Source organism: Eschrichtius robustus, chromosome 12 (genome assembly GCF_028021215.1).
Source record: "Eschrichtius robustus isolate mEscRob2 chromosome 12, mEscRob2.pri, whole genome shotgun sequence".
NCBI classification, from domain to species: Eukaryota; Metazoa; Chordata; class Mammalia; order Artiodactyla; family Eschrichtiidae; genus Eschrichtius; species Eschrichtius robustus.
The window spans coordinates 4,874,055-4,978,431 of record NC_090835.1 but is presented as its reverse complement, the minus strand read 5'-3'; the positions used below and the strand labels follow the sequence as shown (position 1 = coordinate 4,978,431).

Here is a 104,377-nt window from a genome sequence, read left to right as displayed (position 1 = left end):
TAGGAGTACTTGGGATTAAGGTGCGCAGAGGAGAGGCGGGAGCTTGGCCTCGGGAGGGGTGAGGTAATTCTAAGCCGTGAGAAGCCGCTAAGAAATGCAGTTGGAGAAAGGGGCAGACCCATAGGAACTAATAGTCGGCACCCGGGATAAAACCCGCAGGACTGGGAGGCTAGCCAGGCCCCGCCTAGGAGGTTTGAAAATGCCGGACTAGGAGTGCCCGAGATTGGGGGTCGGCCCAGCCTCACCCCTGGGGCGGAACCAATTGTGACGGCGGCGAGGTTTGCTGCCGGCGCTACAAAGGTGCCGCACGGGGACGACGGCGTGCGCCGGCGTGACGCGGCCGCGCGGGATGGGCAGGGCCGAGGCCTAGGCGGCAACGAGAGCGAGAGGCGGCAGCGGCGTGACGGCGGCCCTTCTACCCGACCGCCATGAGTACCAAGCAGGTCACTTGCAGGTCAGTGCGCGGCCCCGCAGGTCCTTCCCCGGGTGCGCCCCAGTCCTGCGCCAGGGAAACAAGCCGGAGCGGGTTCGTGGAAAGTGGCTCCCTGTTCGGGGTCCGGCTTCCCTAGGCGGGGCGGGCGCGGCGGCCGGAGCCTGGGACCCGGCGGTGCGTGGCCGAGCCTCGTGGCGACACCCGGACGAAGCCAGCGCGGGCGGCTGTGCCGCGAGTTCCAGGGGTGGCCCGTGCGGCTGGAAGGAAGGAATGCTGGTGGGGCCTTGGGGGGCGGGCCCCTGGGCCTGAGGGTTTAGCTGGAGGAGGTGAATTGGACTTGAGTAAAGGGGCACCAGGAGATGGTTTACAGATGGAGATACCACGCAGGTGTAGTCTGTTACTCGTCGGTGAGGGCCTCAAAGAAGCTGGGGCCCCGAAAGCGGCCTTGGTTTCCTGAGAGTTTGGAGAATTCCGATGCAGCGTAAACTTGCAGAGTTAGCGAGTTAAGAATTGCTGTGTGGAAAATAGCGTTTACTGGAAGTTTGTTCATTGCCCCGCATATTCCCAAGTCATTTATACTCGTCACCAGTCTTCACTACAAGGCAGACATTATTCCTATTTTGCAGTGCACGAAACTCAGGCTAACGGAGGTTGAGACTCTCATCTTACTGAGAGACCCATTTCCGTGGAGAAATGCAACATTAATGGGTGGCTGGTTGTAGAAAATTCAAAGCCGGATGGCTGCACTGCTCCTGTTAAATACAAGTAACTTGCTGAGTAACACCCTCATTCCTTGCTAAGCGTGTGGCTTGAAGGTACTGGGATCCTAGTCTTAATTGGACCTGGAAAGTACGATTTTTCTTTTAATAATTGGTTTCAGTTAAGTGTGTGTGGGAAACATTGATTAGGGGGGAAAAAAACCAGCCCACAGTTGTATGGTTTGATTGTGTAATGAGCAGTTTATTTAATTATCATCTGTGTTGTTACTTCTCTTCGTTAGTGTGAATAGTTGAGACAGTGTAATGTAACAAGTTTCCTGTTAGTATTAGTCTATATTAACTGTTCAGCCCGTTTACGCAAGGCCTAGGTGACGTATATTTAGCAGTTGTCAGAAACTTGCACTTAAGTGTCTATAGAAAAGAGTTTTACTAGGTTATTTGTGATAAAAGGTCTTTTGTGAAGACCTTTGTGTATGTTTATTTTTATTTGTATAAAGTTCCCCCTGTTGGAGCAATATTCTTAGTCATTGTGGACTGAATAGCAAATTCTGGTTACTGCTCCTAAGATGCGGCCACGTAACGGTGCACGTCTGTATGATGCTTTGTAATTGAATCTCAACTCTGTGTGGTAATTTAATTTTGCAGATAAGGAAACCTTATGCTCAGGCTTGAACCTTGCCACTAATTCACATCTAACTGCAGGAACAAAAATGTAAATTAGGATCATCTTGGGTTTTTTCCTTCTATACTAGGAGATGGCCTGACCTAAAAGCTTTAATTCTGTTTTTCCCAAATAGGGGTGTCCTGCAGGAAGTTGGTGCAGAGAAACTAGAGTGGGTTGGAACACTGGGAGGGGATCAATTCTGTTTAAGTACTAACTGTTGTTCGTTGCAGGGGCTTGCAGTGTGCTGGGTGCTCTTTGAGGTTCTTTACAGCCGTGTCGCAAGTAATCCAGCAACATGCACCATTCCACAGATCGTAAAAGCAAGCCTCGGCATTGAAGTGACTTGCCAAGGTTATTCAGCTTCCAGGTGGCAGATATGTGGCATCAGAATTTATGCTCTTGTAGACCCTATGGCTCCCAGATAAGTTTCAGAAATGCTAAATTAAAGTTTCTTTACTACAGGAATTTTCAAAGCTTTTAATATGCTCATATGAAAGGAAAACTCAACCAAAACCATAAGGAAAGTAAAGGTTACTTGCAAAGGGATGTGAAGGAGTTGGACCTCACAAGGGCTGCCTCGCCAAATAAAAAAACAGAACACATATTTAAACAGGAAAAACGGCCATATTACCAAGAGTACCAGGTTTACGTTAGTGTGCCCGTGATGGGAAGGCTTTTCTCACGTGATTATCTTATTCACTGAAGTCATATCTCCACACATTGGTAACTTACATGAAATAATCCAGGTATGATTTATTTGGGGGACCAGATCTAAACTGGGTGGTCTGCTGTTTTTGGTTTATGTCAGGGTGCAAACTGTTTTTTGGTTTGTTTTCCTTGCTGTGGGATGTGATATACTTGCTTATTCTGAATGTCAGCTGGACAGAGAGTTTGTTTTGCTTCCATTCTAATACGAATTATTTCTCTCAGAGAGATGGATGTGAAATGCTAGGATTCCCAGACTTAATGACAAAGACACTCCACATTTATTGCCTGGAATGCAAGAATGGCCGCTCACCCAGTTGTGCTATCAGTCAGCTCCCCTGATTTCTTGACATTCCACTCTATCCAGAATCTCAATCTGGGGATCCTTTTTTGCTGATGGTTTTTCCAAACCATCTCCCTATGTCTTCCAGTCTGTTTTCAAAGCCCTGGTGCAGGCCTTTATTATTGCTTGGTAACCAGTTTGTTTGTCCTCCTCCTCAACGTGATAGAGGTCCCTTTGTTTTATAATCAGTAGTACAAGACCTAGAATTACCGTTTCCTGAGAGTCGGGCCTAGAGCTTTTGACTCATTGAAAGTCACAAAATATGGGGCATCTTGTGGCCAGTGAGTGGCAGGAAGAGCTTGAGCTCCAGGCTCGGGCAGTTGTGGATTCTGATTCTGGTATCACAGTCTCTTTATCTGTAAAATTGGGATAGTAATGCCTAACCAGCAGCGTTGGTTAAGAGATGAGATAACAGTGACTAACCATCCTAAGAGCATTTATGGTGTGTTAGGCTAAGCACTGACATGCAGTCTGTGAAGTACAATTATATCATCCTACAGATGGGGAAACAGGTTTGGAGATTTAAATAATTTGCTCAAGGTCACAGGAAGCTCTCTGACCTCAGAGCCTTCCTTTAACCACTACACTGTACTTTATTTCATCCCCACCTCTTATCAGTTATTTCAAGCCTCCCACCGTGGCTCGCATTAGCTGTGTTCCCCCTTGATGGATCTTTTGTCACACAAGCAGTACAGCCCTAAAATTTAAGTCTGTGAAATTATGTGCGAAAACATAAAGGAAGGTGACACTGAGAATGCAAATTACCCATATACCTGGAAACGATTTGCAAAAGTGTTTTGCTAGAGGCAGGCACCATTGAAAGACCTGCAAGAAACCAGATTGATTCTGTTTGGTTCAGCCCTCAGGCACAGCGAGAGCTGCTGGCCGTTCTGTGGCCAGTAGTGAACCTCATATCCTTTGCAGCATATAATAGCCACACCATCTGAAACGGTCTTCGGGGTCACCCAGGATAACAGATGACTTTGGAGTGTCCCCTAGAAAGAATCTCCCTGCTCTGAGTCTCCAGCCATGCACTTCCCCCCTCATACTAGCAACAGCCCGCACTCCTCCTCAGCTCGAGTCTCAGTCTTCCCTCTAGGAAGATATAAGGGATGGTTTGGCCATAGGGAAGGGTGAGCAGCTGGAAATTTATTACAGGGTGTAACATGAAAGAGGCCTGGATTAAGCTTAGTATAACCTAGATGCTGAGGAATCTCTGTAAGCGGATGACAAAGATGCCCCGAAGGACAGGCAGGATGCGCTCTAGGGAGTTTTGTGTTTGTCACTGGGGAGTGGAAGTGGTGACATATGCTACAGAAATAGGGCTGGCTGGCTCCACCTCTTATAACACTTGTTTCACACTCACCTTTCTTGAAGGCAGTGATGGTGGCCTAGAAGTTATTTTTGAACCTTTTAAAATTTCAGCTCAGTCACTTACAGAAGTGAAATGGCTTGCATGAAGTCACCAGCTTATAAGTGACAAAACTAGGAAGCTTTAGGAGGTGGTTAAATATTTTGGATTTTTGATGGGAAGGATAATTAGTGCAGTTTGGAAGGCAGGTTTTCTGAATGGGACTTATGGGAGATGGTAGAATTATAAAAGGCATCTGCAGGACCACCACTGAACGTCTTTCCTCTTGCACGCCTGGTTAACAGGTAGTATCTGGTAGAGGAGCTCTGGTAGTCTCTCACCCTGATTCTTTCAGGAAATCTTGTCTAGTTCTCCAAAAGAAATTATTAATGAAGTATTTGTTAGATCTCTCTTTTGTGAAACTGTTTATGTAACCAGTTTGAACCTGTTCTCTTCCACTCTTTATGAGTTTACTAATCCTGATAATTGGATTTGGCTCTTGGCACTGATTTTCTTTATTTTATTATTATTTTTTTGTTTTTCTACTTTCATACCTTCAAAGATTACCATAGTTGAGGATGATTGGAATAATGTCACAGTGTTGAGTAGCATTTCTCAAGAAGAATTACCAAACTGCTTAGAAGCGTAATAAACTTCCGTGTCCAGGATCCCAAGACCACCCCTACAGCTAGTGATTGGCTAGAATGACCCATGGGACTTAGCGCATAGTCGTACTCAAGGCTAAGATTTATCACAGTGAGTAGTGAGGAGTCACAGATGGATCACAAGGGAGAAGGACTCAGGCGGCATCTGGAGGAGCCCATGTGCAGGCTTCCTGCCCTCACTTCCTCCCATAAAGGGTCACAGCACACTCTTCCTCCCGCAGCAGAAATGCAGCAGCAACATGTGCCCAGCGAAGCCCGCTAGAGATCCAGTGCCCTGGACGGTCACCCTCTGCCTAGCATGTACCCAGACCAGGCTCCCAGAAGGAAAGCAGATGTTCAGCGTAAACCACATTGTACACAGTATAGGCACAGTGAGCCACTTTCATCACTTAGAGAGAGTTTATATCAGTGTAGGGAACTGTTTACCAGCCAAGTCCCAGGTGCTATAAGGAGGGCCTTGCCTCGTAAGCAGACTCAGACCTGCTCTATTAACTCTTCTGCATACTTTTAAAATCAGTATTGTGACAAGATTCTTTTCATATAGACTTTTTTTTTTTTAAAGTTTCTAACAAGAATACCCTTCGTTTGCCAGATTCTGAGCCTTCTTCCTTTTTAAGTAAATCTACAGCAGCCTTATAGCAAGTTACTACAGAATCTCTGATTTAGTGGAAGACTCCCAGGGGGTGTTGCCTGGGAAAAGCATAACTGACCACCTAGAAAAGACCCTATAGGACACCACCTTAGTATAGTCACTTACATTACAGGTCCAGTCATCTTTGTAGGCTCAGAAATTTGATTCTGTTGGTGTATTTAGAGATGGCTCATGCTACCCAAACTCAGTAGACACTGACATATGAAGTAGAATACCCTTTTAACATTTCCTGGGTGAAAAGAAATTGTCAGGTGGGCCTGGTCAGCACTTCTGCTTTTGGGGAGATAGGTGGAGAAAGTTAGAAGTATGCTTAGGGAGCAAGGAGGGAGGGAAGGGCTTAAAAACTTGTGGCCTCCAGCTCAGCAGCCTAGCAGCCTCCCAGGCCCATTGTAGGGCCGAGGTGCAGCACGAATTGCCACCCATGTTCTCTGGTACCCTTTCTCTGGGAAGGACAGGGACAGTCCGGGCCTTCTGACCTTCCTTAGAGTCCACTCTGTTTCCCAATGTTTGAACGTTGTCAACCGTTCTCCAGTTCCAGGCAGAACCACATAATTGGTTAGTTTTAGGCTTTCTGTGTTCTGTCGCATTTAGTGATGTTCCAGCTGCGTCTTCCTCAAGTTATTCCCAGGCTTTTTTTTTTTTTTTTCCCCTTGATGTATACTCGATGTACAATATTATATAAGTTACAGGTATACAATATAGTGATTCATAGTTTTTAAAGATTATACTCCATTTATATTTATTATAGAATATTGGCTATATTCCCCGTGTCATACAGTATATCCTTGTAGCTCATTTTATACCTAATAGTTTGTTCTACTTAACCCCCTACCCCTATATTGCCCCTCCCCCCTTCCCTCTTCCTACCAGTAACCACTAGTTTGTTCTCTGTATCTGCAAGTCTGCTTCTTTTTTGTTACATTCACTAGTTTGTTATATTTTTTAGATTCCACATATAAGTGACAACATACAGTATTTGTCTGACTTACTTCACTTAGCATAATGCCCTCCAAGTTCATCTATGTTGCTCCAGATGGCAAGATTTCATTCTTTTTTATGGCTGAGTAGTAGTCCGTTGTATATACGTATACCACATCTTCTTTATCCATTCCTCTGTTGATGGACATTTAGGTTGCTTCCACATCTTGGAAATTGTAAATAATATTGCTGTGAACATTGGGGTGCATGCATCTTTTCAAATTAGTGTTTTGCATGTATCTTTTCAAATTAGTGTTTTGCAGGGTTTTTTTATACACCCAGGAGTGGAATTGCTGGGTCATATGGTGGTTCTTTTTAGTTGGTTGGGAAACGTATGTACTGTTTTCCACAGTGGTTGCACCAATCTACATTCCCACCAACAGTGTAGGAGGGTTCCCTTTTCTCCACATCCTCCAACATTTGTTATTTGTGTTCTTTTTTATGATAGCTATTCTGACTGGTGTGAAGTGATCTCTCACTGTGGTTTTGATTTGCATTTCCCTGATGATTAGTGATGTTGAGCATCTTTTCATGTGCCTGTTGGCCATCTGCATGTCCTCTTTGGAAAAATGTCTATTCACGTTTTCTGCCCATCTTTTTTAATCAGGCTGTTTGGTTTTTTTTGATGTTGAGTTGTATGAGCTGTTTATATATTTTGAATATTAACCCCTTATCAAATCATTTGCAAATATTTTCTCCCCTTCAGTAGGTTGTCTTTTCATTTTGTCGATGGTTTCCTTTGCTGTGCAAAAGCTTTTATGTTTAGTTTGTTTATTTTTGCTTTTATTTCCTTTGCTTTAGGAGACAGATCCAAAAAAATATTGCTACGATTGATGTCAAAGAGCGTTCGGCCTATGTTTTCCTCTAGGAGTTTTATGGTTTCCAGTCTTACGTTTAGGTCTTTAATCCATTTCGAGTTTATTTTTGTGTATGGTGTTAACAGATGTTCCCAACCATGTGTTCAAGAGCACCAGCTCTCTTGGGTCAGGGGCCCCAAGTTGGGAAGCACTATACCGTGGAGCTGCCAGGAAAGCACACTGTGGGCTGGAGGGGTGGGAAGGTTTCTTGGTCCAGCCAGGACTCATGCTGGTCTTGAAGGAAGGTGGGTTATCGCAGTTAAGTACAGTGAAAGATGGGGTACGGTGTTGTAGAAAGGGGCCACGGTATGGACAGAGGCAGAGTGACAGGAAAATCAGTTTTGGTGGGAAAAGGTCAGGGCTTGGGAAGACCAGAGCTGAGGTCCCCTACTCAGCAATTAGATCTTCTCTAAGTCATCACACCTCTCTGAGCCTCAGCTTTCCTGTCTGCACCATGGGTATAGAGCTAATATTCCTCAGAGTAGTATCAGGATTAAGTGAGATAAAGAAGTGAAAGTGCTAGACAGAGTACTGATGGTACTGCTCGTTGGAGCTGTTGTATTTTTGCTCATTTCATATATTTCTGATCACACATTTCATATATTTCTGATGACGTACTTGTTCAGAGGGAGGGAGGGCCCTCCTTGCCCCAAAGTCTTCATTCAAGAGGTATGTGTTATCCCTCTTTAAAAAGATAAACTGTCACAGCCATACGGGAGAGGGGAGAAATGGGTGAAACCAGAGTGCTTGGGAGGTGATAAGGTGAAAGCTGGTGTGGGAACATCTTGGGAGTTACCCTACCACTGTCTGCTTTTGTATATGTTTGAGACTTTCCATAGTATGTTTTTTAAGTTAAAACATGGGTTCACAGAACAAGCCCCTTTACAGAGCAACCTCCTGACGGGCTCCTCTCACCTACACTTCCAGCCTCTCCTGTCTGTCTTCGCCCTGCAGCTCCAGTGGCCTTTCTGCAAGAGGCCTAGGAAGGGGGTTTAATGTGTCTCAGGGCTTGACTTGGGCCCCTTGTCCCCTGTTGGGAGGCGCACTCATCAGTATTCCAGCTGCCCCAGTCAGGCCTGATCCGCCATCTGTCTCAGCAGGCCTGCCGCTCCCTCATGGGGCCTCCCTTCCCTGCCTTTCTGTGTGCTTCTGGCGCCTGCTCCTCCCGCCCATCGGCACCCGGGCATTCTGTAGACTGCTTGGCTAGGCGGCCCCTGGGCCCGCGCCCCCTTCTCTCTGCCTCGGTCCATGGACTGACTCCTCAGCCCTATGCGTGCGTTGTGATAAGGCACAGGTCCCTCTTGTAACTGTCAGCTTAATCGGCAGCATTTTTTACTAAACTTTAATAAGAGCTGAACTTTGGGGGTACCCACTGTGAGATAGGTATTGTACTGAGCATTTATGTGTTTTTCTTAAACCATACTCTCTCCAGTATTCGATACTTATTGTAATTTTTTTTTAATAAATTTATTTATTTTTGGCTGTGTTGGGTCTTTGTTGCTATGCACGGGCTTTCTCTAGTTGTGGCGAGCGGGGGCTACTCTTCGTTGTGGTGCACGGGCTTCTCGTTGCGGAGCACGGGCTCTAGGCACGCAGGCTTCAGTAGGTGGCGTGCGGGTTCAGTAGTTGTGGCTCATGGGCTCTAGAGCGCAGGCTCAGTAGTTGTGGCGCACGGGCTTAGTTGCTCCGCGGCAGATGTGGGATCTTCCCGGACCAGGGCTCGAACTCGTGTCCCCTGCATTGGCAGGCGGATTCTTAACCACTGCGCCACCAGGGAAGCCCTTCATAATTTTTTAAAACTAAAGCAACCATTTACTATTACAAAAGCAGTATATGTTCATGGTAGAAATATTAGAAAGTACAGATCAACAAAAATAAGAAAATACCACGGGGGAAGGGTAAGCTGGGGCAAAGTGAGAGAGTGGCATGGACATATATACACTACCAAACATAAAATAGATAGCTAGTGGGAAGCAGCCGCATAGCACAGGGAGATCAGCTGGGTGCTTTGTGACCACCTAGAGGGGTGGGATAGGGAGGGTGGGAGGGAGACGCAAGAGGGAGGGGATATGGGGATGTATGTATATGTATAACTGATTTCACTTTGTTAAAAAGCAGAAACTAACACACCGTTGTAAAGCATTTATACTCCAATAAAGATGTTAAAAAAAAAAATACCATATGCCTTACCCTCAAGGATTGCCACTCTTAAAAAGGCTATTGTCTGTCTTTCCACATTGTTAAAATGCAGATGTGTGCGTGTGTGTAGTTAGTGTTTACCAAAATGAGAGCATACTGTACGTGCTGTTTTAACATTTTTTAATTGTAAAATGTACATAACATAAATTTATCCTCTCAACCATTTTTTTAAAAAATTTTATTTATTTATTTATTTATTTGTGGCTGTGTTGGGTCTTCGTTTCTGTGCGAGGGCTTTCTCTAATTGCGGCAAGTGGGGGCCACTCTTCATCGCGGTGCACGGGCCTCTCAACTATCGCGGCCTCTCTTGTTGCGGAGCCCAGGCTCCAGACGCGCAGGCTCAGTAATTGTGGCTCACGGGCCTAGTTGCTCCGCGGCATGTGGGATCTTCCCAGACCAGGGCTCGAACCCGTGTCCCCTGCATTGGCAGGCAGATTCTCAACCACTGAGCCACCAGGGAAGCCCCTCTTAACCATTTTTAAGTGTTCAGTTAAGGAGTAGTAAGTACGTTCACACTGTTGTGCAGCCATCACCACCATCCACCTCCAGAACTCTTTTCATCTTCCCAACCTAAAACTGTGTCCCCTTTATACACTAACTCCTCATTCTGCCTCCCCCAAACCCTGACCACACCCATTCTCCTCCCTCTTTCTGTGAATTTGACTATTCTAAGCACCTCTCATCAGTGGAATCACACAGTGCTGTCTTTCTGTGTCTGGCTTCCGTCAGTTGGCATAACATCCTCAAGGTTCATCCCTGTTGTAGCACAAGTCAGACTTTCCTTCCTTTTTAAGGCTGAGTAATATTCCATTGTATGTGTAGACCACATTTTGTTTATCCATTCATCCTCTGATGGACGCTTGGATTGTTTTCTTTCACCTTTTGGCTACTGTGAATAATGCACTGTGAACAGGGGTGTACAAATACTTGAGTTTTTGCTTTCAGTTCTTCTGTGTATATACTCAAGAGTGGAATTGCTGAATCATGTGGTAATTCTATTTTTAATTTTTTGAGGAACCGCTGTACTGTTTTACATAGCGGCTACACCATTTTACTGTATATTCTGTTATATAATATGCTTTTCTCAGTTAATCATCTTCAACTCTCCATGTCAGCAAATTATCTGATACCTAGTCTGTACTCAGATTTCCCCATTTGTCCCACAAATGTTTCTTACAGCTGGTTTGTCCAAACCAGAATATAATCCAGGGCCAAATATTGCATTGGTTATTACATACCTTATATTCTGTCTACTAATCTAGTGCAGTTTCCTCCTTTTTAAATTTTCTTCTTTTAACAGCTTTATTGAAGTATAACTTGGACTGTGTCTATATGTAGCCTATATAGGCTGTATAATAGTCTTTATAAGGACCATTCTGTTCCTATAGATTTGCCCCTTTTTTAACACTACTTATAAATTGATTCATGCAACATGTGGTCTTTTGTGTCTAACTCATTTCACTTACTATAATGTGTTTGCATCTCATCCTTGTAGCGTGTATCATTATTCGTTCCTTTTTATTGCCAAATAATATCCCGTTGTATGGATATATTACATTTTATCTATCTGTTCACCAGTTGATGGAATTGTCAGAGTTTTCACCTTTTGACTATTATGAATAATGTTGCTATGAACATTCACATATTATACACATATTTGTGTGAACATATGTTTTCATTTCTCTTGGGTAAACACCTAGGACTGGAATTGTTGAGTCATATGGTAAATTTATGTTTAAGTTTTTAAGAAACCACCAAATCATTTTCCAAACCCAGGCCCCCCCCCCCTTATTTTTTTTCCATGACACTTCCTTGGTAAAGAGATCTGGCCCACATACTGCCTCTTCTTTTGTATTTATCTGGTTGCTTCCTCATGAGGTCTTTTAGCTTGTTCCCAATCCCCCTGTATTTCCTATAAACTAGAAGTTAGATTTGAAGTTTTGTTGGATTCAAGTTAAATGTTTTTGGCTAGGATACATGGCAGGTTATGTTGTATACTTCATTCATATTGGGGAACATCCGCAGACATGTAATGTTTGAGGTTTTTTGGTTTTTGTTTTTCCATATAGATACTGGGTCCAGCATCATTTGTTGAATTACCTTGACAGCGTTTATCAAAAGTTAATTGATCGTGCATGTGTGATTCTATTTACAAGCTTTTTAAAGAGCCTTCCTCAGCCTCCTTGAACTCCAGTTTCTGTCTCTTCACTTCAGCAAGACAGCAGTGCTCTGCTTGGGGTTCCCCTCCCTGCACCAAGGTCCAAAATATGCCTCAAGGCAGAAAGCCAGGCTCGCCTCCCTTGTTTTCCTTCTCTTCAAGGGCCAGTCTTGTGTTGCCTTTTGTCCGTGTCTGAAAGCAGTTGTTTCATATATTTTGTTCTGTTTTCTAGTTTTTCACAGTGGAAGGGCAGGTTCCATGCTCCTCCAAAGCTGGAAGCAAAAATCTGTTCTTTCTCTTTCTTCTTCTTGTACTTTAGTTTGGATAGTTTCTATTGCTTTGTCTTCAAGTTTTCTGAGATTTTCTTATATAGTGTCTAATCTGCCGTTACAATGTAATTCTCATTTCATGTATTGTAGTTTTCACTTCTAGAAGTTCCATTTGGTTCTTTTTTATATCGTCCATTTCTTCCCATGTTATTTTTGTGTTTTCCTTAAAATCTTCAGCATATAGAACATATCTGTAATAGCTGGGTTTTTTTGTTTTGTTTTTAAGTTTTTATTTTATATTGGAGTATAGCCGATTAACAATGTTGTGATAGTTTCAGGTGCACAGCAAAGTGACTCAGTCATACCTATACGTGTATCCATTCTCCCCCAGACTCCTCTCCCATCCAGGCTGCCACATAACATTGAGTAGAGTTCCCTGTGCTATGCAGTAGGTCCTTGTTGGTTATCCTTTTTAAATATAGCAGTGTGTACGTGTCAGTCCCAAACTCCCTAACTATCCCTTCCCTCCACCCTTCCCCCCTGGTAACCATAAGTTCGTTCTCTAAGTCTGTGAGTCTGTTTTGTTTTGTAAATACGTTCATTTGTATCATTTCTTTTTAGATTCCACGTATAAGCCATATCATATGATATTTCTCTTTCCCTGTCTGACTTTGCTTCACTCAGTGTGACAATCTCTAGGTCCATCCATGTTGCTGCAAATGGCATTATTTCATTCTTTTTTATGGCTGAGAATGTTACATTGTATGTATGTACCACATCTTCTTAATCCATTCCTCTGTCGATGAACATTCAGGTTGCTTCCATGTCTTGGCTATTGTAAACAGTGCTGCAATGAACATTGGGGTGCATGTATCCTTTTGGACCATGTTTTTCTCCAGACATATGCCCAGGAGTGGGATTGCAGGGTCATACGGTAGCTCTGTTTTTAGTTTTTTAAGGAACCTCCATGCTGTTCTCCGTTAGTGGCTGCACCAATTTACATTCCTACCAACAGTGCAAGAGGGTTCCCTTCTCTCCACACCCTCTCAAGCATTTATTGTTTGTGGATTTTTTGATGATAGCCTGTCATAGCTGGTTTTAAAGTCCTTGTCTGCTGAGTCCATCATCTGTCATTCCTGTTATTGACTAATTTTTCTCCTGGTTACATTTTCCTGCTTTTTGGTATGTCTAGTAATTTTTGATTGGATGCCGAACATTGTGAGTGTTTTTGAGCATTTGGATTTTTTTGTCTTCCTTCAAAGAATGTTAAAGTTTGTTTTAGCTGACAATAAGTTATTTGCTATCAGCTAGATCGTTTTGAAGCTTGTTTTTTTTTAAAAAACTTTATTAGGGCAGGTCTAAAATCTCTTTATTTGGGGACTTGTTTGCCCTTAATGCCAAGGCATGTCCCTCTACAGTTTCCTCTGAGTATTCAGCCAGGCCTCTCTGCTCTGGCTGGACAGAACTAGAACGCCTCCCAGTTGTTCTTTCAGGGCCAGAATTGGACAACTTAGTGGAACATTCTTATATGTGTCTCCTGGTGCTCCACTATCTTACTTGAGCCTCACCACAGTTTATAGTAGAGTAGCCCGTGTAATTTTCGTTTTATAGGTAAAGGTAGGAAGGCCCAGGGAAGTTGGTTTTGTGACTTGCTTACACGTGGCAGAGCTAGATCTTGAGCCCAGGTCTCTGACTCCTTTACAACCATACCCTTTAAAATCCATGAGAACAGAGCAGTCTTTCAGTGTGCATTTTCTCAGTCATGAGGCTCACATTTTACGTATGTGGCATATCTTAAGTCAAGAGGATATATCTTAAGACAGAAATGCATGGGATCATTTTTCTTCCAGAAAAGCTGTCATTGAAATAGATGTGGTGCATCTAAAATCACTGTCTTAGAGACAAGGACATAAGTGTACCTGCAGTGCCCAGGAGAGCCTTGATACATAGTATATGCACAGTGTGTGTTTATATACTGGGTTCAAGAATTTGGTGATTTTCCAAAGCAAAGTGTGCTTCTAAAAGTTTTATGCCTCTGCTTGTCTCATCAGGTATTTTATGCATGGTGTGTGTCGGGAAGGAAACCAGTGCCTGTTCTCACATGACTTGGCAAACAGCAAGCCATCTACCATCTGCAAATACTACCAGAAGGGCTGCTGCGCCTACGGAACTCGTTGCAGGCAAGAACCCGCTTCTGTCGCCAGCTGTTGCACTGAGTTCACTACCTTCAGGGATTTAAATCCTGGGTCTTGATGATGGGAAAACTTTAGTTTAAAAGTAATGTTACGAAAATAATTTTGAAACCTCAAATTTAGTACCGTTAAAATAATTTTAATTTTTCAAAGTCACTTTTCATGCCTCTTCTTATGAGTCTATAGTCATAAATTTGCCCTCACAGTATACGTAAGATTTTCTGTCTTGCCTTTTTTTTACCATGTCATAAGCTCCTTCCAGTGCTGCTACTTTGTCTTAACTGTAACTTTATAATTCTTCATCACGTTGACGTACCATCATTTTATTAACTATCCCTGTATTAGATAGTTAAGGGGCTTCCAGTTTTTTGCTATGAGTGCAATGAACATTTATGAGCATGTAGAATCTTCCTTTTTTACTGACATCTGTAGGCAAGTTTTGTAACTTCTAGACAGGAGAACATTCCAGAACCTGTTCCTGTGCTGTTGTCGTGAAGGGCTGATCTGCTTTCCTGGGCTGCAGAGCTCCCTTCAGTCCTTCCTCTTTGCTGCCTGGGATGTGGGAAGTTGGCCCACTCTGCCCTCCCCCTGCCAGTGGGCGCGCCCAAGAGACAGTCCAGGACAAGCCAGTCAGTCAGCATCTCCGGAACCGTCGGGCTCTCTTTGTGTGGTCTGGGCGGTACATCTGTCCCACTCAGGTCCCACAAGGACACTTAAGTGGAGGTGATAGACAGCAGTGTACTACTCACTCTGAATTGCCAGGCAGTTCTTACTAATTGATGAGATTTTTATCCATTAAAATACGGGAAACGACTGAGCAGAAGGAGGGATGTTCCAGGTCTGGGGAATGCGGGAGGTACGTGCGTGTGGTGTGTCCGTAACGCATCTGCTGTGTGTTTTGTTCAGATACGATCACACGAGGCCCTCTGCTGCAGCTGGTGGGGCCATGGGCACTGTTCCCCACGGGGTGCCCTCCCTGGGTTTCCACAGTCCTCACCCTCCTTCTGACCTCACTGCATCAATCGTGAAAACTAACTTACATGAGCCTGGGAAACGTGAAAAGAGGACATTGGTACTTAGAGACCGAAGTGAGTGAGCAGAATCCTTCTGTTGCCTTTTTGAACAGCACTCTTGCTTTCCTTGGCCTTCTCTTGTCAAAGGGGGTCCTAACCTCACACCCAGAACGGTCCTGAGAACAGGCTTCATCTGGCTGCAGAGCATTCAGATGACGCATTAGGCCTCGTGTCCGTGTGTGTCCTCGTCTCTGCTCGTGTCCTGACGTATGACATCATATGTTCAGCATGTGATAGGCAGATCCCATCCTAAGCACACAATAAGTCCATCCCGTCAGCTACATCCCCTCGGAAAATGTTAGAAGCCTGATGGGTAGGCAGCAGCTCCCGTGTGAGAAGCGGGTGGGTGGCCGAAGGACAGTCTGACTCTGGCCTCAGGACCCAGAGACTTGCTCCAGATTTTCATTCTCCTTCACTTTAAAAAGATTGGTAACTTTACTGGTAAAAAGGAAACCACTGTATTCTATTGACCTCATTCTGAATTCCTTTTGACTTATACTTTGTTTTCTTTAAAAAAAAATTTTTTTAAGTGTAACTGGTCCATGTGTTGAGATTTCCATACTTGCCATTTTTAAAAAGGAACATTAGTGTTATTTTATATAAATATATCATGGTCTGCTTTGCTCTTTCCCTATGTTGCCAATTATGGTTTTTTGTTTTTTATTATGATTCTAAGTAATATCACTCTGAACATTTTTTCCTTTTATTTTTCCCCTCTTGGCCTGTTTTTTTCCATACATCCCAAGAGTGAAATTCCCAAAGTCAGGGTTAATTTGTCAGGTTTTGACTGATTGCTTACCAGAAAGGTTGGGCCAGTTTTCATATGTGTGTGTGTGTGTGTGTGTGTGTGTGTGCTGTGTGTTTTATTTTAAGATCTCTCTGGCATGGCTGAAGAAAAGACTTGCCCAAGTGTGATGAGTAATCCCGGAGGCTGCAGAGACCCGCAGAACAGCCCGGAGCTGAAGCCGCATTCCTACCTAGAAGCAATCAGGAGTGGTCTCGACAACGTAGAAGCTAGCAGCTCCTACAGCAGCGAGCAGCAGCTGTGCCCCTACGCAGCTGCCGGGGAGTGCCGATTTGGGGATGCTTGTGTCTACCTGCATGGGGAAGTTTGTGAAATCTGTAGGTTACAAGTCCTGCACCCGTTCGACCCAGAGCAAAGGAAAGCTCACGAGAAGGTACAGTTGCAAGCCTTTATGTGAAGTCGTTTTAAGGAATTTGAAGTGCACTAAGTGACAAAATCGGTATTTCTGTAAGCATCTTTCTGCCAGTAATACCTGCATTCTGTACCTGGCCAGCCAGGCCGAGTTCTGGAGAATTTGAGGATTTCAGTGTTGGAAGGGACCTTGCAGGTCATTAGGCTCCCGTGTTTGTGCAGGCTTCTGCTCAGCACAGGGCTGTGGAGGTTGTCTGAACCCTCTGCCGTCTCCCGGCGGGTGTTCAGGTGAGCGCAGGTTAGAGCTTCCCTCCTCCCCAGGGACATGACATCCAGGTGCTGTGCTGTGGGTTCGGCTTGAGTGTGCGTCCACTGTGCCAGGGCCTGGGTCCTAGGTCCTTTGCATTGATTCTGGTGCCTGATGCGTGGTGCTGTGCGGGGGACATGCTCTGTTCACCTGCCTCCTGAGTGAAGGGATTCGTTCAGTAACTGGTTCTCGTAGGAAGAAGTGATGCTGCTGACCTCTGACCCTGGCCTGTCAGCCTGATGTTTTAGATTAAGGGTTATTTGGCATTTCTGGTGTTGGTGTTGGGAAAGGCGGTACCCAGAGGGGCAAGGAGACCAGGGTCCCAGTCTTTGGGACCTCCTTGACCCCACAGTGGCCCTCTAATCTTCTTGGGCCTCTGGTCTCGGCTTTAAATTGGAAGTGACCGTGGAGCAGTGCCGACAAGCAGGGGGGCGAGCCAGTGGTGGTCTTGAGAGAGCTTTGTGTCCCGAATGCAGGGCGTGGCCGGACCTGCCTGAAGCAGCCACAGTCCCCATTCCCTCCCGATCCTGGTTGTACTGTGTGGCCGGCAGTCACTCCAGGCTCTCACCACTCCCCAGCCCAGAACCAAAGGTTTCCTTCCTCCCTCCCTGTACTTCAGATCTGCATGTCAACATTCGAACACGAGATGGAGAAGGCCTTTGCCTTCCAGGCGAGTCAGGACAAAGTGTGCAGCATCTGCATGGAGGTTATCCTCGAGAAGGCGTCAGCCTCGGAGCGGAGGTTCGGGATCCTTTCCAACTGCAACCACACGTATTGCCTGTCTTGCATCCGGCAGTGGAGGTGTGCCAAGCAGTTTGAGAACCCAATCATCAAGTAAGTGCAGCAGGGGTCTTACCTATAGAATCTGGGAGAAGGTTTGATTTGGGATCTGCTTCCATCCACAGGGAAGCCTTCCCTTGTCCTCCACAGGTGAGTGGTGAGTCCTTGAGCAGGGACTTGAGCAAGTCGCAGACCCTCCCTGAGCCCAACTGCCTTTTCCTTTAAAACACGGGTGACAATTCCTGCCAGGCATTTAGGGTGTTGGGGGGACACTCAGCAGGGATCCTCTGTGTGAGAAGGCCCATTTGACTCTGGCACAGTTACTGGTGGTCCACCCGTAGGCCGACTGCCTTTTTTTATTTAATCTGTAACGTAGGGCTTATTTGAGGACTAAATGGAATAGTGCATGTAACACATTTCACGTTATGTCTGATAACATGGGATGTACTCAGTGAGCCAACAGAGGGTTTCATCCCCCAGCTTTATTGAGAGATAACTTACACATAACATCATAGGATCCTTAAATTCCACAGTGGGGTGGGAGAAAAGCTAAGTCATAGTGAGAAGTTACTGCGTGCTGTGTACTGTCAGAAACTTCACATACATTAAGTCGTAATTCTCTCAGAGACCCTTGATCATCATTCTCATTTTATGTATAGGGAAACTCAGATATGGTGAGGTCAAGTAACTTGCCTGAAGTTACACATTCGTATGGTAAAATAACAGCTTTATTGAGATAAAAATGTACAATTCAGAGGGTTTTTTTTTAATGTATTCAGAGTTGTGCAGCTGTTGTTACTATAGTCTAATTTTAGAACATTTTCATCATCTTAAAAAGAAACCTCTACCTACAGTCATTGCCTGTTTATCCCTCTTTCCAGCCCCTGGCAACCACTAATCTCCTCTTTCTCTATGAATTTACCTGTTCTGGACATTTCATATAAATGGAATCATACAATATGTGGCCTTTGTGTCTGGCTTCTTTCACTCATCATGTTTTAAGAGTTCACCCATATTGTAGCATGGATCAGTACTCCTTTTTTAGTGACTATAAATAATATTCTATTGTATGGCTAGACCACATTTTGTTTATGCATTCATCAGTTGATGGACATTTGGGTTGTTTCCACCTTTTGGCTATTATGGCTAGTGTGCCTATGAACATTTGTGTATTTGTTTGAATACTATTTTCAGAACTTTTGGGTATATCCTTAGGAGTGGAGTTGCTGGGCATATGGAAACTCTGTGTTTAACATTTTGAGAAACTGCTAGACTGCCATCCAAAGTGGCTGAACCATTTTACATCCCCATCAGCAACATAGGAGGATTCCAGTTTCTCCACATTCTTGCTTGCCAGCACTTAGTTGTCTTGATTTCTGATGTTAGCCATCCTAGCAGGTGTGAAGTGATACCTTAGTATGGTTTTGATTTGCATTTCCCTGATAACTAATGGTACTGAACATCTTTTTCTGTGTTTATTGGCCATTTTGGAGAAATGCCTACTCAAATCCTTTCCCCATTTTAAAATTAGGTTGTCTTTTTTATTGTTGAGAAGAACATGTTTCAACAGTAAATTCGGTTAGAGGATTGCGTTTGTACCTTTTAGAATTCCGGGGTGGGAAACAAACACCTGGAGCGGTCATGCATTTGAGCACAAGGTTTAGTGGTGGAGTGTGCACAGGATTTGTAACTGAATCTCTCCCTTACTAACCTGATTCTTATTTCAGGTCTTGTCCAGAGTGCCGTGTGATATCAGAGTTTGTAATTCCAAGTGTGTATTGGGTAGAAGATCAGAATAAAAAGAACGAGTTGATTGAAGCTTTCAAACAGGGAATGGGGTAAGTGCTCTGCACTCAAGCGTGATCTGGTGCGGGCCTGGCTCTTGTTTCTGTCTTTGCTTCATGCAGGGCCTCCCCTGTGGGGAGGCCACTCAGTGTCTTCTTTCTCTCGGGCAGCATGCTGGGCTCTGGGGACACAGAGGTGAGCAAGCAAGGCCGTGGTGAAGTGGACTTGCTTAACGGTTCTTAAGCCGAGCAGTATCCCCTAGAAGTCCTGCTTGTAGTGCTGAGATAGCCTTTTTATCTCTGATCATTCGTTCAACAAATAGAGATGAAAGATCTATCTGATAGGCCTTTTCTAGTTGCTGGGGATGGAGCATTAAACAAATCAGACAAAAATCCCAGCCCTCACACAGTTCACATTCTACTGAAGGAAAAAATAAACAAGAATCATAAGAAACAAACAAGAAAATAGGAAAATGTTTATCGGATGGTGGGGCTAAGGAGTGAAATAAGCCTGGGAATGGGGATAGGAAATGAGGGGATTGTAGTTTCCACACTGGAGCCCAGAGGACACAGTAGGGCGACCTGCGAGCAGAGACCTCGAGGAGGCGAGGCAGCGAGCCACGTCCATGTGACTGAGAAGAACACTCCAGAGGGAGGGGACTGTCACTGCAGAGAAAGCTCCGAGGCTGGAGCGTGTCTGCCTTGTTCGGAACAGCGAGGAGCAGCTGGACGAGAGAAGCAGGTGGGGAGAACACTGGAGGCGAGGACAGGGGGGGTGGGGTGAATTGTGTAGGGCTCTGTAGGTCATTGGATAGACTAGCTTTTTTATTCTGGCTGAGGTGGGCAGCCGTCATACGGTTTTGACCAGAGGAGTGACATGATCTGATATATATTTTGAAAGGATCACTGTGGCTGGACCACTGAGAATATATTGAAAGAGGAGGCAAAAGTGGAAATGGGGAGACCAGTCAGGCTGTTAACAACAGTCCAGGCGAGATGTGGCAGTGGCTTGGACCAGGGCAGGAGGCATGGAGGTGATGGGAAGTGGTCGAATTCTGGATCTGTTTAGAAGAACTGGGATGGATTTGCTGATGCGTTGAATATGATGGAGGGGTTGAGGATTCAGATTTCACTTCCAGTGTTACCACTTTTCATTTCTTTGCTGCACTTCTATCTTTGTTGGCCAGTTTCCTCTTTCAGATATCCGTTTTTGTAAAATGTCTTGTGGGTGTATCACTGGGAAACAAGGAGGCAACACAGCTCCACTGAATAACGGATGCACAGTGACCAGTCACCGACAGACTTGGGAGGAGAGTTAGGATGGTCAGTCACTGACCATGGTGCACATGTGTTGTTCCTGTGGTGGTTTGGACTGAACTGAAGAGCTGACAGTGTGTGCTTCACATGGTCACTCACAGTTGTGTGGTGTGGTGACAGAAATTTGAACCGTGTTGCTGGGGGACCAGTGGCACTTAACGAAACCATGGTGGATTCATTTCCTGTGGCTGCCGTAACATTACCACAGACTGGGTGCTCAAAACACCAGACATCTGTTCTGTCACACTTGTGGAGGCTGGAAGTCCAAAATCCAGGTGTGGGCAAGGGTGGCTCCTCCTGGAGGCTCTGAGGGAGAATTTGTTCCAGGCCCCTCTCCTGGCTTCGGGGCGCAGCGTAACTCCAGTCTCTGTCTTTGTCTGCTCTGTGTCTTTTTCTCTCCCCTCTGACTCGTGTAAGGGTCTCTCGTAAGACCCTCCCATTGATCCAGGATGATCTCATCTTGAGATCCTTAACTCCATCAGTAAAGATCCTTTCTCCAAATAAGGTCACATTCACAGGTAGCAGGGCTTAGGATTTTGACCTGTCTTTCGGGGGCCACAATTCAACTCACCGTACACGGTGTTATCAGTCTGTTCCAGATTAACAGCAGACTGGGTGGCTTATAAACAGCAGGCATTTATTTCTCACAGTTCTGGAGGCTGGGAAGTCCAAGATCAAGGTGCCAGCATGGTCGGGTTCTAGTGAGGGCCAGCATCCTCTCACTGTGTCCTCACGTGGTGGAAGGGGTGAAGGAGCTCACCGGGTCTCTTATAAGAGCGCTAATGGCATTTATGAGGGCTCCACCCTCATGACTTAATCACCTGTCTCCTAATTCTATCCCGCTGGACATTAGGATTTCAGTATATGAATTTTAGGGGGATCCAAACATTCAGACCATAGCACATGATCCGAACCTTGCAAAGCAAGGGCTGCCTGTTTACCGGTTGGTCTGTGCCCCTGTTGATGGATACCTCTGCTGTTTCTGCTGTGTTAGCTATTTTGAATATTGTTTAGAATTCCATTTTAACTTGCAGCTTTTTAGCTTATCTCTTTTTTTAAAATGGTTTTTTCTTGGGATTACGATATACTCCTAATATTTTAGTCACAATTAATGTTCCTGCTGCCTTATATAATATGCAGTTACTTTCTCATTACCATCTTTGTGCTACAGATATAATGCATATGCATTATGTTTACATACATTAGAACAGCACAAGGTAATAATATAATTTTTTATTATTTAGGTATAATTGACAAATAAAATTATGAAATACTTAAAGTGTACATCATGGTAATTTGATATACATTGTGAAAGGAGTCCCCCATCTAGCTAATTAACACATCCATTGCCTCACAAATTTTTTTTTTCTACCGTGTTAGCAAATTCCAGTTGTACAATACAGTGTTGTCAACCACAGTCGCTATGTTTTATCTTTATTCATCTTAATAGGTGATGGTTTGTACCCTTTCACCAACCTCTCCCTACTTTCCCTGCACCCTTGCAACCACTTTGCTACTGTTTCTATGAGTTTAACTTTTTTTTTTAGATTCCCACATATATGTGATGCCGTCCAGTATTTGTCTTTCTCTGACTTATTTCACTTAGCATAATGCCCTCGAGGTCCATCCATGTTGTCACAAGTGGCAGGATTTCCTTCTTTCTCATGGCTGAATAATATTCCATTTTGTGTGTGTGTGTGTGTGTGTGTATACACACACACACACACACTACATATTCTTTATCCATTCATCTGTTAAACAACTTGTTTTCATATCTTGGATATTGTGACTAATGCTGCAGTGAACATGGGGGTGCAGGTATCTCTTCTGACAGGTGTGAGGTGATATCTAATTGTGGTTTTGATTTGCATTTCCCTGATGATTAGTGAGATTGAGCATCTTTTTATAAAGTGCCTGATGGCCATTTGTGTGTCTTCTTTGAAAAACTGTCTCTTCAGTTCCTCTGCCCATGTTTAAATCTGATTGGGTTTTGTTTTTTTGTTACTGAGTTGTATGAGTTCTTTTTGTGTATTTTGGATATTCACCCCTTACCAGATATGTGATTTGCAAATATTTTCTCCCATTCAGTAGGCTGTCTTTTCATTTTGTGATGGTTTCCTTTGTTCTGCAGAAGCTTTTTAGTTTCACGTGGTCCCTCTTGTTTATTTTTGCTTTTGTTGCCTTTGCTCTTGGTGTTAAATCCAAAAAATCATCTCCAAGACAGATGTCAGGGAGCTTGTTGCCTATGGTTTCATGTCTTACATTCAAGCCTTTAATCCATTTTGAGTTAATTTTTATGTGTGGTACAAGATTGTGGTCCAGTTTCATTCTTTCGCATGTGGCTGTCCACTTTTCCCAGCACCATTTTTTGAAGAGACTGTCCTTTCCCGATTGCATATTCTTGGCTCCTTTGTTGTAAATGAATTGACCATATATGAACAGGTTTACTTATGGGCTTTCTATGGTGTTCCATTGATCTGTGTGTCTGGTTCAGTACCATACTGTTTTGATCACTTATCGCTTTGTAAACTAATTTGAAATCAGGAAGTGCGGTGCCTCCAGCTTTGTTCTTCTTAGGATTGCTTTAGCTGTTCAGGACTTTGTGGATCTGTACAAATTTTAGGATTGTTTTTTTCTATTTCTGTGAAAACTGCCGTTGGAATTTTGGTAGCGATTGCTTGCTTTGGGTGGTAGGGACATTTTAACAGAATTCTTCTAATCCGTAAGCATGGAGTATCTTCCCCTTTTATGTGTCGTCTTTGATTTCATTCACCAGTGTCTTGTAGTTTTCAAGTGTATGACTCTTTCACCTCCTTGGTGTTTCTAGGTATTTTATTCTTCTTGATGCAATTGTAAATGGTATTGTTTTCTTAATTTCTCTTTCTGATGATACGTCATTGTTAGTATATGAAAAAACAACTGCTTTTTGTATATTGATTTTGTATCCTGCAACTTTAATGTGTGGGATGTAATATTTACACGCATTAGAACCTCACAAGGTAATAATTTTTGCCTTAAAACTTGTGTATTTTTTTAAGAGTAAAAAAGTTTATATTTACTCACATATAATATTTCCAATGCTCTGTCATTTGGTATGTAATTCCCTCCAATTGATACAGTTGCCCTTCAGCCTCAAGAACTTCCTTTAACATTTTGCTGATCTGCTGGTGATGAGTTTGAAGGTTTTCTTTTTATCAGAAATAGCTTCTTTTCCCCCCCATTCTTGAAGGATATTTTCATTGAATTTATTGGTCTAATTGGTCTTATTCACATATTTGCCTCCTCTTTCAATGAGTAAAATTCTGAGATAATAGTTTGGGGTTTCCCCCCCTCTTCTTTCAGCACTTTGCAAATGTCGTTCCACTGTATAACCTGGCCTCTGTAGTTTCTGATGAGAAGTCGTGTGTGATTCAGATTGTAGTATGTCATTTTTCTGGGTCTTTATCCTGGTTTCAGCAGTTTGATATTTTGCCTAGGAGTGAGTTTTTTCGTATTTTACTGCTTGGTTTTCTCTGAATTTGATATTATTCACCAAATTTAGAGAAATTCTGGCCATTGTTTCATCACATTTTTTACTACCCTGTTTTTCTTCTGGGATTCTAATTACAGGTGATAGACTTTTTTATATTGTCCTATAAGTTTCAGGCTCTTTTTTTTTTTTTTCTTCCAATCTTGTTTCCTCTCTGCTCATGTTCTTGAACACATGTATAGTAGCTGCTGTGAATCCTTGGTATCTTGAAGTTAGACTCTGTTGATTGTCCTTTAAGAATGGGTCACATTTTACTGATTCTTCATTGAGTTATTTTGGATTGTAACCTAGACACTGTAAATCTTACCTTGTAGAGACTCTGGATTCTGTTAGGTTCATTTATAAAACGTTAATGTTTTTGTTTTAATAGGCAGAGAAATTGTTTAGAGTCCAACTCTTGGGCAGCAGGTCAAATCTCAGTTCAGTTTTTTTATCCTTAGCTGAGTTGCCTTGAGCCTGCTGCATTGATGTGTGGGTTAGGGGCTGGTCCGGGATTTGGGAGGAGTTAGTATGCAGTATTTGGATGGGTCCCTCTCAGGCCCTTTTCTTTGGGGGACTGTTTCCTCGCTTCCAATGGTTGATTTCCACCAACTCTTTTTGTTCTTCAGGCCGGAAAGACTTGATTTTTCCACTGGAGTTTTAGCCACCCTGCGTAGATACTTGCCTGGAGCCTGCTCTAGGTTAAGTGCTATTTTTTCTTAAAAAGATAACTCAGTCTCTTGCCATTCCATTCTTCCAGGTGTCTAATCTCTTGAAGAATCCTACTTTTGTTCACTCTCCAGTGCGTTCAGGTCTTTTAATAGTATCTGTATTTCTAGTTCATCTGCAGGAAGGGTACTAAAAGCGAAACTGTACATTATCTTTTTAAATAGTTCCTTTAAGTTGCATATTGATTACTAAAGGCTTGGTATCTTCTTGTTTTACCATTTTTACCTCCTGCGATGTTCTTGTGTGTCCACCAGAGGGCAGGAGTGGCAAGGCAGAGGGGTCCAGCCTGTAGAAAGGAGCTCTGCCAGTGCAGTTGTCTGAAAAGTCACGTTATTGCTGTTTGTTTGGGTCTTCCTGGCCTTGCTTTCTGTTGATGACAGTGTTTTCATGCATTCCACAGACATTTACTGAGCTGCAGGCCAGGTTCCCTCAAGCTAAACACCAATGTGGGATATAGAGTAAAATTCAGTAAGAAATTTCATGGGAAATTACAAAAGGACAATTATGATACAGGTTATCTGGTGACAGATTCATCATGAGAGGCCCGAGCCAGATGTCACAATAGAGAAGGCACTGGGATCCACCTGGGAGTGTCAGGGAAAGCAGGATGGGAATGGGACCCTGAGCCCTGAAGCATGAATAGTCCGTGTGTCGGGGTTGGGGGCTGGGATGGCAGATGGGATGACATGGATGCAGAATGGTGCAGATTTTGTGTTTGGGGAGCAGTGGGCGTGGTCCCTGGGGTTGAAAGAAGTGTGTCGAAGGATGTGGGACCTACAGGGACACAGGCACAAGTCTGAAGGGGCCTTGAGTGGTCTTGAAGAACAGGACGACAAGGGACACACTGTTTGGGGAAGCTCCTCTGAGGTGTGTGGAGAGAGTAGAACCTGGTGGGAGGGAGGGAGGCCAGTTGAGACTGGACCATGGCAGGCAGGCAGGCAACAGAGGATGGTGCCCCGAACGCGTCAACGGTGTGGGAACCGAGAGGATGGTCGACTGGGGAGGTGCTTTGTAGGCAGAAGTAACAACGGGATGTGGGTGCTGAGAACAAAGATGGAGTCGGAGTGATCTGTAGGCTTATGTCCCTGGTAACCAGATAAAGCTTGGGGTGGGGGCGGGGGGGAATCATTTTGGGGTGGGGACCAGAGAATAATGTTTTGAACCTGACGAGTTTGTTAAAGCCAGTGTCCCGTAGACCCTGTTACGAACTCGCCACTTGAGCGGTCATTTGAAGATCTGCTCAGAACCTCGGGGACAGTGGGCCATGGATGGCGTCTGGTCCACAGACCTCTGCTCGAATCCACTCCCCAGTCACCTGTGCTTGAGTCAGACCTGGTGGAAGTGGACAGCTGCTGGGGAGCTTTTCTTTGTGCTGCTCTGAGGCCCACCTCAGGGGCTTTCACCACCGTCTCTGCCGTCGTCCCCTTGTCTGAGAAAACAGGAAACACTGACGTCAAGAAGGTCCCTTCCTTGTCTGCCACCACCACGTACCCCATCCCCGCGGCAGGCTGCCCTTTCTGCTGGGATTTGGCTTCATTTCTGCACCTTCCCCGCCCTTCTGGCTTCTCTTCCTCTGCAACGTGGGATCACTTATGATTACATAAGCCAAATTTCATTTCAGCAAGAAGGAATGGGAATTGTCTGTTCGGTTCTCTGTTTGGTTCTAAGTTTCCTCAGGAGCAGGGGTTTGTAACATAGGGGTCTGTAGCTAGAAACTGAAGATGGGGGGAAAATCTTTTTAACTTTCTGATAACTGCATTTTGTAGACCTATGTGTCTTCTTTTATGCATTTAAAAACATTGTTCCGAGAAGGGTTCTGTATAGAGTTAAGAAGCCCTGCTCTGGAGGGTGGGGACCAAGGAAAATTGGAATGAGACCTGTAACTTTAGGCAGCTGCTAAAGCCTGCTGCTTTCCCTGTGACTCCTAAGTAAAGGCTTCCTGTGGTCACCTTGACATCACTGCTGGCCAGAGGAAGGGGAACTTTCCTGGGTGAAGCTCCTGTTGGGACTTTGAGCTGAGGCAAGTAGCCCAGCTCCAGAACCTTGGAGCCCAGACAGCTGGCCCGGAGGAATGGTCAGGCCTACCTGCCCCTGGAGGCCTCTGGAGCACTGCAGGCTCAAAACACAGTGGGGGCCCCACGCACGTTAAATTCCACGTGAGGCAGCATATCGTGGTGCAAGTACCGTCCAGCTTGGAAATCAGCATCCAGCCTTTCGGAGCCTCATTTTCAGCACCTCTGACCTGAGGCTGACCTGGCTCTGGTAGGGATGGAGGAAGACAGTGGTTCATCTGCACCCCAGATTTTCCCACTGTTCTTTTGATCTTTTCTTCCTGCTTTTCAGAAAAAAAGCTTGTAAATACTTTGAGCAAGGCAAAGGGACCTGCCCATTTGGAAGCAAATGCCTTTACCGCCATGCTTACCCTGATGGGCGGCTAGCAGAACCAGAGAAACCTCGGAAACAGCTCAGTTCTGAAGGCACCGTGAGGGTAAGGACTTCGCCATCTCTTGTCAGGAACACCCACCTGTAGGCATATCCGGGGACTGCTCCTGGCCCCTCCTTGTAGCTTTGGCAGAAGGGCGTGTGGTAGGCAAACGAAATAGAAGCTGCTTAGCTTTCACATTGCCTTTAGCAGTAACCAGGCATGTTTGCTGGCTGTTTTGCAGTTCTTTAATTCAGTGCGGCTCTGGGATTTCATTGAGAACCGAGAGAGCCAGCATGTCCACAACACTGAAGACGTCGACATGACAGAGCTTGGGGACCTCTTCATGCACCTCTCCGGAGTGGAGTCATCAGAACCCTGAAGAGTAGGTGGTCGCCCTGCGTCTTCGGCTCCACCAGCCGAGCCTTCCCCAAGCCAGGGTGTGCAGCGCTTCCTTCACGGCAGCCTGGGGTGGCGTGTCACTTGGATTTGAGTGGGGTTGTATTTAACCTTGGTCTCATCCACTCCATTATTACAGCCATGGGAAGAGTGAGGATATAAAATAACCTTAACACATATATGGAATCGCTGCTTCTCTAGTTGCTATTTATCTTAGTTGCACCTCAAACTCCTCAGGGGGGCCAGCTGACCAGCCAGAGTTTTCATTGATTGATTCAGACCAGCCTGGCTCTCGTCCTCGAGGACCGTGCAGCTGCCTCTAAAAGCAGCAGATTCATTTATCTTACCAAAGGATTCCTGTGTGGTGAACCTCCCTAGTATACTGAAATAGTGTGGTCAACACTGGATTTGTATATTGCTTTTCAAAAACCACGCTGCACACCTTAGCACAAAAACTTGACTTAGGGCTCTGCAGTGTCCCAAATCAGGGGAGAAGTCTTGCTGCGGGACGTTCAGCAGACAGGTATAAACCTTCTTACCTGGGGGTGGGGGCTCTTGAAGTAGCAGGAAGCAGAGATACGGCCCCTCTTCTACGGTTTGTGTTAGGGTCACAGTCAGTCAGAGTAATTTTGCACACATGCCTCCAGGGGAGACTCTCACCTGCTGGCTTGTGCCCCGAGGGCTCGTGTGTGTTTTTATCTGTAAAACCTGGCTTTGATTTGAAATTTTATAAAATCTTAACAGCTAAGAACAGTTTCTGGTTCTGATATAGCGGTGGTCCTGAAGAGAACTGAGTACAAGTCTTCTGTCATCAGTAGTGATTTTAATTGAAGGAACATTAGAACTTAAGGAACTCCAAGCCTAAATTATTTTTATAGACAGCTGTAGACACCAAAATGTTTTATTAAAGAAGAAAGTCTACTCTTTACCTGATTTGGAGTAAGAAGGGTGACAAAGGCTGAATTCAATTCCCAGCAGAGGCTCTGGGCCCATTTCCTGTTGAGTTCTGCTCCCAAAGGCATGAACAAATGGAGTTCAAGCTGTGAGCTCAGGATTTAAAAAAGGAGGAAACAGCCATTAAACCTACATTTAATTTATTTTATTAAAATAACAAATTGAATAACTGTATTTTGTCAGGCGCAATAAAAACAAAAATTAAACCCAAATTATCAAGAAAACCTGTGTTCCTGGCTTCCTTGCATATGATGACATAGGGACCAGGCTGGCGGGGCGGGGGGGGGGGGGGGGGGCGGCCCCGCCCCATAGGGGCAGCTCCTGGAAGACAAATTCAGCACAATGGAAGACTGCTCCCTGAGAGGGCGGAGACTGGGAGGGGCACGCCAAGCACCTCTTCTGGAAAACCATCCCAAAGCACTAGAGACCTTCAAGAAAAGGAAGTGTCCCCAAAGTCAAGTCCATAGTACCAAAGCAGGCTCCTCCAGGCTGCCACGGTCTCGACAGTCCTGGGCTGTTTGGTGCATTATGTGCAAAACTACCTGTTTGGTGCCACACCACGTATCTCTGAAGAGAAGTCCGTCCGTCCTTCTGTGGTAAGCGTTCCTCGTGGGAGCTGATTTCCAAAATCCACACGTCCCCACGTCACGGCTGGTTTGCCTGCTACCTGCATTTCCCCTCTGAGTGCTTTTTCTTGCCCTAAAAATACTCGTTTAGCCAACAGCTGGGGCCCCAGATCATGTACTGCCATCAGCAGCCACCGGTGCATCTGAAGGAGGCTTGGCTCATGAGCACAGGGGTTGCGGGTGAGCAGGACAAACCAACACTGTGAATGGCTTCCTCCTCCCAGGGCCAGAGGGGTAGAAAAGGCAACGTGAAGTTAAGGCCCTGTGAGTGGTCTAGAAGGTCCTTAGCAGCAGCTTCTCTGAAGACGAGCAATGTCCCCGCAGAAAGGTGATGCCTGCTGACTTCCCTTCCCACCTGGTGGCCTGAGTGCAGGTGCAGAGTCAGCTAGAAGACAGGCAATCTAGGGGATGTGGTCAGCGTGCAGGCATTGATGTCCTCGGTATGGGCCGCCCGGTGCAGGGATGGCTCAGAAGCGCTCCGGTTGATTTTCGGTAGAGAGTGTTGGAGCAGCTCAATGGAGGACAGGATCTGAAACGAGGCCATAAAATGGTCTCATGGCGGGGGGCGGGGCGTTCTGCAGCAGCAGCTTTCAATCTGGCCCAAAGACACAGGCCGTTCTCCCCACCCCACCTGCATCATCTTGTGGAGAACACAAGTCCCTCCCTATAGAACAAAAAGCAAGAAACTTCTCTCCTTGTTTGTATCACTAAGAACTCCTGCTTTAATCACTTCTAGCTCCTTGAGCCAAGTCTTACCTGGGGAAAAAGAGGCCTCTCTTCCTTAACTTTCTTCACACAGTCGGCTACCAGCCTCTTCATTGCTTTGGGGCAGTTCTTGTACAGCTTACTAAGGTCTGGGGAGGCGTACCCTCGGCCCACCATGAAGATGATCTAAGGGAAAGAAAGTAGTTGAGGGAACAGGTGGATGAACAACAGTGAAAGCAACACCTTCCACCCTGTGCTGCTCAGACGGGCAGAGCCCAGGGGCTTCCACAGTGAGCGGGTCATTGAGCGCCAGGGACGCACCTGATCGCGGTTGCTGATGTGGGAGTAGGGCAGCTCCCCCGTCATGAGCTCGTACAGCACGATGCCGTACGAGTAGACGTCGGACTGGAAGCTGAACGGGTTATTGTCCTGCATTCGAATCACCTCTGGGGCCTACGGGGACAAAGTGTGTTTGTCACCATCTGGGCCCCACAGACATGCAGGAGCCAGGCTGTCCCTTGGGCTGGGTATGAAAGTCCTCTCCTCAGCCCTGCTGTAGCTCTTTCCCAAAGGGCTCCCACTCTCAGGCTCAAAGGAGCTCAGGAATCCTGTCTCTGAGATCCAGCACTCCCCATCACCTAACTCCCCCGAGCTGTGCTTCAGCACTTCCTCATCGCCAGCTTCCTCCAGGAAACCCAAATTTGCCCAGGGGCTGCCAACACTAAAGGTGTTACCGAGGTAGAGAAATACTTGAAGTTTGCATACACATCTCCCATCACCCCTTCTGGCCCTGTACCCTGCTAGAGGGAGCCTAGCCGCCTCACCATCCACAAGATGGAGCCGGTGGGTTGTTCAACCTGCTGAGAACCACTCCAGCGCGACTTCACTGTTGCCAAACCAAAATCTCCAATTTTCACCGTCAGGCCTTCATGGAGAAATATATCTCAATGCTTGTTAAGGACTCTGGTTTTAAAAGAATGGTCAAGCTACTTTTGAAAAACTTCCCAGAGTTCTTACTAGCACCATCTCTCGGCCTCCCATCTGCCCCAGCCTTCGCTGCACTGGACTTGCTAGTGCTTTAGAACGCGGCTCCTTCCAGGGAGGTGCTCTGGGTACCAGATTCTCTGGCTCCAGCCACAACAAGCCAGTTTGCCCCTCCGCTGCTGCTGCCTCCATTTACACACCTAGGAGCCGGGTGTCTGGCCTCGTGACATTCCCACATAACGTAGGTGCCTTACGCCCCAAGACTCTGAGCATGGCCTGCTGACTGCTTACATCCATTTCTGCCTGCATCCTGCCCTCTAATGGCTAATGGAAACACCCTGAGTCCTGAATGCTGTCTGCCTGAAGGCATTTCTCACAGGATAGGTACCACTTGGTGACTTCGAAATCAAAACCAAACACCTCAGTTCTGAGTAAAGAAGCCAGGCGGTTTAAGGCCGACTTGTGTGATCTGCTGATGCCCAGTAATTCATACCCTTAAAATCGGTGGTGTCTGCCTTCATGGTATAATATGTTGGTCCCCCAAAGCCCACCACTAAAAGGTATCCTATGTCTCAGACCCATGCCCAAAATAGGCCACATCCCATCGTGCCACCCAACACAACTGCTGTGCCTCTCACTGGCCAAGAAGCAAAGTGCGGCTGTAATGCCATACTCCTTTCAAAGAGAAAGGCTGGGGGAGGGAGGCAGACGTAAAATTGTTACATTTCACACCCTACAGCATGAAAAACACCTTTATTCATTCCCCTTCCGTAAAAGCACATTAAGTCTTGGAAAGGGTTGATTCCAACAGTAATCTCTAAGGAAACCATTTCTGTGCATTCAAGAAAGACAATTTTAAGTAGTAATTTTTAAAATCTTGCAACTTTTGGCTTGAAGCTACTGTCTAACCAGATATACAGTCCACAAACTAGAAAATAGCATAAAAGACAAAAGGCCCATTCCCCCAAGTTAAATTTAATAATAAATAGCATTTAAAAATTAGGCCGGTTTCAAGCATAACCCAAACACGTATCTCAACTTCTGTGGAACTCTTTCCAGAGTCACTTTTGCTGAGGTAAACTTTAAAAGTGTCCTAAATTTAGAACTGAGCAGTCAGATGAAACCACCACCAAAGGATACTGTTGGATTTCATGTCTCTGTGGATGATGTTCTTTGCATGCAAATAGCTGTGAAGGGAAAATAAGTCTATTAAAACCAGTTTGAGAGATATTGGTAGAAAGCAGCTTCAAAATACATCTAAGAAGTAAACCACTTGACGGCCTGACTCCTAGTTGAGAAGTCACGTTTGGGGATTGGCCCTGCACTGGTTCAGCCTGGTCCACGTCAGGAGTTACATCTGAAAGTGAGGCCACAGCACAAACAGGGAAGGTCTTCTTTGAGCATCGGTTTTATTCAAAAAGTAATTCCAACAACCCAAATATCCATCAACTGATGAACAAACAAAACGCTGTATACAATGGGATATTCTTCAGCCACAGAAAGGAATGGAGTACTGACACACACTACAACATGGATGAATCTCTCAAAAACACGCCAAGTGAAAGAAGCCAGACACAAAAGACTTCATCTAGTATCTTGAAAATCTTCTAAAATTAGACAGTGGTGATGGCTTACACCTCCGTGAATATACTAAAAAAACTGAATTGTACACTTTAAAGGGGTGAATTTTATAAGTGAATTTCATCTCTAAAAAATAACTAGTCATTTCTGAAAATGTATACAATGCAAATTCCATATGAATTTTAAAAGTACAACATGAGATTTTATAAACCACTTGCAAGCACAGCTTTAGTTAAGTTCCTAGTCGTCAGGGGGTATGAGGAGTTCCCCCTGTTCCACATTAGGGGTACTTCAAAGGAAAAGTTTGAGAAGCACTGCCCTGGCTTAGCCAAGACTGAAACGCATACGCACACCCCTTTCACAGAGAAATGTGTCAAGCACAAAGACCCAAAACGACAGTATTTAACGGAGGTGCTATGGATCACCTTAATTTAAGCATTCGCCAAAAGGAAAAATTACACAGAACGTGACATCTGATCAAACCCTTACGTGGAATAAGCACACTTGATGCGCTACACCTCAGACACGATGCCCACCAGAAGGTGGCAACCCGCACTGTGCTGGGTGTCTGGCTGAATTTTGAGGGCAGTTGCTGTAACCTGAACCTGAGCCCTAAGGGGGTAGCCTCAGCTTGGGCAATAAACCTGAATTTCTCGTTCCTTTGGCCCAGCACACAGGTTCATTTCCAGCTGTGCAAAAATATCACAGAAGTCACTTAACAGGCTTGGCTTTTCCTAATCTTGGTTCTGATTTAGGGACAAGTTGATCCTTGGACCCCAGATTTTCTACTCGTCAGGCCATTCACTCACTCCATTCCCTGAGCCGTCTGCCGGGCAATGTCAATCAACTGGAACATCTGGAACTTGGTCTCCTGGACGTGCAGGTGTTTATAGAGGCTGCTGCCCTCGCACCACTGGGTCACAATTGCCAGGTTGTCCTTCGTCATGTACCCCATGAAGAGCAGGATGTTCACGTGCCGGGTTTTGCTGGAGAGGGGAGGAGAGAAGAAAAGGCTCTGCACCTGCCGCTGCTGCAGAACAGGGAGATCTCGTCTGCTTTCCCACGGTCTCCGACCAGACCCTGCGTGCTGCTGACGCCACCCATGCCTACAGTCCAGGCGCTGGCAAAGCCAGCACAGCGGACTGCTGACGATCCAGCTGGTGCTGTGAGCTGACAAAGGGGCTGCCGTCACTGCCCTCAGTGCTGGCCTTGATCGAACAGAGGACGTTCTCTTCCATCAGCATGTATTCACCAATCTCCCCACAGGGGTCACAAGGACCCCTCATCTGTGGAATCCATCCTTATTCAGTTTATTCCTACAAGTCTCAACAGGGACTCAAAGACTTAAAAGCTGACGGTTTTGAAGTCCAAATTAAGGCATAAAGAGCTCTTGGAAATAAATGTGAAAATAGAATCCATCTCTCCCTACGTCAAAACAAAACCCAGAGATAGAACCTGGGCTGTTCTATCGACGTAGTGAGCCCAGAGACCTGAGGCAGTGGAAGGGGGTATGCCTCTAAAAGGGGGCTCTTCTAAAGGCTTAACAAGCGCATAAGCTGGAAGAAACCCTCCGCTCCTTTTCACTCATGAGGGAGTTGTTTCAACCACAGGACTCCACAGTGAACACTCACCACCGGTCCCAGCCATCAGCCCTCAGAGACAGGTCATGTCATGCAGCCTACTTCCTCTGCAGTGCTTGTACCAGCATCCACGCCCCGCCCCTGCCACACCAAGGGACAGGCCAGCTTTCTACTCACCGAAGGACAGCCACTTCATTCCTAAAGGCCTGGAACTGCTCTGGTGTGGGATCAACAACCTTTAGAATCTTTACTGCAACGTCTCCTGCAAATTAGTTTACAGTCAGTGCAGTTGAATGATCTTACTTTGTTATTTTTCATGTACACTAGTTCTGAGGAAGATACAATTAATCACTTATTCAAAAATCATATACCTACACAGACGGAACAAATACTATGCAAATTTCTGAATCATCAAGTAGCTTAAAAAATTAGATTATACTACTATCCTTAAAATACCGCCCCACAGGCCTTGAACCAGCTTGGTTTAAACTACAAGCCTGGCATCCCCAGCGGTGAGGTCATGTGTGACAGGTCACAACCTGGGCCTGTGAGGATGACATCAGCAGGTGGATATGAATGGCCCAGCAAATACTGAGTCTTCGGGGCCAGGAGGATGGGGCCCGGAAGCAGGCCAGTTAGTAAGCAGTTGATGCTAAACTCAGCAGCCACATTTCAACGAGACCTGAGAAGCTCCCTTGTACAAATTCAAAGACATATATTGAAATTAAGCCTCTCGGCTTTCAATGCCATTAGAAAGTAATCCTAATGATTAATACTGGTTGCTTACTATACCCTGGCACTGTCTGTTCTCACAGGTATTACCTCCTTTAATCCTCGTAGCTGCTCTATGACGTTAATACTGTTGTCCTCATCTTACAAGCAACAAACTGAAGTTTAGTTACTTGGCCAAAGTCATATAGCCAAAAGAAAAGTGCTGGAGCCAGGATCAGAACCCTAGTCTGACTCCAATAGCTGTACTTCTAACTAAAATACTGACTACTAACTGACTGTCAATCACTGTGAGTAAAACCAGCCTCTTCATATAACTTCAGAAACATCCAGAGATCAATTCTACTTTCTAGGTGCTACCGATTTAGAAGCCACTTTAGAAGTGTTATGTCATACTTATAATAGTTGTAATGATAATAAATTACCTGAAGCCCTATTAGGACCTCAGCTTTTCATGACAAGTAACTTTACTAAATACAATGATCAAACAAAGTAGGAGTTCAGTTCAGTGGCACTTGGAGGTGACTTAGTTCCTCCACAACTGAGCATGTGCCCTTGGCAGCAACCCCCTGCAGCCTGCTGGAGCACTCATTCCACTTTTGGGGAGCACCAAATGGTACAGAGATGGTTCTTATGATAGGTCCCTAACTGTTGCCCCGTGATCTCTGTTTGCATCATCTAAAGCTAAAATCCCCACTTAGCGGCAGCTTCCAAATTGGTTCTTATCCAGTTCACTGGTGCATGAACTTACTGAGGGCCCAGGGCTGCCTGGAAGGTGCTGCTGACTTTGGATGGCAGAGCTGCATGCTATATTCAGGGCTGCCTTATATCTAGGAAGATGGAGCTGGTAAACTATGCAGCCCCAACCTCAAGTTCCTTATGACTGAGTAGAGGGACAAGAGTCTTTTGCATAAGTGCCCATTCTGGAGCAGTCTGAGCCAAGACAGGACTGGGGCGGGGGATGACAGAGGAGGGGAGTAAGTATCTTGGCAAAGAGGATATAGAAAAGTTTTCTGAAGGAAATGGGATATAAGCCAAAGGAAGGGGCTGTTCTAGACTTGGTACACCAGGAACAAAGGTGAGGTAAGGGGGATGAGAGAAAGGGCAAGTTGTGTTTGGGAAACTCTAACATAGCATGTGATCTGACACCTGTAGCACAGGAGGGAGGCCAGGGAGGAGGAACGCAGGTGCAACGCAGGCACGTGGGTGACAGTAGGGATAAAAAGGAGATGGAGGCAAGAAACCCTGTGAAGGTGAACTGACTCAATGTGGCAGTCAACTGAGAGGAAGGGCCAGGAGATGGCCAGGCAACAGATGGGGGTTTAAAGGGACAGGCTGGAGATAGGGATGCAGAAGAAAGACTTGGGGAGATGCTGGATGGTCCCTCAGAAGGGGTTGCTTTCTAGTTCATGAGCCTAGTTTTGCAAGCCCTTCCCTTTCTCACAGCTTTTCTCTGGGCATGCTCCAGTCGTCGCTGAACTCACCCTCAGCGTCACCCATTTTGGACCTGATCAGTAATGCAACCTCAGACCTCAGATGATCCATCAGCAGCCAAAGCCTGTTCACAGTGACTCGCTCTGACCTGCTGTCAGCTGAACGTCTTCCACCTCTAGCCTCTACTTTCTGGACTCCTGAACAAGACTTACTCCTGTTAAAAGTTCATCTTTTCTTTCTTCTATCATCATAGACACTTCATATCCTCCCATCTTTCTAAATCCAAATCCTATAATCCAAATCCTATTATCCTAATCTGCATGACACCGCTGTGTAAGTCATCCACAATACCTGAGTCATGCAAGTCACTGATGGGAAGACTGAACAGGGTCAAACTAAAAACAGAGCCCACAGCACCGCAGGGATCCAGAGGCCAGGCAGCTCACGGTTAACGGTTATGGTAACAGGTTATGGGCACTTTCTTACTGAAACCCAGGGACCACACTCTGCGTTACAGCACACCCTCATTTGTACGTGTACCCTCCAAGGACTGCCCTACCAGCGATTCAGTCTGCTAGGAACAATGGGCAAACACCATAGGAAAACCAATTTCAACTCCTATACAGAACGGTTTTCCACTGGTAGGAAATGCCCAGAGCTAGAATGACTTTTCAGGTTAACTCATGAGCTCCCTATCACTCTGGTTTTCAGGCCAAGGCTGGCCAAACCTCCTAAAGATCTTGCACAAACTGAGACCCCCATTTCACCCAAATGATATCCAAAGTCTTTACGGTACCCTATAACCCACACCCCAGACCTCACTTCTATGAGCCTCTCCCTCGCTCATCCTACTAAAGCCATTCAGACCTCCTTGAGTTCCTCGGACAGGCCAGGTGAGTGGCCCATTTTGCATCTGCTGTTGCTGCTTCCCAAATGCCACTTCCTCAGCAGATTCCTCCCTAACCAGTCTACTAAAACCTATGAACCAGGCCTGCCGCTCTATACCTGCTTTCCTCCATTTTTCTCCTTAGCACTTAGGACACACTATCTAATTTGCTTTTCTTGGTTATTATCCCCACCAGAATATCAACTCCATAAGAGAAAGAATTTTTATCTGTTTTGCTCAGGGCTTCATTCCTAGCCCCTAGAAAAATGCTCGGTATTAGAAGAATGCTCAGGAAACACTGGCCGAAGAAATGAGTGAATTCTAAGATGCAACTGTCAGCAAGGCAAGTTATGAATTGAAAAGCTGTCTGTCTGAAGCTCTGGAGCTGGAAGTGGGCACAGCCTCTAGCAGGGAATACCGGGGACTTAGTTGCTCAGCAGTCCTCGGGGCCAAGCACATCATGACCAAGTCCACCTCTCCAGCATTCCGTGCAATAGGCATTCAGTAACACTGCTTAATAACTACATGAAGTACTCAAACCAGAACTTCTTACTTTCCCTTCATAGTAAAGTCAGAGGCAAATGTAGTACAAGCAAGTTAAGATACACGGCTATTGGTTATCATGTTTTTAATAAGATATTACGTTAATATTATTCATCTACCATTGAAGAAGAGCGAGCTACTATCACTGGTGAATTTCAAATGTTTTTACCTTTTTAAACACCAATTAATTTCCCTGCTTTAATCATCTGAGATTGTCTAAAACTTATTATACACACCCCTGCTTTCCAGAACAGAAACAGAATGAACACCATTCCTCCACTTCTTATTGACTCAGTCAAAAGGACAAACCTCAGCCTTAGGCTGGGCTGGGGATCCCTATACATGGTTATACCAGGCTGCTGACTTCACACTGTGGCCCAAGAGTGTTCTCAGGTTGGGGGATCTGCTCTTGAGGGGGTTGCTGCCTTCTTCTCATGCTGTAAGTGACCTCGCTGCTAACAGTCTCACAGCTTCAACTGCTATCTTCATCTCTTTTAATATGTTGTCTGTAATTAGCAGAGGCTGCCAAATCAGACCCCAAATTCATGCTCAAAAGGAGACTCTGCACTTGGGCCCAAAGGGTCTCTTCTGTACATAAAGTGCGCTTAGTTCACGGATCTGAGGCCTCCACTTTGGCTGCTTTAAGACCTTTTCTGTTCACAGCCGACGGGCAGAATCGGGGCAGCGGCGGGGCGGGGGGGGGGATCACCAAAACAGCTGTAATTTTTAAGAAATTGAATAAAATATTCTATTATATATAGGAATCAGAAAAGCAACAGGGAAAAAAAAAGGAAGCAAATATAGCACAAAATACTCAATCTAGAAATTACGCTTTCCTTGACCCTCTCATTTTCCTCTTCATTCACAGACCATGGCTTGCTTTCTGAGGGGCTAAAAGTCCACTGCTCCTCGCTCCTCCGACTTTTGACACTCTTAACTTAGAAAAAGTAGAATCTTAAAGCATTAGATGTTATCTACATTCTAACAGTTGTCTTTATGGAAGTAACACTATAGCAAATACATCTCCTTACCATAATCTAAAAGTTCGAGATGGAGAGAAAACGCAAGCTCAAGGCAGTACTGTGGCAAATCTAATGCTCTGAAAAACTATGAACCCCCAAATAAAAGTGCTCAATCAGAGGAGGCTTAAATTTGGGCCCAACCTAAACTGCATGTATTGGCTTTTAGCTGAGGCTTCAAAACGGATAAAAATGATATAATGCTCCTAATGGAAGCATTAAAAGCAGTGTTTTCTGCTCCACTTCCTGCAATTACTTACAGCCTTCTTGTCTCAGATACAAGCACTCAATCTCACAAAATTGTGTTTTTCTTTTCTAAGGGATCACCAACACATTTATGACATCTATTTAGAAAATATTCTGCAACAGCATAATTTCTCAGTGACCCAGGAGGCAGGCCAGTAGTATATTAGACACAATTTTTGAAAGAAAAGGAGTCACCCTACGTGTATCTACAAATGTTCAGTCCTTTGCCAGTTCCTGCAAGGAACGAGAAATTTGTCAGATGATTAGTTATAAGTGGAAAACCCAGTGTTCCTCAGTTTTTAGCAACTTGAATTTTAATGCTCTAATGTATTTTACGCTCATAACTTTGTCCATTTATGTATAAAGATAAATATGGTGGCGTCCAAAGTAGAAACACAGGCATCTAGGCACTTTAGGTTTTGTGTGTGGTTTTGTTGTTGTTGTTTGCTTTATTAAAATCTGAATTTAGAAGAGATGTCTTTTGGGGAACATGTAGCATTTTCAAGAAAATACTCTATTTTCTGGCTGACATCCTAAAGCCAGAGGCATTAAAAACCTGACAGAAATGTTAAGTATGTTGACAAAATACAGAAGCTTTGGCCACAGACCTTAAAATAGAAAGTTTCTCCCAAGTGACAAAGTGTTTCCATTAAAATAAGAATGTCAACTCCCCACAGATTCAAGAATTAAGTCTGTGCATTCCTGTTTGATAGAGATTCCCACAACCAATCCCAGGGCAGAGCAAAGAAAATCTGTTTTAGGAGGCTCCTGGCTTTCCTGTGCCCTACTGTTTGACCATGGGTATGTTAGTTCCCCCTCTTGGGGACCTTGGTTTTCTGGCATGTAAAATCTCTAAGGTCCTTTCCAGTTTTAAGTTTCCAGAATCCATGCCCCTCCCAATAGCAACAGCCTCTTAAACACATTTAAGGAGCTTCAAAGCATGTTCCTCCCAGGCGCACACTGTATTTAATCAGTTTATAAGAGACTGTGACATTTCACTATGGTGCTCAACTCTTCACCAATTTCTCATTATCCTGAAAACTTTTTCATACCAATTATAGCACTGCTGAGTCTTAGAAAGAACAGTATGAAATGTCACTGAGATACCGTTAAGTTCAATCTTCACATGCAATCAAGTACCCTTGGAGAGTGCTGCTGTGAGCCTGCCTGGCCCTCTCTGGACTGAAACGTGACTTCACCCTGGTAGTAAAGGGAGGGGGCCCCAAACTTACCATGCCACTTGCCCTTATAAACAGTTCCAAAGGAGCCTGACCCAATCCGAGTGGAGAGCATCACTTCACTGGCTTCTATTTCCCAGTAATAGCTTGAATCTCTCTGTCCACGAGGCCTCTAAAACAAGCAGAGATCACTGATATACTCCGTGGACTGTTAAAAGACTGTTTAACAAGGGTGTCAAAGAAAAGATCAACCCAACTCCATCCATTCCCATATCTTTTAAAGATAGACATATTAACTGTAATTCCAGTTTTTGTCTTTTGAGAAAATACCGTTTTAGTTGTGCCCCGCCTTGCAACAAAGCAGCAAGTTTTCCAATGTAAGCATGCCAAAAATGGCATTGACATTTATAATGTATTCATTTAATTAGAGTCCCCCAACCCTAAAATTAAAGGCATTCTCATTTCTGACTAAGCTTTTCTTACTGAACCCTAACATGCAGGAGGTACTGTTGACCATACTCACAATTTTGTTTTTCTCCTGGGTGCTGGATCCCGGTGCCCGCTCTCTCTGTGCCGGCACAGGGGTTTTGGGCTGTGACCAGCCTGTTGGGCTCAGATTGTTGGGACTGCTGGACAAGGCTGAAGGTGAGGCTTAATAATAGACAAGACAAACAGAATTCACACATGGCTAAGCCAACAGAAGATGCACAGCATAAAGAGAAAAAGCCCATGACTATTTGCTAAATGACTTAGACAAGTACCTGATTCACTGTGACTTCGAATTGCATCCTGAAACAGAAAAGGAAAGCTGGTCAATTTCTGCACTAGAAAAGATGTTCTCTGGGGGAGGGAAAGGGAGAAGGATTTACAGGAGCAAAGTGGATTATAAAATCTCTAAAACACAAAAAGGTCTAATTACATACTCTAAGTTTTCTTTGATTAAATTCATCAAATGTCTGTGGCCAATATCTCCAAGATTGTTATCATCAAATATTAGGAGGACTGATGCTAATTTCTCATACACAATAAAGCAGCATTCTTTTTTCTCTGAAGAAAGCAATGCACACTGCAGACTGATACTCTTTAAAGGAAGGCTGGCAAAGTTACTATCAAGCTGAGCTCCTTCCAGTGGTTGGGGATCTTGCTTCACTGAAGCTCAAAAAAATAATAATAAAATATTTTTAATGAGGGGTTCAGTGGCAAGGTCACTGTTACCCCTCTAGGAGTTGGATTTGCTATGGGTAAGCACCACGACTACATATTTTATCCAAACCTAATATCATAGAAAGCTGGAAGGACCATAAATCCCCTAATCTAAAACCTACATTTTACATATAAGAAAACACATGTGAACAGATAAAGGAACATGGCGAGTGTCACACAACCAGTAGGTGGCAGAAAAAGAACTAAAAATCACCACCCACGGATCTCAGCCATGAGCTCATTCATCACAAAATGCTCCTCAGATCTTATGGGTAAGCTCTGAAACTAGTTACATTCTACTCAGGTGAGAGGTCAAAGGCTACCTTTAGAATTTATTAAACTGTTTAGTTGGAACAGTTTTAAATCACAGGGCGCTCCATGAGACCTAAATCCTCATTTTTATAAATCCTCACTTGGAATATATAAATAACAATAATAGAAAAATACTTGGTCGCCATATCCTCAAAAAGGATTATTTCTCTTGGAAGTCTTACTCTGTTTTCTTTGTGTAACCACAGTAAAGACAGGATCCTTTTTTTCACACAACTGTTACCAGAATGCTCACACGCTATGACATCTTTACAAGAGATAAGAAGAATCACAGGCCAAGCTGCCCCTCCCCCACTTTCGCAGCCCCACCCAAACATCTTCAGGATTTGCCAATAAAGCCTGGTTCTGGGGTTCTCAAACCTGGCCAGTCTTCAGAATCACCAGGAGAGGTGTTTAAGAATACAGATTCCCAAGCCCCTCCACCCCACTAGGACTGATTTAAGTATGTCTGGGAGGGAAGGCGGGAAACCTAGGAACCTGCATGCTCTTAAGTATGACAGGATGACTGCCAGGTAGACAAAACTTTCTCCAAAAATAACTTGAATTTCAGTAGAATATTTAGCAGCTGTAGCTTTATTATGCAACTAATCTATTCTTTGTTTTTAGTCAAAGCGTGGCACAATGTATTTTTACTGACCAGAATTACATTCCCATGCACTAGGATTTTTTCTTAATGTCGTCATAATTTTCTTCCCCGTATCCACTTACATACCTCATACTTAATTCTGTGCTAGTTTCTACAGCTGGACTGATTTATCATCATCTCAAAATCTAAATATTAGTTAAAGACAACTAAGATGGTTTAAACAAAGCAAGAAAGTGTACTTTTAAAATGCTGAATCATATGTAATTTTTACAAAACAGGAATCAAAATTTGGTCTGCTTCTAAAGTACAGAGAGGATTAAGCACCACAAATGTGCTAGTTATTCTATAATAAAACTTCAAGAATTTTCACTTTTCATGTTCCCTCTAAGTATTAGAGTGTTTATACAGGACTAAATCATATATCAGAAGAAAAGTAACTGGTATATTACTGTATTATTATCAGGGCTAGTGACAATACACTAGAAACAATAAAACTCATAGCGTGCATATACATGACCCCCTCACAATAATCTTGTGATAACCAAAGTGCCCCCAAATGACCAGTTTAGGCCCCACATTCGAAAGCCAACTCTTTTGTTGAGTCCCTCCCACGTCTCACTGGTAGGACAAGTATGTCGAAAATGATGTGAGGTCTGAGTGAGGTACGTAAGCTGTGCGTGAGGTAGTGGGTGGCCCTGAGGTTTTTCAAGGAACAATTCATGATGTAGATAGAGCACAGCTGTCTTTGATAAAAGCTTATCAAAGGATTTTCAGGGCATACCAACCAAACTGACACATTTTGTTTCTAAACAAAATATAAATAGAATAGTGATGCTGTTGAGTAACAACTAAACAAATCTAGCATTCGTCTTTAGTTGAAAATGATTAAAAAAAATTTTTTTTTAATACCCTTGGCCTCAAAATCTCACTTGAGAAACTGATTTCACCTATCAGCAATACTACATACAGTTATTTTTTTACTCCCAAATATGCTATTGCCAAAAAAGAAAACATGAGACCAAGTCTGACAAGACACATAAAATTTAGTGATTGTTTCATTTTTGATAGGCTACTGACAGTCTTAGCAATCCTGCTACTTTACAAGAAAGCAAAGGCATGAAGAAGAATACCTACTCTTCCCCTCAAACAAAATCGTCTGGACCACGCCCTGGGAGAAGCATTCAGGCTGTTATTCTAGTCCAAAGCAATGAGAAATAAGAAGAATAAAGAACAAACGAAGTATTTTAAGTGTATTCAGTTGTTAATAAAGATGAACTAGAAAGCAAACCAAACAGAGCATACAATAAAGCCAAGAAAAGAAAAAGCAGTTTGACAACACTAGCTTTGCGCATTTACATCTCCCTAAATACCTGCTTATTAAAATCCTGTGACTCCACCCTTTTATTTCTAAATAAAATCACTTAAAGTCTTTCAGAGAGTCTGTAGTCCTCTATCACTATTATTTTCTTTCCCACATGAAAAAGAAACTACTCTTTATGTATCTTATTCACTAGCTCACTGAAATCCTATTCAAATCTAACATGGAAAGAATCAGTTCAAATGTTAACATTTCTTCAGGAAATTTCAGTTCTCCACTTGAATGATATACCAACCAGATTAATTAAGCTAGTCTCAAGATGTAGTGAATAAGAAATCAAAAAGTCCAGAGACCTGACAAAGTGCTGCAACATTCCTTATCAGGTTTGAAACCCAAAACTCTCTGACACAACCGTCAACCCCAGCCGAATAACTGACACTCTTTACCACCCGCAAAGGACCCTATTACCTCAATCATCCTGCTGTCCACGGGCAAGGTGGTGCTGACCATGTGGACATTAGGTGTGGACGTCGACCTCTGCCTCTGGGAGAGGGAACCTTCAGAGGAGGGGCTGGAGGTGTTGAATGTGAAAGCGTGGGGTGTGGAGTATCTGTGCTGGGAACTAGGTGAGAAGGAGGAAGAAAATTCCATGGTTGACACTCAGGCCTCTGTATTGGTAAAGTCTTTCAACTACCTATTTCATTAAGATACTTGGGGGCAAACCCTACTTATACTACAAACTTTGACAAAAATGTTCCTTTCTTTCAATATGCACCATTTAAAATGTTTCTTGTTTAGATGCCTTTGCATGCAAATTTTTTAAAAGTAAATAATATATGTGCTCTGAAGTCATGTGACAAGAAATGATACGTTATAAGTTTTCTTCTATTTAATAAACCACCTCTACAGGATACTCCGAATTTTTAGACCATCTCTGGGAAAGAACAGATTAGCATTTGTCAACCCATACTACCCCCTACAAAAGCTAGTTGGAACTTGCCCAGGTTAATTTAGAGACTAAATTAGAAAACTTTAAGGAAGATTTTTTAATAGACGGTTAGATCTGCCAAGCATAGCTGCAAACAGGCCAGCATTTTATCTGCTGTGCATTCTCTCCCCCCATAAACAGCTCACAAAATCAATTAATGTGAATTCAGTTTTTAGGTTTCAATACCTAACTGAAATTTATCACTGGCTTCTTTTACCCAACGCCACTCTCCCACCAACCAATCTGGGAACACGCATTAAGTTTAACATTCTCATTATTTGCTCCAAAGATTACTCGGAGTTTTGTTTAGATTCAAGTAGCACCATGCATAGATTCAAGAGATAAAAGACTTTTTTTCTAAGAGAAATTGCTCTCTTGCAATTGCCTTTCCAGGCAATTCAACATCAATGCCTTCAGAGGCCTGGTTTCTTCTATCTAAATCTTCAGAAGCAAGTACAGTTTTTCGGTCAGGTTTGCTTTTCAAATTATCAAGAAAAATAAAAATCATATACAAATATATACAGATATCACTTCAGTACAAATTCCTTGTTCTGAGATATACTGCCTTTAACAATTTCCATGACAGTCTTACAAAGGCCAGTAAATATTATATGATTATATATAAATTAAAGTCAGATATTTTGGACAAAGATGTAGATTTATTTTAGGTTCCAAATTCACGTGTAACAGTAAGGCATGTGGACTCAACAAAACTCTGATTTTAAAGCCAGAAAACAGAGTAAAGACAAATTATGTGCAAACTCACAGGCACATTAAAACAGATATTTATCTTAAAAATCTAATTAGATTCTTTTCAAGATAGCAGTTTATTCAATATCGGGTTGGCCAAAAAGTTCGTTCAGATTTTGCCATAAGATGTTATGGGAAAACCCGAACGAACTTTTTGGCCAACCCAATACCATGGTTTCAGCAATGCAAGGCCATAATAAGCATTTCAAAATTGAGGGTTTTATTTTTACCGAATCATTGTATATCGTTTTGGGACGCTTTCCCTGAGGCTCACTGCATACTGAGGAAGGCAAAATCTCAAACTCTTTAAAATGTAATGAGATACAAGGGACATGCTAGGATAATAGAATAAATTGTAGTCAGAGTCACTTTCCAGAATTTAAGAACTAGAGGACCACAGAGAAAAAGTTCTACGTTTTGCTCTAACGCCAATGCTGAGTTCCACAGAAGCAGCAAAGGGTTTACACAGAGAGAGGAGGGAACGCAAGGGAACTCTTAATACAACTTTCCAAAAGAAAAGCAGTAGGTAAAAAAAAATACCTAACAGGCATCCGGGAAACAGACTCTCGCATCCGACGCATTGTCAAAGAAGGCAGTACTGGGACCCCACTATCACCAACAGTGGAATTTGGGAACAGCCTAAATGAAATCAGAAGAAGACTGGTTTATAGACTTGCAGTAGTAATTTCACAGTCAGCCTGCCTGGCCTTGCAAACTCACAGCTACTCAAACTCAACTTTTCCTAGTCACATTTTCCTGGACCATTTCCGGCTACCCAGGGTAAGGGGCTACCCAAGTGACTGGGTTTGAATGACTACAGAATGTGAACAATCTTGACCGGCCAATGAGCACAGAGTCTCTAGTGTGCATTTCTAGGAAATAATGTGTTTTTTTAAGCTAGAGTAGGGCATTTTATAACCTAAATCACGTAGAGCTTTTCAGAAACATTCTGTCTTGGAAAGGCACAAATGAAAAGACAGAAATATGAAGGATAGATCACCTTCAGCACCAAAAGTCATAAATAAGAGGAAAAGTGATATTAACATTAACTGGGCATCTTCCCTCCATGAGATGAGCACTTGGTGCCCGATAAGTTCACATGTTATCTCAGTTAAGCCTCAAAAGAACACTGCAAGCATGGTAATACCCCCGTTTTTCAGATGAGTGAGCTAAGGCTCAGAGGGGATTACAGATAGTTAATGACAACACTGAGATTTTGACCAATGTCTGCTGGACTCCAAAGTCTGTGCTGTTTATGCTACCCAAGCTCTCTTTGCAAAAGCAACATGTGACTACCACGAAAGCAAAAAAGATGTTCCCATGGTAGTTTAATGATACCACTCCCTTAGTTTTTCTAGTACCTTCAAAAAAGGATAAAAGTTCATCTTTGACTTTTCATATCCCTGTTAATAGTTTTTAAGAGGTTCTCTGGAATATGTAACTTTTAATTGAAGGTCCAGTTTGTGTATATGGAATATATTTTAGTAACTGGTTTGTCTCCTGAGGGATACATGTGTTTTGTTTTTTTTTTAATCTTTTTTTTTTTTAAATGATCATTCTATGTTTATTTATTTATTTTATTTATGGCTGTGTTGGGTCTTCGTTTCTGTGCGAGGGCTTTCTCTAGTTGCGGCAAGCGGGGGCCACTCTTCACCGCAGTGAGCGGGCCTCTCACCATCGCGGCCTCTCCTGTTGCGGAGCACAGGCTCCAGACGCGCAGGCTCAGCAATTGTGGCTCACGGGCCCAGTCGCTCCGCGGCACGTGGGATCTTCCCAGACCAGGGCTCGAACCCGTGTCCCCTGCATTGGCAGGGCAGATTCTCAACCACTGCGCCACCAGGGAAGCCCAATACATGTGTTTTTTAAGGTTTACTGTAATATAATTTTAAGACTAATGTTTTCCCTAGTTTGAGGTGAAGAAAACAGCACCAACCACACTTTCTGCTCCTTCTCGATGTCAGAGGTCTGTTCAGTGTTATTTAAAAGTAGACAGAGTAGTGTCTACTAGCAACCTAGTAAAAAAAAAAAATCTGGGGGGGGGGTTTTCATATCCCTCTGCTCTTTGCCTTACTGAAGCACAGTATTATCAATCTCTATTTGACAGGTAATACTCCTACCAGCTCGTTTTAGAGTGTTATATACCACATTAAAACTTGATAGTTTCAGAACTGTCATGTTTCTAAAGTAGATCGTTTCCAGATCATGATAATTCATTTAATAAGTCTAAAACCCAGACTTGTCAGTCATATATACAGTATGCAACCTCAAAAGAGGTTTATATCTCCCTGCCCCCTTATATTCTTTGAAAAAAGAACAATGCCTCACAAGAGTTGTCTGATATTACTCCAGTCCACACACATAGTAGGTACTTTGGTGCTACAATGCTCGTGAAACTTGTAGCCACAAGTCTGACATCTAAACCCATTTAGCAGGAACTTCTGACAGATGTCACAGAAGGCAAGCTTCAGGAAGGTCTTCCGAGCCTGGAACAAGAACACAGGTGTAAATTATACTGAATAAAAAACAAAATAATTTCCTTCTTGACCCCCAAGAGGTTTTATCAGAATGAAGAATCATACTTCCAACATTTGTAAAATTCATACACAGAAATTGAAGTACATCTGTGATCTAATGACACCTTAATTGCTTTACTGTAAACAATGGCACAGCTTTAAACAATCCAACAACATATATACTTTATTATCTCTGAGAAATTCCTATTGTGCCAGCCAAAGCACCCAACATACCCAAAGAGAGAAGAGATCTGCAACTTACAAAGTTGTGTGTTGTGAGCGGAACATGATCCAAGAAATCTACTTGAAGTTCCTCTCCAATCAATGAGGCAGCATCAGTATTCCAATCTAAACGAGCTTTTTTACTAAAGAGGATTTTAAAAAACATAATATGAAAGGGAAATATTTAAATTAGGTGGAAGAGTTGAATACCAGTAATAACAGCAGCTACCATTTAGCTCATGCTACATAAACATAAAACTTAAATCCCATACAACACTGACATTTAATTCATACAACAAACCTATAGGGACTTCCCTGGTAGCGCACTGGATAAGACTCCGTGCTCCCAATGCAGGGGGCCCGGGTTTGATCCCTGGTCAGGGAACCAGATCCCACACGCATGCTGCAACTAAGAGTTCGCGTGCCACAACTAAGGACCCAGTACAACCAAATAAAATAAATATGGGGGGAAAAAAAAAAAACCTATGAAGTGGGCATTATTATCCTCATCTTAAAAATGAGAGAAATGGGGCTCTAAGAAGGTAACTTGCTCAAGGCCACACACACAGTGTAAGGGCCTATTTGGAATCCAGGTCAGTCAGACTCCAAAGCTTGTACTCTTAGAATAAAGTTTTTTTTAAACAATGAAATAAAACAATCTCATGATAAAGGAAATATGCAATAAATTGGACTTTATAACATTAAAATCCTATAAAAATCCTAAAATCCTATAAAATGGGTTATAAATATTGCTACAGTAGCAAAATTTAACCTTCACTAGCCTACTTCAATCTAGAAAATACATAAATAGAAAGGAATCACAAATAAAGTGCACTTTTCTATGAAGAATGGGCTTAAATCTGTAAGACTGTCTGCAGAGTCTATACATATAAATTGATGAAAGACTTAACTGTCTTAAAATTTACTCTGAAACCACTCTTTCTGTGCCTAAACAAGACAGAAAAATAGGTACATTTAAGTAAAAATTAATGCCCAGTTCCTTTCTCATGCCTATCTAGTTTATCTGGCCCATCTCCTGATGGAAGAATGTTCTCAGGTAGGGAGAGAACACCACATATACAGCACCATTCTAACCTCTCCCTTCACCTACGAGAAGCCTATTAGAGCCATCTTTCTGATTATATAGCAGGAAAAAATCCATCCCTTAATATAATTCCCTATACAAGGTCTGGGAAACCCAACATTACTCCAAAGTCCTGTTTTGCCCTAATGAAGAGGGAGAGGATCAGTCCTGTTTCCTGTTCAGTCTTGAGGTGCCATCCATCCAAAAGAGAACCTAGGGTAGCTCCAAACAAATGCAGCCGTGGACAAGAGTGGATCAAGCCCCTCACTGTCTCAGAGTCTCTCTAGTCTTTAGGGAGCACTATGCTCTGGCTTGGGGACCAACCTGGGACTGTACCCACATAAAACTGGCATCTGCTTCAAAGATTTGCACTTCAGCAAAAAGCCCCCTAAGCTGAGAGGAATAACATAAACAGATGAATTTATGCTCACCCTTTTTGTTGCAGCAAAAATAGAAATGAAACTTTTCTGATAAATAAGGAAAATAAACAATGAACAGGCTGGGGAAACAGCATAAACAGGCCTGAAAGAGTTAAGCAATCTTGGTTATTCTTTAGCTGTTACTACTAACAAACACTTGTAGCTAGACTTGTCCTTCACAAAGCTAAACAAAGCTAATTACTCTCTGATTCCATATGAATTGTTCCCTGCACCTGGCATTTATTCTGGCTGCATTCTCTTGTAACAAATCACCCCTTGTAGCTGTTTACATTTCATAGAGAAGGTCACCCCGCTGATAACCCAGAGATAAATGGACCCAATTACCAGGCTGCCTGATGCCAACAGTGACTGTTTTAAAATACTGCAAGAAGAAGAATACAAGACCTTCACCACTTTCATCCTTATCACTTACCCTGGACTGCCAGTTCCACCTGTAAGACCCCCTGTAATTCCCCAGGACAGGGGGACACAGTTCTTGAGGCGCTAGCCTGCTGTGTCTTCCCTTTGCCTGGCAAAGAAAATAAAAAGCCTCTCTATCTCTTATCTTCCAAATCTCTGTCTCCCTATTTTTATTCGGCATCAGTGAACAGGGAGCCAAGATTTGGCAACATTTTGAGTACTCATTCCCTAGGCTACTCTCTCAAACTGGGGAGCCCCTTGAAATATAGAAGACGTAAGCTGAAGATCAATAACAGAACTAGCACTTTCCAAGAAGGTAAAATTCAGGTTATTATCCCAGATTTGGGGGGAAACAATAACAGGTAACAGATAGTCACAGATGGCTCTGATGCTATGGGGTATTACTCCTAGACTTTTGAGGCAATGCCTCTATCTTGCTACCACCATTAGGAATAGGATGAACTACACTGATCCTCCTTGAAGCAGAAATTCTCCTGCATCTTTTAGCCCTGTGTCTGTCAAACTGCTGGGATTCAGTAAATATTAACTGAATAAAAAGGAGTGAATTATAAAAGTTAATCTCTTAAAGACAGTATTCTTTAACTATAAATAATAATGAAACACTTTCTGAGTACCCACTCTGTTAACTGCATTATAGCAAACACAAAAATCTTGCTCTCAAGAAACATACCATCTGACATTACTGTTTCCTTCTATGGAAACACTATCCAACAACTAACATGTATTTTATCTTCCAATGCAATGTTCAAGCAAAATTTTCAAGTTCTTGGTATCTTATTTTTCTGAATTGTCTCTTTATACACAAGGGTATTCAAATATTCACTATTCTATAGGAAGCTAATACAATTTTTTTTTTAAATGGAAACAGTTATTATTTGAAGCTAGGAAATCCTTACTAGCATGAAGGAAGAGCTGGCTGACTTTTGAGTTCTTACCCCTTGTGTTCGTGGAGAAGTCTGAAAACTGCACAGCACTCTGGTTGCAGGCCCCTCACCTTGAGAGCTTTCATAAGGCAGTCATGCAAGCTCATTCCATTCCGCACATTGACCTACAAACAAAGGACCACCTTTAGAACCAACACAGGCTGCACAAGCACATCCCTTGGAAAGGTGAATACAGAAATCAATCCACCAGTCTGTAAGGGTATATGTAGAAGATTTTATGACAGCATTGCTTGCACAGTTGACCCTTGAACAACACGGCTCTCAACTGCACAGGTCCACTTATACGTGGATTTTTTTCAATAGGAAACACTACAGTACTACATGATTTGTGGTTTGTTGAATCCGAGGATATGGAACAGCAGATACAGAGCACATATACCAAGGGCTGACTATAAGTTATACTCGGATTTTCAAGTGCACACGGGGTTGGCGCCCGTAACCCCCTGAGTTGTTCAAGGGTCAACAATAATGGCAAACACACACACAGAGGAAGCACCCAGAATGTCCAGCAATAGGTAAGTGCTTGAATAAAGTACAGAACACCTGTATGTGTCACACGGTGCTGCTAATATATTACTTATAATGACTCGTCAGAGGGTGTTCATATTAACTGGGGGAAAATATTTTTCAGAATAATACAAAGAGTAAGATTATTTAAAGGGTGGGGAACCTATATATGTTTATATATGTTGTATGAGTGTGAAAAGATAGACACTCAGCTGTTACCCCTATGAGAAAGTGGTTGGGAGAGAGAAATGATCAACTTTCCCTTTCTACATCTCTAATTTGTTTGACTCAATGAAATGTTCATGCAAGCATAAATATCCACCAGAAAGGAAAATAAGCCAACCCAATCTATAAACAAACATGAGTTCTTCTGATCAAAACTTTGTATTTCAACCTATTTTCAACAAAATGCTTGATCTTCCTAACAAAAATTCCATCTCACATGCACTTCACACTAGGGAGGGCAAGCAGGAAGTGGAGGAAATAAAGCCTCTGCCCTGCTGTCAGGACAAACATCACTGCTAGTTTAAATAAATGTGCACACCCATTCCAGACAGCCTGAGCAGTATATGCCCCTTCACATCCCCCTGTACCCAATCTTCAAAAACTGAGCAGGCACTCAGAAGCCTAACAAAGGGACTTTCCTGGTGGTCCAGTGGAAAAGAATCCGCCTTCCAATGCAGGGGACACAGGTTTGATCCACGGTCAGGGAACTAAGATCCCACATGCCGCGGGGCAACTAAGCCCGCGCGCTGCAACTACTGAGCTCACGCGCCTCAACTAGAGAGCCTGCGTGCTGCAAACTACAGAGCCCACGGGCTCTGGAAGCCACGCGCCCTGGAGCCTGTGCGCCACAACTAGAGAAGAGAAAACCCTGCACCCCACAACTAGAGAGAAGCCTGCGTGCTGTAACAAAGAGCCTGCACACTGCAATGAAAGATCCTGCATGCCTTAGGACTTCCCTGGTGGCGCAGTGGTTAAGAATCCACATGCCAATCAATGCAGGGGACACAGGTTCGATCCCTGGTCCAGGAAGATCCCACATGCCGCAGAGCAACTAAGCCCACGAGCCACAACTACTGAGCCCGCGTACCTAGAGCCCACGCTCCACAACAAGAGAAGCCACCGTAACGAGAAGCCCGCACACTGCAACGAAGAGTAGCCCCTGCTCGCCACAACTAGAGAAAGCCCGCATGCGGCAACAAAGACCCAATGCAGCCACAAATAATTAATTAAAAAATTAAAAATAAAAAAAATTAAAAGATCCTGCATGCCTCAATGAAGATCCCACATGCCACAACTAAGACCCAACGCAGCCAAAAATAAATTAAATAAATAAATAAATCTTAAAATAAAAAAAAAAAGCCTAACATAAACTGTGAGTGCCAGGGTGCTAATAATGGCAGCTATATAAAAATTTCACCTAAGCTCTTAAGCATTTCAATAAAAGCCCTATACATTTTGTTTTTAAAGCCAATAAAGTTAATCAAAAAGTAAGGCAACTAGACTCAGTACGGGCTGTAGAGAGAGAAGAATGTAGATTAGCAGTGCTTGCAAAACTGCCCAAAGTAGAGTCCTTCCACTGGGTGAAAGTGTGACAGCTGACAATGGCCAACCCAGCCCCTTCCCAGAGGGAGGTGAGTGATGTGTGTACTTATTTTAAAGGTTTAAAATTTTTAAGTATTCATTTACAGTGTTTCACAAGTTTATTTTAAAGGTTTCTTGAAGCAGTGATACCCTTAGAAATATCCCACTAACTTCCAGCTTCCAGACACAAAACAACAAAGTAAAGGGAGAGAGAATGATCTGAACTATGAATACACCAAGAATGAGGACAATGAAAAGTAAATAAACACTCACATTAACAGAATCATGACCTGTATCAAATACTGTGCAGTAGTACTTTGAAAACTGTAAAGTGATATCTGTGCTATTTAATCTTCATTAAAAGTCACAGCTCCAAGAGCTGGACAGTTCTTTAAATATCCTCTAATCCAGTGGGGTTCCCAAATGTGGCTGATATTAGAATCATCTGAGGAGCCTGTGAAAATATATTTTCCTGGTCTGCCCCCTCTAACACATCCATCTGATTCAGTTCATCTTGAATGAAGCGCAGGAATCTGTATTTTAAACTGCTTCTCGGGTGATTCCAGTGGTAATTAACGGGCCTCAGCTATGATCCAATCACTCATCCAATAATAATTAGCAGCAGCAGTTAGTCAAAGAGTGTTTGCAAAACAAATGACAAGAAAAATGCAAAAGACAAGCAACTACTAATTATTCTGAAATTATTTAAATCAGACATAGATCCTCTCTATCACTCTTCTCTCTTACAACTCCCCATGGACACAGGTTGTAATCAGCTAAACGTGACTAATCTCTGGAGCCCACTAAGTGATTATGATAGTCATTCTGGGCTCCAGCAGTGAAGCAACCTGGGGATGATTAGAAACAGCTGACTGGCCATGCTGGCCAGCAAATGACTCCTTCTTCCTTCAATGCTGCCCTGAAGCTGGGTGCCTAGTGAAAGAAGGTGGTTCTTCCAGAGACACACAGTCCATCTCTGGTCAAAGAAACAGAAGAAACTAACTTTCTCTGACAGAATCTTCTCAAAAGCTGTCGGAGAAGTCAAGCTTCCAAATCAGTCGTCCCCAACCACCAGTTGTGCTCAAATGAAGGCTGTCAAGGACACACAAATGCCGGACTTCCCTGGTGATGCAGTGTTTAAGAATCCACCTGCCAATGCAGGGGACACAGGTTCGAGCCCTGGTCCAGGAAGATCCCACATGCCATGGAGCAACTAAGCCCATGTGCCACAACTACTGAGCCTGCGCTCTAGAGCCCGTGAGCCACAACTACTGAGCCCACGCACCATAACTACTGACGCCCGCACGCTCTAGAACCCATGTGCCGCAACTACTCAGCCCATGTGCTGCAACTACTGAAGCCCACGTGCCTAGAGCCCGTGCTCTGCAAAGAGAAGCCCCCACTCGCCACAACTAGAGAAAGCCCATGCACAGCAATGAAGAACCAACACAACCAAAAATAAAAATTTAAAAATTTTTTTTAAAAAGTATACACAGATATAGAAAACACTCAGAAATAATCATAACTGCCATTTTACTTATGAACTAGCCACTGTAGTCAGCATGAGCCTCATTTCATAAAGGTCAGGAAACAGAGGCTCAAAATATTATGTAATTTGTTTACATGATACAGCTTATAAAAGGCGATACAGGGATTTAAATTTGGGCCTTGTTGTCTTCAAGGCCCATACACTTAATTATTACGCCAAACTAAGTTTCCCACTCTTCCAGGCAAACTGGTAGATGGGGGTGGAGAAGACAGTGGCAGTAAAGCCCAGAAGAAGCACCAGATGATCTTCAGCTTCCCATCACATTCAGACTTCACACCTGGGCTCTCCACTTAAGGTAAGAAAGAAAATTATTGAGAAAATAATGGGTAAAAATCACTTTGCAAATGAAAGACTACTGTTGAAATATAAGGGGATTATTATTATTATTTATTTTGCCAGCCATTAAACTTTCATTTTTAGGAAAGGGAACAAAAATAAATTTACTCACACTTTAAAATGCCTTTGAGTTTTGCCTTCAGTTCAAAATGTACCTAAATGTACAACACTATAACTGGAAGGCTCTTTAGGGTCACAAAAGAAGCATAAAGGAAGTTTTAGTAAAGTGGAGAGACTTGAACTGTTAGAAACAAACTGAGAAAACTCTGGACTGTACTTGCCAACCTTGGAACCTTGCCTCGCCTAGGTACACAGAATAAACACAATGCACTGCTTTTACACAAAAAACAGAGGGTGGGAAAGGAGGAGGTGTGGACGTTTTGAAGGAAGGTTTTCTCAAATGTCCCACGCCAAGCAAAATTAGCACAACTTCGCTTTTCTGTTTCAATCAGGTGTTTTTTTTCCCCCTCCCAGTATAGTAAGAAACTTTTTGAGCAGTAATTTTTGGAAAAGTTGAGATTTTGTGTCAGAAACTATGCAGGAATAACGGGCTAGACCAGTGCCCTTGGAAAAGAGCTGTGATTTTTAAGCTACCTCCAGCTTTGCCACAAGGCCTAGGAAATTTACCAAAATAATTTTTTCTAGGTAATTTTATTTCCTTCAATATACTTGTAATATCAAAAAAATTTTAAATGAACAGTTTGCTTTAATATTCAGAACAAAACAATTTTTTAATCACCAGAAATGTCTAAGGGAATTTTTCAAAGAACACTTTGAAATATATCCCCTTAAGAATGTACTATTTTCACCTCACACCAGTCAGAATGGCCATCATCAAAAAATCTACAAACAATAAATGCTAGAGAGGACATGGAGAAAAGGGAACCCTCCTACGCTGTTGGGGGGAATATAAATTAGTACAGCCACTATGGAGCACAGTATGGAGATTACTTTAAAAACTAGAAACAGAGCTACCCTATGATCCAGCAATCCCACTCCTGGGCATATATCTGCAGAAAACCATAATTCAAAAAGATCCATGCACCCCAATGTTCATTGCACAACTATTTACAATAGCCAGGACATAAAAGCAACCTAAATGTCCATCAGCAGAGGAATGGATAAAGAAGATGTGGTACATATATATACAATGGAATATTACTCAGCCATAACAAAGAACGAAATAATGCCATTTGCCGCAACATTGATGGACCCAGAGATTATCATACTGAGTGAAGTAAGTCAGACAGAGAAAGATAAATATCATGATATTGCTTATATGTGGAATCTAAAAAAAGGGTACAAATGTACTTACCTACAAACCAGAAATAGAGTTACAGATGTAGAAAACAAACTTATGGTTACCGGGGTAAGGGGGGGAGGAATAAATTGGAAGATTGGGATTGAAATATACACACTACTATATATAATATACACACTACTATATATAAAATTGGTAACTAATAAGGACCTACTGTATAGCACAGGGAACTCTACTCAATACTCTGTAACGGCCTATATGGGAAAAGAATCTAAAAAAGAGTGGATCTATGTATATGTACAACTGATTCACTTTGCTGTACACCTGAAACAAACACAACATCGTAAATCAACTGTACTCCAATAAAAATTTAAAAATTAAAAAAAGAAGAATGTACTATCTGTTTAGAGGAAATGTCAGTAAAGAAGACATTCCAGGCAAGACTAACAACAGAATGAAGGCCAAGAGCTGGGATAAAGCAAGGGGTGTGAAAGGAACATAAAGCAATAAAATCTGCAACTGGAAAGCCAATTAACAAAGACCCTAAGTGGAACCCTATTACACTGTTGGTGGGAATGTAAATTAGTGCACACACTATGGAAAAGAGTATGGAGGTTCCTTAAAAAACTAAAACTAGGGACTTCCCTGGTGGTGCAGTGGTTAAAGAATCCACCTGCCAATGCAGGGGACACGGGTTCGAGCCCTGGTCCAGGAAGATCCCACATGTTGCAGAGCAACTAAGCCCATGCGCCACAATTACTAAGCTCTAGAGCACTCGAGCCACAACTACTGAGCCTGCACACCACAACTGCTGAAGCCCACGTGCCCTAGAGCCCACACTCCACAACAAGACAAGCCACTGCAATGAGAAGACCGCACACTGCAAACGAAGAGTAGCCCCCGCTCACCACAACTAGAAAAAAAAAGCCTGCATGCAGCAACAAAGACCCAACACGGCCGAAAATAAATAAATAAATTTATTAAAAACAAAAACAAAACTAAAACTAGAGTGACCATATGATCCAGCAATCCCACCACTCCTGGGCATCTATCCAGAAAAGATGAAAACTCTAATTCGAAAAGATACATGCACCCCAGTTGATAGCAGCACTATTTACAATAGGCAAGACATGGAAACAACCCCAGTGCCCACCAATGGAATATTACTCAGCCATAAAAAAAAAAAAAATGAAATATTGCCACTGAAGAATATCATACTGGGATTTCCCTGGTGGTCCCGTGGTTAAGACGCCGAGCTCCCAATGCAAGGGGCCCGGGTTCAATTCCTGGTCAGGGAACTTGATCCCACATGCCGCAACTAAAGATCCCACGTGCTGCAACTAAGACCCAGCACAGCCAAATAAATACTTAAAAAAAGAATACCATACTAAGTGAAGTCAGTCAGACAGAAAAAACATATATTACATGATTATCACTTAAATGTGGAATCTAGAAATAATACAGATCAATCTATACACAAAATCAAAATAGACTCACAGATATAGAAAACAAACTTACTGTTACCAAAGGGGAAAGGTGGGATAAATTAGGAGTATGGGATTAAAAGACACAAACTACTATACGTAAAATAGATAAGCAACAAGGATTTACTGTATAACACAGAGAACTATTCAATATCTTGTAATAACCTAGAATGGAAAATAATCTGAAATTATATACATATATATATATATATATATATAAAATATCAGAATCACTTTACTGTACACCTGAAACTAACACAATATTGTAAATCAACTATACCTCAATTAAAAACAAAACAAAACAGGTACAACTACAAAACACTAAAATAAAATTTTAAAATGAATGACGACTCAAAGTGACAGTGAATATCTTGCCTGCCTATAAGATGGGCAACATGATCCATAACATTTTCTACAGGGTGATGGACAACTACATTTTCTGAGAGGAATGTTCACATACCACTGTTCTTTGCTTGTTTGGCAAAAAAACACGGATAGTGTTGCTTGTCTTAGAAGGGTCCGTAAGTTTGCCATCATCTGATGCCCGACGCTGATAGCCAAACTGCTGAACTATTGTAGGGGAGATGCAGCTGGGGCCATCAAACACCGCATCTTTGAATCCAAAACCATTGCTGATCGTCTTCCAGGCCCCCTGTATGTGCTCCATTGATGCAGCTTACACAATACTTAAACCTGGTAAAAAATAAATAAATAAATAGACAAATAATTAGAATTCTTGAACAAAAGTAATTAACTCAACAATACAATATACAGAGTAATTGTGAAAACAGTAGTATGTGGGCTTTCTTGTAGGTGACATCTTCTGCTTAAATAAATTACTCAGAAAACTTCTATTTTAGTATATTTCCACAGAATATTTCATAGACGACTCAAAAATTAGCAAAATGGGGATTAAAGATCTAAAGACTCATCAAGGGTTATACCACCAGTTAAAAGCCAACCTGGAACTATAAGCCCAGGTCTCTTGACTTCTTATTCTAATAATGGGTGGGCCAAAAGTTTCATTCGGTTTCTTCCATAAGATGGCTCTAATAGCACTTAGTTGTCTTTAACTTCATTTGAAACAATTTTGTTAGACTGTATGTGACAGCTGTCATATCAGCGTGCATTTAAAACAAGACTCATCAAAATTGGTGAATTTTTGTGTAGCCATGTTAATGTTGAAGATGGAAGGAAAAGAGCAACATTTTCGGCATATTATGCTTTATTATTTCAAAAAAGGTAAAAATGTAATTGAAATGCCAAAAAAGATTTGTGCAGTATATGGAGAAGGTGCTGTGACTGATCAGACGTGTCAAAAGCGGTTTGCGAAGTTTCGTGCTGGAGATTTCTCGCTGGACGATGCTCCACAGTCGGACAGACCAGTTGAAGTTGATGGCGATCAAATCGAGACGGTAACTGAGAACAATCAACGTCGTACCACGTGGGAAATGGCCGACATACTCAAAATATCCAAATCAAGCACTGAAAATCATTTGCACCAGCTTGGTTATGTTAATCGATTTGATGTTTGGGTTCCACATAAGTTGAGCGAACAAAACCTTCTTGACCATATTTCCGCGTGCAATTCTCTACTTAAATGTGATGAAAACATTGTTTTTACAACAAATTGTGACGGGCGATGAAAAGTGGATACTGTACAATAATGTGGGACGGAAGAGATTGTGGGGCAAGCAAAATGAACCACCACCAACCACACCAAAGGCCGGTCTCCATCCAAAGAAGGTGATGTTGTGTATATGGTGGGATTGGAAGGGAGTTCTCTATTATGAGCTCCCTCCGGAAAACCAAACGATTAATTCCAACAAGTACTGCTCCCAATTAGACCAACTGAAAGCAGCACTCGACAAAAAGCGTCCAGAATTAGTCAACAGAAAACGCATAATCTTCCATCAGGATAATGCAAGACTGCATGTTTCTTTGATGACCAGGCAAAAACTGTTACAGCTTGGCTGGGAAGTTTTGATTCATCTGCTGTATTCACCAGACATTGCACCTTCAGATTTCCATTTATTTAGGTCTTTACAAAATTCTCTTAATGGAAAAAATTTCAATTCCCTGAAAGACTGTAAAAGGCACCTGGAACAGTTCTTTGCTCAAAAATATAAAGAGTTTTGGGAAGATGGAATTATGAAGTTGCCTGAAAAATTGGCAGAAGGTAGTGGAACAAAACGGTGAATACACTGTTCAATAAAGTTCTTGGTGAAAATGAAAAATGTGTCTTTTACTTTTACTTGAAAACCGAAAGCACTTTTTGGTCAACCCAATACTTTTTCAATTCCACTTCTCTCCTTCTTTTGTTACTGTGTATTAAGCATGAGCAACTACACTTGAGTATGAGGAACACATCAGTACTATGAGAAATTTAAAAAAAAAAGTGTAAGCCATAACTTTCTGCCTTTGAAGAAGAAAAAGAAACTAGTATTCTAGGATATGTTAGACACTTAATATATAATCTCATTTAATCTGTGTAAGGACCCCAAAAGATTTTAAATCCCTTCCTCCAACCACCCTTTATTTTTTAAACAAATAAGGCACAGAAAAACCATGCTACTTGCCCAAGAACACCCAGTTGATAGGTGAACTAACCAGATTCTGTATCTGTTTATATTTAAAGTACATGAACTTTCCAACATATTCGGAGTTCAGTTTTAGTGCAGAAACAAAGCTTATAAACCGAAGCAAGGAGAGACAGTTACCTAACAAAAAATAATCAAATGTGTTAATCGGGCAACAAGAACACTGTAATGAAAGTCCATAGATAGTCACACAATGACAGTAAGTCAGATACTCTGCAGTGAGGACGTGCAATGCCCTGATGCTGATTGGGAGTCAGCAACCATGCAGAAGTGAGAGGTATTTATTTCCTCCTGTAGAAAACAGTGAGGCTGACAGGGAATCCCATCCTTCTCAAGCCTTACTCCTTCAGAAACTTGTTTTATCTTATTATTAGCATTATTAGCAATAGTTACCATTTACTAGGTGCCTACTATTATGAAACAGTATATACTGCATACATCCCACTCATATTACCCAACCTGATCCTTAGAGGATACTCTAGGTAGGAATTACATCCCTATTTTTACAGTCGAGCTTTAGCGGGCAGAGGTGGGATTCAGAATTGCGCAGCTCTATCTGACTCCAAAGCCCTTAACCTTCTCATATATAACACTGACACTTGAAATCATTTAGTCAGAGCTAAAATGGCCTAGAGTTAATCCAAACATCTTGTTCTTAACCAGAAGTTTCTGTCTGAATATGCATTATGTACTATGCTCTTTCTCACATCACATGCCTGAAGCAAAAGAGGACAATAGATATTAACTATTCTTAGCTGACAGCTGAGAAAACTAGAGAAGTTTAGAGACTTAAGACCACTACCTGGCATTACTCTCAGAGTCTTGGCTCAACTGTTTTGGAGGAGAATATGGTAAAAAACTATTAAAGTTTTGAAACATTCTTTTTTTTTTTTTTTTTTGAAACATTCTTAAAGACTGATCTGGTAATTCAATATCACTCTAGGAATTTATCCTACAGAAGTATAAGGAAAGTGTATAAAGATATATGTATAAGCATCTTCATTAGAGCATTGTTCATATCCTTAAAAAACTGGGGAAAAGACCAAATACTTAACAATAGGGAATTAAACAAATCATACTAATTCCCACGTGATAAGTAAAGTAGATCTGTATGTGCAAAGGTGGAAAAAGCTACCCAAGACAAAACAAAAAATGACAAATGTAGTTTGAACCTCTTTCATACTAATCTAGAAAGAAGGAGGGAAATCTAGAGTCACAGAGAAGTGAGAGGGGCTTCCCTGGTGCCGCAGTGGTTAGGAATCCGCCTGCCAGTGCATGGGACACGGGTTTGAGCCCTGGTCCGGGACGATCCCACATGCCGTGGAGCAACTAAGCCTGTGCGCCACAACTACTGAGCCTGCGTGCCACAACTACTGAAGCCTACACGCCTAGAGCCTGTGCTCCGCAACAAGTGAAGCCACCGCAATGAGAAGCCCGTGCACCGCAACAAAGAGTAGCCCCCGCTCGCCGCAACTAGAGAAAAGCCTGTGCGCAGCAATGAAGACCCAACGCAGCCAAAAATTAAAAAATAAGTAAAATAAATAAATTTATTTTTTTTAAAGTAACACAAACCTATTTTTTTTAATTTAAAAAATAAAAATAAAGAAGTGAGAAAATATAGAATAATAAAGTACCAATATTTCAGCAAGATGATTAGGAAATTTTTACTTTTTATATATGTTTACTTTTTGCTTTTTTATTTTACTATTTACTACAAACATCTATAAGCCTATTTTATTTATGCAAAGGGGAGGGGCAGGACAAAAATCCTACACCCTTCAAGTGGCAGGGCCATGACGCACTGCCTCCCATTTCTGGCACCTCTACCCAAGCCCCAACACACTCCTAACTCTATCCCTTCATTACCATGAGGTCACTTTTTAGGGGCATCTACAAGCTTCTCTTTTCCCTAGACCTTTTTCCCCAATTAAAGAGGAAGACTCCTTTGAACAACTCACTAGCCTGAAATGATGTGGCTCATAGAAGCAGCCAGGGCAATCTTAAAAATGCAACTTATCATTTCCCTCCCCTGTATAAGACTCAGAATAAAAGCTAAACTTCTTTCTGAACATGCCAAGCTTCACACCTCAGCACTTTTGAACTTTCTGTTCCCTTCATCTAGAAGGCAAAAACCTCCAGAAACGAGCAAGTTGGCTTTTTCACATCATTAAGGTCTTCACCTAAAAGACCCCTTTAGAGACACCTTCTCTCTCCACCCTAGTCAGAAGACCCCACTCCCCTACCGCCATCAAATAACCCTTATTTTCTTCATGCCACTTACCACTAATGTTAACTGTCTACAGATTTTGTTCAGTACCTCCCATCCCCTTTCTGCTCCATGCCAAGCTTGCCAGTACCTCCTGCCAATCTTGTTCACTACTGTATTCTTAGTCCTTAATACAGTACCTGGAACACAAGCACTCAAATATTTATTAAATGAATTCAGCTATGAGCCAGAATAATGCTGCAAAAAATATAATTTTTTTTTAACAGAAAAGACCTGTCAAGAACTAGTAAATGTGAATTAAATCTCCAGTTGGTAGTACACCTTTAAAAAATACCTACTATTCAGCAAAAGACAAACTGCAATAAATTGCATTCTGTATTTAATTGTGAGGGAAGACTGTATTACAATCTATTGGTTAAAGAACCCACTTACAAGACTTAACTGTAGACTAAGTCCAAGATCATAGTTATTTTATGACAAATGCTAAGTTTTGTAGGCACTTGGAAAATAACAGTGCTGGTGCTTAGTAGAGAACATACTACAATAACTGTTAATAAAAACTGATAAAATAAATGCAAATCCAGTTTAATTCTCAAGTTTTTGATTATTTATCATTCATAATTTTTAATTTTCCATGTCTATATCAAGACCACTTACAGGCTGAGAAGCACACTAAGGCAGTGCCTCCCAACCTTTTTCATTTCACTCGTAGAAAATGATGGATCCTATTTGTAAGGCATGCCTACATAAGCAGACAAGCCCAGAAAGGCCAAGGCCCCTACCAGTTGCCCCAGGACTGACCTGTTTATCATAGGAAGCTCTAAGGCAAGGTACTCTGTAATCAATTAACAAGAAAGGGTTCACATCTAAAAACAAGAAAGAAGCATCTTCTAAAAACCATACAGCAGGACTTCCCTGGTAGTGCAGTGGTTAAGAATCCGCCTACCCCACGATAGTGAGAGGCCCGCGCACTGTGATGAAGAGTGGCCCCCGCTTGCCACAACTAGAGAAAGCCCTCGCACAGAAACAAAGATCCAACACAGCCATAAATAAATAAATTAATTAATTAATTAAATTTTTTTTTAAAAAAAGAATCCACCTACCAATGCAGGGGTCACAGGTTTGATCCCTGCTCCAGGAAGATCCCACATGCCACGGAGCAAGTGGGCCCGTGCACCACAACTACTGAGCCTGCGCTCTAGAGCCCGTGAGCCACAACTCCTGAAGCCCGCACGCCTAGATCCTGTGCTCTACAAGAAGAGAAGCCACCACAATGAGAAGCACGTGCACCACAACGAAGAGTTGCCCCCGCTCGCCGCAACTAGAGAAAGCCCACATGCAGGAACGAAGACCCAACAAAGCCAAAAATAAATAAATAAATAAACAAATAAATAGAGGAAATTGTTCATGTTCAGAGCAATTTTTTAAAAAAAGATAACTTTGGTAACAAAAAGTTATATGGAATCTAATTTTAAAAGCTCATTTCTGTCCAATGATTAAAAAGTAATCTTTTTTAAATAACTCTTCACATACACACAACAGTAGCTTTATTATGACAAAAGTTCGCTGACCTTAAACACTTATATGTTTATAGTTATATATGGTGAGACAGCCTGAGAATTTGTATTCAACAGACTACACATTTACCTTCTACCAGAAAGGACACAGCATAATCATAATTTCACTTATTACGAAAGCGAAATTCTATAAATTTAGGAAGTCTACAATTTACTTAACGTGAATTCTTCTAGCCTATTCTAGAATAGGATATTCTAAAACACTCTAGAATAGGCTAGGCTCAACTGGTTTTCAAGCTGCTTCCTTCTGCATTCAGACCTCCTCTCCTCCAACCACCCCCATTACAGAGCACCTCAGAAATCAAAAAGCCTAGATCCTACTCTACTTTGCTTCCTCCACCCCTCTTCCATTAAAGATTTGCCACAACGGGCTTAAACCCAGATTCAGTCTCTGAAAGACACCAGGGGATAGATATCTTATGACAGAAAAAGGGACAACTCATTAATTGCTAGATAGCTTTCTGTAGTTACCCACTCAACATCTGTCAATCATGAGTAGATCAAAATTTCTCTAAATTTATTTTTTCTAGCATAATTTCTGAAGCTGGCAGGTTCCATAGGTTCACCAAAGTTTGCCTTTTATTGACTTCATGCTTCATTCTGTCACACTGGAGTTTGAAGAAACATTCACTTCAGCCATGTAATTCATGATTTTTTACAGTCTGAACTCTTTTTCAAAGCTACATCTTTCTATATCAAAATGTCTGTTTTTATTATCATAGTTCACCTCTCATAATCATTCAACCTCATTTATTCTCTACATGAATATTCCTTTTTAGAAAGTTAGAGAATGATACCTTTTCTACATCTAAGTTAAAAAGTGGTTTATAAATTCTAAATAGTACTGAGTTTGGGAGCAAACAAAATAACCAAACTAGAAAGACACACAGCCCTGAATTATGCAGCAAGGGGACTCAAGGAAGAGTCAAAGACCAAACCCCTGAATCTTGAGATCCATTTCAGTTGCCTTCTTTGGGCCCTTTTGGTTGGTACAGTAGTGCTCCACCTTAGAAAGTTTTGCTTTCTGCAGTTTGTTACCAGTGGTCAACCACGGTCTGAAAATATTACATGGAAAATTCCAGAATGAACAATTCCTAAGTTTTAAATTGCATGCTTTTCTAAGCTTTTTGATTTCTGAGTAGTGTCATGAAAACTCACACCAACCCGCTCTCTCCTGCCTGGGATATAAACTCACACCAACCCACTCCCTCCTGCCTGGATGTAAATCATCCCTTTGTCCACAGCACATCCACACAGTATACTCTACCTGCCCTTTAGTCATTTAGCAGCCTTCTGGGTTATCAGATGGGCTGTCTCAGTATGGCAGTACATGTGTTTAAGCAGCCCTTATTTTACTTAACAATGACCCAAAAGTGCAAGAGTAGTGATGCTGGAAATTCAGATATTCTCTTACTGTGCCTAATTTATCAATTAAACTTTATCATAGGTATATATGTATAGAATAAAACAGTACAGAGTTCAGTATTATCTGCACTTTCAGACATCCACTGGGGATCTTGGAAAGTATCCCTCACAGATAAGGAGGAACTACTGTATAACTAAAATAGCACCCAATATGTTTCGAACAAGGACAGAATAAGTACCTTCTTAATAGCCAGCTTCTTCAAGGAAGACTTCAAAAACTCAAGTCTCTTTCTTTCCTAGACTGTAACTCAGCACTTTTTCAAGCTGTGGAGAATGACCCATAAGTGTTCAGAAAATCATTTTGGTGAGTCATGACCAGCTTTGTCAAAAAATAAAGCAGAGCACAATATAACCACATAGTAAGAAATCTTTGATTCAGGTACACACACATTATAAAATGTATTCCTTAGTGTGGAACACTACTAAGTTTGAAAGCAATTGGTGTAATTCTAAAGCCCAGAATTCCTACCAGAGCTTCCACTGATTTCCCAAATGCATTTATCCACACAAAAGACATCTTCTTGCACTTGAATGATAAATTTTTTTTAAGGATCCATCTAGTCTTAAATTGTCTTTCTTAGCTCTACCAATGAACTCTCTCCATGTGTGTGCTAATTCCACCTCATGTTACATTTTAAAATAGTCGTTTCTGACGATCCAAAACCTATGGGATGCAGCAAAAGCAGTTCTAAGAGGGAAGTTTATAGCTATACAAGCCTACCTCAAGAAACAAGAAGAATCTCAAATAAACAATATAACCTTACACCTAAAGGAGCTAGAGAAAGAAGAAGAAACAAAACCCAAAGTTAGTAGAAGGAAAGAAATCATAAAGATCAGAGCAGAAATAAATGAAATAGAAACAAAGAAAACAACAGCAAAGATCAATAAGACTAAAAGCTGGTTCTTTGAGAGGATAGACAAAATTGAAAAACCATTAGCCAGACTCATCAAGAAAAAGAGGGAGAGGACTCAAATCAATAAAATTAGAAATGAAAAAGGAGAAGTTACAACAGACACCGCAGAAATACAAAGAATCCTAAGAAACTACTACAAGCAACTCTATGCCAATAAAATGGACAACCTGGAAGAAATGGACAAATTCTTGGAAAGGTCTAACCTTCCAAGTCTGAACCAGGAAGCAACAGAAAACATGAACAGAACAATCACAAGTAATGAAATTGAAACCGTGACTAAAAACCTTCCAACAAAAAGTCCAGGACCAGATGGCTTCACAGGTGAATTCTATCAAACATTTACGGAAGAGCTAACACCCATCCTTCTCAAACTCTTCCAAAAAATTGCAGAGGAAGGAACACTCCCAAACTCATTCTATGAGGCCACCATCACCCTGATACCAAAACCAGACAAAGATACTACAAAAAAAGAAAATTACAGACCAATATCACTGATGAATACAGATGCAAAACTCCTCAGCAAAATGCTAGCAAACAGAATCCAACAACACATTAAAAGGATCATACACCACGATCAAGTGGGATTTATCCCAGGGATGCAAGGATTCTTCAATATATGCAAATCAATCAATGTGATACACCATATTAACAAAATGAAGAAGACAAACCTTATGATCATCTCCATAGATGCAGAAAAAGCTTTTGACAAAATTCAACACCCATTTCTGATAAAAACTCTCCAGAAAGTGGGCAAAGAGGGAAACTACCTCCTCGTAATAAAGGTCATATGTGACAAACCCACAACAAACATCATTCTCAATGGTGACAAACTGAAAGCACTTCCTCTAAGATCAGGAACAATACAAGGATGTCCACTCTCAGCACTATTATTCAACATAGTTTTGGAAGTCCTAGCCACAGCAATCAGAGAAGAAAAAGAAATAAAAGGAATACAAATTGGAAAAGAAAAAGTAAAACTGTCACTGTTTGCAGATGACATGATACTATACATAGAGAATCGTAAAGATGCCACCAGAAAACTACTAGAGCTAACCAATGAATTTGGCAAAGTTGCAGGATACAAAATTAATGCACAGAAATCTCTTGCATTCCTATACACTAATGATGAAAAATCTGAAAGAGAAATTAAGGAAACACTCCCTTTTACCACTGCAACAAAAAGAATAAAATACCGAGGAATAAACCTACCTAGGGAGACAAAAGACCTGTATGCAGAAAACCATAAGACACTGATGAAAGAAATTAAAGATGATACAAACAGATGCAGAGATATACCATGTTCTTGGATTGGAAGAATCAATATTGTGAGAATGACTATACTACTCAAAGCAATCTACAGATTCAATGCAATCCCTATCAAATTACCAATGGCATTTTTTACAGAGCTAGAACAAAAAATCTTAAAATTTGTATGGAGACACAAAAGACCCCGAAAAGCCAAAGTAGTCTTGAGGGGAAAAAATGGAGGTGGAGGAATCAGACTCCCTGACTTCAGACTATGCTACAAAGCTACAGTAATCAAGACAATATGGTACTGGCACAAAAAACAGAAATATAGATCAATGGAACAGGATAGAAAGCCCAGAGATAAACCCACACACCTATGCTCAACTAATCTATGACAAAGGAGGCAAGGATATACAACGGAGAAAAGATAATCTCTTCAATAAGTGGTGCTGGGAAAACTGGACAACTACATGTAAAAGAATGAAATTAGAACACGCCCTAACACTATACACAAAAATAAACTCAAAATGGATTCGAGACCTAAATGTAAGACCGGACACTATAAAACTCTTAGAGGAAAACATAGGAAGAACACTCTTTGACATAAATCACAGCAAGATCTTTTTTGATCCACCTCCTAGAGTAATGGAAATAAAAACAAAAATAAACAAATGGGACCTAATGAAACTTAAAAGCTTTTGCACAGCAAAGGAAAACATAAACAAAACGAAGACAACCCTCAGAATGGGAAAAAATATTTGCAAACAAATCAACAAAGGATTAATCTCCCAAATATATAAACAGCTCAGGCAGTTCAATATTAAAAAAACAAACAACCCAATCCAAAAATGGGCAGAAGACCTAAATAGACATTTCTCCAAAGAAGACATACAGATGGTCAAGAAGCACATGAAAAGCTGCTCAACATCACTAATTATTAGAGAAATGCAAATCAAAACTACAATGAGGTATCACCTCACACCAGTTAGAATGGGCATCATCAGAAAATCTACAAAGAACAAATGCTGGAGAGGGTGTGGAGAAAAGGGAACCCTCTTGCACTGTTGGTGGGAATGTAAATTGATACAGCCACTATGGAGAACAGTATGGAGGTTCCTTAAAAAACTAAAAATAGAATTACCATATGACCCAGCAATCCCACTACTGGGCATATACCCCCAAAAAAACATAAATCAAAAAGACACATGCACCCCAATGTTCATTGCAGCACTATTTACAATAGCCAGGTCATGGAAACAACCTATATGCCCATGGACAGATGAATGGATAAAGAAGATGTGGTACATATATACAATGGACTATCACTCAGCCATAAAAAGGAATGAAATTGGGTCATTTGTAGACACGTGGATGAATCTAGAGACTGTCATACGGAGTGAAGTAACTCAGAAAGAGAAAAACAAATATCATATATTAACGCATGTATGTGGAACCTAGAAAAATTGTACAGATGAACCGGTCTGCAGGGCAGAAACTGAGACAGAGATGTAGAGAACAAATGTATGGACACCAAGGTGGGAAACTGGCGGTGGGGGGGGGGGGGGGGGGGAGGGTGGTGGTGAGATGAACTGAGAGATTGGGATTGACATATATACACGTATAAAATATATATACGTATAAAATGGATAACTAATAAGAACCTGCTGTATAAAAAAATACATAAAATTCAAAAAAAAGAGATTAATATAAAAAAATAGTCGTTTCTGCTACTTCATGTGATTCTTCCAGTCTTCACGTATTTCATTGCCAAGTAGACTCAAAAAAACTCAGTATACTAAGTTTTCATTCTTTTCTCAGGTACCATTAGTTATTTTGTATCTTTATTTATCATTCAAATTTACTGTGAAGATATCTACTTTAATGGATTCACTGACAGTAACCTGAGACCATTCTCTAATGCTGATTAGGTTATATGGTTCACTAACTTTTAAATATGACATTTTTAAGGCATGGAACTTATATACCCATGGTTCTCACACTATGACGTCTCATTTACTAAATTATTTTATCCTATGTAGAAGTTCCAGCATTTCATTCTCTCTCAAAATAGCCATTCCTCTTTACCTTTTCACTTATCACTTCTTATAATGATCTTTATTGCTGTAAGGTCTTCTATTTCCTGTTCTTTTCTGCTTTTAAAAGAAAATACCAAATAAGAGTGTGATGTTACATCTATTTCACTGAACTTAATGTAGATTCCACTCCCAATTTAAACCCTTCTCTAAAGTGCACACAACAAAGATTATACTCACTCACAGTCTTGTAACTTTCTTTTTAACCTTCTCTTCTGGATCGTCAGAGATCCAGTCTCCGTCTAGCATGAGAACCTTAAAAGGTACAAAGTAGGTTTCTGGAAGTCTGCTCTTGAGGGCAGCCCCTGAGTAGAATTCTATACACCTCTATTGAGGCTTTGGGTCCTCTGTGATGTTCTTCAGGTAAAATTCTCCCCATAAAGCCTCCCTTCTTTGCTCCCTATTCATAAAGAATTTACCACTCCCTTGGGCTTCCCTGGTGGCGCAGTGGTTGAGAGTCTGCCTGCCAATGCAGGAGACACGGGTTCGAGCCCTGGTCTGGGAAGATCCCGCATGCCGCGGAGCAGCTGGGCCCGTGAGCCACAATTACTGAGCCTGCGCGTCTGGAGCCTGTGCTCCGCAACAAGAGAGGCCGTGATAGTGAGAGGCCCGCGCACCGCGATGAAGAGTGGCCCCCGCTTGCCACAACTAGAGAAAGCCCTCGCACAGAAACGAAGACCCAACACAGCCACAAATAAATAAATAAATTAATTAATTAATTTAAAAAAAAGAATTTACCACTCCCTCCTGTTTTTTATGTTATTCACATGTATGTTATTAATAGCCCTTCCCACCCCGAACTGTAATTATTTATTTACATGTCTGCCTCCCTACCTGACTATAAGCTCCTTGAGGATAGAGTACATGCATGCCTCTTTGTTCTCCTTTGTTTCCCCAGAACTTAGCAGGACATCTGACTCACAGGAGTTTTTCAACCAAGACTTCAAAACCAACATGAAGGTAGTTGCAGAATCCATAATACATTAAATATTTAAATTTATGTAAATTATTAAGGAAAATGGCTATTTTAATATGTAATATAAAATTATAACCCCAAGCAAGCATTCATGAAAAACACAAATACTAACAAAGACTAGCTATCTGAACAATAACAATAGTGGTTTGCTCTCTGTTTTGACATCTGCCAAAACTCACTAGGAAACAAGATATAGTCACCAAATAATTTCTTAAAATTCTGTACCAACTAAATAGTAAAAATGATAGTAATATTAGCTAACAGCTACTGAGTTCTTGACATTTCAGTATGTACAATACTACTGAGTACATACTACAGCTTGTATAATAATACTGAATTCTTCACATATCATTATGTTAGTATCAGTTCTTTAAACATGATATCTCATTTAAGCCTCCTAAGAACTCCATGAAAGATACTATTATCCTGATTTTGGAGATGAAGAAACTGAAGACCACAAACGTTAAATAAAATTATCCAAGATTACACAGTAAGCTAGAGAGCCAAGATTACTGACAGAATATCTAAGGTCAAAAGCACTCACAAGTTTTACCAGAGCTTTATTACACCATCATTCTTTATTCTTAAGGCAGATAAGATCAGTGCATCTGCGAGACAGGCTGTTGCTCAGATGAGGTGCCAGGTTTCAACCTTGTGGCTGCCTGCTCTAGCTTCCTGATACTGGCTCTTTCCTTCCACTCTGGTCATTTGTTTTATCATACTTTTATTTAAGAAGATATAATTAAATTTGGGCAGGGGAATAAAGGAGAAAAGTTATCCATAACCTTATTCATCCTAACAAAACATTTTTTGGATATCATCTTCTAATATTAGAAGCACAATACATGAATATTTGTTCAAAATCTATTTCCACCATTTATTAGCTGTGTGGCCTTTTGCCAAATTGCTTAACTTCCCCCACACCAATTTTCTCACTCAATCTCTCATGCAATAAACATTACTGAGCAACTATTATGTACCAGACCCTGCTTTACTCTAGATGCTTGGGTTAATTCAGTGAATTAGAGACAAAGACCCCTGATCTCAGGAGAAGCATATCTTCCAGTGGAGGACACACAATAAAGTGAATTATATAACATGACAGTGGATGATAAGTGCTGGGGGAAAGGAGACAAGTTGCAATTTACATAATGAGGTCAGAGTAGGCCTCACTGAGGAGGTAAGAGCTGAGATCAGAAGTCAGGGAGTTTGACCTGCAAGTAGCTGGCGGGGACAGTCAAGGCAGAAGGAACAGCCAGTGAAAACCCTAAAGCAGGAGTGTCCTGTGTACAAGGAATAGCAAAGAGATCATGGAGTTCAGTGAAGTGAGAGTACAGTTGGGGGAGGAGGGACAATGTGGTTAACATACTGTTTTGTAGGTCACCGCTGTAAGGACTCTGCCTTTTACTGAGTGAAATGGGAAGCCACTGAAAAGTTCTGAGCAGAGGAGACACACAATCTGCCTAAGATCTTAAAAGAACTAGTCCAGCTGCTATATTGCAAATAAACTACGTAGGCAGTAGACACACAATTATGGAGTTCAAAAGATGTCTGCGCTGAAGGATTAACTGTAAAAAGCGATAATAATACTCATTGGGTTGTCATGAAAATTGTTAACAATGTTTGTAAAGCATTTAACACTGTGCTTGACACTGATATTATTATAGCTTCTGCCTTAAACAAGGACACTCAGCATAGGAAATGAGAGGGTAGAAAATGAGCCTACGCCTCAATGTGCCTCGTACACAGACAGCATCAGCCTAAAAGAAGGGGATTCTCCTAAATCACATGAAGGGGGCAGTCCTGCTAGCTGAGCTATGGACCTTTTGCTATTTAGCAATGGTGTCTTTGGGGCTAATTGCGGCCTTCATCCTTGTCCATATGTGTACATGTGCACAACTGCAGTCTCAATCCACATCCTATGTTACATTATTCTCCTTCCAATTTTAAATATTTCACAGTCATTTGTCTAATCATACCCCACTGTGTTGGATGTAATTCATCCTTAACCTATTTTTTAATATCTTTATATTAGACTAGAATTGCTTTACAATGTTGTGTTAAGTTTCTGCTGTACAACAAAGTGAATCAGTTATACGTATACATATATCCCCATATCCCCTCCCTCTTGAGCCTCCCTCCCACCCTCCCTATCCCACCCCTCTAGGTCGTCACAAAGCACCGAGCTGATCTCCCTGTGCTATGTGGCTGCTTCCCACTAGCCATCTATTTTACATTTGGTAATGTATACATGTTGATGCTACTCTCTCACTTCGTCCCAGCTTACCCTTTCCCCTCCCCGTGTCCTCAAGTCCATTCTCTACGTGTGTCTTTATTCCTGCCCTGCCACTAGGTTCATCAGTACCATTTCTTTAGATTCCATATATGTGCATTAGCATATAGTATTTGTTTTTCTCTTTCTGACTTACTTCACTCTGTATTACAGATTTTAGGTCCATCCACCTCATTAAAATAACTCAATTTCGTTCCTTTTTATGGCTGAGTAATATTCCATTGTATATATGCATCATTAACCTATTTTTAAGTCACATATTTTTTCAGATTTAAAAATCTCTGAAATCAGAACACATCTTAAAAACAATGCTGTGCCTTATTTATCCTAACAGAGAACCTTAAATCAACACCTCAGATATACAGGTATTTTGCTTAACAACTAGGTGTGAGATTACTGGGTCAAAAGAGAAGAATTACGCATTAGTGCTGCTACTGTCATGTTTTCAATATTTTAAAATTGGTCTGGGGTGAATTTTTGTTTTTAAGATAAGCTTATTTGCTGAAGCAACTAGTTGCTATTTATTTTCTCTGATCTTTTTTTTTTTTTTTCTTTGAGGCAGGGGAGTAAGGTAAGTTTAACCAGGAAAAGGAAGGTTGTGTTGTTTCATTTTCTTAGAAGTGACAAAGGTTTCTAAAAGTTTGAGAGAGTAAAGATACCGACTGATAAAGGCAACACCAGTGGGTGTAACTTTAAGAATTTCACATTAGGTCAGCTTTCGAACAGCAGGTTAGGTGTTGAGTGAGATTATTTTGTGTTTTTTTATACTCTATCGAAGAAAAATAGAACTCAACAGCCTAATTCCCAAAGAGCTCTCTGAAACCCTTCTAAAAAGGTGGCCCCGGTCTTTATTCCTGGAAAAGGTAAAAGGGAGGGTCTCTAGACTGGGGGATTTCAGGTACAGTTGAGAGCATGGATGCTATTCTGAAAACTATGCTAACTGAATGCTTAAATACAAAGACCAAACAGCCTCTTCCATAGCTGGGCAACCAGGCTCAAAGAAACTGACATTAGTTCCCCTACCTTATAATGAAGCTCAAAGACAGCAAGCCTAACCCAAGCATTCCAATCAGCTGTTTAATACTGTCCTTTTAAAAATAGACAGACTGCCAAGGATTACAAGACATTTTAGGAAAGCTTCTAACATGTATGATAAAGACCAGAACACACAGGCAACACACACACACACACACACACACACACCCCTGAATGACTTCAGCTATCAGATTAACTGGAATTATCAGAATGTAGTCCATCAAATGCCTAGCACATTAAATTTTACAATAATGGGGTAACAGAAAATTCTACAAACTTCTACAGAAAAAAAAAAAAAATACAAGGGACTGGGAATCAGAATGGCTTCAAATTTCTCAACCCTGGAAGCTAGAAGACATAATGAAGCAAAGTCGTCTAAATTCTGAGGGAAAAGTATTTCCAATGTAGAATAATCAGCAAAACTACTGTAGAAGAAAGATATTTTCTGCCATTCATTACCAAAAATATTTTACCCTTCACGATCCCTGTCTCAAGGGATTTGTCACATGAATAAGAGTAAATCAAGAAAGAGATGGCATACAGGAAAAAGGGCATCCAACACAAGAAAGAAACTAACAAAATCCCCAAGAGGTTAGTGGAGGGAAATCTCTGGATGACATCTGTGCATCAAGGACAAGAATCCATAATTTTGTGACCCTTTCTAGCAATCTCAAACTACCACCACCAACACTCACCTAGACGATGCCTTTTTTTCTTTTCTTCAGAGACAGAGAGAGGAGAGAGGGGAGAGAGGAAAGGGGGGGTAGAGAAGTGGGGGGAGAGAAGGGATGGAAGGAAACAGCTCACATTTTTAAAGTTCTACATGATCCTATACTCTCCTTTTTTTAACTGAAGTATAGCTGACTTACAATGTTGTGTTAATTTCTGCTATACAATGAAGTGATTCAATTATACATATATATATACATTCTTTTTTGTATACTTTTCCATTATGGTTTATCACAGGATATTGAATATAGTTCCCTATGCTATATAATAAGACCTTGTTGTTTATCCATTCTATATATAATAGTTTGCATCTGCTAACCCCAAACTCCCACTCCATCCCTCCCCCACCCCCTTCCCCCTTGGCAACCACAGGTCTGTTCTCTATCTGTGAGTCTGTTTCTGTTTCGTATATAAGTTCACTTGTGTCATATTTTAGGTTCCACATATATGGTATTTGTCTTTCTCTTTCTTACTTCACTTAATATGATAATCTCTAAGTCCATCCATGTTGCTGCAAATGGCACTATTTCATTCTTTTTTATTGCTCCACTGTGTGTGTGTGTGTGTGTGTGTGTGTGTGTGTGTATTTTCTTTACCCACTCATCTGTCGATGGACACTTGGGTTGTTTCCATGTCTTGGGTATTGTGAATAGTGCTGCTATGAACATAGGGGTGCATGTATTTTTTTGAATTATAGTTTTATCCAGATATCTGCCCAGGAGTGGGATTGCTGGATCACATGGCAACTCTATTTTTAGTTTTTTAAGGCACCTTCATACTATATTCCATAGTGGCTGCATCAACTTACATTCCCACCAACAGTGTAGGAGGGTTCCCTTTTCTCCACGCCCTCTCCAGCATTTGTTATTTGCAGACTTTTTAACGATGGCCATTCTGACAGGTGTGAGGTGGTACCTCACTGTAGTTTTGATTTGCATTTCTCTAATAATCAGCGATGTTGAGCATCTTTTCATGTGCCTATAGGCCATCTGTATGTTTTCTTTGGAGAAATGTCTATTTAGGTCTTTTGCCCATTTTTCGATTGGGTTGTTTGTTGTTGAGTTGTATGAGATGTTTGTACATTTTGGAAATTAAGCCCTTGTCAGTTGCATCATTTGCAAATATTTTCTCCCATTCTGTAGGTTATCTTTTCGTTTTATTTGTGCTTTCCTTTGCTGTACAAAACCTTGTAAGTTTCATTAGGTCCTGTTTATTTTTGCTTTTATTTATACTGCCTTGGGAGACTGACCTAAGAAAACATCGGTACAATTTATGACATGATCCTATACCCCTTAAGCACATTCTCCCTTGTAGAGGAGTTAGTGAGACCTGTGCTGGGTCTTGAGATATTCTGGGTGGTTGATCAACATGAATAGAATAGAATAGTCAGTCTAGCAGTGTAGGGTTTCCCAAAGCATGGGCCATACGTTATTCATGGTTTACAAAAATAATTTTAGAGGATTTGTGGACACGACATAAAATAATACTAAATCAATCAGATAAAGATTATGATAAGGAAGAATTATCAGTTTGGTATCTTTAATACCTCTATAACACTTCATAATCTCCCTTTTTAATTAAAAAATATAGTTTTCAAACTCAAAGCCACTACAGACCCTAATATCTAACTACAAGTTAATACTGTTTTTATTTTATTAAAATAGCAGCAAAGGAATCTAGTACTATATGTGATTCCTATTCTCCTGGCAGCTTCTTCTGGATTCATTTTGACTGTGTATTTTGGAAGTGCTTATAACATAGTTCCCTCCATTTTAGTGCAAAAGAAGTCAACACAAGAGAGTGAGTCACAACCATCCACCCTTGATACATCACTACATTTCCAGCAAAGAAGCTTGCACCTGCTTTGCTCCTGCAATTTAGGATGAGGCTATCACCTAGCCTTTATCTCTATAACTCAACAGCCTCAAACTACTTCACCTTTTTTAAAGTTCCAGAGAATCCCCTGGCAGTCAGTCCAGTGGTTAGGACTCCACAGTGGGCACAAGTTGGATCCCTGGTCGGGGAACTAAGATCCTGCAAGCCTCGGCACCGCCAAAAAAATAAAACAGTGAGCTATTTAAGAGAAAATATTAAATAAGCACTACTATAGATGGTTCTCTGTTCTAGTAAAAGTTAGGAAGATGATACTTGAATGACTGAAGTGGTGAAACACTAGTCTAGCAGAGACAATACATTCTTTAAATTAATGACCTTGTACTCTGCCATTACTTATCTATCAGGCTTTTAAGCAAGTCTGATCAATAAAATCCTAGTAATCAAATCTAGAGTGTTTCTCAGCCTAATGCTCCTTCTCTCTTCCTCCTAAAGAGACTTTCATTATACTGCACTTCCAGGGGTTTCTTCTGTCTCCAACTATATCTCCTCTACCTTGTTTATTGGCTTCTAGTCTTCCTCCTGCTCCAACCATGGATGTATCTCAAGGCTTCTATGTCACTATACTTTCTTAGTGTTCCACAGCCTTTCCAACCTGCCTACATACATTGCCTCCATCAGTGAAAAGTGTGGTGGACAACTCTATGTTGTCTCCCAATCCCACACTCCTCTTTTGAGAACATCCTTCCTTCACCCATAGGAATAAGCCCTGAGCAGCGATGTTTATATGTTTATATTCATGATCCTGCCCCTTTAGAACCCACTACAACTGAATGGAGCAAGGATCCAAGCTGGGAACTTGATTTGAAATTGAGAGAACAGATAAACCCAGGAGGTATAAGAATGTTGGTCCATGGATGTCCAAAGCAGTAAAAACAAGTTTGCTGTTAAGACAGCAGTATTCTCCAAACTGATCTATAGATTCAATACAAGCCCTAATAGAATAGGCTTCTTTGCCAGCTTCTTTGTAGAAATTGACAAGCTGACGCTAAAACGCATATGGAAATTCAAGGGAGCCAGAACAGCCAAAATAATCTTGAAAAAGAACAAAATTCGAGGACTCATACTTCCCAATTTCAAAACTTAATTACACAAAGCTACAGTAATCAAAACAGTGTGGAACGGGCATAAGGATAGACATATAGATCAGTAGAACACAACTGAGAAGGGTGCCAAACAATTCAGATATCCACATGCAAAAGAATGAAGCTGTACCCCTACTTCAGAGCATATACAAAAATTAACCCAATGGATGAAGACCTAAATAATGTTAAGAGCTAAAAACATAAAACTATAAAACGCTTAAAAGAAAACAAAGGAGTAAATCTTGATGACCTTGAATTTGGCAGTGGTTTTTAAGATATAACACTAAAAGCACAAGCAACAAAAGAAAAACAGATAGGGACTTCCCTGGTGGTCCAATGGATAAGACTCCGTGCTCCCAGTGCAGGGGACCCAGGTTCGATCCCTGGTCAGGGAACTAGATCACACATGCATGCCGCAACTAAAACCCAGCACAGCTAAATAAATAAGTAAACAAAATATTTTTTTAAAAAAAGGTAAATTGGACTTTAACAAACTTAAAAACTTTTCTGCTCCAAAGAACACTATAAAGAAAGTAAAAAGACAACCCAAAGAATGAGAAAAAATATTTGCAAATCATGCATCTGATGAGGGACTTGCATCTAGAATACAAATATTCTATAGACTACAGAATAAAGAATTCTTAGAACTCAATAATAAAAAAGACAACACAATTTAAAAACAGACAAAAGATCAGCACAGACATTTTTCCAAAAAAGATACAAGAAACAGCCAAGAAGAACATGAAGAGGTGCAACATCACTAATCATTAGGGAAATGAAAATCAAAAACACAATGAGACAGCACTTCACATGGCTATTATCAAAAAGAAAGAAAGAAAAAGAAAGGAAGGGAGGTGTTGGCAAGGATATAAGAAATTGGAACTCTTGTGCATTGCTGATGGGAATGTAAAATGGCGTAGCTGCTACACAAAACAGTATGGCAGTTCCTCAAAAAATTAAAATTAGAATTACTATTGAATATATGATCCAGCAAGTCCACATCTGGATGTAGACCCAAAAGAATTGAAAGCAGTAACTCAAAATATTTGCACACCCACGTTCACAGTATTATTCACAACAGCCAAAAGGTGGACGCAAGCCAAGTGTCCACTGACCAATGAATTGATAACAAAATATGCTATATACATACAAGGAAGTATCATTCAGCCTTAAAAAGCAAGGAGATTCTGGACGTCCCTGGTGGCACAGTGGTTATGAATCCGACTGCCAAAGCAGGGGACATGGCTTCGAGTCCTGGTCCGGGAAGATCCCACATGCCGCAGAGCAACTAAGCCCATGTGCCACAATTACTGAAGCCCACACGCCTAGAGCTGGTGCTCCACAACAAGAGAAGCCACCACAATGAGAAGCCCACGTGCAGCAACGAAGAGTAGCCCCCGCTCGCCGCAACTAGAGAAAGCCCGCGAGCAGCAACGAAGACCCAACATAGCCAAAAAATAATTAATTAAAAAAAAAAAAGCAAAGAGATTCTGATATATGCTACAACATGGATGAACCTTGAAGACATTATGCTAAGTGAACCAAGCCAGTCATAAACGGACAAATATTGTATGATTCCACTTACATGACATACCTAGAGTAGTCAAATTCATAAAGAAAGAAAGTAGGATTAAAAAAAAAAAGAAAGTAGGATGGTAGTTGGCAGGAACAGGAGGGGAGAGTGGGGTGAGGAGTTTAAGGGTACAGAGTTTCAGTGTGGGATGATGAAAAAGTTCTGGAGATGGATGGTGGTGATGGGTGCAACATATTGTAAATGTACTTAATACCACTGAATTATGCGGTAATTTATATTATGTGTATGGTACATGGTGGTAAATTTATGTTATGTATATTTTACCACAATAAATTTTTTAAAAAGAATGTTTATAGTTGCCTAAACCTACCATGTCATTTAAAAAAAAAAAAAAAGATAGCATGTTGATCATTACTGGTAAAAACACCATTAAAGTCATCGATACTAAATTTGGAGGCACTGGGAAAGCCCATGCATCTCCATGGACCTTGTGGCTTCATCTTAAAAATGAGGTACGAAGGACTAAATCAGACCTACTTCTGGCTTGGAGTCTCAGGACCCCTGTGAACTCCAAATGTTATATAAAAAAAAATATCCTCCCTGGAATTCCCTGGTAGTCCAGTGGTTAGGACTCTGTGCTTCCACTGCAGGGGGCCCAGGTTCAATCCCTGGTTGGGGAACTAAGATCCTGCAAGCTGCACTGTGCAGCCAAAAAAAAAAAACTCTGGTTACTTCTATTTCAATATTTCCAAATAAAACCTAATAAATTATTCTTTAACCTTTCAAAAGCCTGCCCAGAGCAACAAAAATCATCAGGCTTCTCTCTCTCCTGCAGACTGGAATTATAGGACTTCAGGGTAGACTTGCAGGTTATTAGAACCTTAGGACATCAGAATGTTCATAGCAGCATTACTTCTAATAGCCAAAAGGTAGAAACAGCCCAAATGCCCACCAACTGATGAATGAATAACTAAAATGTGGTATAATCTTCCCTAGGTATCTGCAAGGGATTGGTTTCAGGACCCCCTGCAGATAACAAAGTCCAAGGATGCTCAAGCACCTTATATAAAACGGCATAGTATTTGCATATGATCTACACACATCCTTCCATACACTTTAATTCATCTCTAGATTCCTTACAATACCTAATACAATGTAAATGCTACGTAAATAGTTGCCGATAGGTGACAAATTCAAGTTTTGCTTTTTGGAACTTTCTGGTAATGCCTTCAGGTAAACAGCATTTCCCAGGGAAGCTCTTCAGAGTAAGGAGCCCCAAACATGACTTCACATCTCACTGGCCTCCAGTGAGTCACTGTGAACAAATCATTATGTCCAAATGGTTGGCCTTTACTGACTGACTTAAGCTAATCAGGCTCTCCACTAGAGCTAAAGATGGGGTCAATCTCATTAAAATGGCTCAAATGAATGGCTAGGTAATAAGGAATAAGGGCTGACAGTTCCTCAGAGAAAAATATGGGATACAGTTACAATGAAAGGGGGAACAGAAACAAACAACAGGTGTTCACTTCACTGGTTAACAGGTGTTCACTTCACCGGTTTACAGGTGACAATCACCAAGATCAAGGGATTTTAAAGGAAGGAGCTTAGAGAAATCCTTAAATTGACCTATTGTACATACTCTTAAAGGTACAATCAAAACTCAGGTGATACATTTAAATTCAAGCTTCTCAAACATTGCCACTGTTTATAAAACACACACACGTGACCAATCAGGCAAGCAACATGGGTCTTCTTAAGCCCTTGTCGCTCTGTTCAGCAAATCTCAAGGGAAGATACCTGAGCAGGCAGGGGACAAGATACCAGATGTTCTCTTGTTCAGTGGCTTCTCTGGAACACATCTATCTCTAGGACCAGGAAAATAAAATTTCCAGAAAGTGAAATATGAGAAAATATAAAAGGAACAGACTTGACAGATAAAGAAAAACAAAACCCAGCATCTCTTAGGCATCTACTATGAGCTAGGCAACACCCTGAGCACACAGATGTTTATATGCTATTTCATTTAACCCACATAACCTCAAGTTACCTGCCTCCTCTGCAAAATATGGAGTTGGAAGAGATGACCTATAATAATCCTTCTAGCTCTAACACAGTATGATGATTCTAGTGCCATGAAAATCTAACATATGTTAAAATTTTCTGATATAGAAGATCCTTCCCTAGCTTTCCAAACAGACTATACTTCAACTTTCTCTTAATGATTTATAAGTTACTATGAGTAACCTCTGGTTATCTATGGAATATAAATATAGTATATTTTCCTAAGAAAACAATTTTACTCAGACTTGAGTGAGGGAGGTTAATAAAGTAACTAATATTTTAAAATATTTTTATAATACACCTGTTTTGAAGTAAAATTGAAGTAAAATTCAAAAACCAAAGAGCAACAAAAATCATCAGGCATAAAACATGACTTCAAAGAACTTTCAGGTTTAAAGAGCAGGCATTTAATCTAATTTTAGCGGTAGTTTGATGGAAAAGTTTCAAAACAATAATGATAATGAATGTAACAGACAACAGAGTTCTGTGTCTCCTTTCTATTCTTCAGGTATTTCTTACACTCTGGTTGCCACTGCCACTTCTGACTTGATAGTATTTACACCTCTATGGACTCCCCTACTCCTCAGCATTTGCTATTGACAACCCGATATGAGAAAGAGAGATAATCAAGCCTGTGTATTAAGGAGCACAACAGAAGAGAAAGAACCTACTAGGCTAGAAAGGCCCTAGCCTACCGAGTAATGAAAAGGCTTCAGGACAGGCTTATGTGCATGGTCAAAGCTACATTCCAGAAGATTAAGGCTACCAAAAATCCAACATTCATGTAAGCAAGGTCCTCCTACACACTTGGTCCACAAAACTGTATAGACTCTTACGGTAAAATTTTTTAACACCCAAATTATAAATTCTTAAACTCCATGAGAACAGTGACTCAGCTTTGATAACCTCTGTATACTTAACTCCTAGAAGAGTACTTGTTGAATGACTAAATAAACTGAGCTTGCATTTTGAAGTCAGAGACCTGTTGATGAGTAACCTTTTTGGCTGTGTGAATCTAGGCAAAAAACATCTAAGCCTTAATTTCTTCATCTGTAAAATAAGCACAACTATATTTTAAGAGGTGGCTATGAGAAGTAAATGAAAAACTACAAACTATGAAAAATTCACTGTCTGGTACATAGTGGTCACTTAATCCATGACAGCTATTACCACATGATAGCTATATTACTATTTTTGGTAATAACAGTGCTTATCCACACAATAAAGTAACCTAGTTATGATCCTTGATTCCTTTAGTATTTTCCTCACCCACCACATTTAATCATCCATCATGTACTGTCAGACCCTCCAAAATCCAACTACTTTAACCCAACCCAACCAATCTAACCTAAAGCACCATCTTCTCTTGCCTAGATTACACCAGGAGTCACAATGTCCACTCCCAAAGCCTCTAAATCTATTCTCTACTGAGAGACCTTAAAACACAGATCTGGTCACACTATTGCTCCACTAAAATCCTTATTTTAAGTGTGACTGGTTCCCTATCACACTCAAAATAAAACCCAAGTTCTTTAACTATGACCTACAAGGCCTTACGTGATGACCTGGCCTCTATCTTCCTTCTCCACCTTATCTCCTACCCTTCTCTCTCTTGTTCCCTTTATTTCTGTCATACTGGCCTTCTCGTTGTTAGTCACTTCTTGTCAATCATGTTTCCACACAAATGTCACTCCTCAAAGGGGACCACCTTGACCATCCTGTTTAAGTGTATCCTGCCCCTCCCCATCATTCTTCTCTCTTTACTCAGCTTTGTTGTTTTCATAATACTTTATTACCATCTAATATAATACTTTGAAATTATATTAGATATCTGCCTAGCCAATGATTGTCTGCCTACCCTACTAGATAGTACGCTCCAAGAAGCTAAGTTCAGTTCACCCTAAAAACCCCATCACCTCTAACAGTGTCTAGCATACAACTGGCCGTTACGACACATCCTGAACGAATAACAAATGCTGGCACCTGGGTCCAATGGGTGCTGAGTTCTAACAGAAATCATCAGTGCAGTCATTTATGAACCACACTATGCTGAGGGGCTACACCCTAGGACTAGAACACTGACAACTGTGGAATTCTGCAACTGTAGAATCGGCACAGTGTTAACTGCTGGCTGGCAGTCAGCTAAATTCATTATAGCAGCTCCATCAGACAAATCCCAGACAAAAACCAGCTGATAAGAGCCAGCTGAAGCCATTATGTAATTCTACTATGCTTGAGGTATTTCCAAAGTTTGATTTACTAGTATTGTTTGGCATTTTTCTTCATAGTTGTTTTAATTTAAAAATAAAACGAAGCACCATTCTTGTTCACCTGCTGTGTCACAGTAAACTGCAAACATGTTCCACCTACACACACATGCATTTGTCCTAAATATACACTACTGGAAATAAAGTGGTTTTAAACCACATTGCCCCTGCTAAAGAAATGTAGAAGTGTGTTTTTAAACATGCCTAAGATCATGTAGAATGCAAAAGAATGTGTAGAAAGAGGATTTCAGGTGGAAGGAGGGGGTTGCTCAGCTTAAAGGAAATAGAATAATTAACAAATATTTGGGGTACATGTCTCAAAACAAGAATGCGTTCTTAAGCATAACCAAATTATAGTTTAGATTCTTGGATGGTAATCTAAAATATTCTTCATAGGGCTTCCCTGGTGGCGCAGTGGTTGAGAATCTGCCTGCCAATGCAGGGGATACGGGTTCGAGCCCTGGTCTGGGAAGATCCCACATGCCGCGGAGCAACTAGGCCCATGAGCCACAACTACTGAGCCTGCGCGTCTGGAGCCTGTGCCCCGCAACTAGAGGCTGCGACAGTGAAAGGCCCGCGCACCGCGATGAAGAGTGGCCCCCGCTCGCCGCAACTAGAGAAAGCCCTCGCACAGAAACAAAGACCCAACACAGCCAAAAAAAATTAATTAATTAATTTTAAAAATAATAATAATAAAATAAAAATAAAATATTCTTCATATACATAAGTTGTCAACCATGAAACTGATCAGCAAAATTAAAGAGAAAAACAAACTTAAAATTTTGTCAGTTTTCAGCAATTTCAGAACATGCAAAAGGTAAAATCTGGGAAAACTGCTACATTTTCACATCAGGCTTGCAAATGATTCTAGAATCAGACAGTAGTCACCACTTTCTCTGTATTTGCTATGGGCCAAATACCATAGGCCATAATGTTGTAGCCCTAAAAATAAGTCTCCATCTTAGTAAATGATGAAGCCGATTTCTCAATGAATAAAAAACAAGCGACTGTTGAACGTCAACAAGTTTTACATGCCACAGCTAATTAGATGATTAAAACGATAAAGTTCTCAAACTCTTTTTTAAATAATTCAAATATAGGAATGTTAAAAAAAACTCAGCTTTTACAGCAAATTCATACTTCTTAAAATCAAGAACACATTCCTGGGGGTTTCCATGAACGATATGCACCAGGACAGCCAAGCAGAAAGCTCTGAAGAAAGAGAACAGAATTTTCACCTTACACTTTCAAGAAAGAAGTTTATCTTTTTAAAAGTCTAAACACTGGTAAAGCAAGGTACAAATCCTCCCCATAATATTGCACTATTGTCATCAGGCAACAAATCAAATGGGCAGTAAGAGCACAGTACCTACCACTCAACTCGCAGGCACTAACAGAGAAGTCACAAACATTCTCTCAGCTAAGGCAAAAAGCTCTACTGTATTTCCAAAGTCTGCAGAGTTCTGAGCACTCTTTCCACAATCCTCATGCCCCAATCTACACAAAACACCATGTGACTGAGAAACTGGTTATAGCAGGAAGGAACACTCTTAGATATGCAAACAAAGTAAGAGGGTAGTAAATATAAGGGCCACACTGTTTGTGAAAACTGAATTGTTTAAAAATTTTAGAGAAATCAAGTTATTTCCTAGTACAATTCCTAACAAGCTGTTGAGAAGTGATATTACAAAGGACACTTGAATAGTTTATTCTAAACTCAAAATCCAGAATACCAGGTTGCGATAAAGGCATTTTTAAATGCAACACATTCATTTCAGCCTTCTCACCCTGTGACCCAGCTCTAGCAATAATTTCAATGAATTGCTGCATTCAGAGGCATTTCTAAAAATGAATAAATAGCACCAGATTAATAAAATAGTAATTATTAAGAGATTCATTACGCTGGGAGAGTCTTGTTTTTTGCTTTTTTAGTTTACCAGATGCTATAAAAAACATTTTGAAAGCAAGACTGTTTCAGGTGCAAGATTGTTAGGGAGCAGCACACGTACAAAGTACTATTAAAGAGCCCCAGGACAAGTCAAATCTGATAAGATCACAATTATGAAAATACCAGTATTTAGGGTATAATTTTTTTAAGGGATTTGAGTCCGATGCTTAAGGTCCATCTACCACCTTAAAGCCTAATCTGAGGCATAAATGTTTGACTGGAAATGTTATTCTATCAACTTCTGGAGATACCTCAGCAGAGCACTCACTCAACATTCCTCATCCATTGTCTTGTCACAGTTACTCTCCCGAAGGGTTAAAGGGCTGAAGGGTTAGACGCCTTTGGACCATGGTAAGAAAAACCAATTATAACAACCCTGATTAATTCAGGAAGCTCTTCAGGAGTTCAGTGTGCAAGAATCAAAAAGTCCTAAAACTTCTGCCTAAAAGAGTCAAGAAGCAGTTGGGCAAACTTGGGGCTAAGGATGACTTTGTTTCACCCTCTCCCTACCTCAGCCAAGCCAAACAGCCAAATAAATTTTACTATCCCTTCCTGACTAGGGAAACACACACACACACACACACACACACACACACACACACACACAACAATGTAAATATTTTCAGAGACATTTTGAATTTTCTTCAAAATGCCTCAGCAAATCAGTATTTAAAATCAGTTTAAAAAAAAACCCTCACTTTTGAGTTTTTATTCAAATATTGCTATCTTTTATTTCACTTAAAAATATTAAAGTGGTAGAGCAAAAAACACCTATGGCAACTAGCACTTTGGCGTTAAATGAGATTTTAAAGAAATTCTTAATCTACCTAAAATCTAGTTCGTGAGAATGTAGCAACGCATTCTGTGGTTGAGATTGATTGCAGAAAGTTTACTTCAAACAGGACAGCTTAAAATTTCATAGAACTTTACAGTTTATTCCTCTCCACTATCTCATAGTGCTGTTAGAATTAAACAGGCTAAAAGCAGGTATTATTCCTCTTTGTAGATAAAGAAAATGTGAAGTTCAAAAGATTTAGTGACAATAAGGGAAGCAAAACAATTCAGGTCCTCAGACTCTTAAATTACATCTCTATTTTAACACACGGATTTAAAACACAAAAAATAATTATTTAACATTGTTACTATTATACTACTTTGAAATAATTACTGTTTATTGTTTATAAGTAATGCATCGGACCTGTATGTGGAAGAAAGGAAAATAAGTTTTATATATCATAAGCAATTTAAATTTACTTCATATTTAAGAGATTTTTACATCATTTCTAAATAATAAATGATTTAGTTCAAATTACCTTAGAGTAGTTGTATTACTAATGCTTTTTCTCACATGACCTTTCTTCTTATCCACTAAATGATACAGAAGAGAGAATGTATGAAATATATAATCTTTTATTCAGAAAGCTAACTCTTATAATCTGCAGCAAATAGATAAGGATTTAAAACAAACATAATGAAGTCTACATTGCTTTTTACAGCTCTGTAGCTCAGGGGTTAGAGCACCGGTCTTGTAAATTGCCTTTAAGTCATTCTTCTTTATCTTCAATCCAAAATTTTTCTCCCCAGAGTTGGTAATAAATATAGCTTAGATAAAATAAAATCTCCATGTAATTAGAAGACTGCTGAACTACAAACCATGACTCACTATTTCTGAAGATTAGTCAATACAAAAGAATTCTTATACATCAAAATAACCTGGGCACTGCCCTAGAGTTAAAATTCTGTTGTAGTATTATCTAGCTGCTGTGAGTTTCTCCTTGGTTTGAAAGCAGAGAAAGGAGGAGGAGGAACTGGTAGCAAGAGCTTTAAAAGACTACGACTGGCCATAACTGACCTGAATCCACTACGGTGCCTATAGTTTTAAACAGCCTTTGACTTATGACACCTAAACTTAAGATATACTTGTATTTCATTCTCCTCTACTCAGCATGTTTTGTAAGATGTGAGAATTAAATAACACGTGAAACACACAGTGTTGGCCTAAGACAGTAAATGTTCCCTATTATCATGATATACAACAATCAGGAACTCTTCTAGATAGCCCTTAAACCTCCAGCCTGGGTTTTTCTGAGTTCAAAGCCTAAAGCTCTTAACCGCTACTGGTACTGTGTTCCAAAATTAAGTCCCAGGTTCCAAAATACAGATCAACTGTTTAGCTCTCACATTACTTGGGGGAATAACACTGGCCATATGCTATCTTGTTCATTTGATCTTTGCAAATTGTCTCCATATTCCCAGAGATCCTCTGCAGAGACTGCATGGAGTAATAATTCCAGATGCTTTACCCATTAGACTATAACTTGGAACCTGTGAGTAACATCGGCACGCTCCTAAATTACCTACAATTAACCAATGTAACTTTTTGGAAAATACCTCTCTCTCTGCTTGGATTTATCATTTCCTCAAAAAGCTTATTTTTTTCCCCATGATAGGAGAAATTAGACAAGATTTACTATCAAAGTGAAATAAACCAAATGCTATGTACAACTTACAGTGACAATGCTTAAAAGACAAGTAAAATACCCTATTTCACTGTTCTTTAAGTAAAATAGTTAGAAGTAGCTCTATTAACTATATATGGTATACAACTTTATTTGAAGTATATGTCAATTTATATTTTTATCAGTTAATTAAAATATTCTAACTCTGTATCTTCCTGGTAAATCAGAAAATTTGAAAACAGGCTAAGAGTATAGAGTAGGAGAAATGGTAGCAATGAAATAAACTTAGTTCATTAATTTTTAATAACTCCAACAGCCATTCTGATCAGAACACTAACACTATTCCAAAGACTTATATCTACTCAGTTTTGATTACTTAATTGTCTAATGAACCTTTAAAATTACAAAAGCCAATAAATCATTTCAGAAATCTTTCCACTAAGCTCACTCTTCAGAGTATTACCTATCATATAAAATTCTAAGCATCTTAAACATTCCCCTAAGAACTGGCAAAATTTGCACAGAAGACTGTCCAGAGAGGGAAGTCTCCCCATTAAATGGTAAATGTTTAAGATAAAACATTAGACGGGTATCCCCAATCACTCCAAACTTTAGATTAAAGGCTTCAGTGTGAGCCCACAATTGTTTTATACAAGTGATTAAAAGTTCCTAGAACTTTATGAAATATTGATTAGTGGTGGAGAGAAACACATTTTGGAAAGAAGAATACTTTTTTTTTTTTTAAACTTATTTTTGGCTGCATTAGGTCTTCATTGCTGCATGCGGGCTTTCTTTAGTTGCGTTGAGCAGGGGCTACTCTTCATTGCGATGCATGGGCTTCTTATTGCGGTGGCTTCTCTTGTTGCAGAGCACCAGCTCCAGGTGTGCAGGCTTCAGTAGTTGTGGCACACAGACTCAGTAGTTGTGGCACACTGGCTTAGTTGCTCCATGGCATGTGGGATATTCCCGGACCAGGGCTTGAACCGGTGTCCCCTGCACTGGCAGGCAGATTCTTAACCACTGCACCACCAGGAAAGCCCCAAGAAGAATACTTCTTAAAGTGCTATTTTAAACTAAATCCCTAAATTAATTATGTAAGATTTGAAGAAAAGTTTTCACATACAAAGTCATAACAAAGGGATTATCATCTTACAGAAAAAAAGTAATGGAAGTAATTATTTCTACTCAAGTCAAAAAAAGTTTAGGAAAGAACTCTTCAGAAGGGATACCTCTGAAGGATTTATGAAAAGTAAGTACTTGGAAGAGGCAAATTTGATGAAGACTTGATCCTGGCCCTCAATAAATTTATAATTTAGATGAAGAAGTAATACAGGGATGAAGTGGGGTTAATCATATAAGGCCTATAAGAAGGAAATAGAACTACTCTAAGTCATAAAGAAAATTATAAGGCAGACGGCATTCCCAGAAACCTAACAATAACAGTAAGTTTGCATCACATCTAGAATTTAAATTCTAAGGTGCTCATAGGATGTAGGATGAAGTCAAAACTAACCCAGAAAATCTCTCTCTCTTTAATCTCTCCTTAAGTAGATGGTCTATACTTAGGGTATTTACGCCATCTATCTCTGTGTTTCTTCCTCTTTAAAATAAGGATCACAATGTACCTACATCTTCAGGCTGATGGGAAGATTAAATGAGCTAAGGTAAACTCTCAGAAGAACCTGGCATATAGTAGTTAAATCAACAAAGGTAAGCTATTATCTTTAGGGACCTTTTTTTAAAAATGTATCTTTAGACAAAACAATCACACTCAATTGTGAGATGGTCAAACTATAAGGCTTGGGAGAATTGAGAATGACAAAAGAATAGATTCACTTTCTTCAACTGCAATCAAAATCTCACAAGAACATATACTCAGTATGAGGAATTGTGGCTAAAATTGCCTGCATTATTAAAACACTTTTCTTGGCAGGGCAAAAACATAGTTGAATACTCGTTTTTTGTTTGGTTGTTTTGTTTGTTTGTTTTTGCCGCACCAGGTGGCTTGTGGGATCTTAGCTCCCTGACCAGGGGCTGAACACTGAGCAGTGAGAGAGCAAGAGTCCGAACCACTGGACCGCCAGGGAATTTCCTACTCGTATTTTAATGTATTTGTAATGTGACTTCACTCTTCATTTCTCCTTTAAGCTCATCCCTTTGTTCAATCCAGCCTTGGTCCATCTGAGAGACTGGGTGATCAATTTTTCAAGATTACTCCAAGCTTCCTTTAAGGATTAAGTGTTTTGTTTTGTTTCGTTTTAATTCAGTTGGTCACACAACACTGGAAAAAACCCACCCTCGCACATAAAAAGTTTCTGCTGAACAGAAACACTCAAACGCTTAAATAAAATGTCATCTTGTCCAAGCTAGGAAACAATAATATGTCTAGTTTGGAAATGGCTTAGCTACAGTTTCCCAACCAGTTCAAAAGGGCACTCTGATGCACTGCAAGGTGGTGTGTGTGTCAATATTTTGAGTTTCCTCACCCCTCTTTCTCAATTTCTGACCACAAACTGGTAACTTCATCAGATGACTGGCCAGCATACACGAACATGAAAAAATGTGATACTCTACCCTTGTAATAGTTAGCAAGCAGGGCTGCCCGAGTTTAGAAAAGAGTCTAACTTTTTAAAAGGATAATTAATTTTAAAACAAGTTAATCAGCTAGTTCAAACAATTATGTTAAAGCAATCAGTTCCACAATGAAAGACATCTGGAGCCAATTTTATTTTTAACTCTTAGTATTTTCATTTTAAGTCACTTTGTCTGAACTCTTTTTTAACCCAAGTTTTACTTTTCATCTCCAAATCAGTCATTGCTTCTTCATTTAGGCAGCAACTGCTCATTTTTAAATGAACAGAGCCATTTACAAAGTAAAACCATTAACACAAGCATGAAAATATATCAATACAATGCACAAATAAAATATGGTTTAGGAATGATCATTCTGATGGCTGGGTAATAATGAAGTAAAAAACGCCTAGTCAGTGGAAGGGGAAGGAGAGGAAATAAAAACCATGCAGACATCTCACCCTGCTAATAAGTTAATGCCTGGAAACACTGACTTAACCTTGTACCAATAACTTCTGTTCCACATAAAAGGCATCAATTTTAGTGGCAAGTCCTGCATAATCAACAAGTGACTTAAAAAACAGCATTACTTTCCTCAAAAATAAAGACATGAAATATAAAATAAGTGAATCCACTATTCTGCACACTGGCATCTCTCAATTGGGCAGACACTGAGATTTATCCTCAAGATAGGAGGTACTCCTTCAGGTTTACAACCTTGCCAAAGCTATTTCAAGAAGTAACCATCTGATTCGGCCATTTCTCCTACAATTCCTTCTGGAGTCGATGGCTTTCATACACAGAAAGATTCCCTAGTCTTCAATGATACCCCCAAAGGTAATCAATCACCTTGCTTGTTTTAAGAACTAGTTACAACTACAATAAGGTATACCTGTAAAACTGATAGTATCACTTGTTTCCCAGAAAATATTTTAAATCAACTTTTCAAGAATAATTTTCTTAAAACAAGGACATGTGCAGAAGTTTTCTCTGTAAATTAGACCATTAATTCATTAAAGCCCTAAATTATACCCAGCTACTTTCCCACAGGAGCAAAAAAACAAAATATGAAAATGTAACCTATGTAATTATACACCAAAGTCTGAATGCCTTAAGGAAAAGAACTATACGCATTTCCTACATCTTGTTATACTCCATCATCCAGTACAGTACCTCGCACAAAATTAGATGCTTAAATTCAGAATAAAATATTAATGGAGAAAAGCTATAATTACAATATTTATCCTAATTCTTTTCCATGGATATTGAATCACTATCTACCACATAAAAGTACTGATATATACAATCCAAAGAACCAGAATGCCTCTCTGTATACTGCAACCTGGCAGAGAACTGAGTGGAAAAGTATAAGAAACACTATCATTTAACGATTTCTAAGAATCTATTTCAACTGCTAGCTGCTTCGAAGAATATAAAGTTCAGAAAGACAGCCCTTGCCTTCCAAGAGTTTTTAAAGTAAAAGAAAAAAAATCATCATTTCCCAGAGACTGACTATGTGCTATGAGCTTTCAGGATGACAAAGAGGCCTACAACAAGATGTGACAGCTTTTTTTTGTGGTGATGGGTGGGGGGGGAGAGGGGTAACTTCTTAAGAAAACTATAAGAATTCGGAGCGTGAAAAGGTCACTTATAGTTCGAGTGGAGGAAGAGATAGACAATAAAGAATAATTTCATTGTAATATTTGAACTTGAAGGGGTAGCATTTTAATAGACGCATGTAAATGTTTTTCTTTATAAAAATGGAATCTTAGGTACATATTTTAGTACCCTACTTTTTTCACTTAATATATCTTACCACCCAGGATTAACTGAAATCATCGTTTACAGGTTAACTGAACACATTTTAGATTAAAAGGGGATGAGGGTAGGGACTACCCTGGCGGTCCAGTGGTTAAGACTCCTCGCTTCCAATGCAAGGAGCTCGGGTCTGATCCCTGGTTGGGGAGCTAAGATCCCACATGCCACGCGGCCGCCAAGAAAATTAAAGAAAAAAAAAGCGGGGGAAAATGAGGGTACAAAGAAGGTAACTACAACAACTATATGTACCAGCTTACCAAAAAACTTTTTTTTTCAAAAAATGAGTCACTAATTGTGTAATTAACTTATCTCTTTCAAGAACATTGTATACAAATACATTCATAAAGAAGGAAAAAGTCCATCAGATGCAAATACAGCCAACTTCCTAAACTTCTGGTTTGACCATTCGATCTAATCAGCAGTAAGAAAAAAGCCTAGAGCCACTTCACATCCATTAGGACAGTTACTATCAAAAAACAGAAAATAACAAGTGTTAGCAAGGATACAGAGAAATTGAAACTCTCATGCATTGCTGGTGGGAATATCTAATGGTTCAGTTGCTGTGGAAAATAATTTGGCAGTTCCTCAAAAAGTTAAACAGAATTACCATATGATCAGCAATTCCACTCCTGGGTATATATATACTAAAAAGAAATAAAAGCAGAGACTCAAATAGATACTTGTAAACCAGTGTTCATAGCATCAATATTCACAAAAGCCAAAAGGTGGAAGCCAAAAGCCCATCAACTATTGAATGGATAAATAAAATATTTTATGTGTGCACACACGGGAGCATACACATACACACACACACATAATGGAATATTATTCAACCATAAAAAGGAATAAAATTCTCACACACAGTATAATATGTACGAACTCTGAAAACACAGTAAGTGAAATAAACCAGATACAAAACTATAAATATTGTATGATTCCCCTTATATGAGATACTTGGACTAGGCAAATTCACAGATAAAAGTAGAATAGAGTTTACCAGAGGCTGGAGGTAGGGAGGAATGGGGAGTTATTGTATAACTGTTACAGGGTTCTTCTGTTTGGGATGATGAAAAAGTTCTGGAAAAAGATTAGTGGTCATGGTTGCACAACACTATGAATGCACTTAATGCCACTGAATAATACACTTAAATATGGTTAAAATGGTATATTTTATATTTTGTATAAGTTACCACCACCACTGCCGCCACCCCCAAAAAAAGCCTAAAGGGCCCATTTTGCATTGTCAGACAGCTAGATAAATACTAGTCATGAAGGACATATCTATTCTCACATTCACACTTCTCTAATTCCAGTCCAGACTAAGATCAAGGAAGGCAGAAGAGTATGATTTATCCCCTCATTCTCTCTGGCTAAAACTTTCCTCCACGTATAAAGCCTATGAATGCAGAAGAAAATAGCAAGTATGGCAAGAGTGGCTTGAACCAATGAGTCAGCAAGCTGTCAAAGCAGGCAAATGTCCTCAAGGAGCTGGCAGTGAGAACCCAGAGCACTCTACTGATAAAGCAAAATAGAAGGGAAAGCTAAACAAGCTAATTCCTTCAACAGATGTCCTAAGTTACAAAGTTCTGAGTATGAGTTTAGTAAGTAGTATACCCTCTTAATTGTAAGCATTTGTGTGTGGTGGGCAGTAGGAAGGAACTAAATCCACAGGTGATTAACCTGTGAATCTCTACTCATGCAATTAATGTTTATTACATAATCCAGAGAAACTTTTAAGAACTAGAGATTTATAAACAAGACATGGCTCAGCTCTAAGGAGCTTAAGTTTAGCCGTAGATGTAAGACATCTACACAAAAAATTCAATTCAATAAACATCATTTAGCACCTTACATTCAACAAATTGAACTGAAATCAGGGGGGCCAGCCACTGTGCTAAACTCTGGGTATTCAAAGATGACTAAGATACAGTCCTCTGAGAAAAGATGAGAGGTAAACAAATACTTTAATAAAATATCAATACGTCACAATAAATACATATAAAGTCTACAGTGCACGGTACCAAAAAGTACATACACAAACCGTGTTAAGTTTAAATAAAAGGTCTTATTATAAAACCTAATATTAAATGTGGTAATTTAGATTCAATGCTTTCACCAAAGCACACAGGCCTGATCCCTCAGCCTCTCAAACTTTTTCACAAATATCAATAAAGAAGGACTTGCACATTGACTACAAAGCGTTAGTTTGACTTGATAACCTAATGGGATGATAAGCTCACAAATGACTATATGATAAAGACCATAAGAAAAATAAATGTAAGGGTTTTAAGGTGGGGTTCAAAGAAGGAAACAATGAGTGAGAAGAAGAGAAAAAGATCGGGAAATGATATTTAGAAGATGGTGTTCAAAATGACTCTTAAAAGAGGAACAGATAAAAGTGAGGAAATCCTGTGAATCTCTCCTCATTAGATAAGGTCGCTGAAGGCAGGAGCTTGCCTAATTCACCCTCCACCACACTAGCCTGCTGCACCTACTTAGGTGCTAAAAAAAATGGCTTCTGAATTCCACTGAAGATAGTAAGAGGAATCCACATTAGCAAGACATAGAAGCAAGAACTGTACGCTTAGTCTGAAAAGCAATGGAGACTCCTGGACAATCTGCCAAAGGAAGTAAGGCCAGCACATCTACACTTGTATATTCTTGTATCATCACAAAACAGGATACATAAGAACCCCATAACATATTTCCCTCCATGAAAAAAAGCTGGGTATCTGGGAAACAAAGGGGAAAGTAGAATTACTCTGCACAGCATAACTTTCTGTATCCTTTGAATTTTGTAGCATGTGACTGTACTATCTATACAAAAAATTAATAAAACTTAATTTTTAAGATTCTACACATTTAAAAAGTGAATCTGGCAATAACGTGAAAAGGGAAGAAACAAGAAAAAGGAGTTCAATTCAGAGGTTCTAACAACAGTCAAGGCAAATACAGCATAAAAGCCTGAACTAATCTGGAGGAAGTAGAAAACAGGTGAAAGAAGCTCAAAAATATAGTTGTCAATGTAATCTGAGAGTGACTGAATGTTTGGAGGGACGTAACGGCCCACACCATGAATAGAATTTAACTTTATTATATGTATTTTTCTATTATAAAACAATATATTCAGAGAATATGAAGAGTATAAAGAGGAACATTATCCATATTTCTACTGTTTAACAACCACTGTTAACATCTACATGTGTTTTCTTCCTATGGGTAGGTTTTGAGTTTTTTTAAAAAGCTTGAGATATAATTTACATACCATACAACTCACCCATTTAAAGTGTACAATTCAATGGCTTTTATTATACTCACAGAGTTGTGCATTCACCTCCACAATCAATTTTAGAACATTTTCAATACTTCAAAAATGAAACCCCTGTCACAGTCACTGCCCATTGCCCACTCCCTCCAGCCACTGGCAACCACTAATCTACTTTCTCTGCAGATTTGCCTATTCTGGACACTCCATATAAAAGGAATCATACAATATGTGGTCTTTTCTGACTAGCTTCTTTCATTTAACATAATGTTTGCAAGGTTTATACATATTGGAGAATGTATCAGTACATCATTTCTTTTTATTACTGAGTAATAATATTCCATTGTATTATGTTTTGTTTTTTAACACAACTGTAATCATTCGGATATAGCATTTCCCGTGTCATAAATGCTTCATATACGCCATAGTTAATGAAAAGCATAGGGCTCCATAAGCGGCTGTACCACAGTTTACTTAATCATTTTATTATTGTAGTACATTTGAACTTTTTCTAGTTTTTTCTACTGTAAACAAACTTTCTTAAATGCAAATGGGAGTTCCTTTCTGAATGATCTATCTGGATCCAGGGAAATGCCTCTCCCAAAAGCTCTGAGCTTCCTAATGAGATTTGCCACAGAGAACAAGAATCATGTTCTTCTAAGGAAAACTCAGTATTTCATCTACCCCAAACCTAGCTAAAGGACAGATGTTAAAAGCTATCTGAGATTGAAAAGTATGCCTCCATAAAACCCAGATTAAGAATGTCATAACTTTAAAGACCTATTAACATAGTTAAACATCAACTGGCCTGATTCTTCCATCAGAAATGTTTATGGGTGGAAAAAGGTAAATACTTTGTCCAAATATGATGCCTAGAAAGAAGTAGCTTCAAAGAAATCAGACTACTTTTGCCTTCCTTAGCAGGTTGGAAGAAAATAAACAGGAGACAACATCTTGACTACAACAGTAAAGATGTACTTACTCTTGCTACTGGATGATAGTAAGTGAAACCCAACAGGTAGAAAGATGTCATTGGTATAGTCTACAAGGGTCCTCAGAAGCAATTAGACATACTTGGTTCCCTAAAACACTGTCATTGCCTGCAGCTTCCCATTCATTAACCAAAAATGTAAACAATTTCTAAATCACAAAGGTTTTGATTCCAAACTAGTTTTAGGGCTGTTAATCCCCACCCAGTAAAATCCCTTAGAATCTGATCTAAAAATAAAACTCTGTGTCAAGTATTCCTCAAGAAAAACTATGTACACTGATTGGAATGTGAAGCAATTAACACACTTCTTGAGTGATTTGCCAAAGAGACTTGAGATAGCTTGGGCCAAAACCAGTAACAAAGGAACAACACCCATCTGACATTTTCCTTGGTTAAACTGACATTCTAGGAGTAGTTTTAGAAGAAATGCTAACAGATCTGAAGTTAACTACTAAAATCATTGCGAGCTACACAAGTATTCTCGGAGAAAAGGAGGAACAGAATGACTCAACCACTGTAAAATTAAAGATGAAAACTTTGATATGTAATTAAGGAATTTTTACTCACAACTTTAAGGCAAGAATAAAATACCCAGACATTACTATCCTGAGTATTATAGGCAAGGTAGTTAAGCCCTATACCAGAAATACTAACTGAATTATAACACAAATATCTCGTATCACATTTTCAACCTGGTCAGTTTAGCAAATAAGCATTCTTATACATCCAGACACATACATAAATATAAACACACTCTCTCACACACACCCCAACCTAAATCCTAAACAACCTTATCCTAAATGAACCCAAGTGTTCTTTCATTTCCCAATTAATTTAGCCAAGGTGAGCAATTTTCCAACTACAGACATTTGTTACGGAGAACTGACTTCCATGACACGCACAATTTAAAAAACAGAAGACCTTTTAATAAATCAAAGCTCGATTTTGTGGTTTCATTAACTCCCGTCCTGCTGCCACATTAGTCCACTGCCTTTCAAAGGCAATATTTAAAATTCTCTTCTGCAAGTCAACATTAAGGCATGCTGTTTGGCTAACAAGCTTCTCCCAAAACCAGGATTATTATGTATGGCCTACTATGTTAACATGCAAACAAAAGCACTCTCCCTTGTAACATTTTTCTACTTTTAGGCAATAGGTTATTAACAAAGTTTTATCTGGAATTAAAATGTGATAGAATCATGCACCTACTACTAACAGGCTATTTGAAATAGTAATTTCAAGTTATTAATTATATTTTCCATTTAATAAATAATCTGGTGCTTCTGGAAAAGTCAAATTCAACTTCCAAGAAGTTGTTTCATCTTCAGAGCAAACTCCTACTTTGGATTTCACAAACGGCATGTTTTAAACTAAAAGCAACCAGTCTCAAAGCAGTTATAATACAATACTTAATGTTTAACCATTCTGCATTTCATCTTTTAGATACTTTTCATCATAAGTGACCAGCTTAACCTGCTTCTCACTGTTTTCTTCTGCTAAACCAAATCCCATAAAATATGTTCTAATGTGTATGCCTTCAAAGTAGAAGGCTTGAGTGAAATACATCTTTTAAACTATCTGACAAGAGTTTAACAAGACTAAGCAGTTCCACTACAACTTACCATCACAAACACCACATACCTAAAAGATAAGCTTTTACAACAGAAAGAGTAACAGGTTAATTTTCCCAAGTATCCAGCGTTCAACTGGGTCAAACGTCTCTGCTGCATTTTCAACAGCTTATCCCTTGAAGCGATAAGGGTGAAAACAAGCCAAAAGGTTCTTCAGTGGTATATAATCATCACAACCCAAGAAAGATTTAGGAACTGCTAGATGAAGTCTGTTAATACCATAATCACTTTAGCATAAACATTAATCACAATACAGATCTTTGGGGAAAATTATGTTCATAGAGCTAAAGACTTTATAACAGAATTGGAATCCACGGAATCAATCCAAAGAAACAGTTTACTATATAAAACATTTACTTAACTAAAAATACTCACTTGCATTCTACAATTTTTCAGATGTTTCATATCATCTGCCAATTTCTAAATGACTGGGGAGCATGGTTTACATTGTCAACAGCCACTGAAAATGTAGTATCAGTAGAGTGTACTACATTTATAAAATCAACATTTTTGTTAGCAAGTGTAACTTTAGAAGAAACGTTTGCAAGAATCCCTAGGAATATGAGTTCAGTTCGTTCACCACAGTGCAAGTACAAAACATTTGACATAAAGCCCTTATCAAAATGTTAACTGGGTTTAACAAAGTCAATCTGTGCAATTACTATCAGCTTTAACATCAAGAGAAGGAGGAAATAAAGTTATCAGCAAGAAAAGAGAATTAGCAACACTCGTTTAAAATAATCCCAATTAAATCAACTAGTTCACTATCTTCAACAAAGATCCTCCACAAGCTAGCCAACTTTTGTTTCAGACCCTAATCTCCCACCACTTCCTTCCTGCACCCCAGACTGCTTGCTGCTCCCCAAACTCCTGCACGTCTCCGTGCCTTTGTACCAGCTGTTCCCCCAACTTAGCATGCTCTCCCCTCCTCCTCACCTGATGAGCACTTACTCATCAGCCCAAACCTCAGCACAAAAGTCCCCTCCAGTCTACAAGCTTCCTCAACGCCCCCAGGCAAAACTAGTTGTTCCAAATCCCAAGACACTTGGTAAATCCATCCCAATCACAGCGCATTGTGTTCATGCCTCGGGAGCTAACAGAGGGCAGACTCCCTCCACTCAGCCCGGAGAGGACGAATCAGGCAGAAATGATGAACGTGCGCTGAATCCATTCCCTACTTAGACTGGGTGATCCTCTAGAACCCGGTCACATCTCGAGGAGACACAGGAGACCCTATCATTCTTCCCACCAGAGAATGAATACCAGGAGGCACACCCAGAGCCCTTGAAAGAGAACAATGAATGAACACAGCCGCCTCGCCTCTCCTGATGTCCAAACTCCTCTCTCTGGGCATCGACTAGCTCTGCAGAGCCTCTGCAGCTGCAGAACTGAAGCGTCCTGGAGGCTCTCACTTCACACACAAGAGCCCTGGATCTTCATTCCAAAGCATCCCGGGGCCAATCGTCAGTATAAGCATCGCAAATGTCTCATTAAGTACCCGCAGAGTCCTGAGACCCAAGGGGAGGCCCCTATGCCTTTGTGGTGGGGCACCGACCTATTTCCTCCTCCCGTCCCCGACTGCTCTCATCTTCCGGAAAAGGGTGTCACTTACTTGAGAGAAGATGCAAGCCCGGGTCCCCCACTCCGCGGCCAAAAAGACATTAGCCCATCTGAGTGACAACACAGATCCGAGACGGCTCTGGGCGGTTTTTCCCGTGGCCAAAATATAAGGAATGTGCACCGGGTACAGGAGTGGTGCCGGCACGTTTCCCCAAAACACAAGGAAACCTGAGTGGGGATGCGGGAACTCGGCTCGCCGGCCATGACACCGGGCCCCAGGGCCCCCGCCCGCCCAGCGCCACCCGGGGTGACAGCGGCCTGGCCCGGGCCCTCCGCCCGGCAGCCGCGGGGCCGCTCCGTCAGCGCCGCCTTGGCCGGGCCTCCGGGGAACACGGCCCCCTCAGCCCCGCCGCCGCCCGGCTCCCCCGGCATCCCGGGCCCGGCCCTGCAGCCTACCTGAGGGAGCCCGGCCGCCTCTGTGTCCAGTCGTCCGGCTGTGGCGTCTGGTCCGCTCCTCCTCCCCGCGGCGGGTGAGGGAGCGGGAGGCGGTCACATTCGGCGCGTCCCCAGCCCAGGGGACGGGGCCCCGGGCAGCCCTCGCATCGTCGCTCTCGCACTCCGCGCCTCAGGGCACACACCCCAAAGCCCGGCCAGCTGGCCCTCTCCGGGGCCCAAGAACAGCGGCAGGGAAGCCTTCGCTTCTCACGCTCTTTCTCGTCTTACTCCCGCCATCTAAGATGGCGGCCCCAGCGCCCGCACTGAAGACGCTTTCGGACGGCCCCGGCAAGCGAGCGCTCCACTCGGTGCTCCTCCTCCCGACCTGCGACGCCGCCAGCTCTCTGCTTCTGCGCGAGCCCGCCTGCCGGCCGACTTCAAACTTGGCTCGGGTATCCATCGCTCTGGCCTGAACTCAGGCCCCACCTCCCAGGGGGCGTGGCCTCGCCATCTCGCTGGTCGCCATTTCAGAGCGGTGAAGGCAGTAGGGCGGGTCCTCTCTGGCCCCGGATTGGCAGTCGGGAAGGGCCAGGGTTTGGCTGTCCCAAAGGGGCCTGAGAATTGGCGAGGGGAGGAAGGCCAGCTTGCCGGCATCTCGAGGCCCAGAGATAACCAGATGTGCCCGAGGACGCATAGCATAGAGGACCGTGTCCACCTTTGGCCCGTCCTCCCTGGAGTCGGACACATCAAGTGGCAAATCGCAGCCCATCATGTGGGAAAGTCCCTAAAGTTTTCTCAGTTTCCTCATCTGTAAAGTGAGGGTTCCTTTTCCCCCGTCAGACTGGCAAAAAGTTTAAAAGACTGATAATATCCAATCTGGTGCAAGATGTGTGAAAACCTGCTGTGTACCTTCATCCAGCGCTGGCAGGAATGGATATCGGGAGGGCAATTTGGCGTTATCTATGGACATTTGAATGCATATACTATTCCTCCCAGCAAGTCCACTTCTAGGCACTCATGCTAGAGAAATAGGTACACATACGCACAAAAAGGCACCTGCTAAGATGTTTATTACCATGTTGTTTGTGTTAGAGATAACACTGGAAAAAATGTGGATTAACTAAATAGGAAACAGGTTAAATAAAGGGTGCTAGGTCCACAGTACAGGATATCCATCTGTTAAAAAGAATGAGCTAGATCTATGTACTGATTTTTTTTTAATCCAGGACATTAAATTTTAAAAAGTAGAACATGTACAGAATGATTTTATTCATTCAAATACAGGCACACAAAGCTACCCAATACCATGTACAAGTCATTCATTTAAATTTTTATCGCGAGCCTGTTATGTACCACACATTGTTCTGGGTACTGGGAAGTCAACAGTAGTCAAAATCTCTGTTTTGCAGAGATGGGAAACCCAAAGAAAACATAAATAATAAATTCAGGTAGTAACATGTACAGTATAAAGGGAAATGAAGGGACTTCCCTGGTGGTCCAGTGGTTAAGAATCCACCTTCCAGTGCAGGGGACGTAGGTTCCATCCCTGGTCAGGGAGCTAAGATCCCACATGCAGTGGGGCAACTAAGCCTGCATGCCGCAACTAGAGAGCAGCCTGCGCCGCAATGAAAGATCCCATGTGCCGCAAGGAAAATTCCCACCTGTGGCAACTAAGAGCCGACACAGCCAAATAAATAAATATTAAAAAAATAGAGGGAAATGAAGAAGAGGAGATAATGACAGGAGTATGTGGACCTATATATAAATACATAAATATATAAATACATAATAATATATAAATACATAAATATGTAAATACACACAAATATACATAAATACAGGGGAAAGACTGGAAGGCATTGAACATGTAGGGACCATGAAGTGATTTTTTTTTTTTTTTTTTGATTAGGAATAATGATGTTACCTGCCAGGGTTCTTGGCCTCCTTAATCAATAGAAATTGATCAGAGGCGAGACAAGAAATTCAGGCAAGGCTTTATTGGGGCCCCTGCTGCAGCAAGGGGGAGTGAAAACAAGCTCGCTCCCCAGGTGGGTGGCGAGCTGTTTCCTTATAAGGGATGAGGGTAGGGGCGGGTCGAGGGTCAGGCTGGAGGGGTGGCTTAGGTGGTCTGCCCACCCCTTTGGTAGTGCTGTGTGCAGGGGGCATGCGCAGTACCTTGCTTTTGCTCGCGACACCTCCGAAGTGGCAGCTGGGTTTTTGGTCGTTTGTATCTTGTTCTCTATAATTTGCCCCAACTGCATGCACGCAGTTATTTTTAGTCCCTTACAGTTTCTTTGTATTTTGTCCAGGTGTAAGCACTGCAGTAAAGGGTCCCAGGTCCCAGATCACATGTCCCAGCCTGTCTCAATAATACGTACCTCACAGGATTAAATGAGATAAAACATGAAAAGCACTTAGCACAGAGCCTGGGGGTTGAGGCAGACTGCCAAGGTTCAAATTTGGACTCTGCCCCTTCCTCATCTGTGACTTGGATAAGTCATTTAAACCTCAGTTCCTCATCTGTAATGAAAAAGCAATAGCACTCACCTCTTAAGAGTTGTAAGGATTTAGTGAGTTTAAGATGTAAAGCACTTGGAACAGTGCCTAGTTCACATTAAACATTATAGAAGTGTTAGCGGTAATTATTATAGTTAACTCTTATCATCCTATCATTACTGCTTAGGGCAGAGCAGCAAACCACACTTGCCGACCCCTAGGCCATTCCTTTCTTCAGCCACCCCCAGCTGGTATTTGCCCAGCACTTCACAGCTTAGAAGGTTGAAGGAGTCTGTGCCTCATTCAAACTTCCCAGCTCACCAGTAAGAGTGGCTACTTCATTTTCTCAAAAATAATTTGTTGAGGTGAAGTACACATAACATGAAATTAGCCATTTTTTAAAATTTTATTTTATTTGGCTGCATCGTGTCTTAGTTACAGCATGCGGGATCTTCATTGCAGCATGCGGAATCTTTCATTGTGGCGCTCAGGCTCAGTAGTTGTGGCGTGTGGGCTCAGTAGTTGCGGCGTGCAGGCTTAGTTGCCCCACAGCAATGTGGGAGCTTAGTTCCCCAACCAGGGATGGAACCTGCGTCCCCTGCACTGGAAGGCAGATGCTTAACCGCTGGACCACCAGGGAAGTCCCGGAATCAGCCATTTTAAAGTGAACAACTCAGTGGCATTTAGTACATTCACAATGTTATACAACCACCACCTCTACTTCCAAAACACTTCCATCACTCCAAAGTAAAGCCCCTTACCCTTTAAACAGTTTCTCCCCCTCCCATCCCCACCCAGCCCCTGACCACCACCACTATGTGTTCTATCACTATGGATTTCTCTGTTCTGGATATTTCATATAAATGGAATCATATAATATGTGACCTTTTGCTCTGGTTTCTTTCACTTAGCATAATGTTTTCAAAGATCATCCCCGTGGTTGCACATAGCAGTACTTCATTCCTTTTTATGGCTGAGTATGTAAGTATATACCACAGTTTGTTTATCCATTATCTGTCAATGGACATTTGGGCTGTTTCTATCTTTCAGCTCTTGTGCATAGTGCTGCTATGAGCATGCGTGTACATGTACTTGTTTGAGTACCTGTTTTCAGTTTTTTTCAGGCATATACCTAGGAGTGGAATTGCTGGGCCATCTTGCACTCCACCGGGTTGCATGTCCCCTACTTTGCAGACCTCTGGTTTGGTGGTAGGAGAAGTCAGGAGAGCTAGAATTACTAGGAAAGGTCTCAGAAGACGAACGGAAGTGGGGAAAGGAATGAGTCAGAAACGGCTTGAAGAAGGGACATGCCATGAGCTCAGGTCAAAGAGAAGAGGGAAAGAATGGGAGGGGTCCATTAGTAGGGGAAGGTGATGAGGGGAGGCTAACCTGGAAACTTTCCTGGGTGTTGGAATGTTCTACTTCTTAATTTGGGAGGTGGTTACATGAGTGTGTAGATATACATATGTATGTAGAAATGGCTGTGTGTAGTTTTCTATACATTTGTTACACCTCAGTAAAGAATTCTTTTGAAAGATGGGCAATACGTTCTCCAAACCTGGCCAAAAAAGGGTGCATTTTTTCAGAAGAAAAACT

General features: G+C 41.3%; 2 protein-coding genes and 1 non-coding gene across 4 annotated transcripts; 2 read left to right on the top strand and 1 right to left on the bottom strand.

Moving 5' to 3' along the window:
- The first annotated feature begins 256 nt into the window (after positions 1 to 256).
- Positions 257 to 28,838, top strand: MKRN2 (makorin ring finger protein 2). Of its 2 annotated transcripts, XM_068557262.1 has the most exons (8): positions 257 to 454; positions 14,045 to 14,173; positions 15,092 to 15,273; positions 16,132 to 16,436; positions 17,341 to 17,555; positions 19,229 to 19,339; positions 27,183 to 27,327; positions 27,506 to 28,838. In XM_068557262.1, the coding sequence occupies exons 1-8, from the start codon at positions 429 to 431 to the stop codon at positions 27,641 to 27,643; spliced, it is 1,251 nt and encodes a 416-aa protein (XP_068413363.1). In that variant the 5' UTR covers positions 257 to 428; the 3' UTR covers positions 27,644 to 28,838. The 2 variants fall into 2 exon arrangements, with proteins under 2 accessions (XP_068413363.1, XP_068413364.1); XM_068557263.1 differs by lacking the exons at positions 257 to 454; positions 14,045 to 14,173 and adding an exon at positions 14,211 to 14,270.
- On the bottom strand, positions 28,738 to 100,659 carry RAF1 (Raf-1 proto-oncogene, serine/threonine kinase). Its single transcript, XM_068557261.1, has 17 exons — positions 100,307 to 100,659; positions 58,108 to 58,340; positions 50,915 to 51,027; positions 48,076 to 48,178; positions 47,626 to 47,783; positions 45,841 to 45,939; positions 44,031 to 44,184; positions 40,887 to 40,914; positions 40,649 to 40,776; positions 40,180 to 40,297; positions 34,268 to 34,352; positions 33,320 to 33,496; positions 32,070 to 32,116; positions 30,770 to 30,888; positions 30,267 to 30,398; positions 29,997 to 30,131; positions 28,738 to 29,769 (listed from the first exon to the last, which is right to left on the bottom strand). The coding sequence occupies exons 2-17, from the start codon at positions 58,312 to 58,314 to the stop codon at positions 29,626 to 29,628; spliced, it is 1,947 nt and encodes a 648-aa protein (XP_068413362.1). The 5' UTR covers positions 58,315 to 58,340; positions 100,307 to 100,659; the 3' UTR covers positions 28,738 to 29,625.
- TRNAG-UCC (transfer RNA glycine (anticodon UCC)) lies at positions 79,884 to 79,956 on the top strand. The gene has a single exon. It is a non-coding gene; the product is annotated as a tRNA-Gly (tRNA).
- Positions 100,660 to 104,377: the final 3,718 nt, after the last annotated feature.

Excerpts from the sequence above, each read along its gene's own strand:
- MKRN2 (XM_068557262.1), top strand. The coding sequence starts at position 429 with ATGAGTACCAAGCAGGTCACTTGCAG. Across the intron at positions 15,274-16,131 it reads ATTGGTACTTAGAGACCGAA|ATCTCTCTGGCATGGCTGAA; the intron begins GTGAGTGAGCAG and ends TTTTATTTTAAG. Across the intron at positions 19,340-27,182 it reads GCTTTCAAACAGGGAATGGG|AAAAAAAGCTTGTAAATACT; the intron begins GTAAGTGCTCTG and ends CCTGCTTTTCAG.
- RAF1 (XM_068557261.1), bottom strand. The coding sequence starts at position 58,314 with ATGGAGCACATACAGGGGGCCTGGAAGACGATCAGCAATGGTTTTGGA. Across the intron at positions 48,179-50,914 it reads CTTCTCCACGAACACAAGGG|TAAAAAAGCTCGTTTAGATT; the intron begins GTAAGAACTCAA and ends AATCCTCTTTAG. Across the intron at positions 30,889-32,069 it reads CAGAGACATGAAATCCAACA|ATATATTTCTCCATGAAGGC; the intron begins GTATCCTTTGGT and ends ACAAGCATTGAG.